General features: G+C 46.3%; 2 protein-coding genes across 8 annotated transcripts; one reads left to right on the top strand and one right to left on the bottom strand.

Annotated features, from left to right (window-relative positions):
- Positions 1-1,145: 1,145 nt before the first annotated feature.
- Positions 1,146-23,457, bottom strand: MED1 (mediator complex subunit 1). Of its 3 annotated transcripts, XM_030540999.1 has the most exons (18): positions 23,317-23,457; positions 20,202-20,308; positions 19,146-19,224; positions 18,552-18,606; positions 18,294-18,426; positions 17,472-17,500; positions 16,935-17,006; positions 15,354-15,428; positions 14,611-14,684; positions 14,094-14,183; positions 12,652-12,763; positions 12,047-12,171; positions 11,737-11,855; positions 9,944-10,145; positions 9,613-9,708; positions 9,370-9,475; positions 7,494-7,634; positions 1,146-3,928 (listed from the first exon to the last, which is right to left on the bottom strand). In XM_030540999.1, the coding sequence occupies exons 1-18, from the start codon at positions 23,342-23,344 to the stop codon at positions 3,853-3,855; spliced, it is 1,719 nt and encodes a 572-aa protein (XP_030396859.1). In that variant the 5' UTR covers positions 23,345-23,457; the 3' UTR covers positions 1,146-3,852. The 3 variants fall into 3 exon arrangements, with proteins under 3 accessions (XP_030396859.1, XP_030396857.1, XP_030396858.1); XM_030540997.1 differs by having other exon boundaries at positions 1,146-7,634; positions 23,317-23,449; XM_030540998.1 differs by lacking the exons at positions 17,472-17,500; positions 18,294-18,426; positions 18,552-18,606; ... (1 more) ...; positions 20,202-20,308; positions 23,317-23,457 and having other exon boundaries at positions 1,146-7,634; positions 15,354-15,394; positions 16,935-16,971.
- Positions 23,458-28,984: 5,527 nt separating this feature from the next.
- Positions 28,985-100,079, top strand: CDK12 (cyclin dependent kinase 12). Of its 5 annotated transcripts, none has more exons than XR_003997543.1 (15): positions 28,985-30,712; positions 37,210-38,094; positions 43,773-43,949; positions 46,329-46,468; positions 48,251-48,421; positions 49,890-50,079; positions 51,377-51,433; positions 52,022-52,123; positions 54,411-54,488; positions 54,983-55,099; positions 55,826-55,957; positions 58,433-58,647; positions 60,193-60,642; positions 80,920-81,056; positions 99,111-100,079. XR_003997543.1 is itself a non-coding variant. In XM_030541019.1 (14 exons), the coding sequence occupies exons 1-14, from the start codon at positions 29,649-29,651 to the stop codon at positions 63,953-63,955; spliced, it is 4,428 nt and encodes a 1,475-aa protein (XP_030396879.1). In that variant the 5' UTR covers positions 28,985-29,648; the 3' UTR covers positions 63,956-67,181. The 5 variants fall into 5 exon arrangements, 2 of the variants coding, with proteins under 2 accessions (XP_030396879.1, XP_030396878.1); XR_003997541.1 differs by having other exon boundaries at positions 99,108-100,079; XR_003997542.1 differs by lacking the exon at positions 99,111-100,079 and adding an exon at positions 83,696-83,783.
- Positions 100,080-113,171: the final 13,092 nt, after the last annotated feature.

Genomic DNA, 113,171 nt, shown 5'->3' with positions numbered 1-113,171 from the left:
TTCAACTGTGCACGTTTTAACCTGTGGTGGCTCTTAGGCAGCAACAAATCACAGGCTCGAAATTGTACTAGGACGTGGAGCCATCTAAGCTCCACAGTGGTTTAGAGGAAACAACTCAATGGAAGACAGCTGAAGCCCATCAACAGCTAACAAGCTATAATTAAGGGACTCTAAAGGACCAACATGAATACAGAACTACCGCTCTGTATAAATTGTCTTATCCATGAGCACATGGCAAACATCTCAGCTTGACAAGCCACTGAAACTTGGTGACCGTTGGACTACATTGGAGTGTAACAGAACCCATTAATCCAATAGACATGCTTCCGCACAGGAAGCTGATCCACAAAACATTTTGCTAAAATTAAGCTAGTTGTTAGCTAAGCTAGTTCTTACTTCACTAATGTCAAATTAGTTACAAGAATTCCTGCTCCTATCCAGTGATTTTAGCAATTCTGAACAAGGACTGTGTATATGCATATACGGTGCCCAGTATATTGTGGGTACTAACAGAACTAAATGACAAAGACCTTATAAACTGAATATATGATTAGATCACCAGTTCTCACTTAAGAGGGTTAGCCATGAAAGGCACACATCATTAGGGAATACAAATTTTCCTCCCCATTTTATTTGTTCCTCTTTATCATTAAATCAGATTAAGGCTGTAATTCTAAATCAAAGCACTAAAAAAACCTACAGATTGAGGTTCAGTGCTCTGACCCCCAACATATGCAGCAGAGAAGGCACAGCCTGTGGACAAGTGGGGGCAAAGATGATTGCACCCTTGGGATTCTAGGCTGCCAATGGGCTGTGTCACAGCTCAAAATCTACACTGGGCCATGCACTATGGAGATGATCTTAGCATGGCCCCTTCACCAAGGCATACAAAGGAGGTGGATTTATGGTGTACCTGTGCCAGGGAAATTCTCCCCAAGCCTCTTGCAGCACAAGTTCTGCCTCCTTTATGCCACCAGAGCAGTGGACAGAATGTGTCCTGTGCTGTCAGAACCAGTGTTTCACTGACAGGGAATAGCCATCTTTGATTTACAAAAGATCATTTTAGAAGAGTGTTAACTTTACATACCTTGAAGACAAGACAATTCTTGGGAAGCAGAATGCTTTTAAATAAAGATGAGACAATATTCTTACCAAAGAAATGTATTTGCATGTAAATAAACATTTTTTTTGCAGTATTTCCAAAAAAGTTGAAAGTACACTCTACATTGAAAAAGAATGAAAAATTAGCAGGAAGTATTTACACAGTTGCCCACAAAAAGCAGATCTGAAGACACTTATTTACATAATGACCATTTAGGAAAGAACCATTTTCTTTTAATCTCAACATCCATTTCTTAACCTGAGATTAAAAGGTTTGCCTTTTTAAAAATTTTTTAGTTTGTTTACACTTTTATCTTTCCAATACTGAAAGATGTAAAATATCATAGAGAATAACAAAAATAGTTTAAAAATAAAACATTTGTAAGAGATCAAACATTTACATGTAAAATGTTTGTGTAATATTGACAAGTGTACCTCATCTCTGATCAGTGCAACAGAAGCATCACGCAACTGTTGCCTGACCTTTAATGGCTGTCTTTCTCCCTTACTTAGTGTACAACAAATAAGTGTATAAAGGGGAAAGAGTTACAGTGCATTATAAGCGGATTGAAAAGCTATTTACCTGCTATGACTACAGTTCAGGATTTAGTTTCTCTTGCAGCACTCAAAGTCATAGATGCTTAAAGAGGATGCAGCTTTGCTCCCTGTATTTCTTTAGGTGTTAGCAATGATTCCCACCTCTTGCAGGAGAAATTTAGAACCCTGAACTTGAGTCTTCGGTAAGTAGTGAAGGAACCAGATTCAGCTGTTTTCATTTAAAATATATTTATAATTTAAATCTTAATAATTTGCAAAGCTGACCAATGTTTTAAAAAGCCTTTTACTGCTTCTTTTATATTGTTAAAACGCCAGTCCATTTTATTGAGGAAATTATTCCTTAAACTCCCAAACCTTGCTTTGCTTTTGTAACAGTGCTGTTAGCTTCAGCTAAGCCTTTACACAATCCAAAGAAGTTTAAAGGGCTATTTTAAATAAAGCAACTTAAATGAGATGGACAGAACCAAAACAGATGACAACCTGTTGCCATCTGAACAAGTATTATTTCCAAGATGTAGCCACTGTAGCAGGGTCTGAAGATAAAGTCATCTGGTGTTGTATATTTCTTACATCCTCTTCATAGACACCACACAGTCATGCGATTCTGATGCTGTATCAAATAATGTCATTTGCTGTAGGTTTAGACTTTATTTACTACTGTCTATCATCTCAGCACATGAAGCTGGGAGTATTGGTGAGAGGGAAGCCATGGGATGCAGATCACTAGGAGCAAGGGATGGAAGTGAAAAATATAAGGGAGCGCTATTGTGTGAGAGAGAAATTCACACCTGCTTTCTATGTGACAATAGTAATTCCAGTATACAGCCCCAAATAGAGCTGAAGACAGGAAGAATGGAAAGTCTACAGCTAGCTGCGTAGAAGCCAACCCACTGAAAAGATACAAGCATTCCAGTTTTTTAGGAGCTCTACATGAGCCAGAAAAGAGAAGCTGTTTTGGCCTGAAAATTATCAGGGGGCTGGACTGTATGCAAGACAGGAAATGTCTACAGTTTAAAGGAACCCTAAACCTTGAAGGCTTTTCAAACTGCAAACCCAAAATAAAGGGTATTCTCAAGTCCACAGGTGAAAAAACCTTGGCCCCACTGAAGTCAGTGCGAAACTTAAAGGGGCAAGGATTTCAACTCAATGCATTTCCCTGTAGGACCTAAAAGGAGATGGGTTCACAGTACTCTTTAGATACCCTGTGTTCCCTTGTCTGAAGGCTCTTCCGTGTCTTCTCCTCTATCAAAACAATCCTAACTGCTTTCATTTATCAAATAGACTTCTCGCTCCTATCCTCTCAAGGACACAGACTAGCAGGTCTTGCCTGCATCTTCCTTTAAAGTCCTGGTGAGAGAAGGAAATCCGCCATTTGGGGAAATTATTGCTTCTATTGCAGCCAATCAAGTTTTACAGAGCCAAGACATTTCAGCATGTTTTTAATCAACACAAGTACTAACACTGGCACAGGAATGATTCACACCTACTGGTGAGCTAACAATCTCTCAAGTGGGGGGAGAGGAGGGCACGGGGAATGCTTGTGTGTGTTACCAGAATGCTGCTGTGGGAAAATGTGATGCGCACACACACAAATTAAAAATGCCCTAGGCACTTTTGCAACAGAAAGATTTAAAAAATTTCCACAAAACATTTGTGCACACGAGTAACAATAGCTGCATTGACTTCAAATGGGATTATTATTTTTTTTTTTTTACAATGAATAAAGTTAAGCATATTCTTAAGTATTTGCAGGATTGGGCCCTAAATGTATCTCTATAAAGGTTGTGAATTTTCATATATACACAGCGCTGGGGTTCTGGGGAATTTTGTTTCCTTTAAACCTAGCAAACAGCGCTTAGATCAGGGCAAAGCATGCTGTGATTTTACCAACTTCACCAAAGCTACAGTGGCTGCACATTTTCCAGGCTTTCCTAACCCACAGCTAACCAAGCTCCCAGAGTCCCTTCAGACCCCGCATCACACAATTAATATATAAAGACTGCATGGAAAACAAACAGCATGAGGCATTCAAATAGGGGCATAAATAAATAGCTAAAATGCAAGGTCAATCAAACATCGACATAAATATCCTTCATCACTTTGACCTGGAATAAAACGTTGATGTCCATCAAAACACAGTGCCTGATTTTGCAGAGCTGCTGATGTCAATGGAAGATGAAGTCCTCAGCACCTCTAAGAATCAGACACTAAATGATGAAGAAACTCCATAAAAGAAACCTGCAAAGCATTTCTCTTTTCTCCAGACACCCTTCAAAAAAAGAGAAAACCACAAGCCCCAAACATTAAAATATGCCCTAAAGTTATTAGCTCAAAACTTACTAAAAACTTATCATGAAAAGGAGAGGGAGGGGGGAAAATATAATTCTTCAATAATAACTTATGTTTTTGCACCAATTTAGGGTCTGTTCCTCCAAACACTTACCCACATGCTTAACTCTACGCCCATTGACTTTACAGGACTATTAATACATGTAAAATTCAGCATGTGTGTAAATGGGCTACTGACTGGGGGCCACAGTCAGAAGACTGGTTTGCCGTTCCCAGTCAGAAAGAGAGGTACTCGCAGGTATTCTGTGCAGGTTTTTGAGATCCTCAGGAATACTGTTTTCCTTTTAAACCATGTCCCTCAAGGTAAGTGTGGTACTCTGAAATGAATGATTCTTTGCTTGCTATCTCTAGAACCCACTGGGGGGTCCTAGAGATCTTTTAAATTTTTTTTTGAAAATTAATTGCCAATCAGAGCAACATCCATGAGGTCATCGTCTTCCTCCCCAATTAAAAAATCAGGACTTGGCCGGGATGGCCTGTCAGCTGATAGGATAGCACTGCTGGTCATGGACAGAGTCTGGTCAGAAGAAATAGGTGATTTAGACCAACTTTCTGGTTTAATGCTATGAGACTTCTTCTTGTCTCTGTCTTTGTCACGATCCCTATCACGGTCTTTGTCTTTCACTTTCTTCTTCTCTTTTTTGTGCTTCTTATGTTTTTCTGAACTATATTCCGGTAGTGGCCTAATGCCATCATCAGAGCTGGGACTGTTCTGATAGGATTTCTCTGCTATAGAGGAGCCAGACTCGCTCTCACTGTCTATATTTTGAGGAGTGTATGCTGGTGACTTACTGTGGCTGGGTGAGCAGCGTTCATGCTTTGGAGTAGACCCACTGATCAGAGGGGATCCATAGCTTTTGGAAGACGCCATCTGAGGCCTTAAGCTATCTCCACCTCCTTCCCCAGGTTTCTGCAAGGTTACTTTGGCTTTTATGCTAGGGGAACCACCATCGTGTTTGCTGATGATAATCTTGGCCACTCCAGTACTACCAATGTTTTTGGAATCTGAAGTCTTCTTGGAAGAGTCAATAGATCCTCCAGAAACAGAGACTTTGGATTTGTCTTTGTCACTTTTCTCCCGCTTCCCCTGAAATTCGCCTCCAGACATGTTGTGTTTGGAGGACAAAGAATGGCTTGACGAATTGGAACTTGGCCCCATCTGTCCATCCATTGGGTCTTCACCTCCAGGCCCACTAGTAACAACCCCATGTTTAAGTTTGTCTATGACTGCAATCAAGGATGGCTTCTTGTTTCTGCTTGGAGATTTGCCCTTGGAGCTTCCATGCTGGTTCTGAGATGAAGACATGGAAGAACCACCAGATGAAAAGGAAGATGAAGATGCTGTAGAAGAGTTTGATGAAGGAGGTGGTTTCTGGGACATGGACCCGGAGGATCCTATTCCTGAAGAGGACTTCATATTTGACCCTGGTCCAGTCCCAGACATATGTGAGCCCCCAGAACCTGAACTGATAGGCGATTTTGCTTTAGATGATGGGGGAGTACCTGGAACAGGTTTCATTGGAGAGGCAAGCTTGTCAGAACCCCCTGATGGTCTAGAATGTGAAGGAGAAATGTTTGGTTTACTCATGGAAGGGTTCATAAGTGATGAAGGCTTCCCTTGAGGCTTCATCTTGGTACCTCCAGAACTGCTGCTGAGGCCATGTTTGGTGATAGGGGAGGATCCAGGCTTTCCCGCAGACTGAGCTGAGCTTTTTGACTGACCTGAACCTGAGCCACCTTGGCTCAGGTAGAGGCTGCTGCTCATCTTTGAGCCAGAAGACCCTTCTGATTTGCTGCTTTTTACTTTGCCTGAGGCAGAAGAGGAGGAGGAAGAGGAGGAGGAATGGCTGTGATGGCTTTTGCTGCTTGAGGAGACAGAGCCACTGCTTGTATACTGGCCGTGTGAAGGTTTGCCAACAGTCACTGTCCCTTTGGGGATCTGAATTGTGATTTTGGGAATAGGAGGAGTGGCTACACCAGGAGGAGTCTGAGATCTGCCTGAACTTCCAGGAGATTTTGACCCACCAGAGCTTGCTGGTGGGGTGAAAGGTCTGTTTGATGAACTATGAGAGGGAGATTTCCCTTCTGTGTCCGCTTTCTTCCGCTTTGGAAGCTTTTCTTTACTTTTACCATCACTGGATGGGGTCCGGCTGCGTTTTCCTGGCTTACCATCTAGCCCAGGACCCGATAAACTACTCCCAGAGCCATTGCTGTCTTTTACCCGTTTCTGAGACTTTTCCTTTCCCAAATCCCCTGTACTTAGTAAAGGGCTTTGGCTTCCACTATGATGCTCCATAATGTCAGAGGACCCCAGGGTTTTGCTCGCAGCTGCAATAATACTAAAGTCAACCATGTCTGCCTGATTGCTTCCTTTAAATTTATTTTCTCCCCCGTCACCCCCCAACACTTGCACTCCCAAACTACTTAGAGCCTGGGATGCAAAGCCCTTGAAATCGTCAGCATCTCCACTCTGACTACTCTCATCGAAGTACTCCTCCCCAAAGCCACTTTGACTCTGACTGTTCAGTAAGTCAGGATTGAAATCTACTCCGTCTGGAAAAAAATGGTTTGAAGAGTCACTGTTTGGGCTCACAGTAGCATCTGCTATAAGGTCGGCTGGGTCAGTGTATGGGTTCTCACTATTTGTCTGAAAGACATCTGGGTCAAACAGGGCACTTTGTGAATGTCCTGAACTAGATGAGTCCCTTACAGGTGTTCCGATGGGTGGACAGTCCTCACTAGTGCTGGGGAGCTTGGCAGCTTCCTCTGCTATATCAGAAAGGATATCAGTAACATCAGCTCCAATGCTGTCTGAACTGGAAAGTCGAACCATCCTCTGAATACTGGGCTGAGAGTGAGGTATAGGCTGGGGGTACGTAGTAGGCGGAGTGCTGCACTGACTGGGCGCTGGAGTAATATGAGGGGTATCCAGAGTATCAGCAGTCATGTTGACATCAAAAATTGGGTTCTGGGAATCAACATCCATTGAAAACAGCTCTCTCTGAAAATCATCCTCAGTTTGATGCTTGGGCTTGTCTGCTGGTGTGCGAGATTTTTTTTTCTTTTGCTTGTTCCCCCCAGGGCCCATTTCCATTCTGGGGGAGCCAGAAGAAGAGTTCTGCCTTTCAAGAGGGCTGCTCCCATACAGAGTGGAGAAATCCTGAGGAGGATTGTCTTTAAGGAGGTTCATGAGCATCGGGTGGTTCTTGGTGTTGCTTGCTGGTGAGGATACTGGTGGTGGCGTGTGATGGGGAGGGGTTGGACTTGAGCCTATGGTAGACCCCACATTCCCTGTGATCTGCAACAAACTAGTGAGAATAGGGTTCTGAGACACTTTGCTGAAGTCCTCCCCATGGCCCACCGAGTCATGCCTCTCTTTCATGCTCATGCTCATGTTAAACAGGGTAGTGATGGGCCCCCCCGGAAAAGTGTTTGTTGGTGTAGTGGTACCACTCATTGGGTTGTTGCCTGTGGTCATGCCGTACCCTGGGCTGCTGGCGGGGGGCAGGTTTTTCTTCACCATGTCTTCTACTGTCTCTGCAATAAGGGACAGGGCTGGTGTATCCGCCTGAATGGTTTCTGCCTTTCTACGAATGGCTCTCATCGTCACAGGAATGGACATACACCTGCAAGACAGAAGGTGTGAAGGATTTAGTATGCAATTTGCTCATTTATAGAAACCGTCAACTAAAAAGAGTTCTAAAAACATTACAGGATTCACAGCAGCTCTGAGAGTTAGGAATTATCCCTATTTTGCAGGACAGTAAACTAATGCAAATCACAAAGGGACTTGCCCCAGGTCACATGGCAAGACAGCAACAGAGCCAGGAATTGCCAGAATTTAGAATCTTTTGTTCCCTGCTGTAACCTTTCACAGCTACTCTGTCATACGCCTCTAGCCATTGAACAACAGTGCCTCTCTACATTGCCATTCATTAATATTATCTCCTACATTTTTAATTACAATCAAAAACTTTAATAATTAGTAACTAAGTAATGCTTAAGAGAAGGATGATCTTGTAGCTAAAGAGATTGGGTGTTAGGAGGGATAGGTTCTGTTCCCAGCTCTGCCACAGGATCCATGTGTGACGTTGGGTAAGTCAACTGAATCTGTGCCTCAGTTTCCCCATCTATAAAATAGGAATAATCGTGCTGACCCAGAAGGTAGGTAACTCATCAGTATTGATAAGGCAGTCTGTAGGGTATCTGTATGTGCAGCACATTATTAACAGCTTGTAGTTTTCTAAATGCTTCCAGTGTTGCCTGGGGCTGAGTAATTTTGATAAAGGGCCTGTATAAATGTAAAGCCTGGGGGCTGGCAGGGCTATCAAACGTTGGAACCATGTGTGAGTCATCCTCTAATTCAAAGAGAGGCAGAGACTTTGAAGGCAACTGCAAGCTCCTCAGGAAGCATGAAAACACATACAACTCAGCCAGGCATCCAGCAAACAAATATTTAATAAGGTCAGCAGTGGCTGCTCCACAGTTAAGGTTGGAACTGAGATTCCAATACAGCCCTGGTTTTGCCTCCCTTTCTCCTGACCATCATTTGCCTGAAATCCACGGACAAAGGATGAATGGCTTCCAATGTGGTAGGTTTTGTCCAAGGCTGGAACAGAAAACTCTCAACAGAAGTTGAAGTGCATTAGAAATAGAGTTCTGGAATGATGCCACCCAGACAGAGGTGTTCACCAGAATTCAGAAAAAGTCTTTTAATGATATTTTGTCTCTTTTGTAGCTAAGAAACAGAAAGGATAATGGAAGCAGTATGTACCAGTAGACAGGGCATTAGACAGAGGCTCAGGTGACTTGGCTTATATTCCTGTCTTTGCCACTTGCCTGCTCAGTGACTGTAAGGCATACGACTTTAAACCTACGTGCCTCAGTTTCCCCATCTGTATAATGAGAATAATGCTACTTAAGTCATTTATAAAGTGCTTTGAGATCTATGGATGAGAACTACTACAAAAGATCTAGGTATTATTATTTATTTGTATTTTTGTAGCACTATTACTATTATACAAAGATTTGAGGAGGCTAGAAATCTATGTCACATGCTTATAACAATGATTGTTAAGCAACATTTACTGATTTATTAACTCAGTTTCATTAGACACCACAAATGTTCAGCTATTCGAGCACTCCTTTTGGCTGTAGCGCTTTATAAATAACTATGGCAGGTAGTCTGAGAGAGATGGCAGGTGATCTACAATGGGATCTTTCTGCAGAAAAATGAACTGTAGAACCACTGTCGCCTAGATATTTGTGAAGTGCCTACCAGTATCTGGGTGCTAGTTCTGGGAATTTATAAAAGATGCTCTGAGTAGCATCTAATAGCAACACAGAAAAGGCCTGGTTTACCTCTGAACAACTTTGGCAATGAAGTCATCTGTACAGATGAGAGCATCAGAGAGCCCTTTATATAGTTTACAGTTCACATGTGTGGAGTCCTGCACATCCATGACCACTGAAAGACAGAGAGAAGGCATTTGGGAGACGTTAAACTTCTAACTGCAGTGGCAAACAAACAAACAAAAAAACCCAACTCTATTTTCACCTAAAATCTATTTATAAAACACATGCTTTTCACTGACCCCTACTCACCACACACCAGGGAGTCATTCACAGGATGCTGAAAGGATACACTGAAACAGGAATCGGAGAGGGGGCAAACTTCAAATTGCAAGATCCCAGGAGAATCTGAAAGACAGGAGCTGGTAAATGCGGCATCTTCACAGCACAAGAGACGAAGACAGACATGAGCTCAAATATAGCCATTGAAAAGAAAGAAAAATAAAATGGAGAGGCAAAGCAACCTGGGCTTTTAATTTCCCATTCCCCAAACCCACCGTGTGATTCTAACACACTACAGAAAACAATCCAGGATCATCTCTAGTCACAGAATTGTATTTATGTCGGTCAATGTGTCACCCACCTTCTTTTAAAACAGTTCGCTTGACACAACTGCCAATCAGTGTGTTGTAGGCCACTTGATGCCTGATCAAGTTGAGGATGAGAGGAACCCGGCCAGGGTGCTGGAAAGTGATTTTACTAATGAGAGTTCCTTGCAGGCTTCTTCCATCTGGAAGAGGAGCATCCTTGTTCAGGAAATAGCAGTGCTGCTGTCCTGGAAGAGCCTAGGAAACAATCTGTGCTTTACTCCAATGGTACTGGATACAAGGAAGTAAAGCCAACTATACCAAAGCAAATGCAGCTCCAAAATCTGTGTCATGCTAAGTTATCTTTGTGGTTGGAATTGACAAACATTGGAGAGACGTTTTCTAAGAATCAAACCCTTTTATAAACCGATTTACAACCTGAACAAAATACCAGTCTAGAAATACCACTGCCAAGAATGATAATATTACTTTGCATCTCTATACTGCCCCATCAGAGGTTCTCAAAGCACTTTATACACAGTAAATGTCACTGTCCTTTTGCGGGGTGATTAAATACTGATCCATTTTACAGTTGGGGAAACAGAGGCACAGAAGGTGAAATCTTGGCCTCACTGAATTCAGTGCGAGTTTCATATTGACTTCAGTGAGTCCAGGATTTCGCACAAACTGTTTAAGTGACTTATCCAAAGGTCACACAGTGTAGTCGGTGGAACAGCCACATAGAAAACCCATGAATGTTAACTCCCAGATCTATGCCGTAACCACCATGGCGACATTCCACCTCTCATGATGCTTGGGTTTTATAATTACACAGTCAAAGTCAATTCCCACTCATTGTATATGCAAATGCAAAAACATCTATAAACCCCCCAAAATCCCATTCAAATTACGTTAAGAATGTAAGCTACCTATAGAAGCCAGATAATTCCATGTTAATGTGAGCATTCAGTCACTTGCTGTGTACAGATATTGGCATGTTCAATGGAAACTGCATCTTTCAACACAATAGCCAGCCCGGAAAGTACCTTCCTCTTCCCTCCACACATCGGCTACGAGTTTTCCAGCTCATGGCAGTCACTCAGGGAAGCAGTGGTTTAACAGTACAGATGATTTCAATAACTTCCCATAAATCCAGCTCTGGCATATCATAATTTTGAGTACCCTTATAGTTCTCATCTATGCAACTAACCCAATCAAAATAGCCAGTCTGTCCTTCGGAGGACCAGCTCATTAGCACAGGCGCATGTTTAAAAGAGGTCATTTATCAAATTTTATTAGACCAAATTGCTGATCTTCTCTGGTCATCTTACATTCTCCACTCCCAAGACTTTTGCTTTGATCCGTGATTCTCAGTTAAATTGGAACATTAAACAAGACAACCCATGCAGACACACTCATTGGTTGCACATGCACTGGTTTATTTTCCAAGTCTGATAAAATAGTACATAGCAGTTTTGGGTTACCTTTTGTAACGGAGGTAGATCCGTTGCAAAAAGTAAGTCTTGTAGTCCATAGGATGACAAATCCACAGTTAAGACAGGACAATTAACCTACTGTGATTGTGTCTTTTCCAGCACTCTGGCTTGGATAACTTAGGTTGTGTCTACACACAAAAGCTGTACCTCTTTAAGTATAACTGCAACCACTCTAGGGGCCGTATTGGAATAACTATTGGTAAAAACATGCCCCTAATTGACAATTATACTGGTACAAGAGAAGGCTGCAGTTGTATTTAATAGTTTCCAGTCCAGGGTTTCTAACTCTTTCCAAAAGTCCTCAACCTGCCTCTTGTGTGCGCTTAGTTTCCCAATTCTAGTGACATACTTACTGCATAGAAGCGCATGTTGTGGTTTAAAGGTACAGAATCAGTCTCCTTGGATAACTCAAACTGTGTGATCAGCTCATACAGGGGGACAAACGTTGGCGAGGTATCAAACAACGGGATTCCTGAGGAAACACAGCAGAGCACAATGACCACATCATGCAGCTAAAAGGAGCTGTGCAATCATATGGACCTATTCAATCCTCAAAAGTACATATAAAAGAGTATAAGAACTTAGGTTCAACTCACTTAGTGTGCTTACAATAATCTACTAGTAAAATCTAGTGAATACTTGTCCGATAGAGTTATAACCCACCTGTGCAGCTCTGCAGTTTCTGAATGAAAGCCCGGGATACTGGAATAGGTCGTGGGAACTTCAAGAAGAAGCAAGCTGGCAAGTCAACACTGTTGGCACTGGTGACTGATGAGAAGGATGGAGTCCTAAAGCATTGAAGTTACTTGTTTTTTTTATTACATGAATATTTATATTTATGTAGGTATATTATGCTCCTCACCGCCCTCCCTCCAAATAGTCCCTGAGCACCGTACAAACATTAATGAATTTATCTTCACAATATACATGTAAGGTAGAAAAGTATTATGGTGTATGCACAAAAACAATTTTTAAAGTGGGTTTATATTTTAAGTGTAAGATATACATTTTATCCTCTGCCCAAACATAAGTATCTTGTCTGTTACTTCTGAAAGATTACGGCACTTGATTAATACCTGAAAAATAGGCTTCACTCATGTCTCAAGTACAGGGTATTTCATAGATCAGGGCCACATCAAACCCCATGACTGATGATACGACATTGTGTTATTGACATGGCTTGGAAAGAGGACTCAAAACAGGGCCACACTGGTAGCATCTGAATGAGGCCACTGTGAGAGACCCCAGCAGAAATGCCCTTTCCTTACCCTTTGTTGTCAACAGGATGAGATCCCATAATTAATGGTGCAATTGGGAGTTTGTACATAGCCAAGGTTCCTTCGATTGTTATCGACGCGTTCATGCCCAAAGACCGAGGGACTGGAAGAGGAGGCAAGAGAAAAGAGATCGTATAAAAAACCGCTGGAAAAACCATTGATGTGCTTTAGGAGTTAAAAATACTGCTCACATGTAGATGTGTTATTTGTCTATGTAGCATCTCTTTCAAAGTTTGATACAGTCTAGTTTGAATGTGCAGCCTTTTATTTATGCTATTTGAAGTTCTATTTCTCTTTTCTGGGGTGCGCCAATTACCTGTCAGCAATAGATTTCAAGTGAATTTACAACCTTGCAGTACGTTTCTATGTGCAAAATTATTTATGATTTTGGAGCTGTTCAGTCCCAATGTCTTATTTTTCCAAGTTGTCTCGCTCTTGCTAGATAGGAAGCTTGGTGTTATTACATAAAATACTAACAAAAAGCAAACCTCTATGTACAGATGTGAAAGTTTATTATTATAGTCCTACAAAAAGCCACACCTATAATCACAGCTGAAACCAGGGGAAAGAATTTCTTTTTTTAAATTAATCAATATAAAATAAACCAAGAGTTGCCATCCTGGATGAAATTCACCTCAGTGCAGGGGGGCAGCCTATTTTGAGGGTTTAAGTAGGACTGCAGTGATGCACTGGCTTTGTGCAGGCCTGCACAGAAGTGGATTTCACCTCCAGAGGGCAACTGTATCCAGAAAATGGGAGAAGCGTCCCAGGGTTTGCATGTGCTTCCCAAACCTCCGTCAGTCACGATGCCCTTGATTCTCTCATATTGGAGAGCAGGGGTTGCAGACAGCCAAATGGCCATGACTCCCTGATCCTGGCTGTCCAGACTCAGCGGAAGCTGGAGTAGCAGGGGACCTAGTCTAACTTCTGCCACTGGTGTAAGGTCCTGAATGGATCACTGACTTTATGTTAGTGGATGACCAAGAGCACTGGAGCTATGCTTTACTATGCTCCTCTCGCCTGTGGAACACATTTGACATGACCTCTCCTTTCTGTTACGGCAGGGACGAGGGGGCTGGCTGGCATAGAAAACAGAAGAGCCACCTCTGCCAGCTTTCTGCTGGTGGAGACTTCCCCTATGCAATGGGAATTCTCCATCAGCCAGCTCCACACATGAAGGCCATTTTGTGCTACTTATGAAGGAGAACGCAGCCATCAATCTTCAGAATTCTACACGTCCCTCAAAAATCTAAACTCTACCACCAGTAAGTCAGTCAGTCACGCTATAACGAAGCTGCCTTCTTCTACGATATTCTTGCCTCAGATTTCATAGAAAAGTTTAAACAAAACCAGGAACAAGCTTTAGACAGACTGAAAATCTTATGTGCCTAAAGTACAATCAGTGGCCAGAAGCAGCCTTTTAGGTGACCTACCGTTGTTCTCATGCAAAATAATGGGGGCTCCAGTGCGTTCTTCAAATAAATCATAGGGTGAAACGTAATACTTGAGATTCATCAGATGACCTGGGGGAAACAGGCTTGTTAATGAGGGCCTTGATGGATGAGTTACTCCGATCCTTCATAAAAGTCACTAGCAACCAGACCACACTCACTTTGCGATACTGCACAGCACATGAAGAGCAAAGCTGTTCAAACAGTCACTCTTTTTAACAGAGGCCAAGATGTCTGACAACGAGAAACTGTGCATTGTAAATCCAGTATAGGGAGTGATTTTATTAAAGTAAAACTACCCTGCTGGATCGTGAGGTACTTAAAAATATGTAATGACCACCACTGTTACACTGGAAACTCTTATCCACTATTACCATCTGCTGATATGAACCTCAGTTACCATCCATAAAGGTTTTAGTCACCTGAATAAAATCAGACAACTAAGAAGGGTCTGTTCAACCCCCATTCTCTCTTTTGGTTACACAAAAGACACAGATACCTCCACTTCTTGGGGTGAGATACCCAACACTGCCATGAAGAATCTTGTCGAGGAGACTTGCGTTGGTGGCTTGCCTACAACAGAGAGAATCGTAGATTTATAACGTGCTGGAGCATAGTTCAAATCCCAAATGTCTAAGCACTGGCGGCTGCTTTAAGATCCTTCAATACACAGTTCACAGCCAGATAAAAGTAAGTATCTTAAGCTCCACACTGTAATTGGAAAATGTCTCAAAGTATTGGAGAAAGGAGTCATCAGTTTCCCCACTAGCTAAGTGGGTTGTAGTCCATTAAATCTACAACAGTAAAAGCTAATGTAAGTGGTTCCCAACCTGTTTTGTTAGAATAACCCCTGTGATAGATTGGCAGGTGGCTGATCAACCCCATCCCGGTATCTTCTCCTGCTATATGCTAGAAAAGTTGCTGTATCTATTTTTTTTTCAGTCAGTCCCTCGTTTATGCTGTCTCTGCTCTTTTTCGCTCTCTATTCTCTCTTTTTCATCTTCAGCCTGTTTTTTCCTCACTTTCTATTTCAATTGCTCATTCTGCAGTTAAACACAGACTTTAGAAAAGCCTTACAAATGATTAACAGTTTCTGTAACGCTTTGTATCAACCTCCAGTTGCATAGGGTTGCTTTAATGTCAGCATCAGCTTTTAAAAAGAAGTCAGAAAGTATGGGCCTCATCATGGCGCCAATTCATGCCCAGGTATTGACAAAATCAAAGGTGTATAAATGTTCTTACCAGTACATCACTGCCATCTTTGAGAGATCCAGCTCCAAAGACTGAAGAGCCAAGTACATTTTAGTTTTAAGTTTGCTTGAAAAAAAGCAGCATGAAAACAAAAAAAAGAAGAATTCAAGAAACTGTACAGAACCTGAAGTTAACTCAGAACTTCAGATTAAATTCTTAACTAATAGTATGACCCTAATCATGGTATTAAATCACTAATGAGAGTCATTTTTTCCTATTATGGTTTCAATATAAACTGATAAAAGACATATACACGGTGAACGATACAATGTCTCACGTCTTAGATTGTATATCATATTTTCTCTTCTCAATTTGTATAGAGCAAATCATGTACATATGTATTCCTAATTTAGTATCTGTGTATTTCATGATTATAATAAAAGATAAAATTAAGGGATTTATATGTACATCCATGTTTTTTAAATAAAAAATGCACAGAACCACAGAGAAGAAAATGAAAAGAATAAAAAATTTTATGCTTCATAGTATTTTACCACAAAATTCACTTCAATCTCTGTCTAGAAATCAACCCTGGCTGAGCTGATCACCAAGTTTCTAAGATCATGCAATCAAATGTGTGTGCAGCTGACACAGTATTTGCTCAAGACTCAACACTGCAAGGTATTAAGTATCTTCCGGATGATGCTCAGCAGTCTCTACTCTCATTGAAGTCAATGGGAGCTGTGGAGTGCTTAGCCGTTTTGAAATCAGGCCACATATGTGGATTTAGGAGTCTATAACTAGGCTCCCTTTTTTCAATCTCGCCCACTATGAATAGATTTTTTTTTTTTAATGTCAGTGAAAATACGTATTGGATTGAAATATTCCCCTGCATTGTTGAGCATCCCTAAAATAATACCACTGTGTTAGTAAGCAGTAAAATCAGAGAGATAACAAAATGAACCTGAAACTGACCAGTTCATTATCTCACCTGATATGAAATGAAATGTAAACACACTGCATAAATATAGAAGTGACATTTTAAAATTTCTTTTAGTATTTTAGTAGAAACTTTGGCCCTGATCCTGCAAACATGTATGCACCTGAATAATCCAATGTAAGCCCTTTGGGGCAGGGACTGTCTTTTTGTTCACTACTTTTACAATGCCAAGCACAATGGGATCCTGGTCCACAACTGGGACTCCTAGGCATGATGGTAATTCAAACAAAATACATGGAGGATCAGGGCATTGGTAAGGAAATGTGTTAATATAGTTTATCTTGACAGTGACCTTTAAATGCAGTGCTTTTTTATGTATAAAGACAGATGGTTATCAAGATAAAAAACAGCTTTTCCAAGGTCTCTTAGTGTAAGAAAATTGATAAATGGATTCCCAAGCAAATGACCTGATGTGTTAGAGATTTGTAACTTGGACTCCAATATTATAAACACTTATACACAGTCTTAACTTTAAGCACACAAGCAGGCTGACGGAAGCAAACAGGACTAATCAGCTGTGTAAAATTAACATGGGTTAAGTGGTTGCAGAATTGGGGCCTAGACTGGTTATATAATCATGGGGGGAAAGGGCAAGGGGGGAGGAGAATACGCTACATGCTCTATACACTTACTTGTCTCCAGGAAGTTTATAAAGGTTCACAAGCCCCTTTAGATGCTTAGAGAATTCATCAAAGTTTTTCTCTCTAGGAGGGGGAAAAAAATTGCCATTGTTAAGCCATTTGGATAAATCCTTCATAGTAGATTGTTTTATTTTTAAGAATTATTACCTTTATAACAAAATTCTTAAATCACTCAGGAATTTACTTTTACAACATGAAAACAGTGAAAATGTGTTTCTTTCTTCACTGTCTGATATTGGCAATCGATTTACTTTTAGCTTTTTGTTTTTTAAATTTCTCTGCAAAACACCCTGGTCAAGAGACAATTGTGTGGCCTCATAGAGAGGCTTCAAAGGTACCATGCATGATGAAGAGTCAGGAAGTCCTAGCCAAATGAAGCCAGAAAACCTCTCGTAAAAGTGCAGAGACTTTGTGAAGAAGGAACCGTTACCAACTACTGTATAATTCCAACCATAAAATAATACTGCTGATCATTGCATCCTGAAAAAAAATTATTTTCCCTGATATTGAACAACTGTTTTTGCTCACCTCAGCTGTTGCACCAGTTCTGGACAGCTCTGAAATGGAAAGAACATACACTACCATTCATTTCAAATGAATCTGTGACTTTTGAACATTGCTATGACTATAAAATACAGGGACAGAATGAGGTTTCTGACCATTATCTTCTGGTGAGAAACAGTTTTACACTCACTGCTCTGCACCAGTATGGTTCTGATGTCCTGTTTGTCAATCACTTGCAGCATAAATTCAATTAATATTATCTCCTGTTAAACAACTATACCAGTTTTCAAACTTGGGGGATTAAGTTGAACATCTAAATCTATATGTGGGCATCTACTTGAAGTGCCATGGTTTTCAGAGGTGCAATTAAATCAACGGGAATTGCAGATGCCACCGCCTCTGAAAAGTCAGGCCATTTATTTAAGATGCCTAACTTTAGGCTTCCAAATTGAAACATTTTGACCCAAGTTTCCATCTTCCATCTACAGAACTGTAAGTTTGATCAATGATAAAGAAATCTACCGAAGAAAACAGATAAAAAGCTGCAGATAACTGTAATTCTGCTTTGTCGGTTGATTATACTCTGATTCAAAGAAAAATATGGACCATTATCTAAGTGGTTCTTAGTCACATGCACAGAACTGAACTAATCACCAAATTTAGGAGTGAGAAGGAATCTCTCCATGGAGGTTTTCACCTTCCACTTGAGCAATGAGTAGAGATTTTCTATGACAACTAGATGGACATATTTTACACAACTGATTCCCTATGTTTGTGCAGAGGGTAGGCAAACCAACCCTGCTTGTCTTTGCCGTTACCCATCTCCTCTTTCTAGGTTATACGTACCACAGGATTTTCTCCATGGTGCGCCACCTTCACATCACACAGCAGCCCTGTAGGATCTAACTGGACTTCCACATAGAACATGTCTGAAGTGATGTAACATTCAGTGCCATTTGCACTAAGGTGAGATCCAAGGCTTACATACAAAACAAAACAAAAATTGCTATGAGATGCACACAAAAAACAATCAAACCAGCAGTGAGATTATGATGATTCTGTACAGATACACGGGAAATGCCTCTGCCACAAAAGAAGACTTACCCATTTTGTCTAGCTATAGATTCCAAGCGATCGGTCATGGCAGGCAGAGATGATACTAAACAGGAAAGACAAGGGAAGTTTAGACTGCATGACTCTTAATTTCTCCATCGGAGTGTATTCCTTTGGCACTAAGTGCAGTCTCAACTCCCCTTCCTCACACACACACAAGCCAACATTATACACTTGTACGGTTTCATATCTGGGTGCACGCACACATGAATTACCGACATGCAAAATATAGCAGGAGCAATTTTTAAAAAGAAAATAAATACTGCCCACCACTGCAGTCACAACTGCCAAGAAATGAACTGATATTCTACCACGTTGCCATACATAACTACTTTTGGGGTGAGGCCAGGCAAATGGTTTAGCTGGCAACCTAAACTATGACATTCTACTGTGGCAGAAGTGGTAAATATGTGCGTGTGAGAGTGAAGGCGCACATATGTAAATGCACATACCATAAACACAAAATGAAACATTTGCTATTTCTGTTTATTTTTACAATTTAATATTTCAATCATGTTTCATTCTGAACACCATGGAAAGCGTAAGTACATTTTTTGTTGTTACATTTCCAAGGAGTTTACCAACCTTTTAATGCTTTCTGCAAAGTCTCCAAACAGCTCACCAGATGTTGATGGCCCCCAGAGTTCATCGCAACTCGTTTTTCCTGAGTGAAAAGGGAGGGAAAAAACAGCATTTGTATGCAATGTTCATCAAGACTGAGTCCATAACTGTTATTCAGGGTCAAATGTTGTTTATTAAGATAATTTAAAGCTAATTAAATCCTATTCCAGAATTACTCTTCCATTTAGCTTCTTAAAATGAGAACAGGAGCAAGGTAACTTAAAGATATCCACTGCGCGCACACGCATTTTTTTTCCCTTAAGCAGCTGATAGAATTGGAAGAATAGATTCTAATAGATTTTTATATATGCATAATCCTGAACTAACTGAGAATAATAAAGGAAGAAATGGGGGGAAATAGCCAGGCATGCAAATTTCACACACCACAGAGCAATATTTGCAGAAAACTTTGCATTATCTTTCCCTTCCCCATTGCTGCTATTTCAACAAACACAGCAGCCGGGCAGTGGTGCTAAAACTGAAAGCAACATGCCTCCATTAGGAACACTTCTACAATAAGTTAGTGCAGCTCTTCACAAACTAACTGTACTTCTATCAGAAAAGGAGAATTAATGAGACCGTGCTGCACAACTGCACTAACAGCTAGTTGCCAAAGGGGACTGGTACCATAGTTCTGAGTAGAGACTGCAGTCCAGTGATTAAGGGCAGCAGGATCATGGTTTCTATTCCTGACTCTGCCAATGTTCCATTATGTGCCCTTGGGTAAGTACTTCATCTCTTTGTGCCTGCTTCCCCTTAGTCTGTCTTGGCTATTTAAATTATAAACTTTTTCAGGTAGGAACTTTTTCTCCCTGTTTGGGTTAGCACAATGGGAACCCTGATCTTGGCTACACCCTCTAGGTGCAACTGGTAAAACCCTACCTTCTATGAGACATTGTAAGGATTAAGATTTTGCAAAACACCTTGAGACAGCTGTCTGAGGAGTGCTAAAGAACTACCACTACTAATCCAGACTACATAACTACACCATTCTCTCATCCAGACTCCTCCAATTCTCACCATGACTTGACGGACAAGCTTCACTGTTTCAGTCCAAGGTCTGTTTTGGTTAAACTTTGCATGAAGTCTTTCCAAGAGAGAACTCATCTTATTCAGCTTCTCCGTTTCTACAGGACAAATCATACGGGACAACTCAGTCAGGGGTCCTGCTGCTGTTTAATCTCAGTGCTGACAACAATAGTCAAACTTTTACAAATAAAAACTCCTGTGAGTTCTAAATAAAAGATGTGTCCTTTGCCTTTAACAGCAACATAAAATAATTCTGAGAAATTTTACTTCTTGCCATTTTATTCTTCTCTCTCACTCACACACAGTTAAATAATGTAAAGACTGTACCAAAGGTGAGTAAGATGTGAGAGTGGGATTTGGTCCATCTTGTTTGGTCTTGGTATTGCATTAGAATTGACTGGGTACCCTTTGCAGGCACAAGAGGCTGGTTTAAAAACCTGCTGAAACCTCCAGGAAAACAGAAGGTAAGAAGTACGGCAGATCTTTAAAGAGGGAAGGTTCTACTTTTAATCTCCTGTTTCTTATTGCACTGTATACACTTATAGATCCTTTCCAACTCTCTTGTTCTACTAACCTCATTGTATGGCAAAGATCCTCCCCACAGACCACCTTCTCTCCTGATCACCCACTACAATCAACCATTTGTATTCAGTGAATCACCAGGAAGGAACCCCCATGACCAGTTTGAGATCCACCGTACTCACATTCATGTATTAAATTCTTTTCTTTTTTAAAAACACCTTCACTGCACTGAATGGAAGTCAACATACCATACTATAAAGACTCCAACTGGAGCCCATTTACAGTGAAGGACCTGAGGCAGCGACAGTTGGAATGCGATACAGGAAGGGACTCATGCCCCTGCCCAACTGCCAGCGCCTCAGAGGACTCAAAATTCTATGATTTAGAGGTATTCTAACCTGCCTGGTGGGATGGAGCCAATGCCTCAGGGTTGGTATCCAGTGGGCAGGGTATCATTAGGTTGCAGAAATGTCCTAGAACAGGGACTGCAATTTGCTGACTGCAAGGGAGTGACACAACTCGGGATTTCACAGTAAATGAGGTTTCAAGGAATACCATCACTTGAAATATAGTCATTTTTGAAAAATGAGTGTCATGTCTCAGTCTCCTCTCTAGCACTGTGACCCTAACTCATATCCCACCCTGGTGCGAAGGAGCGGTCATGGAGGGGCACTGCACAGGATTGCAGGGGCACCCAGGTTTGGCCCAGTCACACCTCAATTGTGACAGGAGCCGCTGCTGTGGGGTGAGTGCAGGGCAGGCTCACTTACCAACTCCCCCGTCCTCCTCTCTGAACCAGGCCAGGAGAAATCAATGTTTGCCTGTTCTTACACCTGTGGTTTCATTATTTCTGTGGGTGCAATTGAACCCATGCTAAAGCCACACTGGCTTTCATTAGAAAATAAACCAGTTCCTCTATAGACTCTTTGAAATGTGCAGCAATCACAGTTTATTTTGGCAACCTCGTCTGAGTTGCCAGATCCAAGGAAAACACAGGATTTTAACACTTTGATTATGTAAGTTGCTGCTCATGTAAACACACATATCTAGGGACTTTTCAAAATTCAGGTTGGTGATGGAACAGATCAGAGATCTAAACTGTGGAGAACATCTCCTGGGCAGGGGAAGCACAGCAATGCTATTAGGGGAATGTGAGGACCTGACTGTGCTGAACAGTCCAAGCCAAAAGGGGCCCATCCGGTAAGGGAAGTGGAAGGGGGGCTGTTTGGACAGTCTCAGCTGTTTGGACCAGGTTCCCTGATCATCAATCCCCCACTGCCACCCTTACCAACTGGCCGTTACCATGCTCTGCTGGGGAAGCCAGAAGAGACTCTGCAAGCAGGATGCTGTAGGCTGTCCCCTCTACTTTTGATACCACTGCAGCACAGAGCCTCTTCCTCCCCCAGCCCTTCAGTGCAGCCCCAGGGAACCAAGTCCCAGCTGCTTCCCCTGTTGGACAGAGCCTAAGTAGAAGAAGCAGACAGAGCTCAGTGCCCCAGGGCCACGCTAAAGGGCCAAAGTCAGGAGGGGGCCACTACTCATAGGGTGCAGCATTCTGCTGCTCTCCTAATTCAAGGAGGGTTCCATTTGCTTCCTTGCACAGTGAAGAGTGCAATAGGCAGGGAGCTAGGTCCCATCAGCCAAGACAACCCCAAGCCCTGTAAGGAGTGGAAACTGCCACATGGGACACACCCACTCTGCTCCACATAGTTAGCAGGCATCCATCGTCCAACGTGGGTACTGTACACCCATCCTGTGGGTACCAGGCATCTCACACAAGGGAGTGTGTGCATAAGACACGAATCACCAAAGGAGGGCTCAGCAAAACAAAATAAATTTGGGAACTTCTGCACTAAATTGTGTCATTCACTGACAGCGTAATAGCAACTGAAGGGGCACGTTTGATGAAGATAAAGGTGTCTGCAATCTGATTTATTTTAAGCTAGACCCATCCACTAAAGATTACAAACTCCACTATATAATGCTGTATCTTGATCAAAGGGCAAGCTATTTTGATCAGCATAAAGCTTTGCACAGTAGGACCTGTAACCTCTCATAGGCCATATTGGATCACGCTGGATAGCCAAGGCTTAGGTGCCCGTACGCTCTGCATACCAGGAGACCATGCAGACCAAGATGAAACATCCCACACTAGACAGCTGCCTTGTCCTCAGGCTGCTCCCATGAAGATACAGCAGCCTTTGCTAGGAACCCTTCAGCTCCAGCCATTCCCATCCCACTGGGGCAACAGGCAGCGAAGAACTCCAGTGGGCACGGGCTGCATTGCTGTGACGGACGTGGGTGGCCGTGGGACCCCATATTTCGGTCCCCTCCCATGCAGGGTAGCAGAGCAACATGACAAGAACGGAGGCAAGGTGCGTGCAGGGAGGAAGTAACTCCCCATTAGCGCAGCCCAGAGCAGGAGCAGGGATCAACCTCAGCCCCCTGGAGCTGACTGGGGGGGGGGGCGCAGAATCTCAGAGGGAAGTTGGGGAGCAGATCTCCCCATTCCCTAGAGCCAGGGCTCCCCCCCGCGAGCCCCGCCCCTCCCAGGGCCACGCCTCCCCCCGGGCCCCAGACTCACCCTCGGCGCCCCCCAGTGCCGCCTTCATCCCGTGGGCCGGTGCGGGCCTGTGAGGGGGGAGGGCCCCGGGGCAGGCCGCAGGCGCCGGCCTGGCGTAGAGCAGGTACCCGCGGCCAGGCCCCTCCCGCTCGGGCCTCAGTCCGCGGCGGCCGCCGCCAGCCCAACGGCCATGGCTACGCGCCAAACCGCGCGACACTTCCGCCTTCTCGCAGCCACCGAGACGTCTCGCGAGAGCAGAACGGCTCGACCCGGTGGGTGGTGATCTCGCGAGACTTGAAGCGGTCCCTCTTCTCTCCGGCGCTGGGCCAGGTATTGAGAGGTCACGGGCAAGAGGCACGTGTGTGCCAGTGGGATGCCCAGGAGAGTTGCAGGGTAGGGAGCTGCTTCTGCAAGGGGGGGGATGGGATTTTGCGTCTGCAGGTGGGAAAAAAAATGCAACTGAAGCCAAAATGTTACAAAAATATTTAATTGCAGAGGAAAAAAACTACAAAAGTTTTAAATTGCAAAGTTACATTACATTCGCCCCCCCCTTTGTAAAATAGCTGGAGCAGCAAATCCTGGTTACTGCTGTGGGAAGGGTAGCACACATCGCAAAACCTACCATCCGAACAGCTAAGAGACTTGATGTAAGTAATGCACAAACAGGGCAAATTTTAGAGTAAGGGGGATTTTTTTTCTTGAACATAATTAAATGTTGCTGTAACTTCAGCTTCATAATTCACTGTTTCAGATGTCACTTTACCATTGTGAAAACAAGATACTCCCTCAATATGAGGCACAAAGTTTCTTGTCTAAAATGGGACAGTTAACAGCACGTATTTTATTCATTTATAAAGTAAGTTTAACTTCACCAGTGATGTGCAGGGGTTATGAAGGAAGCTGCAAAAGCAACCCCCACTGACCAAAGTCAGACCCCTTAAAACATACAGTAATCCAACCTGAACCTAGTATTGGGTTATAAAATGGGCCAAGAAAAGGCTTGAGGGATTAGTGGTTTTATTGGGTATGGCGATTACCCGAATACGTATGTACCTAATTCACAGTATTGTTATAGCCATGTAGGGTTACCAGACAGCAAATATGAAAAATTGGAGGGGGAGGGGTTTAGGAATCTCTATAAGAAAAAGACCCCAAAATTGGGACTGTCCCTATAAAATCAGGACATCTGGTCACCCTAAAGCTATGTAGGTCCCAAGAGGGATGAGATAATATCTTTTATTGGACCAACTTACGCTGATGAAAGAGACACGATTAATACTTGGCCCCCAACACTTTTCAGGATCCCTGGGTCCTATACATGCCTATTACATCATTCAGTGTATCTTCATCCAGTGCACTAAATGCTCCAGTAACAACTATGTGGTTGAAATGAGAAATGCTCTCAAATGAGTTCACTCAGAAAAATGATGAGAGAAGAGTGCTATATCAGCTGTAAGTAATTACTTTTCACAAAATGATCCTTCCCTGTCTGACCTCTTAGTCCTCATCCTCAAAGGAAACCTGCACAACACCTCCAAAATACAAGCCTGGGTGGTGGTCACTTCACCTTGAATTGTTTCTTACAATATGTGTTAACTCCTTATATCTATTTGTTCTACCTTATATTTTGCTATGACACTCTTGAGTATGTATCCCAGACCTAAAGAAGAGTTGAGTATATTCAAAATCTTGTCTTTCATCAACAGAAGCTGGTCCAGTAAAAGATATTAGCTCACCCGCTGTGTATCCGTAATTTCCAACTACAGGAACTAGTTGACAAAAAAGTTTAGGCCTGACATGAATGGTTACAGTTCTAAACACGTCTAAACTGAGCTTTTAAACTTATGAAGGTTTTACACCTTTCTCCCCAAAGAAGGTTTTTAAGAGGCTATTTTAAACATCTTTATAATTAAAAAAATCCACATAAAATAACACAAGTCTTCAAAATATATTAAGTATTTTTACATTATTTTTATCCAGTGGCTATTTTTGCTCCCTTTCCTTGAGTCAAGTCTTCTGCAGCTGAACATTGCTTGGCTTTTGCAACAGGTGGTTTTCATCAGAAGGCCTCAAAGCACCTTACAAGCATGAAAGCTCACAACACCCAAGAATGAGGGGTCACTAGCCTCCTAAAGGGGAAACAATACAAGAGTATGTGGAAGAAAAAAATCCCAAACACATGTCATTCTTCTTAGAGCAGGATACAATCCTTCAAGTGTCTAGTTTTCCATAGGCAGTTACACTCCCCATCAGGCCCAAATGCATAATTCTAGCTCCTTGTAGAGTAAACAAAAAGATGCCCTTTTGTAGAATCCAAGGAGTATACCTGCTTCACTCCTACAGCATAGCAAACAGATCTCTTCTTATGAGAGTTTGCCTAAGCAGTTGATTTTAACCAGCTCACCATAGGCAGAAGCACAAGCATGTCCCACACTGAAGAAATCCAGCCTACTTTCATACCTTCCCTCTTTATGGCACTGACTTCCTGTTAATAAGCCACAGCTGAAGACCCTCTTCTCCAAGAGTGGCAGCTCAGGCAATCTTTATGAATGGGGTAGGATTCTCTCTTTCCCAAAGGAAGACATTTATTCCCATTCAATGGCCTATTGTGCAGGGTACATATGACTTATCACATACCCATGTGAGATAATGAATACAAATAAATTAATATTTAACAAAAAAGTATTGGAAAATTGCCCTGATAAAACTAGCAGATATGCTAATGCAATATAAATGGGGAAAAATGCTACCTAGGACTATAATAGTTGTCACTTTTTTTTTACAGAACAATCACTCTGAAATTCATGACGTCTGGAGGTAAAACTCAGATCCTTCTGCTCTAGAAAGCACTGCATTCTACCATGTGAACTAAAGGAGAATCTCCTTCAGCTGTTAGCAGTATACGGCCTCTGATGCACAGGTCTGATTACATCCAGTAGAGAATTGTGTTAAATGCTTATATATGCCAGCTCATTATAATACACCTCTACCCCGATATAACGTGAGCCAGTATAACACGAATTTGGATATAACACGGTAAAGCAGTTCTCCGGGGGGCGGGGCTATGCATTCTGTCAGATCAAGGCAAGTTTGATATAACAGTTTCACCTATAACGCGGTAAGATTTTTTGACTCCTGAGAACAGCGTTATATCAAGGTAGAAGTGTATTTTAATAAATCACAGAGCTCCCTGTGGAACCCAACACCTGTTATAGCAGATCAGATTGAAGAACAAAATCAAGGTGCAAGGAGGTCATCTGTCTACTAGGACTTTACTGAGGCCTTGATCCTGTAATGAGCTCCATGTAGTAGGCGTCCCAAAAAGGAAGTTAGAAGGTGACTTGATTGTGGTTTTGAAGTACCTATATGTGACGCTTTCTGACAGATTAAAAATAAACTTTACTACTAGATAAAAGCATAACAAGATCCAATGGCTAGAAATGTAAGCTAAACAAATTCAAACTGGAAATTAGGTCAGATTTACTAACAATACGGGGGGCGGGGAGGTGGAGAGAATTAATCATTGGAACAGCTTGCTGAGACAAGTGGTGGATTCTCCATCTCTTGAAGTCTTTACAAGATTGGATGTCTTTCTAAAAGATATAGTCTACTTCAATCAGAAGTTATTGGGCTTGATACAGGAATTACTGGGTGTAATTCTGTGGCCTGTGTTAAAAAGCAGACAAGGAAAGCAGAGATGATGATCACAATAGTCCTTTCTGGCCTTAAAAACTATGACGTTAGTGGCGCTCTATCTGGGCATAAGGGGCTTTCTATACAGAGCTCACTGCAAAATTGGGGCCTGGGAGGGGAAAAAGCAGCCATAAACCACAAACTGTTTGTATTTCTTTTGCCATCTTTTAACTTAAAAACAAAGCATAGATTTGTTTTTAAAGTCTATAAAATATGAGCAAAAAAGGAAATGAATGATACTAGATAAAGCTTCTGGGTGCTGAGTGTCGACCTAAAGGCAATTTTATTGCCTAGAGACTATAGTCAAGGAGGTCTATAATGACATACAAACAATTATAATTATAGCCAGAGGGCTCCGTGTTCAAAATGCTAACATGGCTACATGGAAGCCATACATACATAAATGCAAATTGAATAAAAGCTAATCAAAACCTGGAATTTCAGAGCTTTTGAAAAATTGCCTTTAAGTGAAGTGACCATGATACAAAACTACATCTGCCTTCAACAGTAACAGTCCAAATCTTACAGTTTTCAGTAGATTGCTGGGGCCACTGCTATATCATTCAGTAGCACTGATCCCCAATCCATCATGTGTAGCACTCGAGTCTCAAAATAGTTGTTTTCACTATTAGAAGCAGCAAAGAATCCTGTGGCACCTTATAGACTAAAAGACGTTTTGGAGCATGAGCTTTCGTGGGTGAATACCCACTTCCTCAGATGCATGAGGAATACATGTCATGCATCTGAGGAAGTGGGTATTCACCCACGAAAGCTCATGCTCCAAAACGTCTGTTAGTCTATAAGGTGCCACAGGATTCTTTGCTGCTTTTACGGATCCAGACTAACACGGCTACCCTCTGATACGTTTTCACTATTGTTTCTCTTTAGAATAAGATAGGGATGGAAACTGCAAGGGGGTGTTTTTCATCAGAGGGAAGGGAGGGAGTGTTGACTTGCTTTTTCTATTTGATTTAAAGTGTTAAAACTGGCATTTAAAGGCCCGTACTCTACTACTCATCCAGATCTGGAGAACTTCACCCAGCTTTTGCTCAGTCCTTACTCAGTTAAAATGTCCACTGAAGTGAGTCAAAGAGGGGGAGATAATATCTTTTAGGACCAAATTCTGTTGGTGGGAGAGACAAGCTTCCAGCCAAACAGAGCTCTTCTTGACTTGAAAGCTCATCTCTCTCACGAACAGAAGTTGATCCAATAAAATATATTATCTCACACACCTTGTCTCGCTAATATTCTGACACTGACACGGCTACAGCTACACCACATACTCTGGAGTGACAATTTGTCAATTTGAGCGATAGGCAAGACACATTTTCAGATGTCTCCGCATTGATTTTGAGTGCTTCAGTTTCTTGGTAGAGACACGCAGGGTCTGTTTCTCAAAGGGTGCCAAGGACCTGCAACCTGCGTTGTAAGAACTGCAGGAATTTACTGTCTACCTAAAAAAAATGGTTGTCTAGAGGGCTAGAACCAGAGGACTGAGAGTCAGGACTACTGGGTTGTTTCCAGCTTGAAGGAGAGTGTGATCTCGGGTTTAGAGTCACTGCGAGTCAGGACTCCTCAGTTCTGTTTTTGGCTCTGGAATGGGAGTGGTGTCTAATGGTTAGAGCAAGAGACTGAGAGTCAGGATGCCTGGGTTCTCTTTCCATGAAGCTGGGCCTAGAGAGGCACTGACACCCCCCACCCTGCCTTGGGGCACTGCTGGGGATCATGCTTGGTATGCATTTCACGCCACCCTTTGCAAAGCACTCAGGCTCCTTCTGAAGAGGAGGGGGAATTCCATGATGCTTCTGAACATAAGTGTGTTTTGTCGACACTCTGCATCTCAATAAAGTTTTGTTGGGGGGGGAAATGGGGGGGGCTGTCCGCACAGTGCGCCTCAATAAAGTTTTGTTGAAAAGAGAGGCCGCTTGTGCTCGGTTGTTTCTCTGACCGCGTTACCAGGTGGCTCGATAAAGTTTTGTTGAGGAGCCCAGCGCTGAGCTCTCGCGAGGCTTGAGCAGGCCCGGCCGGAGTTTCTCGCGGTGTTTGTCCGAGCGGGGGGCCGGGGAGGCCTCGATTATCACGCGAGAGCAGGCGTCTCGCGAGAGTTGGCGGCTGCCCCCTTGGAAGCGGTGCCGTTTCGCTTTGGGAAGTGAGAGGGGAGGCGGCCCCGAGCGCGGGGCGGACAAAGCGGGTCGGGAGCTGGACACCCGCCGCACCGCGGCCGAGGGGGCGGGAGCCGGGGACCCTCCGCGTAGGGAGCCACTCAGGGAGCCGGGCCTAGGGGCCTGCTCAGAGGCCCAGGGGGCCCCAGCCCAGAGGACCCTCTGCCCAGGCCGGGGGGTCTGCTCCAGGGCCCAGCCCCCCTCTTCCCAAGGCCCCCCTCCTTGGGGCTTTCCAGGCCCTGCAGCTTCCTGCCCAGGGGCCCTGTGAGGTCAAGCCCCCTCCCCCACCCACCCAGCCCGGGGCCTGATCCAAAGAGCTGCACCCCATGAAGGCGGGAGAGAGCTAGAACGAGGGAGGAAAGGCAAAGGGGGAAAGTGGCTGTGAATGGTGGGAGGAGGAAGAGGAGAGAGGCCTATAGAGGGGGGGTGACTGGGCTTTAAAGTTTGGGGTTTTTGGAGGATTCCCCCCTCCCCTCTTCCAAGCACAGTGGAGAAGGAATGCCAAATCCAGAGAGACATGGGGGCAAGAAGGATGGAGGAGGAGGGGGGTCCTTGCAGCAGCAGACATCCAGCAGTGGCAGTTCGAACAGCAAGGAGAGGCACCGGCTGGTCTCCAGACACAAGAGGCACAGGTCCAAGCACTCCAAAGATTCACCGCTGGTGGCTCAAGAGACAACAGCACCACTGGGTGCAATGATCAAGCCGCTGGTGGAGTATGATGACATCAGCTCCGACTCGGACACCTTCTCAGATGATGTGGCCCTCAAGCTGGAAAGAAGGGAGAATGACGAGAGGAAAGGGAGTTCAGACAGGAGCGACAGGTTGCACAAACACCGGCACCACCAGCACAAACGTGTTCGGGAGCTGATCAGAAGTAAGCAGGTGGAAAAGGAGAAGAAGCTGGAAAGGAATCAGGAGGTGTCCAGCAAGTCAGGGTTCCCCAAGGAGCGGGTGTCAGGGACTTCCAAGAGACTCAATGAGGAGAATGAGGAACACTTTAAGTCACAGCCATCAAGAAGCAGCAACAAAGAGTCCAGGTCATCCAAAGCACACAAGGAGAAGTCCAGAAAAGAGCGGGAGCTGAAGTCTGGGCACAAAGACCGCAGTAAAAGCCATCGGAAAAGAGACACCCTGAAAAGCTACAAAGCAACTGACAGTCCAAAACGGAAATCCAGGAGTCCCCATAGGAAATGGGCTGAGAGCCCCAAACAGGATGACAGCCCCTCAGGAGCGTCCTACACCCAAGAATACGATATCAGCCCTCCACGGTCGCATACATCCAGCAACTATGACTCCTACAAGAAGAGCCCCGGTGGCTCATCACGCAGGCAGTCGGTCAGCCCACCCTACAAGGAACCTGTAGCGTACCAGTCCAACACTCGGTCTCCTAGTCCTTACAGTAGGAGACAGAGGTCCGTCAGCCCGTACAACAGGAGGCGCTCATCCAGTTATGAGAGGGGAAGTGGGTCGTACAGTGGGAGGTCACCTAGCCCATACAGCCGAAGGCGCTCGAGCAGTCCTTTTGTTGCCAAGCGATCAGTGAGCCGAAGTCCAGTACCCAGGTGTGTGATCTCTATATTGTCTTTTATGTGTTGGGGGGAGATTGGATGGCTCTGGGGATGTGAGTGATTGACCCTTTAGATCACCTATTCAGATCGGGCCCAGGTAATTAGTGTTCACTTTTTACTGCCAAGGGCTCCTCGCTGGTCTGTGTGAGTTTGCTCGGGCTGGTTATAGTTCCCTTTGGATAGATGTCCACATATTAAAAAGCACCACCATTGTTGGCACTAATCAGCCTCAACGTTGGCAGCCTCAGCAAAGAGGCCAGGACTGAATGAGCCATTAGGATTGAGTTACACTTGCCTCTAGAGGTGGCTCGTGCAGAACGTGAGTGAAGCATTGTGGGGAAGTTTGCACTAGTGAGTGTTCTGTGGAAAGTATTTACATTTCTAGTGCTGAAAATCCAGACCTTTCACTAACACTAAATGTACTTAAATAAGCTCTCACGTTCTGGAAACTTTGATCAAAAGTCTAAGAAAAAGATTTATCACAATTTTCAGAAAAATTGTTTAATTCTGGGCATATCTCACTCTGAACTGATTGTTTTCTTTCCTTTCATCATAATTAGTTGACCATATTTAAGTTGCTTCTTTCTACTTTAAACTTGCTTTTCTCAATCTGAGTTCTGCTCAGTTATGGATCACTTGCTTCCATTTGTTTTAAATAGCTCCTTAGCATTCTAGAAGGGCAATTAGGTAACTTCTTTATTTTGGAACAGGTGTATTTTTTTCTCTTTTTGCATCAGTAACTTTGACACACACACAAAACCCATTTTTGTTTGAAATTAGTAGTAGTGCTGCATTTTATTTCAGATGTATAGTAATCAAGAGTATTTTGAGTACAGATTGGTAGGTCGCCTAACAAATTTTCAATCTAAAGCCTGTGTCTCAGTGAACTTCCAGTTCACAGCGTGTGTGTTATGGAACTGTGGTTATAGCTTTATTATAATTCCGAGCTGAACTTGTATGAAGTAAGTCCTTATGGTCAAAACAACATGTACAATGTTAGTTATGTTGCTTCCCTGCATTCCATTGGGGGCTGTGAGCAAGGAGATTGATCCTGTGCGTCTTTATTTATGTGATTGGTACTGCTCATGAGTTCAGTGAGACTACCCACATTGCTTATGGAATTGAGCCCTAAAACCACATCCATAGCTCTCAACATTTAGGGAGTAGGCTTTCTGATGAAAATCAGGACTGATATGGGCTAACAGCATTGCCTTTGTTTTCACAGCAAATAGCTATCTCAGTGTAAAATCCTAGTGGCGATAAGGCATTGGTAAATTTTGCCTTGATTTAGCTCATTGAGGTCACCCTATTCTCCCCCCATCTGGCATTTATTTGACTAGCTGCATGGAAGCAAAAGCTACCTGTCCCTTATCTCCACTAGGATTTTATATCGAGATGGCTATCTCCATGTTAAAATATATAGAGATACAGATTTTTTGGGGGGTGGGAGGGTGAAGACTTTGCTTTCACAGACACTTTTACACCCCTGGAAAAGTCGACTGGGTGGCAGATGCCTCGTGTATCCTTTTTGGCTGTGCTTGTAGGCTCTGTTAAGGGTGTGTGTCTACTCTTCCTTAACCAGACCGAGGGTTGCTATTGGATTGGAGAGTAGTAGAGGAATCAGTGGGATCCTAAAGTGCTGTGTTTTCCTTCCATTTCCCCTCTTCCCCCAACACACCCCAAAATAGCAATAGCTGATTTGGTCTGTATAATTCTAGTTACTCCTGTGAAGTGAAGATCACTTTTTCTGAGCCTGGTTTTATGGAAGCAGCTTTGAATTTGCTTCTGTGAACTTGCATAGCCATGTGGGAAAGTTTTTGAGGACACCTTTCTGGTACAGCACTTAGCTCGTTAGCCAAACCAAAAAAAATTCCAAAGGTTACTGCTTGTTTACACTCTGTTTTGAATTCTTTGAATCTAGGGTTAAATTGATAACCCACCACAGTCCCACCCCTTTCTCCTAAAGCTGGTCTGCAGTTTTTGTGTAGCATGCTTTTTTAAATCAAAGCTGTTTCAGTGAGCAACACAAAGCAAGAAATAAGGAGTCAACTGAGTGTGCAAGAAGCCTTCGGAAAATGGTTACCCCAGAGAACAATATTACTCTTAAATGAGCAAAGTGAAATTTTCAGACCTTATTTTCTTTCTAACTGTTAAGCCAACTGAAAATCAGAACTCCTGTGTGTATGTTGGTTGTTGCTTCACTGAACATGCATTCCATGCAGTGAGGAAAGTTCAGTGTAAATTCCTCAGAGGGGGTAAAAGAGTCTTTCCTATGACACTGATGTTTTTTCATTGGCTGAGGGGAAAATCCTTCCTAGTGATTCTTTTACCTTCCCATTCCCAAAATGTAGTCTGAGAAGGAAGATGGCGAACTAAATATACATATGTCCTTGATGCAGAAAGCACTCTGCAGGTCACATTCCAGGTGGCCCCTCCATACAAACTGCTTTTGGTTAAGGAGGAAATGTAGAGGCTTTGGTCGGGAGGGAAGGTAACAGATATAATTAGTGTTGTTTTCTATAGCAGTTGTCGTAACCATACCATTGCAGCTGTAGCCAAGAGAAAGAATTCAGGTAACACCCCACTTGATGGATGTGGGCTTGCACACTATTATGAGTTTTTGTTTCTGTGTTTGTATGTCTGCCATAGTCACTGGTGTGCAGCACAAAATCACATGTTGTCAAATGTCGGTGAACTGGATTTAAAGGGTTTAATTTGCAGTAGTTTCTCTAGTGCAAGAGTGGGCAAACTACGGCCCACCAGTTGTTTTAATATGGCCCTCCAGCTCCCGCTGGGGAGTGGGGTCTGGGGCTTGCCACACTCCGGTGCTACAGCCTGGGAGCGGGATCAGGGGCTGCTCTGCGCAGCTCTCAGAAGCAGCAGCATGTCCCCGCTCCGTCTCCTACGTATAGGGGTGGCCAGGGGGCTCTGTTCTGCACACTGCCCCCACCCCAAGCGCCGCTCCCATAGCTCCAATTGTCCAGGAATTGTAGCCAATGGGAGCTGCAGTGGTGGTACCTGCAGACAGGGCAGCGTGCAGCAGAGCCGCCTGGCCATGCCTCTGTGTAGGAGCCGGATGGGGGACATGCTGCTGCTTCCGGGAGCTGCTTGAGGTAAGTGCCGCCTGGAACCTGCACCTCTGAGCCCCTGTGCCCCTGCCCGAGCCCTGATCCCCCTCCCAGCCTCCAAACCTCTTGGTCCCAGCCCGGAACACCCTCTTTCACCCCAAATCCCTCATCCCCAACCCAGATTCTGCACACCCAGCCAGAGCCCTCACCCCCTCCCATACCTCAACCACAATTTCACGAGCATTCATAGCCCACCATACAATTTCCATACCCATATATGGCCCTTGGGCCAAGAAGTTTGCCCACCCCTGCTCTAGTAGTTAAAAGAAGAAACCAGGAGTCAAGCTGCATAGGTCCTAGTCCCACCTTTGCCACTAACTTTCACTTCACCACTATGCTTATGATTTCTCCACTGTATAATGGGGGAATAATGCTAAATAATCTCACCTGTGAGGTATGCTTAATGTTTTAGATCGCTCTTAGAGCCTAAGGTGACATACTTTCTGGAAGTGGCTGGTTGTGCGCTCTCTCTCATGTCTTCTGCATTCATACTGATTGAGGGAAAACTGTTGCGAACAACTGTTAGCAACGTCCAGTTTCATAGTATAGATAGGGCTAGAGATTTCTATCTGTTCTTCCTCCAGGATATCTTTCTTTGGTACAGCTCTGATTGTAGCAGAGAAATGAATCTGTTGCCAGTGTGCTTTGGTTTTCTGTAGTGAGCCATTCCCATTCTCTCCCATTGATACCTTTATCTTAATTCATGGGCCTGGTGGCTAGCATTTTACATGTCCAGTTTCCTGCATTAGAAATCAGGAATTTTTTAACCATTCCACTGTAGCTGGAAAGAAAAGCTTGAACATCTCTATAGCTGGGAGGTTTTCCTCTCTTTTTAAGTGCTATAAACTAGGTAATCTGCAGTGCAGTGTTGGTTTCAAAGGTGATGTTTGAGGGCACATCACTAACCTCTTGGTCAGAGATAAAGTTACTCAGTGATTACTCTAGACGGGGGAAACACCTTACAAAACTTCCTGTATATATTTGCTTCTCTTAAAACATATTTCAGTGCAATCAGCAGTGACAAAAACTAATATTGCCTGTTGAGGGGGAGGTTTCCAGATCCATGTTATGAATCACTTGTAGCTGGGATTTAGTGCAGGATTCAGTGCTGTTTAGGTTTCAGATTAAGTTAGCTCTGTTTGCAGCTACCCATGTCTTACAAGTTCAGTTAGGAATGTTGTCCTCAGCAAAGTCTGCAAGTGTGACCTCTGAGTGCAGTGAAAGATGCTGCCAGCTATTTCAGCTCCTGACAGTTTTGCAGCGGGATGTGGAAAGGGAACTACTAGCCAAATGGCAAATTCTGCCTGTGTGAGAGACAGTTAAACAGATTATCCAGAGTCCCCTGAAGACGACATACCAGCTCGAGGCATATTGCCAGATTCTGTTTCACACAACTTCCATGAACTTTGAAGACAGAATCTGAAATAATCTTGACTTTTTTTTATATATTCTTATTGCTATTTTTGTTCTTTAAGACTAAGGGTATGGCTACATTTGGAATTTCAAAGCGCTGCCCTGGCAGCGCTTGGAAGTGTGAGTGTAGTCAGAGCGGCAGCGCTAGGAGAGAGCTCTCCCAGCGCTGCATGTAAACCACATCCCTTACGGGAGTAGCGTGCAGCGCTGGGAGCCGCGCTCCCAGCGCTGCTGCCCTGATTACACTGACGCTTTACAGCGCTGTATCTTGCAGCGCTCAGGGGGGTGTTTTTTCACACCCCAGTTGCAGCGCTATTAAGTGTGAGTGTAGCCAAGGCCTAAAGGTAAGAACCACTTAGTCACATTGATATTTGGCCACTGCAGTCACAAATGTCTAGTGAAATGCTTTATAATAAGCCATGTCTATCCTTCAACTTATTTTTAAAGCATTTATGTTGTCAGACTATTTGTTTAAAATTGTGATTCTCTTATCCTATGCAAATTATGTTAATCTCTTACACTGCATTTCAGCTGAAACATCTGCTAACAGCTTCCATGTTTAAACACAGTTGTTATTACATGTTTTCTGAGCTGTGTGGAAAAGGGAATTTCTTTTAACCATGATCTAAAATCATGCTAAATTTCCTACTGTGGTCAGAGAATAAAAATCAGTTGTGAGCATGATTTCAGCTAAGTATGGGCAGAGTCTTACTTCAAGATTCTTTGGTAACTTGTAGCTTCCAAATCATTAAAGTTCATCATTAACACATTACTCTTCATAAAATGCACTGTCCCACGCCTGGCAAAATCCCAGTCTCCCTTGAAGAGGAGAAAATATTCACTGACCTATGAATTGAAAATACCAGTTTTCTGGGATTTTTTTTGTTTTCCCTTCAGTTTTTCCAATGAATCTTCATCTCTCTCTAACCTCCACTAGATTGACTCATATTGCAGATTTGTGCCTAATCCAAGTCCATCCTCTGATCATCTAGTGTCCTTTTAAAGGAAGGCATTTTTCTCCTTATTTGTGGCTCACACTAGAGTGCAGATTTCCAAATGCATTTCATATCTCTGCTTACGTAATAAATTGTAGCCCCCTTATTGTAAATTCAGACTTAGAGTATCTCTGAACATGTCTAAATCGTGATGAAAGCCTCAAATTGTCTTTCTGACTTGCAGTGTGCAAATGCATTTAGGGTAATTGTAAAACCTCTACTTGGAGTGAAGATGTTCTGTCAGAAAAAGTGGCATTCACTAGGAGCATACCTTATTGCAGTGATACTCAGACAAAGGCTCTCGAGCCGGAAGTAGCTCTTGAATGTCTCCCCTGCGGCTCTATGCAGGACATGATATTAAAACTGTGAGTGAATATATAGTACTATAGTAAATGAAACAATGAATTCACACTATTGTGTCTGTTTTGGGTAATGTTGATCACTAACTTGACTCTTTAGCCACTGAGGTCTGAGTATCACTGCCTTGCTGTAACACCACTGATCAACGCCACAGGGTTGTGCAAAACATTTCCACAAGCAATACTCATGTCTTATCATTGTGTTTTCCCTCCAGCTCTGCTGCCCTGAAAGATTCCTAAACTGTCAGCTCATTGTCTCAACTAAAATCCTCCAATCATGCACTGTGCATCTGTTTTCTCTTCTTTAACTTGGGGTTTGTCTGACCCTCATCTTGCTGTTCTGTTATTTTAATTGTTGATTTGTAAGCAGCAGCATCTTTGACCTCCCTAGATGATGGATTATTTCCAAGTGTCATCACACTGGTGCCATTAATTTAAGTCTCCTCAGACAAGCCTTGGGTATGGTCAGAAGTGTAGTTGACAGTTTATGAATGCCCTTGTCTTTAAAGAGAGCTTTCCCTATTTGTTAATTTCAGTAACTAACGTAGTATGTGTCAGACTGCATCTCAGTTTTCTGCTTCCTGCTCTTTCCATAGGAAGTCTGTGAAGTCCCGAAGTCGAAGTCCTGTATATTCAAGACACTCATCATCTCACAATAAAAAGCAGAGGTCTGGTTCACATAGTCGCCATTCCAGTATATCGCCTGCTAGGCTACCATTAAACTCCAGCCTGGGAGCAGAGCTTAGCAGGAAAAAGAAGGAGCGAGCTGCAGCAGCGGCAGCAGCAGCAAAGGTGGATGGAAAGGAGGCAAAGAACTCGCCTGTTTTTCTGTCTATAAAAGAGAACAGCTCATCTGAGGGTAAGGAGACAGGGACGGAGTCTAAAAAAGTACCCAAAACCATTAAATCTGATAAATCAGCCTCCGACACGGAACTGGTTAATTTAATACACGTGAATGCAGAGATTAAAACACCTCTGGAGCCAGTAAAAACCAAGATAGATGAGAACTCTGAGAAGAAACATGCAACTCCAGTTAAAGACTCAAAAACGATGGGAACAAAAGAGTCGAAGTCTGTAGTAGTGAAAGAGGAGATTGTAACTCCAAAAGAGACAGAGACAACAGAGAAGGAGAACCCACCCCCACTGCCCTCAATAAAATCACCTCCTCCACCTCTACCAACAACTACGCCACCGCCTCAGACTCCCCCGTTGCCTCCTTTGCCTCCATCACCAGTTGTTCCGTCTCTACCGCTTTCCCAGCTGACTTCTGTTCAGGTCCCTACTTCAGTCCCAGCCTCTTTGCCATCTTCTTCCCACTCAAGAACATCTGCTTTGTCCACTCAGGCAAACTCTCAGCCCTCTGTCCAGGTCTCTACAAAACCACAAGTGTCTGTGACGGCTGCTATCCCACACCTGAAGACTTCAACGCTGCCTCCACTCCCGCTCCCACCTATTCTGCTCGGGGAAGATGACTTGGATAGGTAAGATCATGCGGAGAGCTCAGTTCTGCTTGGGTTGGAATACACTGTACTAACACAGTAACAGAGAAGAGATTTTATTTTTAGCTTGCCAACTCCTTCTTTACCCTGCATATGTTTCCTAGAAGATACTTAGTTTTGTACTTGATTCTGTTGAAGCCTGTGCCAATCTACTGAAAACACCACTCATAACCAAATGCCCTGTCAGGTCGTTATTCACAATGTTATCATCATTTTGTCAGTCTCTCCATCCAGAATACCTGTTTTGAGGGGCTTATGATTCATTGCTGAAACTAGCACAAAATCTCAGTGAGGAAGACATGTTTAGAGGCTTTTTTAAAACCAGTTTTAAAAAACCATAATCAAGTCAGTCTTTATTACAAATCCATTAGGTCCCTATTCTGAAAGCTGCTCTGACTGGAAGTACCGCTGTTAATTTTAATGGGGCTTCATATGGGAGAAGGTTGTGTGCAGCAGCTTGCAAGAGAAGGTCTTGACTTAGTATAAAAAAATGGAATGATCCAAAAAGCTGTGTTAAGGTAACAGGAAAGATTATGTGACCTATAGGAGAGGACAACACAAAGCAGTGTTGCACTTACAGCATGTTGTTGAGACATGCAGGCCTTGTCTACCTGAAGCAAATTGCATTGCTTTAACTTACATTGGGTTTTTAAATCAATTGCTAATTGACTTAAGCAAAACTAAAAGTACTACAGAAGAGCTAGGTAGTTATTTATTTATAATAAACTGAAATAAGCCCAATTTAAATGGAAATAAGAGTGTTGACACAGGGGTTTGCATCAGACTAACTAAGCTGCTTTAAAATTGCACATGGTGCAACTTTGTCCTGTAACAAGGCCATAGATAGAAAAGAAAAGAATCTCAGAAGTTAAGTAGCAGGTCTCGGAGGAAGGTTGTTGGGGGTAAGGAAACCATGCATAGTTCAGTAGTTTTCGTGGTTGCATCTATATGTAATTCGCCTTGTGGTTTTACATGCAACATGTTATTTATGTGTGCCCCATGCTGCATATCTAATTACACTGTCTTATAATTTTAATGTGGAAGAGGGTAACCCTTTACCTGTCTATCTCTAAGGGCTTTTGTTTACATAGGGATGCTCAGGAAGTTAATCCAAGTTATCTTTTAAAGCAGATTTCTTAAACCAAATTAGACCCAGATGTGGATACTCTTATTCAGAATAAAAGTGACCATAATTTTTTGATTGTGTCACACAGGGGTTTAATGCAGTTAAACCAATCCACGTTAATTTCACACCATAAATTAATTCTAATTAATTCTCCTGAGAGTGCACTTAGAGAGGAGCCCTAAACAGAACATCAAGACTGAGTCCTTTCCCAAGTGAGTTGTTGTGTTGACTGCTACATGAATAATTTCTAGATCTGATAGATTACTTTACTAATCCCCTAAATGGCTCCGGACACACACTTTTTATGATGGAAATTATCTATTTAAACCAGGGCAAAGGAAATAGAATCAGTTGAAAAATGGTTAAAAACTCTTTTGTCGTGGCACGATACTTTATTAAAGTTTTGTAATTTGTGAATGATTCCACATTAGGTCCTCACTATTTTTTACTTTACTAAATTGCTCATCAAAACACTTCATCACTCTCCACTGCTATTGGGATATCTTAGTATGAGGCTACGTCTACACTACAGGATAAATTCGAATTAGCTTAAACCGATTTTATAAAACAGATATTATAAAGTCGATTGTGCGCGTCCACACTAGGCACATTAATTCGGTGGTGTGCGTCCATGGTCCGAGGCTAGCGTCGATTTCTGGAGCGGTGCACTGTGGGTAGCTACTGTAAAATAATGTGGCCAATAACGTCGATTTGCATCCACACTAACCCTAATCCGATATAGTAATATCGATTTTAGCGTTACTCCTCTCGTTTTGTAGGAGTACAGAAATCGATTTAAAGAGCCCTTCAAATCGATATAAAGAGCAGTGTAGTGTGGACGGGTGCAGCGTTAAATCAATTTAACACTGTTAAAATCGGTTTAACAGCGTAGTGTAGACAGGCCTAAGACTTAATTACTCTTGCATAATGTAAAACAAAACAATCTACTGGTATACTCTGAAGTAGTATTACCACTTCTTACATGAAGTTCGTTATATGTTCTTTGTTCACTTACTGTTCTCAGTTTATCTTTCAGGCACTGGTATTAGCGAGGTACTGCTGTAATTGTGATGATTACAATACATTATAAAAGTTTGGACCTGTACATCCTTATGTTGTCTTTCACAAACAGCACTTGATTTAGTGTTGTTCAGTGTGTCTGTTCAGCTTTTTAAATAGCAGCGAGAGTGGAAAGAGTAGCCTTAATGTGGTACCTAGACTGGTACTTGTATCGGAAAAGTACACACTAAACATAATGCTGTGGTTGCTAACATGCTACAATAACCTATTGAATCAGCTCTGGTGTAGTTTATGATGCTCTACAAGGCAGTCTTAACTTTACCACAAACTCTCACACTTCTTAGTGTGGCAGTGATGAAAATACAGATACTGTACATGTCCCCAGGTGAGTGGCTGAGTAGACTCTTTCAAGGTTGACTTGCAGCTTTGTCAGTTTCTTCATTTTACCTCCACTACCATTGTGTGTATTGAGAGATTTATACCGTAGTTGCAGGATATATTTCCACCCAAAGGTTGGCAAACAAGTTCTCAGCCAGCCAGTTAATTGAAAAAAGAGGGGGGTAAACAAACAAATCCACTTCATTAGGGTTAGCAGGTGCTAGTTGTAAATGACGCATTGAAAGTAATGTACTGTGCATGGTCAATCACTTATTTGGTGCTTGAGAACCAGATTTCTCTAAGTAGATTTCATTATTCTGTTTCCAGCATGTGGAAAAAACACATGCCCTTCTTGATTTGTAAGACTATGGCAAGCAGGAAGTTTAGAATCCCATTTGAGTTGCCGAAGTACAAAATGCAGCTCAGTTGAGTAAATAAAGATTCTTGTACCTTTCTCTTCATGCTTGTGTAATGCTAAAAAGACCTGTGATGTATCATTCCAAAGGATTCCCCTTTGGGCTCAGATGCAGCATGAGATGTTTCATCTTACAGGGAGGGCAGGAGGAGGGAGTGAAAATGAAGGTTTAGAATGGAATAGTTCCATCATTTTAGGTATGTGATGGCTGACATCACTCTAAGTCTCATAACTTGAATTCCTCGGGATCTCTGGGAGGTAATGGCTATCCCCAAAATAGCTGAGATGTGCTATTTACAGTTTTTTAAAGCAGCTACAACTGTTTTACTGTTATGGGATTTTATTTCCCTTGTTTTTTGTATTGATGGACTTTTGTTATTTTTTTAAGCTTTGCAGCTCGTCTTTACAGTTTTCCACTCCATCTGTATACAGCACTCTCAGGTTTAGGTAATGTAGAGGTGATGTTTGTTTAGATTTAATGTTAAAAAGAATGCCTGTGCAAATAGTCTATGTGCCCTGACTATAACTAAATTTAAAATAGCCACCTAGCAGCATTAATTCTGAGGTACAAATAAACTAACTCCAGCTAGTCAGTAGCCTTAAATAATCAAATGAAGGTAACAATTTACATCAATCAGCAGATAACAATGAAGACACTCCAGAAAAGCCTCTCCTCTCCAAATGCTACCTAACAACACATCTTCATCCTTCCCCAAAAACCCTGTCAAACAAATACCTTGCTGGGAAGAGTCTCAAATTCAGGCTTTTTTGGGTGAAGGTGTGTGGAGCATTTTAAAACACTGCATAATGTTACAGATCTAAAACAAATTCACTGCTTGCAAAAGTGGGTAAATCTCCATTGCAATCGGTGGAACAGGAACTGCTTTTCCTAGTGGTGAATGGCATACGCAGGCTGAAATAACTAAGCACTGAATCCAAATTAATAACTTTTAAATATTCCTCTAATAGCTTATTTAAAACATATGAAACTGATGAAATCATTTGACCGAGTCTATCAGGCTCTAACATAAGAACTGATTTTTCAGACGTGGCACTTGAGTTAGGTACCTTCATCCTACATTTAGGGTATGTCTCCACTGCAGCTGGGAACGTGCTTGAGCTAGTGCACCACAAATAGCAGGGTAGCCAGTGGTAGCACAGGCAGCAACTTGTGCTGGCTGCCCAAGTACAAACCTGCTCACACCCCCAGAAGCGTTTACAGAGCTGCCACCTGGGCCACCCCTGTTTAGACTGCTATTTTTAGTCTGCCAGCTCGAGTCCATGTCTGAATCCCATTTTGGGGCTTCTCTTGTCAGTCTTAACGCTAATGTTCTTTGCTTTTGTTAAGCGTGACCAATATAGGGGCAATCTTCTCTTCTAAGTCAACTGCGGTACTTTGGGTGATTTTTAAATGGGGGCAAGAGCAGGCCCATGGATCTTTCGCTCGTGTCTGTTATTACTTTCATGGCTTATAACGGCCATAGTGATACATATCAGTGACAGTTTTCCTCCAGTACTCTGAGTAGCAGGGCTTTTCTGATTAGTTCACTAAACCTATGCGATGACCTCAGTAGAAGTAAGTAAAAAGACATTTTTTTGGTCCGCTCCTTTTAAAGAGTATCAGAACTCAGTAATTCCAAAGGGGAAAGTACTGTACTTCAGTCAAAACCTCCTTCCATGTCTTGTTCTGTATTCATTTGTGCAATACACCGTGTTTCACCACAGGTTTCAGCTAGGTTGGGAAGTGGCTAGCAAGTAAGGTAACTTTCCTAATTTTCTGTTCCCATCAGTTCAGCTGCATTGGCTTCTTTGTGCTGATGAGCAGAATTTTAGACCCTGCTGATGCTGACATGCATCAATCTCCCGTAGCAGGTTGCCCTAAGAATGATCCAAGAAAGGCTGCTTGTCTATTTCTCAATAGACAGCTTTTCCCTGTCCTGGGGAGGGTGGAGTCTTGTACAGGGTAAGTATTATGAATAATCTGATGTGCCTACTGCCATTCAACTTGGATTTTAATCCCCAATTTATTCAAATCCAGGAATTCTCCCTGATACTCCTTCCGTGTTCCCCCACCCCCGATAAACTAGATTCTGCAGATCGGTCTCCAGCTAGTTAAAGACAACCCTGCATTAAAGACAACCAACCATTGGTACCATAATAAAAGAAGAAATGAGCTGGTGATCTACTTGCATTATGCAGCAGTTACTGTTGCCCCATTTCTGTCCTTGCTAATGAGTTAAAAGCAATGTAGTGGAGACATGGTTAATTTTGCTTGCATGTTGTAGATTTGCAATGGCCATTAATTGGCGTAAGGGTCAGAACATGCCTTTAAATTTGTTTTAATAAGTGGACAGGAGATAGGAGGTAGGGATTAGTAAATGAATAACAGGTTATATCCCAAATTTATTACTGTGTTTATATAATGTTAAGAATTTTTATTCCACTGTCATGAAAGACTTTTAGTTGCAAAGAGTTACGTGGTCTTTTGAGGCTGGGCTGTGTCTTTAATTTACTATTTTTCTACGTTGACTTTGGCTTTGAAACAAGAAAGATGCTTAATTTTAACTCTGAGTGTCTAGAGCTAGGCTCCTAAATCCATACTTGGCCCCCTAATTTCAGGCACTCAAGTCTGAAACTTTTGGCCTATGATCGTCTTTATTTGAAATGGCATCTTAAGTCTGAACACACTGTATTAACTTGCTGTAACTTTCTGGGATTTAGTCCAAAGGAGATTCTTCCTCCAAAAGTTGTGAAGAAAGAGAGAGAGCAGAGACCACGACACTTGCTCATGGACCTCCCACTTCCTCCAGAGCTTCCTGGAGGGGATCCATCTCCCCCGGAGTCTCCAGAACCAAAGGCAGCCACACCACCTCAGCAACCATTCAAAAAGCGACCAAAGTAAGTGTTTGCACAGACTGCATGCTAGCATCTCTAAACTGTATCTTCTTATGGTAGTGATCTTGTGTTTATATAGCACCTTTCATCCAAAAGGATCCCAAAGTGTTTTAGAAAGTAGCTATATAAATTGGACATGGGAACTGCTTTCCCTGTCACGAAAATGCACCTACCTCTGAGGTTAAATCTGCAACTGTTTTAGCAGTTCTCAGCAACCTAGCAAGTCACTTCAGGGTGAAAAGAAAATTCCAAATGTATTTGATGACTCGGAAGAGAGAAATGTAAGTAGGCACAGTGCAATTGCCCAACTGGAGTCTAGTCAGGACACTGCTGTTAATGCTACCAGCCCTGCTAAAAATATTAGTGGATTTTTAATGACTACACATATTCAAGATCTCAGTTTTATGTTTTTTCAAGGGGCATGTTCTGTTTTACAGCCCAACTTACCTCTGTCCTGGGCAACCCATCATTTTTTCTGGAAATCATTTGATTTCAGACAAGCTTGAATCATGATACTATGTTTATAGAAAAAACAACAATATTGTTTGAAAGAAATGAAGCCCTTGTTGTGCTGGCTTCCTTTTATTCATTGCACCCACTCCTTTGGGTTTCCGGTTCACATTTGACAGGTTTAAGGCTCTGTCAGTTAAACGCGGGTGTTTGTCCTTGCAGGAGAATGGGTTCCTTTCTCAATCCATTTGAACATTAACAAACTGCAAGGGCTACAGATGGCGGGGGAAAGAGCAGGTGAAATGTAGCATGTTTGCATCACCCACCAAATGAAGCCTGTAATTCAGGCTTTATTTTGTCAAGGTTCTGACAGATCCCTTTGTTCTATAATCTATTACATGATCCTTCCTATGGTGTGAATTACTAGTGTTTCATGTACACCTTGAAAATTCCTATCAACTTTCATTTAACAATTGGCTTTAAAACAGTATTATGGCTAAATTGGAAAAGGACCTCTCATTCTGAAGCCAAAGGAACCTGACTGGCAAACAACCTGATGTAGAATCTTTAGTGTTTCTAGGAAGCAGTTGTTCAGGAAAAGGGGCCATATACCTTCACCCATGACATGGGTGAAGTATTGGTGATCTATTCTCCACTCGGTGGGCATACTTTAAAGCTAGTGAGAACTGTGCATTCATCAAGAGAATAAACGCTTGTATATAGTTAGGAGTGTCTCCTATGTTTTCTTTCCTTTCCCAAGGCATATTTGCTACATTGTGTCTTAAATAATGATCAAATGTCCTATGTTCATGCAAAAGTTTTCCAAATACTTACCAAATCTAAAATTATCAAAGAATTATGTTACAGTAATATTGATTGGCTTCTGTCCAAACCCCGCTCACGTTAAGAGCAGTATAACAAGATCTTTAGCAGACTCCTGTGTATCATTCTCCGTTCATAAGACAGGACAGATCCATTTGTTTGAGGTACAGGCTAACTGGAGAATGGTGAGACATACTGAGAACTTTTTAGTAGTGTGATTTGATACATCATAACCCTTGATCCCTATTTTAGATCATTATATGTGGGGAAATAAGGGATAATGTTGAATGGAGTTCAGATTATGCCCTTTGGCCTTGTACAATTGTTAGGGCTGTGCTTTTAAGTGTAGGGACCTGATATAGGATAACACTGCAGGATGATGGGCTTAGAAAAAAGTCTTATTGGGCTGCTCTGCCTGTAAGAGGTATAGGACTATGTAGTGTAATTCACTAAAGGCTATTGGAGTAAAAAATTACAAAATAGCACTTAATGAGAGTTAGTCATGAAAGCGACCACAGAAACTAGCCTGTTACTGGCCACATTTTAGGACGGGTTGAAACAAGGAGTACAGTGATTGCCATTTTAAATTTAAGTAGGTATTTGTTGCGTGGATAGTTACATTTATTGTGTGTTTTCCTGTTCTTAGTATGATGTGAAAATATTGTTGTGTGGGACAGTATAAATGTTTGTCTAGTGATGCCTGCTGTATTGAGTAAAGAAAATTGATCTCCATCTAGCGCAATGTTGCTTAACCACCAGTCCCTGAAATCTCCCTGACACAGTAATCCAGTCCCTGGTATCAAAAAGGTTGAGAAACACTGATTTAGTGCGCCGTATAAAACTCCTAACTCTGCAGTCAGTGAAATTAAGGAACAGTCTCCCCAAGGAAGTAATGGTATCCCTTTGCTTTTTGATAATTACTATCTAGATTTAAGGTATACTGTAGTCTGAGGAACAATCCTGTGTTACAAGTTAGATAGGTAAGATGACAAAATTGCTCTCCAGTCTATTAATTTTTAAGATTTAAATTAAAAAAATTAATTTCCATTTAAAGCAGTTATGATCGAGTCCTATTGTTTGGGATTTTTAAACTAATCTTCCCTTTTTCAGAATCTGTTGTCCTCGTTACGGCGAGAGGAGACAGACAGAAAGCGACTGGGGGAAGCGCTGCGTGGATAAATTTGATATCATTGGGATTATTGGAGAGGGAACATATGGGCAAGTGTACAAAGCCAAGGACAAGGATACAGGTAAAGGTTAGATACAACCTTAGTCTGGACAAGGCAATATTGAAAGAATTTCCCTAAGTGATTCTTGGGTGTCGTCTTAATTACTTTTGACGCTATAACAGTGAGCCTGCTTAAAAGCTCATTCCAGTTTTAGTGCTGTTACCGCTCACTGGGGAATACCACCATGACCAGTAATAGACTTTGGGACATGGACTTTCAGAGAACTCTTGGGGAGTGAGTCTTCCCAAACCCCATTGACCTTCATTGGAAGTTGGCACCTAACCGTTCTTTTGTTCCTGTGAAAATCTCCTTGTGTGCACCCACAGCGTTACTCCGCCCTGTAAACCCACACATTTGTTTCATTGCTGCTCGGTCAAGCCACAGATGAGATCATTTTTACAACAAAGAGTCTAACGTAAAGTGACCAAAGCAAAGAAGTTCAACAAAACTATGATCCTGTTCTTAACTCCCCTTTCTCTGCCTAGTATTGCAGCATCTATTGCTCTCCGTGTCTCTGGTTTTGTGGGTGATACTATGGAAGAGTTTGCTAATCCTGCACTTGATAATTTTCACATAGATTGTGTTCTCTCCCCACTTAGCAAAGTTTTAGTAGACGAGACAGCATAGTAGATAACGACGTTGCTTAATACGAAGTGTTTCACCCAATGTCCTACGGTGCATTTTCCAGTGAATTACAAAGTAAAAGAAATAATTAAAAATCAACTTCAGATTAAATGAACAAACCACATTCTGCAATAGTGGGATCCTTGCTCTTTAATGTGCTGTCCACTTGCTAATTCGTGTTGCATCTCCCAGTCAGTGCAAATTAGTGAGGCTCTATTGTCATGTATCTTGCATTTCTAGGACCTTTTTCATCTAAAGTTCTCAAAATGCTTTACAAACACTGAATCTCACAAGCCCTGTTCCTGTGTGAAGAAGGTAGCGTTCTCATTTTTCAGATTGAGAAACCAAGCCACGTGATTTGAACTGACTTTGGGAAAGTAAGATAGCTAGTCATTTGCAGAGCTGGGATTCGAAACCAGAAGTCCTGATACCCTCTGTCTGGTTCTAACCGCTAATTCACTAAGTAGCTCTTTTACGTTGAACTAGTGAAATAGTATTCCCAAGCAAAAAAAACGATTAAGATGGAGTTCAGATTGAGCAATGTAACCTTTTTGGAAAATGTCTTAGTGCAGGGATGGGCAGCAGCAGGCTAGGGCTGCATTTGGTCCATCAGATCATCTTATTTGGCCCACCACAGCCCAGTTCAGGGCAGGCATCTAGCAGCATGTGGGCCAGGAGCAAGGTAGGGCAAGGCATTGCAGAGGGCAGGCAAGAACATACATCACGTGCTGAGAACCAGTGGCAAGGATCAGGCAGCTGGGCCTAGCCTTCTGGGCCAATAGCCATCACTGTCAGGTGGGCTTACTCTCCAACTCCCACCCTGGAGGCCAGGACCCGACGCAAACATGCCACGTCACACCCTCTGGGGGCAGGACCGGACATACACATGCCCCGGCCCAAAGGTTTTTAGTGGCTTTTGTGGCCGTCTACTACCTTAAAGTTGCCCATCCCTGTCTCTTTAAATTGCAATGTTCTTCTGTTACCAATGTAACTGGAGCCTAGAAAAGTCTTTGCTAAGAACGTAAATAAAGACTAAATGAACAGATTTCTTAATGAAAACTAATAAGACCAAACTCAAAGGCCTGGGCAGGGCAGAGGCAGGACAGCATCAGGAGTGTCTCATTTGGATTATTTGGAGTATCTGTCTGTAAACACTTTGACACTGACTTGTTTTGGCAGGTGAACTGGTGGCTTTAAAGAAAGTGCGATTGGACAATGAGAAGGAAGGCTTCCCCATAACGGCCATCCGCGAGATTAAAATCCTTCGGCAGTTGATCCATCGCAGTGTTGTTAACATGAAGGAAATTGTTACAGACAAACAAGATGCACTGGACTTCAAGAAGGACAAAGGTATTGCTAGCTACATAGTGTGGTTTAACTAAAGAAATGTCTCCAGCACCTCTCTTACTATCCTGTATAAGGGTGGGTCTAGCAATCTGATACAGTTCTATTTATTATAAGTGTTTTTGCTAGAGAAAGCTCTGGAATTGTCTGTTGCTACATGTCTGCATCTGAATGAAAAAATAATCTACATCTGTTTTATGACTGCAGATCACAGCAGCAAAATCCGCACAGCCTGCTGCTGATTTTGCTTTCAGTGTTAATAAGCACAAGATATTATCCTTTTTGTGGGATGCCTGCAACAGACAGTCTTTCTGATCACTGGTATAGAATCATTGCTTGGAAGTGTTCACAAGATGCCAAGCATTCATACTAGTCCAAGTACCCAGCTTTGCAGTGGTCTTATAGCAGCAGCATCTCATGAGCTGCTAGATGCCAAGATCAATAGTTAACACCATGTGGAAAAGGGTATCAACTTAATCAACTACTCTGATGCACTAAAGAGAAGACCCCAGCTTCTTCTCCCTTGGCTGCATTGGCGATGCAGGGTGTCAGACCATCTAAAATGTTGGGGGTGGAAGTTTGTTCCTGCTTCTTACTGCTATTAGCCCTGCTGAGTAAACACTACCAAGAGAGGATGAGCTGAAGTCTGTCCCTTATGCATCAACATGTCCCTTAAATCTTAATCAGTTACACTTGAGCAATCCTGTTCCTACTGAAAACTGGATTTTCACAGGTGTAAAAATGGGCTGCACATCCTTTAATAATGGTGGTGATGCACAGGGGTCCAGATTGATTTTGCAGAACTGGTTGTTAGATGAAGTATATTTGTTCTTATAAACTAAGTACGCTTGATATGAATGTGATTGAGAGGCAATGAATGTGGAATGCCACGGTACCAATCTTAGAGTCTTGTCACTTTACAGAGCAGATGCACACTCAGTTCATCCCAAGGGTAAAGTGTACTTGTTTCTACCCCTGGAAGTTTGCGAGTGATCAGGCTTTAAAACTGAGTTAACCTTTGCTGGTTTAGTTGTGACGTTTTTCCCCCAGCACTGGGCAGTCCCTTTATTGTGCTGGATAATGTTGGCTGTCTCAAGAACCAGTTAATGGTATAGAAGGTTTTCCATCCTCTCTCACTTCTAAGTTTGACGGTGCTTTTAAATACACAGCCCTTTTAGGTTGCACTTGGAGAGTCCCTTCTTCAAGCAGATTCAAGTCCGTGATGCCATAGGTAGCTTATGCTAATACTTCCGCTCTGTCCTTTTGTCACTTGCTATGAAAAGTGCTGAGCACCCACCTTCTGGAGATCAAACTCCCCGCCTTAGAAGTATCCAGTTGAGCACATAAAATTACTAGTCGCTTTTTTCTAAATCTTGGCCTTTATCTTGAAGCAATTCCACTACATAACCAAAAATGTTGAAACTTTTTTGACTTCACTTTTCATCCCCTGTCTTAAACTTTGTTTCGGTGGCAGGTGCCTTTTACCTTGTGTTTGAATACATGGACCATGACCTCATGGGGCTGCTAGAATCAGGCTTGGTGCATTTCTCAGAGGACCATATCAAGTCTTTCATGAAACAGTTGATGGAGGGGCTGGATTATTGTCACAAAAAGAACTTCCTTCATCGAGACATTAAATGTTCCAACATCCTACTAAACAACAGGTAACTTGGCACTGGATAGGGTAAAAGATGATTTCATCAAACTGGCTAATTTGAGCTGTGAGATGTTAGGCCGCTGATTCATTTAGATTCTGGGAAAGAATACAAAGATCTTATCTGCGGTAGTGACCCTGTCTTCTGCGTGTTTCCATCCGAAGTGACAGATATTCTAATTAAGCAATAGGTCCCCTGGGTGCTGTATCTATAATAGTTGTTGTCTTCAACCAAAGGGGAATGAGTCTAATAACCTTCTGCTAAACTTCCTGTTGGTGGTAACCTCTCCAGAAGAGACCTTCTGCTGGCAAAATGTACTGCTCCTTATCTCAGTCTCTCAAGGGTGGCAGACCATGTCTGGGTGCAGTTTCTGACTCTAAGCAATCTTTTTGTTGTAATGCTGTAGTATTTAGGGGACTGGTTTGTTTATGTTAAAGCAAACACATATGCCTTTTGAATAGGAAATGGAATCCTGGAATGGATCATTCAGGGGCATCACAAGGTTAAACCTTGCCTCTGAAAACCATCTGCAACAAACCATCATAAAGGACATCGTGGGGAGGCTGAGTTACAATAAATAAGGTGTTTGTTCAGTGACAGAGCCCAAAGGAGTATTCCTGCAGCTATTGCTGCTAGGGTCAAGTCTCAAAGCCCCTGGGGAAGAATGTAAGGGGTTCATTCCAGCACCATCTCCATTAAGTCCTTTGTTGGCATAAATGAATGTGGGAAAAGAGTCATCATCTTTCTCAATGTCTCTGGGTTTTTCTGACTGTTCCCTCCCCCACTTGCCTTCACATGCAGACACCACCCATGCTCTGCACTGTCAGAGTTTAATTTCTTAGCTGTTTAGAGGCTGAGATTGTGGTGGTGGCATGTATTGGACTTGGGCTCAGATGTCCCTCACTATTGACCACCTGGAAACCAGTTTTAGGAGTGGTATAGAAGTCTCAGAATGACTTCTTCCCATGTAGTCTTCTGCTAGAGTTGCTGGATGCAGCTTAGTTCATTATGGGACAGGTTACAAATTGGAGACAATTTGCTAGGATTCTTCAGGTCGCCATCTGAACGCCAGTGAGGGGAAATTAAAACTGATTGAATCTGATAGTAACACTGGAAGTCACTGTACCCGCATGCCCATTTGTGATGGTCGTGAAACTGAATGCTTGTACGTCTTTCTGGAGCATAGGATCTTTTAAAAATCAGACAGGCATATCCAGCATGATCAGTTGTCCTTGGTCCTTTCTTACCGTTTCAGCAAGTGATCCCATCTGTAACTCATGCCAGTAGTTGTGCTTTTGTTTTTCAGTGGGCAGATCAAACTTGCAGATTTTGGACTTGCCCGACTGTACAGCTCTGAAGAGAGGTAAGTTACTCAAAGGGGGAATTTGACAACATATGTGAATTGACCCACTGAGTCTCCTGATGCCCCGATACTCCATCAGCCTGGGAAGCTAGCCAGCAGCCCTTTATAGAATAAATGTGTAAATAGCCTTTCTTTAGACAAACCCAGCTGACTGTGCAAAAGTTTCCCTTCCTTGACTGCCATGAGTCTACTCTTCAAATTATTATTTGAAGCATTATATTTCACTTCCTACCTTACCTGTTCAGTAGGGTTGCTGTTAAACCTCAGCTGCCTTCCAGTGTAGAGTTAGCTGCACTTCAGTGCTGGTTTAGGTGATTTGTGTATGTGGGTGTATCGGCCAGGATTTCTGAAGCTATCCACACAAAAAGAAGTGGCCTGATTTTCAGACATGTGGCCCACCTACAGCTCTCATTGACTTACAGAGGAACTGTGTGCCCCCCGCACTTCTGAAAACCAGGCTGCTTTTGTTTAGATGCCTGATTCTAGGCCCCTGTGTTTAAAAGCGAAGGCCATGGTTCTTAAAGCATTTTGGGATCCACTGACATGAAAAGAACTGTACCAATGTAAGTCTGTCATCTTACCTTCCAGCCGTCCATACACAAATAAAGTCATTACATTATGGTATCGACCTCCAGAATTGCTGCTAGGCGAGGAGCGTTACACACCAGCCATAGATGTGTGGAGCTGTGGGTAAGCGCCTCGTTTTATCCGGTAGCGTTTTGTTTGAGCTGCGATAATCATGAAGAGTCCAAATATGGTTCTAAAGGGTCTGACAGAATAGCCTTGTGTAATGTGTTGTATCTGTTGGTAGTGCAATAGCAACCATACAAGTAGGTTCCACTTGATCTCATCTTTGCAACATTTGAGAAGTTCCAAAACCGTATTGGTGATGTAACCCTTTGTGTCTTTATCAGAACTATTGTTAAATAAACTTTAACACAAGGGTTCATCTAAATGGAAACTTGGAGATGGTCTGCTAAAAATTAGTAGCTGTATCTTTCCCTGTAAAGGGCTTAATTCCTGGTTATAATGAGGTTCTATTTTTGACATCTATAAGACCACCACCATTACTATACGTAGCCCACCTACTAAAGTAATACCGCTTCCTTTTCACTTCCTTTGTTCCTGGTATGGTTTCAGCCATGCTTAATTAGCAAACTTTGGATAAATTCCAAATCCAATGCTTTTAATATTCTGCAAAAAAGGACTTCATAGAACTTGTAAAAGTCAATGAGAGAGAATATACATGAAACTAGCTCAGTTTACAAGTCAGAATACTTTTTTTTCTCTAAACTGGCAAAATCTCCATGGGACCAAAGAGATCTAGGTGGGATTTCATTCTTCTACTACACGTGGTAATAACAATTCTGCAGTCAAAACCTAGATGACAGGTTTGGTGATGATTAGATCCTGTCTAAGGCTTTAGCTTGGTTACAGAACATAAAGTCAAGTCCCATCTGTGCTACAAACTGTGACTATGTTGTGTCTGTGAATCCCCTGACTTAGTGGTAGTGGACACAGGCGTAGAGAAAAGGCCTCTTTAGCAGAGTTTTCTGTCTAGCTATAACCGTTGAAGTTAGCCGGTGAAAGCATGGATATTTTTGTATTAGCTTTGTAAATATTTTGATGGAAAAAGTTGAGGTGGAGTTTAAAATATTTTAAAACTCTGGATCCAAAATAAGGGTGCCTTACCACTCAAGCAACTGAAACATTTATTAAGGAGTCTTAAGAACCAGTGTGGAATATTTGAACACCTGTAGGAAGGCCAGTGTGCATTAGTATTGAAGAACAATAGCATAAAATTTACCTAATTAGCTTTTTATGGTGACTGAGGCTGTGTTTAGTTCTAAACCACTTGCTTAGATGTCATTACTATTTAAATTTTAACAAGTAAGCCTTGACGTTAATGCTCTATTAAGGTGCACAGGGGAAGTTCATTTCTCAGGTGCTTTTTGTTCATTTTGATGCACTGACTCAGCAAGCTGCACAATGAATTGATGACATGATGGAGGTTCTTCACAATCAAGGGGCTGGAAACGTTATTTAGACAGAGAAGCTAAAGGAAGCTTAGATTTCTCAGAAGAGAGCAATATCCATAAAAGATCGTAAATTGGAGAACTCAAGGCTTTCCAGTGGCCTTATATAGCCACCAGAGCAATTTGATGCCTGTGAATTTAGCAACGTAGAGCTAGATTTTTAAAGAATCTCAGAAATTGAGTTTCAGGAATGTAGCATCCACAGTTGGGGCCAGATTTTCCAAAGGGCTCAGCACCCAGCAGCTTTCATTGTGACACTTTTGGGTGAATTTTCAGCTGAGCTCAGCACACGGCAGGCCGAGCTCTGTTTTGTAAATCCACTTACTTATGCTGGCTTTTTAATGGAAACTCAGCTCTCTTGACAATTTGGCCCCAATTTGAGAGTGCTGATCCCTTCTGAAAACTGTGACTGTGAAGTCAAGGTGTTACTCAGTGTCCAGTATAGAAGAAGTCGATGTTAGCCTAGTGTCCACCTCAGACCACTGCTGTATTTGGCACTAATTTGTACTCCTGGTAGACTCACCAGAGAGGCCAGAGATTGAATGGATAATGGAGACTGAACTTTTCCCTCCCCTATTTTTTCCCCCAACTGGAGGCATAATAGACTCAATGTATCTTTTTTCAAGGCAAGTGATATACCGCTGGCCATTTCTTATAGACTGGCCCAGCTAAGCCTTCATGATCCTGTTTACATTTCCCTTTGCCTGAGGAGAGTTAATATGTCACAGGCTTGACATCTTAACAGGGCCACTGGCAAGTGTTGGTTCCTAAATGCATGTGACAGCCAACTCTTCGCACGCAGATTTGTTGGGCAGTTCCCAGTTTTGAGCTCTGATGCAAATGAACCCTCAGGCAAAGCTGCTTATAGACAGAAATGCAACACTAGTCAAATGATCATCCCCAGTGTCTGCTGTCGTGACCTGTCGGTTTTCCTCTTCCAGTTGTATCCTCGGGGAACTGTTTACAAAGAAGCCTATTTTTCAAGCCAATCTGGAACTGGCTCAGCTTGAATTAATCAGGTAAAGCATTGTGCACGCATGTCCGAGAAGTAGTATGGGGGAAAGTGCTCAGGCACTTAGTCTTAGTATCACAGCAGTTCTCGAAGCCTAATCAGTTTGCAAAGTGAGACCAGCAATGACAGTAACCACAAATACAAGTAGTCAGGCCTCTAGGTGTTTGTGCTTGCGAACCAGGTTGATGCCTGACTATTAATATTTACACCAATAGTGCAGTGAGGGTGTAGGTATTTGAGTGTAAAAATCACTCCTGCAAAAATAGAGATCAGCACTGAAAACTCTCTGTCAGATGGTTTTAAAACCAAGGTAAGCCTCTTTCTGATACTGCTTTTACCTGAGCTTTGGTCTAATACTCCTCAGTGTGTCCTCAGACCTGGGCCGTCTATATGCTAAGCTGAGTCAGAGAGCAAATTATTTCACTTGGGCAGCTCTTCTGCTTCTCCTGCTGGCTGTGCTGCGCGTGCTGATTGTGTTCTTGCTCTCTGGTTCTCTTGTAGCCGGCTCTGCGGGAGCCCCTGCCCAGCTGTGTGGCCAGACGTCATCAAGTTGCCCTACTTTAACACTATGAAACCGAAGAAGCAATACCGAAGGCGTCTGCGGGAGGAGTTCTCTTTGTGAGTTTGATAGGAGAGGAGATGAGTGACTGTGTTTGTGGCTTTATGACCTCTGTAACTGCTTGCTAGCCATGTCACTATAACGTCCGCTGGCTGCCTTCACCTTCCTTTAGGTGGCAAGGCAGGTGGCGGTGGGATGAAGGGGCAGTTCTCCCATTTCCCTATGCCCTCCTGGGGGACTCTTTCCCATCCCAGGAAAGCTATTGGCCCATCGACACCTCTTTAAATTTCTACCCTGTGATTGTTGCTCAAGAATGAGCTGCCTTGTAACGCCACTCACAGCTCTTTGCAGCACTCACTTTAAGTCTGTTGGCTAGGAAACTTCCAGCACAGCATCAGCCTGTCAAGACTCCTTTCCTGAGAACCAGGCCCAAGGGAAAGCTGCAGTTGTCTGCCTCCAAGGGCAGTGGTGTGCACGGTCTCTGGAAGACCTTAATCATGTGATTTGCCTTGTGGCTTCAGAGAGAAATTTAAAGTCACTAATGGCTAAAGTGACACTGAAAAGATTATGAATCCAGGGTCTATTTTTCGTGCCACAGTTACTTTGGAGTGTGTCCCTTGCTTGAGCTGGTACGACTCCAATATTAATGTGGACTGGGTGGATCTTCCCCATGTCTCAAGGGGAGTGATCAAGCCATTTTCTGAGCATGTGGCACAGTTTTCACTCTCCCTCTCTTTTTATAACAGCCTCTTAATTCTAGTCTTGTCCCCATCATTTTTACCCAGCATTCCTTCAGCTGCTCTTGATCTGCTGGACCACATGCTGACCCTGGACCCCGGCAAACGTTGCACAGCAGAACAGGCCTTGCAGAGTGATTTCCTTAAGGACGTGGACCTCGGCAAGATGGCTCCTCCAGAGTAAGTGTCAATCGGCATCACCCGCTGCAGTTTGCCAAAAGCAGTGGCCTGAGCTAGGTTTCCTAGGCTCTTTGCTCTGCTCTGCCACAGCGTGTAGCTGTGGGCAAGTCACTTTACCTTTGTGTCTCTCGCCTCTCCCCTCTGTAAAATGGGGATACCACTTATCTCTCACAGCGGCTGAAGCTCAGTCTATTGATGCTTGTAAAGTGCTCTGAGATCCTCTGATGGAAGATGATATAGAAGGGTAAAGTATAATTAAAAACCCGCATCCTCTTTGGAGCTTTTGAGTTGGTTAAACTGCTTATTAATTGGCTAGAAGGATTGCTGGTGAGCAGCGTGTCACAGCTCCACCCCACAGAGCACACTGGTTGTGAAACCCTGCTCTACTTCCTTTGTGTCTCCGCACGCACGCAGGGATGATTGGTTTTGAAATACCTGTGACCTCTTTAGAGCTGCCAAGGGCAGCCCCTGTCCTGGGACAGTCACTGTGTCTCGCAGGTTAGCACGTTGCAGGTCCTGATGGGTTTGGGTTTCGAAAACTGCTGGAGCAGCTGGCTGTTCCCAAGCAAAACCCAAACCTGTAAACATCCTTGGATTGTTCAAGAGGTCTCAGCGAGGCACTGAGTATTGCCACTGAACTCTCCTAGCGCTCCAAATGAGGAATCTAGACATAGGCAAGGCAGTGAAACGGGTGTCTGGGTTTTCCCTGGGTCTATGAACTAAATTCATTTTTTTTTAAGGCCAAAAGGGACTGTTACCCGCACAAAATTATCTGTCACTTGCACGCTCTAGGGAACCTACCTCATTCCTAGGGCTCAAGGCATAACCCGGTTAACTTAGGCACCCCCATCCTTTCCCAGTTCCTAGGGCACCAGACAAAAGGCACCTAACTTTACCCCTCCATGGGCTCTGAGCTCTACTTCTCCAGGCTCAGAGCAAACACCCATTCCCTATGGGCTCAGGGCTTAATCTTTTGCGAGTTTACAGGGTCTTTTACCAGTGAAAGAGCCTTACCCAGTAATATCCTCCTTTAACTTCTGTTTATTAACAATCACCAAAACAGACTGCACAGCCCACACTCCCAATAAGACAGATGAACTTTTCTTGATGGCCAGTCAGGATCAGGTCATCTGGAGGACTCCAGTTTCTTCACGGTGTGGTTGGCAGAGTCTTGAGGTCTGGCAGCTCTGATCTTTGGGCCTGTGTTCTGGAGCTGGTTCCCAAAGATCTTCCTTTTTTACCCCAATTTATATTGTGAAACTTGAGTCCTGCTTAGCTGTGCCTTAGCCAGTCATTTTACTAAAATTTTACTAACCAGATCTAACACATTGTAACAAAATTCTCTAACCAAACATACCCTTCACCTTAATTAATTTACACCTAGTAAAGTTAATTATGTAACAGACAGAAACAATCAAAGAACCAGACAGACCATACAGACACAATAGGGAAGTGGGGACCATAATGACAAAACAAAGAATTGAGGATTTCACAACCACAGCTATTGATAAGTGGTTTCTTGACCGACAGGAAAATATCGAACTAAGTTTTTTCTTTAACCATCCATCTTAAGATCTATTTCTTTATCTGGTGATAGTGGGTGCTGTTAGGACAGAGTCTCCTTCCTAACAGCTTGATACTACATTGTTTTAATGTAATTTAGATGGAATGTGAGGATCTGATTTCCTGCTTCTTAGCTAATGGCTGCTGCTCCTAATATGCCTGCAGAGACCAAGACCTTAGGCCTTACAATATGGCTACAGGAAGAGGCCTTCTCCTTATAGGACCATTAAATCAGCGGTTCTCAAACTCTGGGTCGCGAACCCCTTTTTAATGGGGTTGCCAGGGCTGGCAAGAGGCTTGCTGGGGCCCAGGGTCAAAGCCCAAACCCCGCTGTCTGGGGCCAAAGTCCGACCCCTACTGCCCAGGGCTGAAGCTGAAGCCCCACTGCCGAGGCTTTTGGCTTTGCCCTCTCCCCTCCCCATCCCCCATGCTCGCTCTCTCTCTCTCACCCTCACCCTTGGGGCAGTGGGGCTTGGGTGGGCTCAGGCTTCAGTCCCCGTTCCTGGGGTCATGTAGTAATTTTTGTTGTCAGAAAGGGGTCATGGTGCAATAATGTTTGAGAACCCCTGCTCTAGATCATCTGATCTGTATCTGCTGTCTGTCCCAGGCCATAGAATTTCACCCAGTTACCCTTTTATTGAGCCCTGACTAGGATCTACATGCATCAAAGCTAATCGAGTTCTGACTTTATTAAGATCCCTGTACAGTTTAAACGCACGAATGTCTTCCTCACTGTAGAGCACAAACCCCTCCTTGTTTAGTAATGTTGCTGCCATCAGAGCAACATTTCACTGATGCTTTTGGGTTACTGAGAACCTCCTCAGCCATGCGAGTGCAACTCCGGACTTTCCAGCAGGAGTTCTCATTGCTTTCCCTATGTTTCTCCTCTCACCAAGTCTTGTCCTCTTCCAGCCTTCCTCACTGGCAGGATTGCCACGAGCTGTGGAGCAAGAAACGCCGACGACAACGGCAAAGTGGGATCACAGTGGAGGAACCTCCGGCGTCTAAAGTTTCTCGGAAAGAACCTACCTCTGTAACGAGCACAGATGCTGTGAAGAACAGCAGCAGCCCGGCACACCCGCAGCCTGCCCCACTCAAAATAGAGCCTGGTGCTGGAGATGCAATAGGTCAGTTTGATGTTGTCACAACAGTTTCCTATGTCCATTCCAGTGTGAACTTTGTCAGTTGCAAATGTTTCCAGCTGGTTTCTGAAGGCTCCTGGTCAAATTTATAGTCAGCTGGAGTATACGTTACATAGAGAGGAAATGAGCTCCTAGTGCATGCCATTATACACTCTCTGCTCCTTTGCATGAATTCCTGAATGACGACAAACGCTAAATAGAGTCTTGTGAGAGATTTAAGACCAGCAAAGTATCTGAGAATATACTGAAGGAAACAGTCGTGCACTGGCAGGCGGATGGACTGGATGAGCTAAGAATTCTGTTCTGTAATTGTTTTTGACCTAATTGTGTTTTGCATTATAATGGCTAACCTTCAGAATAGGAGGAGGTGGGAATATCTTGTAGGCAAAGTCCAAATTCTCTGCTGGGATCAATAGATTTTTGCCCATTAATGATTGTAGTAAAGATTATGCCTGGTAGTAAATGTGTGCAGGATCAGGATCTTGCACTGTATATTCATGCTGGTGCCTAAATATTAAGTAAATGCCAGGGAGCCACATTGACCCCTCGAAATAGACACATCCAACATTTTCTAAACAAATCTGTTGTCTGTGTATTATGGAAGCATCGAGGAACCCCAGTCAGGGATCAGGACCCCGTCGTGCCCCAGTGAGATTGTGAGTTGGGATGCAACGTGTGGCTAAAAGAAGGGGAATGGGGCTGGATGAATGAAGGAACAATAAAACATGCAGAGTGAAGTGGAAAATTAGAAGTCACAGCTTGCCCTTTGACTAACAAGTAACGACAACAAAAGCTTGTTTTCAAGTTTCTGACAGTTTTGCAAAAAAGAATAGAGTATAAAATAAAATACCCACGCTCATTTCTTACCCATAGTTTGATACTGGTATATTGACAACTTGATGATTCAGCAACCAATGGCGCTCTTTTCTGAGTCAGCAACTGGTTCTGTGCTCCAGCTTGGTGCAAAGGCAGGTTGTGCCGCTGGCGGTGTCATATTTCAGATGAGACTTCGACGTGCTTATCAGGACCCAGTCAGTCGCACATGCTCTCTGACCAGATTCCAGCGTGAGAAATTACATTTTGCCCAACACAATTTCCCCTCCTGTTTTGATTGGATCCCTACTCTGCTGCACTTTCTGCCCAAAATTGTAATGTGTGCTGTTAAACAGCTGCTGCATTCCAACCCAGAAGGACCTGCTTTTCAGGGCTGGAGGAAACACTTCTGGTCTGCAAAGCACTCTGGGGAATTCTTCTGGTTAGAAAGTGCTAGGAGAATGTAAAATATTAACAACACACAGGGGAATGAAAATGAGCCAAAACAGCCAAACGCTGAGTGCCCAAACTGAGATCATCAGGAGGTACTTGAGCAAACTTTGGCATGGAATTCCTTTCCTAAAATTGCCTCCTTGCTTTTGAAAGGTTCGGGGGGCGGGGGGGTTTCTGCTCTGCTTTTCCGAAGTAATGGTTATGAACTTATGTGGTATGCCTGTCCTGAGCCGCTTTCTGTGACGCTTCTTGTATTCTGTGCAGGCCTTGGAGACATCACGCAGCAGCTGAATCAAAGCGAACTGGCTGTTTTACTGAACTTGCTGCAGAGCCAGACGGATCTCAGTGTCCCACAGATGGCCCAGCTGTTGAATGTACACTCTAACCCAGAGATGCAGCAGCAGCTGGAAGCTCTCAACCAGTCCATCAGTGCTCTGACAGAAGTCACAACTCAGCAACAGGACTCTCAGAAAGTGGCCCTGGAGGAGGCCATCGAAGAAGAGCCGCCCACAGAGGTCCAGCCGCCAGAGGAGCAGGCAACCCCGGAAGCGGCTAGCACTCAGGGAGATATGCAGAACATGCTGGCTGTTCTGCTGAGTCAGCTGATGAAGACCCAGGAACCTGCTGTAAACCTGGAGGAAAGCAACGGGGAAAAGAGCAGTGAGCAACGTGGGCCAAGGAAAACCCCTACCACGCATCAGGAGGAAAGCACAGGTAAATAATCGTGACTGTTGCTTGTGGACCTTGGGTGCCATTCACCCTTCTGAGGAATCTTAAACATTCCATAAAAGTGCATCTAGTTTATAACTGTGACCGTAGGGAGCCAGGCCTCTTGCACATTGTAAAGAGGGTGCTTTCCAAAGGGCTGGAAAGAAGCATGGTGCCAAGCTTGCACCAGCTTTGGGGGGTGTCAGACTTCAGGACTCTCTAGGGAGGTGACTGGCAACTCACTCAAGTCGCTTTAGCTGAGAGACTGGGTGCAGCAGAATCTCATAAATAGGCTTGAGCAGCTAGGGCAAATGGTTAAAACTTCCTGAGTAGCAAAGCACAAAAAATCGGGCAGGCGACCTCACTTCTCCAGAGCACTTAAAATCCTTCAACAGGGTGGTGAATGGACAGTGAAGTTTGAAAAGATTCCTCTTGTAAAAGACAAACCCAGTGAGTTCTTTTTTGGTATGATCCAATGCCCAGTGACTGATTAACATTGGCCAGTGATACTGTGCTAATAAATACATGTTGCATTTTTACACACATGCAGGCAGGTTTTGCACAGGATGTCAGAGCCGTGCAGTGACTAATTCCTCTGAGCGTCCTAGTGGTCTTTCTCACACATGCAAAAATATATATAGAAAAGACTGGAGTGTGTTGCACAGGATTGGCAGGGAATGCAGCAGCAGTTCTGGAAGGAAGAAGCTGGCATGCCTGGCTTTGCTGAGCCTGGTTTTAGACCGTTCTAATGGTCTCTCTCCTTGTCATGAGTCCTAAAATTCAACAGACTTGAACAAAATTGAGCTGAGTGCCCATTCCTAAGATAGTGAGAGAGAGGGAGATTTGTTCATAAAAGATTTGGCTTGTGCCAGTGGAGTCTTGGATTTCCTTCCCAGAGGAGTGTTTAAATGTGCATCCATATTTTCCGTTACTGCCAACAGAGCACCACCACAGGATGGTAGGAGCTGCAGATTATAGAAGCTCCCGCTGCAAATGAATTACAATTTATTTCTCCAGAGAACCTCTTTCAACCTTATTCCCAGCTCCTCTCTGCAGTACAGTTGAAGATCTTGCTTTTCAGTAATAGCAATCACTCCATCCAAATACACACACCCATCAGAATTTAGTCATGATCATACTTTTGCCCCAGTACTGAAATATCATGAGGTTATTGTAAACCAGGGTCAAGTACAGTGCAACATCTGGCATTATTATTATTAACTATTTGAAGAATGGGCACGGGCCCAAAAGAGTCTGTCTTGTCCTCTGGATTTTAACACAATCTAGTTTTAAAGTGCAATTAATAGTCAGAAAAGTTAACTTAAAAATGTTATTGGAAAGTGTGTGCTTTGTGTTCTGACCAAACCTGATCTGCTTTAAGTCAAAAGATGATTTTCTTAATTACCATTGTTGCAAACTCCACCAAGGCTTTGACTCTCAGGCTATGTCCTTGATGCCTCTTATAGCATCACCAATAATAACAAGAATCACCATTCAGCTGATCGTGTTGTTGACAATGAGCTCATGTTGAATCATACTCTTAGGCTTGCAGAGCTAACGCAGCCGTAACAAGAGTCAGAACTGGTTTTTTCAGTAAAGCCATCACACTGACACCCAGGGATGCAGATCTCTCCAACAGGAAATGGCCGTCTCTGTTGTGTTGTTTTTTTTTTAAATGCATAGTCACTTTTCTGACTGTGACTGCGTTTTAACTGGGAATAGGATGGAACCCTTCACTATTGTGATGTAAGAAAGCAGAATGCTTTGTTCTTACCACTGACTCAGTAGCAGCAGTAAATAGGCACCAGTAACTGAGTTGTGACCAGGACAGTGTGCAAAAAATATTTTGTTCTCATAAGGGGAAATCCTTTTGAAACAAACATCTTATTAGTTCAACTCTAGGCAAAACAGAGCACGAAGTAAACTGATTGTCCTTTTGTAACTGGCAATCTGTAAATCATGTGAAAACATCTTTATACTTCTGAGTGTTTTATATACATATATATTTTTTTTAAAAGACTGTCCTTGTGCAAATTCATTTAAGCTGCTATAAAACAAACCAAGTAAGAAATATAATTCTTGTCACAAGCTTCCTAAGTAGTGAAGAAGGGAAATTCCGTTTTACTCTAAGGCTTGGATCTTGGTCAGAACTTGTTCTTGATTTTTACACAGTGGGTCCACGCTTCATCAGCAAAATTGCATACAGTGAGTCCTGAGATACAGCTGCCAATAAGAAGTGTATCAATAGAGCATTGAGGTCTTATGTCCTTTTACAGCAGCAGGAGGTACTGCTTTCAAGGCACATGCTCTGTCACATGATTTCGCATCTGTCTTTCTCTCCCTCTCTGCATTAGCCTTTGATCTAAAAGTAGGAATTGTGTTCACAGGTACCCATGTGTTAGGGCAGCTGTTCTTGATGAGCCAAGAATGTGGGCAAGTGGGGGAGTAAGAGCAGGGAAAAATGTTAATGAACCTGTACACTTACCTTTCAAGGATTACCAGCTATAAAAACTCCTCCTCTTTCTCTGTCCATCCAGAGAGCAGGCTGTCTCCCGTGGTGGGCTATTTGTTTTCTGTAAATGTGTTGATATCTGTTAACATGTGATTTAAGATGTTGTTTAAAAGAAGTAACCCTTCCACAGCATGTCCTCCTCGCATTCTCCCACCAGAGAAGAGACCCCCTGAGCCCCCTGGACCACCACCACCACCGCCACCTCCTCTGTCTGAAGGAGATCTCTCCAGTGCAGCACAGGACTTGAACCCAGCCGTGACGGCTGCTCTGCTGCAGCTTTTTTCTCAGCAAGAGGCGGAGCCGCTAAGCCACTCGACGCCCGATCATCAAGCCTTGAGATCTGCGGATTACGTCAGATCGCAGCCATCCAGGACTTACGGCACAGAGGGGTCTGAGGGGGGATTCAGTGCTGACGAGCGGAGTGCTGGTCAAACTTTAACAGAACCCTCTGCCCAGACTCTGGGGAAAAGCAGGACCTTTTTGGGCTCTGTGAGCCACCATGGGGAGGCGAGCAATTACCAGGGCACAGGATCTGTCCAGTTTCCAGGGGACCAGGACCTCCGTTTCACCAGAGTCCCCTTAGCGTTACATTCGGTTATTGGGCAGTCCTTTGTAAAAGCTGAGGGGAGCAACAACACACTGGTACACCCAGAGGCCAAAATTCAAAACTACAGCGAGCTGGGGCCAGGGACTGCTAGCTCAAGCGGGACAGGAACGGGTCAGAACTGGGGCGTTTATGGAAAGGCCTATCGTGGGCCTAGTAGAGTGCCTCCAAGAGGGGGAAGGGGGAGAGGGGTTCCTTATTAAGAGACTTGAGTTTTGTGATGATCTCCTTCCCTCCCTTGCCTCTCAACCTTTAGTGAAATGAATTTTTTTTTTATTTTTTTTTTTGCCAGAGCGAGGTATTGTCTGCATTTCGGCTACTGCAGTGCTCTATGTTGTATTCCTTGTCGCTAGGCCGCTAGCTGGTGCCCTCCAAAATACTGTAAGAGTTCTGACTGGGCATTTTGCTAGCCAAACTTCTCACTTGGTTAGTGACAATAATGGTGAGTTTTCTGCCTTAGGCTGCAGATGGTGGAGAATTGTTTAAAAAAGGAGGAAAAAATGGAAAAAGAAAATAAAAATGTTTTACTTGCCTGGCACTCGGGCTTCTCAGAAAGAGAACCACCTTGGTGTTCAGGCAGGACTCAGAGAGGGTCTGTTTCCCAAGGCAAATTTTTTTTTCCAGTCTTTTTTTATTTAAAGTATTCATGGAATGGTGCCTAGATCACCTAGACTGGATTTGGAGAACCGGGATATGGCACTGGTTTGTATTACGAATTTTTATTTAGCATCCCTACTTTCCACTAAGCTGCGGGGCACCCCCTCACTCCCCTCTTTCTTTTCAGGTCAGATCATCTCTCCAAGTTTTACACTTGGGAGATCACAGGCTCAGTCTCGCTCCCTCCCAGATCCTAGGTTGTGTGTTTTGATGGCAGCCGTAGTGCACTGGCTTTTGAAAGGGCTCTTTGGGGTTTTTTTTTAATTATTATTATTCCTCCATACATTTGCAGTGGAAATGGTCTTTTTAGAAGCTCAGGAGCCTAAGAGAACTCCTAACTTTAAAACAACAGCAAGAAAAAACCTTTGTAATACTTCAATTCTAAAACATTTTAAGATTTAAAGCAGAAATTTTCTGGTGGGGAAACTTTGCCAGCTGGGAGTATCTTTTTTTGTAAATGTCAGTCATGCTGTCAGGGCTGGCGGTGTGCGTGTCTGCTGTTTTAAACCAGGCTGGCAGCGTTTGAGTACTTCGAGGGTTAATGTATCATTTCTATATACATATATATTTTTGGTGTGGTCAAGAAAGTATTTACAATGGATTTTCTTCTCCTGCAGAAGATTGCAATGTTGTCCATTTCAGGAAGGCTTCAAAACAAAACAAATTAATAAAACAAGAATACACATTTTGGGGCTTTTTCTTCCAAGTGGGCTTTTCTGAAGGAAAACAGACATCTAGTCTTTTAATTTTTAAAATGACAGTGTTGATGTGTAAAATCGATCAGAATCTGTATGGCCGTGAGACCTTCTGATCAGTGCAAAAGGATTTCTTTCCTTGTTTTTAAAAATAAAAACCACACCCTCCCCCCAGCAGGTGGTGCATCGTGACCTGCAGGGAGAAAATCTGCCTTATAAACACAGACAAGTGACTGTAGGGAAAAGCTTTCAAGAGGCAAGTGGAAGAAGGAGAGAGAATCTATGTTCTCCTGTAATATATACGAGTCCATTTGTGAGACTGAAAAAGCAAATCCTTATATTGTCGGTTCAGCAAAGACTAGTAACGCAGTTTGCAAAATTCCAAATGTAAATTTGTGGATTTTTTTCCAATTGCCAGTTCATGCCTATTGTGCAAAAATAGTACTGTAAAAATGCAGAGTGCACTAAATAAAACAGAATAACTTCTCCAGACATTTTATTTAAATATATATTTATAAATATTTTTCTTTTCAACATGCAGTTGTCAGACATTCTGGCACATTTTTAGTTGTCCTGGCTCTTCCTCCCAAGCCTGTTTGAATTTTGGAAGAATTGTGTTACAGTCCTGAGTCTGTGCAGGAAGCAGATGCATCCTTCTCTTTTATTTTTTATTTCCTTTGCACTTTTGTTACCAGTTTTCATCCATAGATTTGTCCACCTCACCAGAAAGTTGTGTTCTTTGGGGAAGGAGGGAAATCGACTTGAATTCCTCTGATGTGGCCCCATCTATGTGCTATTCGCTTTCTAACAGAACTTAATTCCAGGAGTTCTAGTCCAGAACCTCAGTCTTGTGAGCTGCTCCGTGTGACCAGACCTGTATTGACTTTATTTGAGCTCCTCAGTCTGTCTGTGGGGTAACTCTCAAGATACGAGGGCATTATCTGTCTTGGCTTTTGTAGTGAAACCTGGCTCCAAAGGCCCTGAAAAGAAGCAATGCTGTGAACCCCAATTTGGCCTGCCAGCTTCCCCACAAGTGTGAATAAAGAGAACAGCCATTCACGCTGTTTCTATACACGTATTTGTGTTACATGCCATCAAATGCTATTACATCGATTTTGTTTCTTTGATTGCATCAGTCAATAATAAATTATGCAGGATGCCTTAAAAACATGCTGGGGAGCCCAAAGGCAGTGGTAACGTGAAAGTGGATTTTCATTCCCCTTTCAAGTCTGAATCTAAAAACTAGACAAAATCAGAATTTTTGTTTTTGTTTTTAAGTTTAAACACCCTCCCGTGCCCCATATGCACCTGATATTCAACCTTATCCAGCACCCTTCTATTTCAGTGAGCTTTGGGTCATACCTTTGAATACCAGGGGATTTTGGTGGGAGGGGAAATGGTATTTGCTGTTCACCTGTTATCCTTTTAAACACGCTGAGCAAAGTTATGCAGAATTAAATCTCTCATAGTTAGAATGAGAGTGGGGGAAAGTCACTGAGCTCCACCCTAAATGTGTTACTTAAGTGCACCACGAAGACATTAATTCCATTGCACAGGTGACTCTAGAACAGATGAGAGAAAGTGGCTCCATTTCTGATGAAGGGAGCATGTAGATGGAAGGGGCACAAGCCTCTACTTTGTATTTATGATCCTGGGGAAGGAGGGTGGTGGCAGCTGTTTGTTTTCTCCCTTTCATTAGCCGTAGCTGAATTTATCCTGAGGGGCTCTGTACGTAGAAGACTAAAAGAAAAAACAAATTGTATGTGATTATAAGCTGGTGGTACAGGTTACAGGCAACTCATTAGATTATTCACCCCTCCTTTTTTTTTTTTTCTTAATGTTAGATCATCTTTGGGTTTAACACCAATGTCAAAAAGCTGTAGCCACTGTGTTCCCCAGCAGAGAAGTCTCATACCAACACCTGATTGTACCTCTCCTGAGTTTCATTTTGAGACTGAGCGCGCCTTTTTTTGGTTGTACTTTTGTCTCTGTACAGATATTTTGTAATATATTAATTTTTTTCTTTTCAGTTTATAAAAATGGAAAGTGGAGATTGGAAAATTAAATATTTCCTGTTACTGTATTATCTCTTGCTCCAGTGCATTGAGTTATTACACTCCTCATTGTAGTCTTTAAAGCACATATGGTAACTTTTGCCTTAAAGGATTCCCTTTTCCTACTTCCCCCATTCCCAACTGTAGCTTGATGCTGAGTGGCCAGATATACCGGTAAGTGGGTCTTATCTTAATGTGGTTGGTGTGGGTGAATGGGATTTGCCATAATGCACCAACACATAGTTCCAGCCTCTTAGACCCATTGTTGAAATACCATAGTCCATTCATAAGTCCCAGGTTGTGTAGAGAATCCTTTTCAATTGAGTCAAGACCAGAGCCCCAGGAGTCTGTCAGTCTCCATCCTTCCCTGAATCTCCTTGTCTGTCGCTCAGAACTGTGGCTTTGTTACCTGTGCTCTTCTAATGCTCACTCTGGCTAGGTCTGTGGAGGACGGGCTCTGGACACGAGGGCTTTTCACTTATTTGGGGAACACTTAAATCTTAGGTTTGTACAGGTGAAGGGAAAAATAAGAGGAGGACAAATCAGGAAAATGGAAGGAGAGGAAGAGTGGTGAAATAGAGGCCAAGCAAGGTCTGAGATGGAGGAGGAAAGACCATTGGGTGTATTGAGAGAATTATTTTAATACCACTGGGTGTATATTGTGCACACCCAACTAGCGAACATGCCAAACCAGTGTGGACTTCCTGGGCCAAGGGGTTTAGGAACAAAGGGAGAAGTCCCTTCCGAAAGAGCTGCAGGAGAGCAGACAGGTGTGCGGTCTGAGTTACTGCCATGTGCTCCAGAACTGGTCTGCCTCCTGAAGCATCTGAGGGGGAGGGGATGGGATTTGTGGCATGTTGCTGGGAAAAGCCTTTTCCAAGGTTTTTTTTTGTTTTTTTTTAAAAAGCAGGCGTGAGGGGCATGAAGACAGTGAAGGAGACAACCCAGGAAGCTGTCAGAAACCAGGTTAGGTGTGACTAGGCAGGAGGTGATACGTAAAGAGGAGCTGAAGCCAGTGCAAGAATTTCAGGTGGGGAGACATGGTTGGGCCATGAAGAAAGGACGGTGGCATCAGCAAGCTGGAGGGAGAAGGAGAGAACAAGAGCATGGGCTAATATTTCAGTGCAGGGATCATGGTCTGGAGACCTAGATGAGAAAGCAGCAACATGAATTGAAAAGGGCCAAAAAAGGGAGAGCGCGGAAGGGGAGATGAAGGTGGGCAGGCTAGCTGGCTGGTGGTAGGGCTGAGAGGGGAATCACAGGGAGCAGAGGAAACGCAGGGGTCTGAAACTAGAGCGTGGCAAAGAGTTGCTGAGAATCAGCAACAAGTGAAAGGGGTGGGAGTTACTGCAACAAGGGGAGAAAGGGAATGGAGGGAGAGGAGGCAAACCTGTCTCCTATCCCTCCCCTTCTGTGAGCGTGGCCTGAGCAACCCTCCCACTTCTCTGGGAGTGCCAGACTCTCAGTGTGTCTCTACATGGCATGTGTTCTTAACATGGGTTAGCTCACTCGGGTTAAAATAACAGGGAGGACATGGCAACTCAGCTTTTAATGTGGGTGAGCAGCTCTGTAGGCTTTAACTTGAGCTGCTAACCTGAGTGACGTGCCAAGTTGTGTCCTCGCTGCTATTGTAACCTGAGTTAACACACTTTTTGCACTGAAGATGCAGCCTTAGTCAGATTTCTCAAAGATCTCAGCTGCTATCTCAGCCCTTGACTAAAGGGCTGATTTTGCTGGCATCAGCACAGTGCCAAGCTCTTAGCGGTGAGCGTGGCCCTTGTCTAGTAGGGAGACTTGTACTGTTTGTTGCTAGTGTGTGCGTGGGGGTGCCATCCTTACTGCTATCCACCTGTCCCATCCCTTCTTATCTTCAAAATTGTCCTTTCCACGTGGCATGCTTCAGAAGGCAGCTTTTGCTCTGCACCCAACACCAGAACTGTGAGCCAAAGCATGCTGGGTATTGACTCATGCAAATTAAGGCATAGCATATCCATCTCTCTCCCTGCTCCAAGCAGCCGCTAAAACCAGAGGATTCCCTTAGCCCTCTGGGATTTGTGTGCTCCACCCCTATGGAAACCCAAGGCAAAGCTGGCTGGGTAGTCAACCCCATAGTCTAAAGCTGAGGAAAGCCACCAGAATTGTCAGAATTTTTAACGCTTGGCTCATTCCTCCAGGGTGAATTAAACTCATCCTTCCTGAGCTACCTTTGTTCTTAATGGGTGTGTCTAGCCTGAAACTCTCAACTGGGCCAGGTGATTTCCGTATTAGAATGTACTGTAGGGCTAAATCCTGCCCTGGGTAGAATCCGAGAGGGGAAGCTGGGTTGCTGTGTGCTCAGATCTGCCTGTGTCCAGTTCCTGTCTGTCCAGGAGCTTAGATGGTCCTTGTCCCACTGATGTTTGAGCGCCTTCCTGAGCTAGAGGTTTGCTCACCCATCTTGCTAGACTGGCATCTCAGGCATTCTCCGTCCTGCTGGCAGGGTGATGGATCATCAGGGCATTTCCATCAGGAGCATGCAGATAATCTAGCCCTCGCTGGACTAAGTCCCTAATCCTAGATCCGGCCTGTTTTCTCCTGGCAGAGTCCTGGGTTGGTGTCCCCCTGCCTCTGATGCTTTTAAAAAAGATCAGTCTGTAGTGGGTGGATGCAGAGGCCTGGGTTGGTGTCCCCCTGCCTCTGATGCTTTTAAAAAAGATCAGTCTGTAGTGGGTGAATGCAGGGGAAAGAGGCAGCAGTGGGGATTCATACTTTGCTGTCCTTTTGGAAGCAGTGGCAAAGCTTAGGGGTCTGCCTCTGTTGTGGTGACTTATTAGCAGGGCAGCTGGCATGCTGCGTTGACTCCTCTGCCCTGCTGAGCCATCCCCAGGGCTGTGCTGGGGCCTAGTCTGCAAGGTGTTGCCAAATCATGGCAGTTGGGAGACTTTCCAGATTGCCCGTCATGGAGAGGGGGCCCATCCTCACCAAGTGGTCTGGTCTTTCACCACTGTGCCCCTTAAATGATCCCTCCCTTGGGTTTAGACTGCGCCCTTGGATTTGAGCACAAGCACTGCCAGCTTGGATTGCAGAAGAGCGTAGGGAATGGAAGGATTAGTTTTGCCTGAGTTCAGTCACTGCATCTTTAGGGCAGGCAGAGCAGGTTCTCCTCAGAAACCAGATTAAATACAAAGATTTGAGCAGGGAGAGTTAGAAACAAAAAAGTCTTATTTAACACCGCTACCCCCAAGAGAAGCCTGGGTATCACAGCATGGCTTGGTGTGTCTCCACTGTTGGAAAGTGTGTAGGCAGAGATGAGTCCAGCAGGGGGAGTTAAGGACTCCAGGACAAACTTAGCTTTGATTCTCTCTTGCCTGGCCTGTAGGCTGTGATGATGTGATACCAGTTTGATATTCCAGCTCCCCTCCCTTGGGCCTGGGTCCTGCATTTTCAGGGGATCAGATGAGATGATCTCAGTGGGTCTCATCTACCCATTGTGATGCTAGCTTCCTTCTAGAGAAAGGGGGAGTTGATAGAGCCCGTAGGAGGATTACTCTGCATGTGTTGTGAATCTAATCGTTACAGCAGCTGCCGTGACTGTGAATGGACTCAGGGGAAGGGAAAAGGTGATGAACTAGATCAAACTGGATTTAGCACATTTTTATCTTCAAATTGAAGCAACAGTCTGCAGACATGAATACATTGAATGGTTTTGCCCAGAACCCTATGACAATTGCCATGTTATCTTTGCCTGGATGCCCTTGCCAGCCTAGGCACAGAGAGCAGTGGGCCAAGAGTTAACTCTCTAGCTGTTTCCTGTTCCCCTGCACCTGCTCAGATATAAATGGGGGGAGTAATGAAGCAGGAACCCTCATTAAGGATAATCGGGATTTAAGTGCTTCCACCAGGGAGCCTTAAAAATCTAGCTTACTGGGATGCAGTGTAAAGGTTAGCCAGCAGGTCGGTCAGTGTAGACCCTTAGAGATTGGTGTGTCTCGTTGCCTGATTGAGGACTCCTTTGCTTCCCTGTTTCTGCAAAACTCTTGGTAGCTGTAAAAACCAGCTGAATTATAAACCTGTGCAAGGGAAGTTCTATCTGCAAGACGTTTAGTGTTGGGCAGCCTTGGCAGGTTCCCAGCAGCGTGCATTCGCTTAGCACAAATTGCTTGTTACCTGGCCATGGGACATCATGGAAAGGATCTGCATGGACATCCATCACCCCCGATGTGTCTGCCTCAGACTTGATTTATGTCTCTGCTGAATGAGTCTAGCAGAGAGGTGTTTAATTGCAAAGAGTTAAAAAGGCATTTTGATACCATGTTTTAAAGGTTGCTTTGTTTGCTGTTGGAAGTTGAAAAGATTTTTGTATGTAACCGAAACCATAATCCTACTTGTGGCCCAGCTATTCTGCCTTGCACATCAAGAGTAAAATTACCAACACAAGGCCTGAGGCTGTACTCCTTACTCAAGCAGAATTCCTACCGATTTTCAGTGGAAAACTTGTGTGAGGAAAGATGGCAGGATTCGTGGCTGATAATCGGGTTCTTCGTAGCAGATGATGGTCCTGATGGGTGAAGTAGAGCAATCTGAGGCTGATTTTTCCCAGTACCACATTGGTTTGAGGATCTGATGTTTGTACTACAGAGGAAGATGGCTTAGTCAGTGGAATGGGGCAGGGAGCTGGAAGGTTTGAAATGCCTGTTAACACCCTGATTGCAGGTTCCAATCCAGACAAGGTCTGCTCTGGCCAGAAAGAGTTCTGTGTGGTTTGTTTGGTCTGGGTCTTTCAGATAATTAATCTGTTCCGCATGGTGGGACATCAGACAGTGGCACTTCTTGGGAGGGTAAGATTGAGACACATCCTGGATCATAATTTCTAGGGAGCATTTGTGGGAAAGGACGGGTTTGATGGTTCCATCAAAAGGGAAACTCTAAGGTAGATGAAATTTGAGCACCGAGCTACTTTGTCCTGTTTAGTTGTCTGCTCCCCCTCACCCCCCTCCCTGCAATGTTTTGCATTTACCACCAAAAGAAGCTGTCTTCATTGTGTGTTTTGTACTAGTGTAAACTGCTGGATTGAGAGCTCCTGGTCCCAGAACAGGCAGCCGCAGTGCAAGCTATCCTGCCATTGTACCTGCTAGTGACCTGGCTCTCCTCTAAGGTTAGGGGAGGTGTTTCCTGGGCTCTGTCATCCTAACCTACTTTGCCAATGAAAAGGCCCAGAGCTGCTGGTTCATCCCGATTGGGGCGTGTGGACCTTCTTCTTTAAATCATGAGCTTGATGGAGCAGGAATGGCCTCTTTGTTTTGAAGTGCCTGGCGTGTTGTGGACACTGCTGCAAATGCATACAGTTGGAGAACCCGGTTTCACAAAGGGGTGGGCTCTAAACCACAGCAAATTGGGACTTAATCCTCATTTTTCTGGGCCAGTTTTGCGCTAGTACCCTGGGGAGAAGGCTCTGGAACCATTCACCAATACCCCCAGGAGAAAGTACTCTGTATTTGGGGTCTAAGCTGTGTTCACCTCAAGACTGCTTTCCCACTTAAGAAATCTCAGTAGATTTGAACAATTAAACATGACCCGGGAATGATTATGTTTAAAGGGCCTGTACACTTGTTTGCTGCTTTATGATGTGTGAGGAAGACTGCAGGCCTTGGCTTGTTTCTTAACCCGTCAGAAGTCAACCTACTACCTAGCACTTGTATTGCTTCTGAAATACAACCCTGGTCCTCTTAGTCCCAACCTAGTACCTTGTCCACTACCTTAGGACTGTCAAATCATATTATCATCCCTTTTGCTGGAGGACTCATGTTTCAGGAGACATCTTAACCCTTACTGGCGGGGGTGAGGAGTCCTTACCAAAGAGATTTCCTCCCACAGGTTTGGACTAAGCCAGTGTTCACCAAAACTGAGCCGTTAGCCAGCCAAAGATCAGCCCACTGCTCTGCCAGTCCTGGCCTAACGGAATACATTTGAAATGCTTTTTAAGGTACTTTATTTGGCCACTTCTGTTGCCCTTCCCTGTCCTCCCCTCCCATCCCACGCAACAGCGGTCCTGCTTCCGCAGATTCTCATGTTGGGGAAAAATCAGATCTGTAACTCTCCCCTGGAAATAGCAATGCTAAAACTTGTAGTATAGCCAAGGCTCAGATGGATTTCCTACCATCTCATCTAAGCCTGCTAAATCCCCTGACTGCTCTCTCCACTGACTCTTCCCGCTGTTGATTGCACTGGGGAGAACTGGTGTCTGATTGTCTCCCTAGTGTAGACAATACTCCATTCATTCACCCCTATACAGATGCCTTCCCCAGCACTTAGCCTAGCAAGGAACCCTCAATGTAGGTCACAGGGTTTGTCCCGTCAAATACTCCTGCTCTCATTCAAACAGGCTTCACCAGGACTTCAAGAGATACAATTAACTATGGAGGTGGTCCCTCTAAAAGGGGTCGGGGGAAGTGGCAGCTGCTGTATTTGCCCCAAGTCTCCCTGCCAATTACGGTTTTACAATCACATTTTCCTAGCTGGTTTTTTCATCACTTCTGTGAAAGACCCGTGCAAACACCTTGGGAATTGACTACATGGGAGCCCAGGAAACTGATTCGACTCAAAGAACTGTCAAGTGTGCGGAGTAAACAAACTGGAAAAGTAAATGTTATTTTTCCTGGCTCTTTGTTACAGGAATGGAAGGGAGGAGGAGGGTTACAAGTAACCATAGGTTGTTTAAAAAAAAATAAATCCAGACAGACACATGGTTTGACTGTCCCTTTATCTCCTTTATCTTGAGACTATAGGTTCATAACTGGGGCTGCTTTTGCAGTTTTTGTATGGGACCAATGAACTGCTGGGCCTGAATTTGACATAATGGTGCTAAAAGAGCATGGAAGGTAAAACCTAGTGTCTTTGTAACAAAAAGAAGTAAACCCCCCTGGAAAGTAAGATCCATCCTGGAAGGCTTATTTTAAATATCCCATTACCGCTCCAGTTTGCAGTCAAGGGTGTTTTCTGCCTCTTGCTGGTGCAATATGTTCTAATGCCCAAGTTCTGGATGCCTTGAACGTCTCATTTATTTATATTCTGGTAGCACCTAGGGATCCCAGTTGCACTGGGTGCTGTACAGACAGCAGAGAGAGACATGCCCTGCCCCACAGAGCTTATGGTCAAACTGATTAGAGTCCTACTTATTTTATTGGCCTCCAAAATTTAAAGGTCCCGTGTTTCCTACCCTTTCTGCTTTTTCCTCAGGGCCGATCCAACGGCAAACCCTTCTGCTGTGTCGTAGATGCCCTAGGTTGATTTAGTCTCATCCTGTTTCCCCAAGCAATAAAGCATCTCCAACTTCTTATTAATTAGATTGGGTTCAGGAGGGAGAAGGAAGTTAAATCTTCAATGCTTTGGGTTGCCTTCCTGAAGGATCCCATTAGTAGATTCCTATGAACGATATTGTCGTCATGCTCAGTTCTTCCCCTTTAAAACTTCTCCCTCCTCGCCTTAAGCAGATCTGAGCAAGGCCTGCGGGAGCCTTCAGTGGCCCATTACAGCTGTGATTTACTGCAAGCCAAAAGACTCTTCTCTCTGTCTCCTGCGGTGATGTAGGCCTTGGCAACCCCGAGCTTCATTCCCATCCGTCTCACCACGCCGTCAATATCACTAGTGTGCAGCGCTGCTTTGTGTGTCTCCCCAGTGCGGTGTCAAAGTGGCTTTTGTAGTTGTGGGACTGTGCTGTTAATGCCAGAGTGAAAACCCCAACGCTGACCTAAACTCCCCCTTTCCCCGCCACCTATGTCCACTGTTCCCTTTTCACCGGTGGGCCTGTTGGTACCTTTCCCCTCCCAGCTGAGATCCCCATATCCTCCTGCCCATTCTTCCCAAACCCATTGTCCATTAGAGGTACCAAAGCTGGGTTGACTGTTTCTCATGCACATCTTAGAATTCCCATACTAGATCAACTCAATGGCCCCTCCCGCCCAGTGTCTTGTGCACCATACCAGAAGGTGCAAGAAATCTTGCAGTAGGAGATTATGGAGTAATCTGCTGGTTGGAGAGATTTCTTCCTAATTTCATAGATTAATAGATTGTAGGACTGGAAGGGACCTCGAGAAGTCATCGAGTCCAGTCCCCTGCCCTCAGGCACTTAGAGATTGGCTCTGCCCTAACACAGGGACAGTCCAAAACTCTTGGTTCCTTTTAAAATCTTTGCTCCGGCTATTCTTGTTCTCCAGAAAGATGGCTGGTCCCTTCTGGAATTCTGCTAAACTCTTGACTGCAATGACATCATGGGGCAATGAGTTCCACAGACTAGCTATGCCCTCGCTGCTCCCTCGATGGGGCAGAGTGAGCATACAGATCCCGCTCTCTTGGTCTGACTAGAATGGTGTGAACACAGCTGGAATCTGGTTATTGTACGTGTTGGCAGGCTCCTATTTTTCCTCCTTGTCTAGTTAAGATCATGTTTCCGTTTGGTTAAAACGGTACTGTGCAATCCTGCTGGTTTAAGATCCAAAGCAGAGGGTAATGGCATTAAATGCTTTAGCTCTGCTCCAAGAAAAACCTCTTGCCTACACTTCTGGCTAGATCATTTCTATTCTATCTGATGATTGCACTCTGTGTTCTTGGCACTGTGTGTACATAGAAGGAGCGAATAGTCCCTTCTACTCTGAATCAGATCTGATATGTAAGTTGAAGGTCCAGAATTCAAGTGATTCAGCCACAGGTGGTTGTTTGCAGACTAATGGTGTGGGTGTGTGTACATGCACAATTTGCGGTCCTAATATTTTCATGAATCAAATTTTATGTATTTTTGAGACTTTGCTTCGGATGATCTGCGGGGAGTTGTTGGATGGCATGGGAACTGAGTTACTGCAGAGAATTCCTTCTTGGGTGCTGGCTGGTGAGTCTTGCCCACATGCTCAGGGTTTAGCTGATCGCCATATTTGGGGTCGGGAAGGAATTTTCCTCCAGGGCAAATTGGCAGTGGCCCTGGAGGTTTTTCGCCTTCCCCTGCAGCATGGGGCACGGGTCACTTGCTGGTGGTTTCTCTGCAGCTTGAGGTCTTCAAACCAATTTTGAAGATTTCAATAACTCTATCCTGGGATAGGGGTTGTTATAAAATTGGATGGGTGGGGTTCTGTGGCCTGCCTTGTGCAGGAGGTCAGACTAGATGATCAGATTGGTCCCTTCTGACCTATGAGTCTATGAGTCTATGAGTCTATGAGGTTCAGTGCGGTACAGTGAAACTTTAGATTCCTGGATATGAAATCAAGAAGGCACTATTATGATTGCAGCATCATGCAGGCCATACATTAGTAACCAATGGCACCTTTCAGGGTGCATCTACTGCAGGTGCCCTGCTTCTCAGAGCCTGGATGATGATCCAATTCTTTATAACAGAAAGATCTGGCCCATCTTGATCAGCCCATGTTGCAGGGTGGGCCATCGACCGTGGAACTGAGCCCCTGGGCCAAGCTATGGTGATCACTGGCCCAGAACAGCTCTCTGATTAGGAGACAACTTAAGGTTCATTACATTTATAGCCTGTTGGCCGATAAAGGCCATTCCTGGCTCTGTCCTCACTGGTCCCTGCCATTCTCAGTAATTACAGCTATCTGATCACTGCTTTCTTTTGCATGCTCTGTGATCCCAATCTTGCAGTCCGTGGCCTAGTCTTTAATAGAGCTGGTTGGGTTTTCTTTTTTCCCCTCCTGGAAAATGGTAACTTTTTTTGTTCAGCAAAAATTTGGAAACACAAACACTTCAGTTGACACGCTAAATATTTTGATTTGGATCTGGTTCTAGGATGCCTCATGGGAGTTGTAGTTCAAATGCCCTATGCTCCCACTCTCCTCTAGAGGCCAGGCTGCCTGGTTGGACTACATCTCCCATGAGCTGTCCCCTTGGAGAGGTAAAAACAGTGTCATGGAAATCCCTGGCCGTGATCATTATGGGAGACGTCCACTTGGGAACCCTACCCCAGATAGGAGAATGGAGACCTTTAGGCAACTGCCCTATAACTCCCATGAGGCCATCAGCCAGCGGCATATCCAAATTGAAATACTTCAGTTTGAGGGGAAATGGTTTTTGATGAAAAACAGGTGTTTGTGCAGAAAATGGGTACTTGTTAATGCTGGCATCCCATCCTTTCCAGCCGGGGGACAGGACGTTCCCAAGTTACAGCGAATCAGGTGGGATAGCTGAGGCACGATTCAGCTTATCTAGCTGCCTGAATGTGTGCTGGCAAAGGGAGGCAGGATCCACTACAGCGGGTTGTGTTTGATGGGTTTGCACCTCAAGTATTATAGCTCCCAATGTACTTCGAGGTGCCATTGCAGCCAGTTAGCTGGGCATTTTAGTAGCCAAATTAGAGACCTGCAAAGGGTTTGTTTTTAACTGGGGTTGTGCCCTTTATTTTGCTGCTTAATGGTGTAAACTTGACAGCCTGAAACTGATTAAAAAGAAATAAAAATCTTTTTTTAACCTTAAAACTATTAGAAATGTCACCTCTGACTTCGTTGGCGAACTCATTAGAGGGTCCCTGAGGAAGTTTTGTTGACTTTAATGGAATAATGGGTGTTCTTTAGTAAAGGTTTCTTTTCTCCAAAATGTTAACAGGCCATTTGAATCAATAGCTATTGACCAATACAAACCAACCCGCCCACCCAATAGTCTGACTGCAAGTGTCTTCCCCGGCCATTGGCTCAGCTTTCACTGGCTTGGTTCTCATGATGTCGTCATGGCGCTAAGTGTTCTGTCCGGAGAGAAAGACTCAGTTCAGACAAGCCTTGAATTTCTACTGTGGGGGAAAAAAAGCAGGGAGAAAACCCTTAACAATAAAAAGAGAGAGAAAGAACCCTTCAATGCTTCTCTTCCTGGCCTAAAGAGGCAAAAAAAGAGGGCACTGGCTTACTTTTCATCCCACCTCCTCTTCAGCTCACGTCTACAGTAACTCATAACATTTTCAAAAGCACTTAAGTATAATTTGCGAAGTGACTGAAGCTTTCAATGAGACTTAAGTGCCAGTGAGATTTACGCTCCTAAATTTGACCCATTGTCTACACTGTGATTCTACCCCAGGTACAATAGAGTTAAAAGCTGTAGTGTGGACAATACGTCACCACTGTCTTGACACCAGGCTGAGAAGCCTTGGACAGAGGATAAATTCTACTCCAAAAACCACCATGTGGTTGTGGCATGTTTCTTTTACTGTGTCTGGGTGGGGGAAAATGTGTGGGCCACATGCTAACCCCATGTTGTAAGATCCCTGGGTTAGAACATGCATTTCTAACATGATTATATCCTCATGGGCAAGTAAAAACAGCTGTGGTGGCCATGCGTTTCAATGGGGTGGGGGTGGGGGGCTGACTTGAGACCTCTTTGAAACTCTGATTTTTCAGAGGGTGGGTGCTAAGCACCTTCTGAGAATCAGGCCCCTTTAAAGAAGTCTCGAGTGGAGCCCCTGAAATCACTAGCCACTTTTGAAAATCTTGCCTATTTTCACATGGTGGATGGAGGTGGGCGGAGCCTAAGTAGACACAACCAGTTCCCATCCATGTTGCACGTGTGGAACAAGAATGGGGAGGGGTATGGAACAGTTTCCATACAAGGAGACACTAAACAGCTGGGACTGTTCAGCTTAGAAGAGAGCCGACCAAGGGGTGGGGGGATGTAATGGGGGTTTATAAAATCAGGAATGGGGTGGAGAAAGTGTCTAGGGAAGTATTATTTATCTTTTCACATAACACAAGAGTCAGGATCACCCAATGAAATTAATAGGCAGCAGAGTTACAACCAACAAAGGGAAGTACCATTTCACACAACACAGTCAACCTGTGGAACTCCTTGCCATGGGATGTTGCAAAGGTCAAAAGTATAACTGGGTACAAAAATGAATTGGTTAAGTTCATGGAGGATAGATCCATCAGTGGCCATTGGCCAAAATGCTCAGGGACATGATCCCATGCTCTGAGTGTCCCTAAACCTCTGACTGCTGGATGCTGGGAATGGGTGACAGAGGATGGATCACTTGATATTCACCTGTTCTGTTCATTCCCTCTGGGGCACCTGGCATTGGCCACTGTTGGAAGACAGGGACATTGGGCTGGATGGACCATTGGTCTGACCCAGTATGGCTGTTCTCATGTTAACAATGATGAAACCAGGTCCCTATCTTGCTGATAGTCATGGGGTCTGTTTAGCAGGGGAGGAAGAGCTGGCTAATGGGGTCTCATCTCAGATTTCTAGTTGTGAGGCTTTGAAGGAGTCAATGGCACATCCTTTGCGGCTGCTGTTTGGCTGCAGATTAACCCTTTGCAGTAATTCTGGCGCACAGGCCCCGATTCTGCAAACTGCATATGCACGTGCTCCACTCGGCCCCTTGGGCAGCTCCATGGACATTACAGTTAAGCAAGTGGGTGCCTTTGGGCTGCTGTAGCAATGGCAAGGTTGAATATTTCCTGAATGAGGAGCTAGAAATGTCCTAATGTGTGTTTCTAAATAGCCAGTTTTTTAAAGCCTCAATGGATGTAGCGGTGTGGTAAAATGGATCGAGTGCTGGGCTGGGACTCCGGAGACCTGGGTTCTGTTCCTGGCTCAGCTGTTGGCCTGCTGGGTGATCTCTTGGGCAAGTCACTTCCCCAATCCTTGCCTCAGTTTCTTCATCTGTAAAATGGGGATAATGAAATTGCTCCCCTTTGTACAGTGCTTTGAGATCTATTGATGACAAATGCTATATAATAGTGAGGGGTGGTTGTTATTAAATGTCAGACACGGTCTATACAAAAATAAATCCCGTCACCCATGTATGTGAATTGATCCTTGAGAAGAAAAAGCCAGTGGGAAAAAGGAAATGGAGCATAATATTGAAATCAAAGCGGACAGGGCCTATGTCCCTTGACTGTATTGTGTACAGCGCACAGCCCAACAGGGCCAAATGGTGGTTGGAAATCAGTGTGAGCTGTCTCATTGGTCTTGCAGTTTCCAGCAAGGTTATTTTTAAACACCTGTTGCTCTTTCACTGAGTGCCATGACTCTGACTGCTGCTGCTTTAGGTACTGATGGGAAAGAGGAAGGAGTAGGGGCTAGTAGCTAGAGCAGGAGAATAGGCAGCAGGATTTCTAGGTTCTGTTCACGGCTCTGCTAGTGACTCACTCAGTGACTTGTGCCTCAGTTTCCCTACCTGTGAAACGTTTCACGAGACTGACCCACCTTTTGTAAAGTTCTTTGAGATCCTCTGTGAAAGCTTCTAGAGAAGGGCTAATGCTCATTATGCCTCTCCCTCTTCTCTGCTGCCTTAACATGGAGACACAGCACTTCTTGTTATAAAATGTTGACAAGGCAGCTGAGCCGTTTAAATCTCTGCTAGACTTTTTCTTGACTTAGGCTACAGTAAAAGCAATGGTAGCCAGCCATGGGTTGTTCCTCGGGACTTTCTCTGCACCCTGCTGTGTTGCACTAACTTGTGCGGTGCCTCTCAGAGCAGAAGGGAAGGGGTTTTTCCACAGGCTGTCAAAAGAACTCCCCTCTTTGTTTGACATTCAGTACATGTGATCAAATATCATAACCAGTGAACACGCTGGAGAAAGGTAGTCTGTGCTAAATTGCTGTTATTTACTATGTTTTATTGTAGCAGCTCCAGGGAGCCTCACGGCTGGACCAGGACTCTTGTGCTAGGAACCCATTCAACACCCTCTGTCTTTTAACAGAGGCTTGAATCACCTCCCTTCAGGGATGGCCAGACTCACTCTGCAGCCCCTTCCTTCAATACACCCTCATGTATAGTCTTCTTCTTTGTTTTAGGTCGAGTGCTGGCACGTCTTTTAGCAGCTGATGCCTGACTGGAGTTTGCGTTTAGCCAACGCCCGTCTGAGAGTCCCTGCTCATTGTGGAGGGTGATGGTCCCATGGCACCTTGGCATCTTTAAGCCTTCTTCCTTCGTAAGTAACCAGTGGTTGAGGAGCTGCACCAATCCCAGCTGCAAGGGCTGGCTGCAAACGGTCCTGTTGTAATGGGGTTTTGTGTATCTGCTAAGTGGGGGTGGGGGCTGTGCTAGGAAGAGGGAAAGCTCAAGGCAGGTGAGGAATGGTTTAGAACAATCCATAAAGGCAGAAAGGAAATGAGATGCCACTAAGCCAACCTGCACTGGATAACGTCTAGCATGCTTATAAAGTGTCCTCCCACCGGTAGCTGCTTCCCAGTGGATAACAGCCTCCTACTGCTACCAGCTAATGTTGTTTGTTTTGTGGCAGCACAGGGAGCCCTGGTTGTGGCTCCCATTGTAGGTTGTAGGGCTGCTAGTTGTGTAATTAGAAAACCAGCGCGATTCAGGGACCGATACGTACTGAGCTCTGAAGACAGCACGACAGAGCATGTTTTGTAAATGGTCGGAATGTAAAACGTAGAGCGGGGGATGGAATGGAACGCTGCGTTGTATTACCCTGTTCAGCCAGGAGAAGGTTCCATGTGTAACATACCTGAGCTGCTAATCGCAAGAGCTAGCGGTAAACTGAAGACACATTTCTAGTGTCTCTCTCTGGGATAGAAGCTCTGTAGCCAGTCCCTATCTGGAGATGTGGCAAAGCTGAAGTTTTCTGGGGCGCCAAAAGTGGCATGTTCATGAGTGATCCTGCAACCTTTGTTGCTGCTTTCCTTGTTTCCGCTCTCCTCTGGGTGCCTTTACTTCTGACACCAGGTCATGTCCCTGTTGCACATGGTAGGCTGCAGGGCTGCTACTCGCAGGTCAGACTCTTGTACTGAATGTGGACTGGCTGCAGAGTCTGGATCCAGATCAGGGCGCTGTGGCTCTGGGCTCACCATAACGGGAAGCCAATGGGCAGGCTGTGGCCATAGGAAGCTGTTTGCAGCTACTCCCTAATCCACTCCCTGCAGCAGGTGTTGCTTTATTCTGAACAGTGGGCTGGGATATTGGCTGCAAACCAAACATGGACAAAACATCCAGGATCCAAGTTAATGGCTGCAGGTGGTCAGCCATGAAGGCCGCACCTTCCTTTGTGGATCCAACCTAATTTATTGATCCATTTCCAGACACTGAGGATACATTCACGCTAAGCCCAGGCTTTGACTCGGGTTTGAGCCCGAGCCCTCTTCTGTCCACACACAAGACAGCAAGCACTCAGGATGCAGCTATGAGACCTGGGTCCTGCAATTATAAACCCAGGTTTTACAATGCAGGGTAGATGCTCAAGCCACGGGCATAGAAACACCATGTCCCCAGCCTGGGCCTCACAGACCTGGGTGTACAATGCAGTGTAGACGCACTCTAGGAATGGAGGTGTTGGAAGGGCTGGGAATTACCCAGTAATGCCTGCCGTATGTGGAAGCATGAAATAGCCACCAGATGTCGCTCTCAGCACAGTGACTGTGTACCACTGTAGTCAGGATTTCCTAACGAGCGCGTTTAAAGTTAACGAAAGTTAGTCTGTCACTTTAAATTTTCACAGCTGTGCTTCTCCATCCAGATACTATTTATAGCTGCATTACAGGTTTCCGCTGTAATGACCTGTTTCCTTCCAAATCTGCTACCGCCTTTGCTTAAGTGTTTTGAAAAAGAATTGTCCTCTCAAATGGATGCTTGCAGCTGCATCGGATGCAAAAAGTCATGGAATTGTCCATTAATAATAACACACAACTCCTATCTAGTGTTTTTCATCCCCAGCTCTTCAAGTTTTTTGCCATAGAAGATCAGTGTTGTTATCCCTCCATTTTACAGAGAGGGAAACTGAGGCCCGGGTAGGGTAGTGACTTGCCCAAGGTTGCACAGGAAGTCAGTGGCAGAGCTATAAATAAAACCCAGGTGTCCTGACTCCCAGTCCAGTGCTCTATCCAGTGAGCTGCCAACGCTTGGTGGCATGTTCTAGGCCTGGCACTTGTTTATTAAAACCGATATCATGTGGGAGGCAGTCTTTATTTTTCCCTGTTTGTTTGTTTTTTAAGAATAGTTTGGGTGACACTGGACTAGAGTTGATCTTGTGAATAAGTCACTGGACTGGGGTTCAAGACCTCAAAATTCAACCCCCTTGTGGGACACTGGGCAAGTCATGCCGTCCCTTTGTGCCTCAGTTTCCCTCACCTGCAAAATGGGGAGAATGACAGTTCCCTGCCTCACAATGGGGGTGGGAGGGGAGGGGGATTTGCAAAAATAAATGCTTTCATGTGTGCCAGCTGGTGGGATCCTGCAGCTGCAGGGGCTGTGTGAGCACCCAAAGGATTTCAAAGCCACCGGAATGCTGCTGGTTTCAAAGTGCAGCTCAGATGCTGATATGATTAGGTTGAGTTGTTTGGCTCAGGAGAGCAGGTTAAAAAATGGAGCAGGAAAGGGAATAATCCAAGAGCACAGGATCTATATCAACCTATTTAATGTACAATACGTGCCTTCCGTATCCTTGGGGTGTGTTCTGTGTACACTAGATGACCTATCCCTGGTATGGAGCCCATCAGCTAGAAGTGTGTGTGTGTGTGTGTGTGTGTGTGTGTATGAATCAAATGGGTTAGGGGGGAAGAAAATTGGTCTTAAACACTGTTGCCAATGCTCATGCTTTTCTTGTAATATTTGCAGTTTTTCTCAAAGCCCCAGAGTCCCTGGTTTAGGTGTGAATCTCGGCTTTCAAATACAAAGCAAGTTTCTAGTCTTCATGGGTCAAAGAAATCTCAAAAACGTGAATTCTTGGCTCAGACGCCAGAAGGCCAAGAAAGAATCCCAAATGTGTGATTTGTTTAAAAAACAAAACAAAAAAGAACCTCCCGATGTTTGTCGGTCTGTTGATAGTTTGGGGCCTGACTCATGCTTTTTGAATGCTGTTTTACTGATGCAGGGCTTGTGATTTCAAATACCTTTTCCCAGACGCTAGTCTGAGAGGTTTGCAACCCCACTAGCTCTCTATGGGTCACCCGTCACCCCTTCCAGCCCTGCTAGCTTCCAGCAGTTTGTAGGTTATTTTCTACTTGGACCAGAACTCAACAATGGAAGATACTGTTCCTCCAACGACGCTCAGGACTCTGTGCATGTGTCTGTCCTGCTGTGTTTCTCTGTGGAGGATCCAGCCTCTTTTCTGGCCACACGAGGGCACTGCAAACCAGTAAACCCCCCCCATCCCCCTTCCCACACACATGCCGGTTGGGCTGGAATCTCTTAGGCAGCTGTGCATCCTAACGAGACCCCCTTTCCCAGCCCTCTCCCATGTGCCTTGGGTGAGCAACCTGCTGTCAAAGCTTCCATCCGTGTGGGACCAGGGTTTCCATTCCCCACTGCCCGCTTGTCCTGACGTTTCATGCTTGGCTTCCGGGCGAGATGGGCTGGGTTTGCACACGATGAATTTTGGCCCCATGGCTCTCGTGAGCCACGTGGGACTAGGGAGATCGCTAGGGTGGTGGCCACCTGGAGAATGTGGTTGGTGAATGGGGAGGGGAGGGGAGGTGGGTGCCCAAAGAGGCTTCTGTGCAGGATCTAGCACATGGCAGTTCCAGGGAAAAAGCCCTTGCAACCTGCATGAGCTGGGCTGCCAGTGGCGATCAGGAAGGTGCTTGGCCTTAGCATAGGGACGAGACAGTAGGAACTTGTGTTTAAGGCCCTGGATCAGGACTCTGGAGAGCTGAATTTAGTGTCATGCTCTGCCACAGACTCCCTGTGTACCATGAGCATGTCACTTAGCCCCTCTGGGACACTACAGTGCTGGGGCCCAGATGAGCCCTGAAGATAGGCAGTGACAGGCCGTAGTCTGGTGGTCTTCTGGGCTCTCTCTGCTCATGAGACCATTCCGCGCGGAGAAGATATGTGTTATCTGTGCTCAGACCTGTGCCACACTCTTCTCTGCAGGAGTTAACTGGCTTTGTGCTTGTGCAGCCGAGTGGCAGGATTTGAACTCGCAACCTTCAGCATGTCCGTTACCGAAATCTCCTAGGTGGGAGCTGTAGCAGACGTGTGAGAGGACCAGCCACTAGAGGGAGATGTGGAGCATGCACAGGACAATGTGTTGCACGGACATCTTCCTCGATAGGGCTAAACTCATCTGCCTCCCCCTGAACTTTGCTTACAAGAGGGATCCAGGATCCCTGCTTCTCCCAGGGCCTGTGAACCGGCCTGCTCCCCTACAGTGGCTCTCTGCAGTGCTGAATTGATCACAGCTCCTCCCCCTCCTTCGTTACCCCTCCACTCGGGGTACAGAGTGGGCAACCCATCGCACTGGAAACAAAGTGAAGACAGCAATGGTGGGAACTTGTTTGCATGAAGCCTTGGTTAGGTGATTTCAAGCAACAAACAGAAACACATCAGCGCTGAATGCTTTGTGCACTTTGAATTGGGCCGAGACCTTGTGGGTGCAAATCCTGTAGGATTCCCACTGAACTCGACCCGTAGTGAACTGTTGAAACCTTCTTCCCGTGTTGCTCCTGGCCAGTTGCTGATCCACAGAACGTGCGTGTGGGTCCACAGCAACCTCGTCCTACTTTAGTCAAATAGCTTGCTGAGAAAACAGCCATCCTCAGAGACAGCTGGCGCAATGGTTAGGACACTTACCTGGATCTCAAGAACTGGGTTTAATTCCCAGCTCTGCCACACCCCTCCTGTGACCGTGGGAAAGTCACTTAGCCTCCCTGTGCCTCAGTTTCTCCATCTGTGCAATGGGGATGACAGCCCTACCCTGCCTCCCAGGGATGTTGTGAGGATAAATACAAGATTGTGGAAATGCTCAGATACTAGGGTACTGTGGGGGAGTAGGAGGGTATCCTAAAAGTGCTTAAGAATGACATAAAAAACCAGCAGGCCCGCTCATTTAATGACCAGTTCAGGATGTTTGGGACAGAGCAGTGGTTCTCAACCAGGGTATGCAAAGGTTCTCCTGGGGTATATCGACTCATGTAGATATTTGCCTAGTTTTACCACAGACTACGTGAAAAGCACTAGCAAAGCCAGTGCCAACTAAAACTTCCATACACACAGTGACTTGTTTATACTGCTTTATATACTATATCCGTGTTTCTCAACCTGGGGAGTTGCAATTTATTTTGTCTTTACGTGATGTAAAGGAGAAAGTCAGCAATTTTCAGTACTAGTGGGCTGAGACACTTTTTTGTGTTTTTATGTCTGATCCCGTGAGCAAGTGAGATGAAACTTGGAGTGCACAAGACAAATCCACCTCCTTGAAGGGGTACAGTAGTCTGGAAAGGTTGAGAACTACTGGGTTAGAGGTCACAGAGCCCAAATTTCCCTCTACCACGTGTGGAAAATGTCAATGAAACATGCTTCTGTTTCAGTGGTTGCTCAGGGGCTCCTAGAAATGCCTCAACATTTGGAATTTCTAAGAAGAGCCAAGTTTTTGAAAAAAAAAATCATTCAATTTTCTGCCCTTATTTTTTGACCAGCTCTGGTTCTGTCTGTTCAACCCAGATATTAAACCAGAAACCCGATGCAGGTTCCCATGGCTGGGGCTTGGTTCAACACCTCGCAGGGTTGGGAGCCTGCTGCCCTGGGCTGTGGTATGAAAGGCCCTGCAGAGCTCTCCAGAGTTCCTGCTTTGGTCATCGAAGACGGCGAGGGAGCTAAATTTGTGGATGCCACCAGAGAGGAGATGGAGCTGGAGAAGCCTTCGTGAGGAGTTTCAGCAGGACCAAGCCGAGCTTGGCAATTGAGCGCCCGTCCGGCAGGGCCAATCCAAGGTTAGTCACAGAGAATGATTTGAACAGCTCAGATGTGGTGCTTGGTCCTCCGTTTTCACTCAGAGAAAAAGAAACCTCTCTTCCGTCTGTGCTACTTATGTGGCCACATCATCGTAGTGGCTAGGCATCACACACTCTCTTAAGGTATCTATCCTCACAGCACCCCGGGAGGCAGGGCATTGCTATTATCCTTATTGTACAGGTGGGGAAACTGAGGCACAGAGCAACTAAGTGATTTGCCTAAGATCCTACAGTATGTTTGTGGCAGAGCAGAGAATTGAACCTGGGTTTCCTAAGTCCCAGGTTAGCACCTAGCCATGGGGCTATCCTTCCTGAAAGATCAAGGTGGCCTTGGGTACAGCTGCCTGCAAACCTCCGCTCAGTACCGATCCCTGCGTTTGACCATCACCCTTCCACAAGTTGAAAAGTGTCACATCCCTGAGCCAGAATGGGAGGGACGTGGGATAGAGCGAGGGAGACTGAAGGGACAACTGAGTGGCAAATCCCATCGGCGTCGATGTCAATTTCAGCCTAAATCTCGCCATTTTGCAAGATTCTGCCAGCAGGTGCTGTAGAAAACCCACGTGCGAGCTGGGCCAAGTTGCCACCTCCACCGGATTGTTCTAGTCCCTCGCCGCCTTCTACGTGATTTGCACTTAGGAAGCTTGATTGGTTTAGTTTAGTGGGAGATTAGAAGGCGATTTGATCGGTAACTAGCTAGACAGGGAGAAGATTCCCGCTAGCAGGAGGCTCCAATCTGGCAGAGCAAGAGCCAATGGCTGGCAGCGGGAGCAGAGAGAGATTCAGGCTAGAAATAAGGTGCAGAATTTGGAGGGAGGGGAATTAACCACTAGGGCTGTGGTGGATTGTCCATCACTTGAAATCTTCCGTTCAGGGCTGGATGTCTTTCGAAAAGCTCTGCTCTGGCTCAGCTGTAGGATCTGGGCTGGAGGCGGGGACCCGGGGAGGGGGATGTCGCTGGCCCGTGCTACGCGGGAGATAAGATTCTAGGAATCTGCCAAGGGAGCTTCACTTATTGAACTTGCAATGTCAGATTCCCCCATCTCCCTGGTGCTGGAGCCCAGTCCGGAGCTGTAGGGACCCAGCCTCTAGGAGTTAGGGGCAGCCTGGCTCCATGGTCCTTTCAGGCCTTGTGCGGTTTGCTACAACGGGGTGGAGTGCGGTGCAGGCCCCAGGGACCTGGAATGAGACCTCCCCAGCCCAGCCGCCCTTTGAACTCCCAGGCTTGGCCCTGGCCTGGCATCTCCGAGCTCAGAGCTTGGGCGTTTGCCCCCCAGTGCGGTAGGGGCACCAGACACGCTGGCTTCCCTTGCTGAGCCAGCAGGCCGCCTGCTCCGACTCCCCCCAGCCCTCTGCGGCGAAGGCTGCTCGAATGCAGCACAGCACTGAATCAATGAAGAGTCAAATCTCCAATTAGTGTTAAAGTGACGCCAGCGAAGCTCGGCAGGTTCCTGAGCCCCAAATGCTCTGGCCCCTTGAGCTGCCTCCTGCCCCAGGATCTCAGCCCCCTTTCAGATCACTCCTTTGTGCCCCGTCCCTTCCCACCCAGATCTGTCTCTTATATTTACTCTGCCTGCTCCTGTCCCAGAGCTAAAATGGAGCAGGGGCTCTCTTCCCTCCTCTCCCCGCCCCAATCGACCAGCCCCCTCCTGCCTGCTTCCACAGTTACTGCGCCTCGAGCATGGTGCCAGGTGCTGTACACAGGTCCTGGCTGCTGGTGAGGTTTGTCCACCGGCCAGGTCCCTTCTTTGCCCCTGCCCCTACCTGCTTGGTGGCTAATGCAGGGCTCAAGCCACCAGAGCGTCCCGGCCACTGGCAACTGTCTCCTAGTCTGTGGCTTCTGGCCCTGGCTGTTTACTTGCCTGTCATTTCCTTGGCTAACGTGTGTCTGCAGAGGGGTTGCAGGGCACTTGGATGTCACAGTGACAAGCAGCCTGCGAGCCAGAAAACACCTGGTCGTTTAGCCACCTGGGCACTTTTGCCAGCTGCTGTTCTCTGTAACCGAGTGCCCGGCAACTGCAGCTGGGGCTAGGCCCGTGGGCGCTAGGCGCTGTACAGACAGAGTAAAAGAGTGTCCCTGCCCCCAACAAGCCAACGGTCTAAATAGTAAGGCAGACAAAGAGGAAGGGGAACTGAGGCACAGAAGCAGGGAAGGACTGGCCCAAGGTCGCACAGCAAATCAGTGCCAGGGCTTGGACTAGAGCGCAGGTCTCCTGCATCTCCACCCAGTCCTCTCTCCACCGGCCATGCTGCCTTTCTGGGTAGGTGTCTGTGCCCCCTCTGTTCTTCTTCCAGCTTCCAGTCAGGCCTCTGCCATCAGCCCATGTGTCCCTCCTCTCTCCCCCCGGTGTTTGGTTTCCCCTCCACCCTGCCTGGCCTTCTGGCGTTTCCCATCTCCCCTGCCCTGAGAGGGAATGCCCGCTGGGCACCCTGGCTCCGCTGGCCCATTAGGATTCATTTCTCCCAGCGGGAAGGGCAAGGGGGAGTTGGCACGGAGTCCACCCTGCATCTGCGGGCACAATCAATAATGAGCGACTTGCCAGATTCAGCGATTCGTATCCCAGCTGTCACATCATTACAAGGCTCTCCTCCCCAGGCCTGTTATCCGCTGTCTGTCTGTCCCATCCGTTCGGGGGGAGGGCACGGTAACTATTTGGGCAGAGGTGTTCTACCCCGCAGAGGCCTTTGCATTGGCTTGTAGCTCCTGCCCACTCTGCTCCTCGGGGCCCACCCCAGCCTTCCTAGCTTCGGCCCTGGGACCCCAAGTGGCCAAGAGGAGCCATGCGAGTTGAAGAGCAGCAGGGCATAGCTGATGATCCACCAGCCATGGAGATCAGTGTGTGCACGCGCACACACACACACACACACACACGCACCCGCCCGAACAGACTGGCACGGGTGCTGCTGGCTGAGGTTCAGAGAACCCTCCCCTATTCCTCTCGCTCAAATCAAAGCGCAGCTGTGCCAAGGCGGAAGGGGGACTGGGGTGGAATGGGCCAGGAATTGCACGTTTTCACCTGCCATTTAATTGGATGTATTTTTAATTAATGGTGCCTCTGGGACCAACATGAGACAACATGATCTCTGAATAGGGACAAGGGAGGAATTGGGAAAGGTACAAGGATTGGACTACAGGGTGCGCTTACTGCAAAAACACCGCCATCAATCACGCGCTACTTTCAGCTCCGGACTCTTGGCTGGGGATCAGCGCAGAGGGAAAGGGGGGAGTGGGGAAATGAAAGTGAATATTCCAGCCTCTGCCATTTAACCAGCTTGGGGGAGGGGGCAAGTTTGCCCTAAGAGGGTTATGAAGAGGAGAACCCTTCAGCACAGATGAGAACCACATATCTTGCAAGGTCTCAGCGGCTGGCCCTGTTGAGAAGGGTTCCCCTCAATGATGTATCGGAGCCACTCCCAAGAGGTAATAACCCAATAATCATCCTCCCTGGTTCACCTTATTTCTGTTAATTGATCTCCAAGTGCTTTCTTGAGGAGACCAGGATCATTCTCCCCATTTTCCAAGTGGGGAAACTGAGGCACAGTCACCTAGCCACCCAGTGGCCAAGCTGGGATAAGAAACCAGATCCCCTGGGTCCCCACGATGGTTCTGTCTTTGCATGGATGGACAGACGGGTGGGCCTGGGCTGTAACGCCATCTCCAGTCCACTTTCCCCACCCCTAAGTGGAGACCATTGGTGGTACCAACCAACCGGCCTTTGAAGATCCTTGGCACCTACTCTAGAGCTGGGGTGGGCGACCCATGGCTCATTGCCTCCAGGACAGACAGGGGTGTCCTCCAGCCACTCTGGAGCAAGCAACAAGACACCACTTGGTGCCAAGAGCTTGACCCCAGAGGGAGGCTGCTCAGAAGAGGCGAGGAGTCCTCCCTCCCAGCTGTTCTCCTTGTGCCTATACCCAGCCCTTGGCTGGAGTACGGGGAACCCGGGGTGTAACTCCAAAGCAGACCCTGCCTCAGCAAAGACCGGGCCCAACTCCTCTCCACCCTGGACTTGGGGCTTTAAAGGGGTTTCTCCTGGGGGTGGGGGTCAGCCCTGCTGGGGAGCGAGGGCAAGAAAATCCAACTTGACAGGGAAGCAAGCTGCAGCTGGGAGGTAACCCCTCATTGCCCAGAGGCTGTCATAGAAGCTCCCTCTGCCCCTGGAGGACCTGGGCAGCTGTGGCTTTCTGGGGCCAGGATCTGTCGGGGAACTGCGGGACAGCCTGAGGAAAGAGCAGCGCAGAAGCGAGGACCCAGCCTGGGGTCACGGGCAGGAGCTCAGTGTGTCTGGACTCCATCTCACCTGGCCCATGAAACCCACTGGGTTAGGCAGCTTGGCGCGTCGATCCAGCAGCGCTGGTCTGATTGGAAGCCGTCAGCTCGTGGCTACATACAGTAGGACCTTGTGCCACCCCAGTGCATTCTGGGTGTCCCGAAAAGCCCAGCCCTGATGCTGGGAGAGGGGGCTTTCGGGTCACTTTTAGCAGCTGATCATGAACCTCCCCTCCCCCCTATGGTGTCTCCGCGGGCTGTCCCTGGATGATCCGTGGGCACCGCTGGCCAGGAGAGGCAGCGCTGGGTGCAGGGCAGAACTAGCCTGGGTCCGGCATAGCAAACCCAAGAGCGCTGCTGTGGTGTTCGACCCCCCTCCCAAGCTGAGCCTGCACTCCACAGGGCCCTGGGCTGGGGGTAAGTTCCCAGAACGAGGTGGGGATGGATGATCCTGCTGCAGGGCAGGAAGGTGCTGCCCAGTGGGTGATGGGGAACGGGATACTTCTCAGCCCGGGGTGGCAAACTGGAATTTCCTGTGACCGCTTCCTCCTCGCAGCGAGACCTGGAGGATGAGGAGCCACGGGCCCTTCTTGTGCTAAGAGCCGGGTGGGTATGGGGGCCCGTCTCAACTAAGAATTGTAACAATGCCCATGGTTGGGAAGCCTCTTGCGCTCGGATGGAGCCTTGTGCCCACGAGCCAACCCTGGTGCTCAGCGTGCGTTGGTTGCCCGGCTTGGCTGGGACTGGGACTGGCTCTGGCTGGGCTGGACTCAGCGGCTGGTAGGTCTTTTCCCATGTGACTCCCTGGCCCAGGAGCTGTTGCTTTTCCGGGCTGGGAGGCCGATGGCTCCTCCATTGGGTGGGTTCCCTCTGTGGCCTGGATCCCATCCAATGCCTCCCTTTACCCAGCCCCCACCTACTGCTGGACCCTCATCTGCTCTGCTCCCCAAACCCCTGCTGAGACCCCCCCAGGTCAGTGCTGCAGTTTGCTCCCTTAGAGGCAAAGCCCACCCCTTCCCCAGCACCCAGAAATACTCCCTTCCTGCCCCCATTTAGTCCCAGCCCCCATCCTTTGTTTATTCTTCTCCTCCCTGGCTCCCATGCACACGGATGCCTGGGAGGTGCGTGGAGGGGGGGGGCGGATGGAAACCTCTGGAAAGGGGAGCACAACTGGTGCACAGGCTTCCTGCTCGGCTGCACTGCCCCCACCCCCCCATTCTGGCGTGTCCCAGTTGGGCGGGGAAGGGCCCTTCTGGCAGGGAAGGGAAGGCTGTCTCCCGGGCCATGCGTGAGGGCATCTGCCCTGCGGAATGGAAGGGGCGGGGAAGGCATTCGGCTCTCCCGGCTCACTCGAGTCAGGTGCAGGCTGCCTAATGTAGGGCAGCCATTAATATTTAGTGTCATTTGGGGGATTTTTTTTTCCGGGTTTGCTGCACGGCCGCCGTCTGCGCTGGAATGCAAAGTGCAGCCACTGGCGCAACTGCGCTGCCTGCCGAAGGGGGGTTAGCTTCTGCCTCCCAGGTGCCTGCAGAGGCCCAACGCCAGGCCCGGCTGCAGGATCTCGCTGTTCCTGCCCAGGCCGGCGCCCTTTGCAGTTGGTGGCATGGCAGCGCCAGGTGGGCTGGCACGTGCTGCCAAGCCCAGAGCGGGAGGCAAAGCTCCCCCCGTGCCCAGGAGCATGGAGAGGCCCTGCTGGGCCAGGTGCTGCACAGGTTCGGAGGAAGAGACACGTCCTGCCCCAGAAGACGGGAGAGAAGGGCAGCAGTGGCACAAAATGACTTGCCTGAGGGCACTGGCATGTCAGTGCTAGAACCCAGGGCTCCTGAGTCCCAGGCCGGGCCCTGCCGATCTCCTCCCCACCAGCTGGACACACAGATCCTGGGAGTGCGGGCTACGCCAAGCTCTAACGCGTGGGAGCTAAGACAGAGACCTGCCCCCCAAGGCAGGCTTTTCCATAGCTGTCCACTCATGGGTTCCTTGCATCTTCTTCTGAAGCAGCTGTTACTGGTGCTGTCAGAGACGGGACCTTGGACTGGATGGCCCTCGGCTCTGGTCCACTCTGGCAATGCTGGAGTTGCTAGAGGAAGTGTGGAATGAAGCTATCCGTCTATCTACCTGCCCCCATGCACATCCATCTGTCCATCCATCCATCCCTTCTTACCTGAACTCCATGGCTTGGCTCATCTCCTCCAAATGGGTAACGTTCTATGTTTAGTCACATCTCCCTGGTTACTCTTAGTTCCTGGGACTAACTGTGCGTCCTTGGCCATATCTTCTTGCTTGTGGGCACCATGAGTTGACCCACCGATCAAATGTATTCAGCTGGCAGGGCGGTCAAAACGTTTGCCAGTCCACGGACGAAAGCCCTTCTATGAGAGCAAATGGCCCTAATCATCTCAGGAATCTTTACTTTTCACCCTTTGCTGGAATGGCAGGAATCTTCCACCTGGGACGTTCCCTTGCCACTTGCACATTCGATGCTGCTCTCAGCTCAGAGGCGCCCTAGGACGGATGTTACTCAGAATTCCCCCTCGTTCGGTGACATGATGGGAATTGAAAACCCAGACCTCGTGCCAGACAGCACCTCTCCATATACACGGGGCTCGTGTGCTGTCCCATGTGCTTGTTTACTTGGCTTCCTGCCTCCCTGAAGGGTTGGGATGTATGTGTGTCTCTGTGCCTCATGCCTGGATCCAGTCTCTGTATACTGCCCTTGCGTTTTGGCAGCGTTGCTCTTGTGAGAATGGCAGAGACTTGGAAGAGAAGAGCAGAGACACAGGAAATAAAGGGACAGGCGGAGAGATGGAATCTCACTGCAATAGACTTGATTGGTATCAGTTGCTTCCTGATCTGAATGGAAAGGGGGAGACGTTGGACTAGACAGATAGAGCCACTATCTCTGTGGCTGAGATCCTGGGGGCAGCATCCGCGGCTCCCCTGCTAGCATCCAAAAGCACCACTGCCGTCTCTAGCTAAATACCTCCCTCGCCTGCAGGCAGTGCCAAGAAAGCAGCTGGCATGGCCAAGCCAGCTTCTGAGACCGGCCCAGACTGCAAAGACAGGGTCAAGCCCACACTCCCCTCCCCGCCATTTGCTGTAACACAGGGCGCACATGGAGGCCTCTTGCCTGCATTGCAGATTCCCGGGAGCCAAGGAACTGGGCCCCTGGCACCAGGGGGTGCAGGTCTGCCTTTGTTGTTTGCCTTGCAGGCTTCCAGCTTGCCAAGCAGGTTGGGATTTATTTTTTTTTAACAACAGGGATGGAGTCAGATCAGACCAGTGAAGATATCGGTGACCAATGGATATGGGAAGCATTGCCTCAGAAATTCCAGTGTAGCTTGGATTTTTCCTCCTGTATCCCAGATCTTCAGGGAATATTTTTCTTGCCAGATCCGTGCACCACAAGCTACTGGAATTAGACACTCTCGGGCCTGTTAATTAGGTAGAGCAGCTGCATTGTTATATTTGGGGCTCAAAGAGCCTCCCTCACGCTCTTACTCCCAAGAATGTGGCTGCCTGGCTTCTGACAGCAAAGCAAACCAGCTTGCATTTCCCTTTCGCCATTGGTAGCCAGGGTGCAAGATTGTCAGCTCTACGAAGCAAAGCTCTTGCATTGAGCCACCGAGCAGAGAAACCAGTGCTGCAAGCCATGCGGGCGCAACCCTAACCTTAACCCTGAGCTGCCACCCCCTGAGGCTGAGAAGGTCAATCGTCGTCTTTGCCTGGCCTCTAACGGTGGCTTTAAAACTGGGCAACAAAATGGCAGATGAAATTCAATGTTGGTAAATGCCAGGTAATGCACACTGGAAAACATCATCCCAACTATACATAGCTAATTTAGACCCCATCATTTCATGTTACCGCTCAAGAAAGAGATCTTGGAGTCATTGTGGATAGTTTTCTGAAATCATCCACTCAATGTGCAGCAGCAGTCAAAGAAGCGAACAGAATGTTGGGAATCATTAAGAAAGGGATTGATAATAAGACAGAAAATATCATATTGCCTTTATATAAATCCGTGGTACGCCCACATCTTGAATACTGCGTGCAGATCTGGTCGCCCCATCTCAAAAAAATATATATTGGAATTGGAAAAGGTTCAGAAAAGGGCAACAAAAATGATTAGGCGTATAGAAGAGCTTCCATATGAGGAGAGATTAACAAACCTGGAACTTTTCAGCTTGGAAAAGAGATGACTGAGGGGGGATATGATAGAGGTCTATAAAATCATGACCGGTGTGGCGCAAGTAGATAAGGAAGTGTTATTTACTCCTTTTCATAACACAAGAACTAGGGGTCACCAAATGAAATTAATAGGCTGCAGGTTTAAAACAAAAGGAAGTATTTCTTCACACAATGCACAGTCATCTGTGGAACTCCTTGCCAGAGGAAGTTGTGAAGGCCAAGATTATTACAAGGTTCAGAAAAGAACTAGATAAGTTCCTGGAGGATAGGTCCATCAATGGCTATTAGCCAGGATGGGCAGGGATGCAAAACCGTGCTTGGAAGCGTCCCCAGCCTCTGGTTGCCAGAAGCTGGGAATGGGCGACAGGGGATGGATCATGATGATTCCCTGTTCTGTTCATTCCCTCTGGGGCACCTGGCTTTAGCCACTGTTGGAAGACTGGATACTAGGCTGGCTGGATCATTGGTCTGATGCAGTATGGCTGTTCTTATGTTCAAGGGCAGCTGTTGTTTTGTTTGGTGCCGACGGGGCTAGTGTCATCCACACCTGGAGGCCACCAAAGCGTGGTCATATGGTTGCCACCAACCTCAAGTCAAGCATGGAAGTGGGCTCCATTGGCCATTTCTGAGTCCATGATTAAGCCTTACTGTGGGTGCTTTGTAATCACAGAATTGTGCGTGTCAACTCTTACGTTACCACCATGATCCTTCAATCAGACCCCCAATGTGGAGCCCAGACCAGGAGCTTTGCTGATCCTGTCTGCATTGATGAAGACTCCAGACAGCCCCAGATAAACTCCCGGGCTGGAAACCCTGGGCTGGGTTCTATGGGGTGGGGCACAGTCTCCCCAAAGCTTTAGTGCGGGAGGATGGTGGGATCTGCCAGGTCCATGATACCAATATTGTCCTTTTACGTTCACCACATTCCCCCCGTTTCCTTCCTTTAAAACATCAACTTCTCCCCTCTCACCCCCATGAAACCCACCCCGCGGATCTTAGGCTGGTGATTTGGGGTACCAGAAGCACCTCCATAGAGCCTGGCTTTCAGAAAGTGCTGAGTACCCGCCCTTTGGAAACCAGCCCATTTAAAGGTGTCCCAGGATGCAGCCCACAAAGCGCTAGTGACCTTGTTTCTTTTAGCTCCTGTCCAGTTTAGCAACAGGATTGGGGCTGGAAGTGACCTCAAGAAACACCAAATGTTGTAGGACTTGAAAAAATGGTGAGTTGGGAACGCTTCATGCACACGAGCAGTTGCACTGAACTTGGCAATGCCAACAGGGCTGCTGCTAGATTTAAATCTCATGATGTACCTATAAGCCCCTATGCATCTAAGTCTGTATCTGTGGCCATCCATACATCTAAGCATGGGCCAATAGGTACCTGTACATCTAAGTGTGTACCTATAAGCACCTGTACGTTTAAGCATGGGCCTGTAGGTACCTATACATCCACACCTGGGACTGACTGAGGCCTGTTACGTCGAAACTTAGGGTCTTGGTCTTGTGAGTAGAACCAAGTGGGTGGCCTAGTGGGCAGGGTACCAGACTGGGAACTCCCAGCCCTTGGTTCATCTCCTAGCTCAGCCACGGACTCTTTGGGTAAGTCTTTCCGCTGGCCTTGTGCCTCAATTCCCTACCTGTAAAACGGGTATGCTGCTCCCCTTGCTGTTCGAGGATTGAATCCTTTAATGACTGAGCTGCTCCAATGCAGGGTTGCCAAGGGCCTGATAAACAGACCCCTTCCCCTCCCCAAAACATCGCTGACTTTCCGCTCTGTAGCATCCCGGATCGGGGCCTCCATCCTTTCATGGCAATATTTTTCGGTATGACTTGTTCTCCATTCCCCTTTCCCTCTCCAGAGCTGGGGCATGGCTCATGCTAAGCGCCAGCCCCCTCTCTGGATAGCAAAACTTAACTCACTGTCCCCAGGCCTGTGGTCCAGGCCACCCGGGCCCTGGGTGCGACCCTCTTCCCCCCGCCCCGTGAACCAGCGCATGTGTGCGTGTGGTTTATTAGCGTTATTTCAGCATTGTGATGCAGAGAGAGTCAGTGTAACAGCTGCTCCTTGCTCGCCGTGTTTATTGTTACCTAGAGACAGCCCACTGGCTTTTTCCCAGCTTCCCCCCACAGCTCCGCTCTCCCCACTCTCTGATGCAAAATTTATAGCTTACCCATCCTGTCCCTTTAACCCTCTCCCATCCGTCTGGCTGGTGGGAAAGCGAGGAATCCCGGTGGAGTTAAGAGAAACTGAGGCAACCGGCCTACAAAGTGAAAACTTGCATGGCGTAAATGAACCTTGGCAGGAAAGAACCAGCTCCAAGGCTGTCTGATTAACAGTGGTTGGGAGCCCCTTTTATGAATGCAATTGATTGGGCTCTATAGAGGGATTGCAGACACTGCTAGCAGAGCCAGGCGGAGAGGAGACTGCGCTGATGCCTGAGCTTGGGTTACGTGTGTGTGGATTGCTGGGCCATTCTGAACATCTAGTCTGACCTCCCGTCTATCATAGGCCAGAGAATCTCCCCCAGTTCCTGCACTTGTTCGTGGTTGGTGTACATATTGCCCTATCTCCCACCAGACCTGCTCGTCTTTACTCAATAGGTAGGGTGGATTCTGAATTCCTCCAGACTCTCCCTGTGTTTATCCAGCACAAGGTGCTCATAGTCTTAGCACAAAATAAGCTTCTCTTTGAAGTAACGACAGCAGGATCGAGCCCTAAACGTGCATATATGAAGGTGGCTTGCTAATGTACAGCTATGTAGTGAGACAGGTGGTCTAGTGGTTAGAGGAGTTATCTAGGAGCCAAGCAAGACTCCTGGGTTCTGTTTCCGTGCCTGGTAGGAAAGTGCAGTTTAACAGCTCCCAGCCCCACCATACTCTGTCCAGTAGGTGACACTCCCCTCCCAGAACTGGGAATAGAATGTAAGAGTCTCAGCTCTCCGTTTCCTGTTCTAACTGAGATTGCTGGGATTGATTCCTGATTCTCACCCCCTTCCCACCCCCGTGACTCAGTTTCCCCATCTATACAATGGGGGCATAACACTGTTCTACCTTGAATAACTAATGCGTGTCTCTTAAGATTCTCCAGTCAAAGAGGCCAAAGCATTCCCAGGATTATGATCATTTATTATTCCAGCCCTACTGGGAACGTGCTGGAAAACATTGTGACCATTCAGATTTCGGCAAACCTTACAAGAGGTCACTGTATATTTATTGCCAAATGGTTCCGCTTCACTGGGTTTTTTTTTTAAATCTTCAAAATGGTACATCCTCTCTTGAGTCCATCAGGCCACTGCTTTCCATTGCTTGCAATTTGCAAGAGCTGGATTGATTGGCCGCCAATGGGGGCACTTCCGGTCGCATGCCCACTGGCCGCCAATCCAATAGCCGGGGACCAAAGTGTGTCAGTATCAGGCTCAAATCAGTTGGCTAGAAAGTTTGGGGCGTGGCTGCAGGAGGCAATGTGCTTTCCCCTTGATCTGATTGGTCAGAAGGAGCAGCTCACAAATGGATAATGCACACTTGGAATGAGAAGCTAGTGGCTTCTCATTGGCTAAGAGAGTGTTTACCCCCAAGCTCCTACACAGTTTCCTTATACTGATTGGCTAATGCAGCAGATACCACGGTGATGGGTGACCTTATAAAAGCTTACACAGTCAGGTGTGTGTGTATGTGACTAGGACTACTCAGAGACCACAGTAATTGATGACATCATAAAAATCTAGCTCGGTTGTGTGTGTGTGTTGGGCAGCGCTGCGTGGGAGCAGGGGTGTTGGGCACCCTATGTGTGTGTAATATACAATATAATTGTTAAGTGTTTTTATTCTGTTTGCTTTTCACAGCAGCAGCTCTGATCTCGTTCCCATGGGAGACTCCGTGGACGACAGGAGAACCTGAAAAGAGACGGTGTTGTGAAGACCAAGGAAGCAAAGCCTGTGTGAGAAGGGAAGTGATGTTTATTCAGACTTTTTGGGGGAAACCCTTGAGAGAAAAAGCTCTTTGGGAAGGATTCCTCACCCCTTTGACGAAGGGTTGAGAAAGCTCCAGGCCCCAATCCCAGTGTCCTCCAAGCAGCTCTCCTGCAAAACCAGGGAAGATCAGAGGTGACATCCCTGAGATTTCTAGGGAGGAAGGCGCAGAGAAAAAACACTTGTCAGATTTTCTTTCTCCAGCTCTCTGAACCACATAGAAAAAGGGCAGAAGCCAATTCATTTCCTCTTTGCAGGTCAACTTTGAAGTGCATCTCTCTGGAAAGAGACTACGTGAAATAGGCCAAGCTGGACTCCCTGCCCCCCACCAGAGTATTTTCTCTAGACATGTGGGTGTCCCAGCAGCAACTGTGTGCAGAGAACTGGCTGCTGCCCCTGCGTTTGGGCCAGGAGGGTGTTTTCCCCTGGTTTCCCCAGCTGGGCACAGAACGTTCGAAGGGGGGATGGGGCCTGCTTGTGAATTCTGCATGGCAATATCAGTTGAGTGCCCCCGTCCCATGATGCCTAGGGGCGCCAGCCTGGTGGTACTGCCACTTGGGGCAAGCTGTGGAAGGGGAGCTCTGCTTTCATGGTCTATTCGGTCCTTGAGTCCTCTGCTGAAACCAAGAGGTGCCAGTTGCGATCCTGGTTTCTTGTGACATCAGCTCCCATCTGCGAGAAACTGGGCTGAGTCCCAACGAACTCATTCACACTGGCTATGATGTTGCCTTCAGCTGATGTTACTAGCCAACTGGGTCAGATTGGAGCCTTTGTCTGAGGAGGGTGGGGCAGGCTGGGAAAGTTTAAAGATGGCTTGTTGAAATAAAATTATATGCTCAGGAGGGACTGCTGTGTGGTTAAAGGTGGGGACTCCGGAGATCCTGGTTCTCATCCCTTTTCTGCCACAGGCTCCTTGCGTGACCCTGAGCAACTCCCTTAATCTCTCTATTCCTGGTTCCTCATCTGTAAAAGGGAGCCAGTGGTCCTTCCATTCTCTATGCAGATTGTCCGTTGTCTGTGCAGCGCCTGGCATCACGGGGCCCTGAACTCTCTGTAATGCCAGGATTCCGGTAATAACAGGCAACTCGCTGCTTATATCGATCTGAGAAATCCAGCCCAGAGCAGGCAGGCGTGTGGGGCTGGAGATTCTCTCTCAGGATGGGGTGAAATTGCACTCAGGAAAACATCAGCTGAAGAGCGGGTCTTAATGTCCTGCTGATTCCATCTGTCAAGAGTCTCCCCTTGCGTGGGACATTTCCGGTTGGCCTGGATCAGATCCGGTTGGCCCTGACAGAGGCAACCAACAAGGTAAAGCAGGAAACTTCTTCTCCGGGTCCAGTCTCCTTTTCTCAACTCTGCGGGCAGAGCCCAGCACCTGGGAAACAGAGAGAAGTGCAGGAGGCTCCAGCTGTCCACGGAGACTCGACACGATCAATTCCAGGACCTGAACAGAACCTGCCTGATCCCTCCTGGCTTCCTCTCCCCGGCTGCACGAGGTACCCTCCCTCCCCTGGCTCTCCAAGCCACCCTCTCCCTGGTCAGCATTGGAGCCCCTCAAGAAGAGACTCAGCCAACCCCACATGACGTCAAACTCCCCTTCCTTGGGGTCGCTCCGCACAGTCACCACCTCTGCCCTGGAGATGGCGAGTGACTTGTTCCAGTCCTGGGCGTCCCCCACAGCTCAGCTGGTGCCCCTCAAGCCCAGCATGCAGCCCCATTGCTCTTCCAGTTCTGGGGCCTCACAGCTCTGCCAGCGCTCTTCATTCCTGACCTAGGGTCCCCCCTTCAGATACAATCTGGGGCTCCCCCGTACAGATTTGCCATTGCCTCTCGGCATGTAGCGTCCCCCCTTGAGGCCACTTCCAGCCCTCTGGCGGTTCTTCCGTGATGCAGACTCAGGACTAAGCACAGACCAACCAACTGTTTTCATTTGTGAGGCCGATTCCGTCGCTGCTCTGTGCAATGGCTTGTGTGCAGCGCTGCACTCCACTGGCCTGTGACCTACACGCTTGTGCTCCTGCCCTGGTTGGTCTGGTGGGGCCAGATCTTTTGGGGGATGAGGGAGCTGGAATCCAGACGGCCCTGCCCGTGGCTGGCTGGGGTCAGTGTCCATGGCTCGTGGCTCGCTCGGAAGTGCTGGGAGGTCAACAGACCCTGGGAACAGCTCAGTGGAAAGCTGTGTGTTTGTGCGTCTCACAATCAGTTCTTATCTAGACAAACCCCAGGAACGATGCTGCGTACTGTTGGGCGCCAACTGCTGGCACCTCGTCTGATAGCCAGCTACTCACATGTGTTCAGACATCCTGTGTGTCCAGAGCATTCCTGGGAGAGGAGCTGCCTGTGCTCAGCACTTGTGGAAAGCAGCCCAGATGTCAATGCTAAACTGTCCCCTCCCTCTTTGCTAGCATGAACAGACCCTCCCAACCTGCCAGCGAGGGCATTTTACAGCTGGGGAAACTGAGGCACAGAGCAATTAAGTGACTTGCTCAGGAAGTCTCACTGTCCACGCATTGTCTCCATTCCCAGTGCCCCACCTGCCAGAGGCAACTCAGTTGCTTGGGTAAATGAAGAGCATTAGGGTAATAAGGAGATGAGCTAAAGCCAAAGCTCTTTCTGATGGGATGGGTGCAGCTGCAGCATTTCTCTCTCTCTCTCTCTCTCTCTCTCTCTCTCTCACACACACACACACACACACACACACACACACACACACACACACACACACACACACACACACACACACACACACTGTGTATATCTGAGCTGTTTGGTTTTGTATCCCTTAAGTCACACCTCGAACAAATCTGCCTTCACACCCCTATTGATGCAGGTCACGTGACTGGTTGGTTTTGGCCCTGCAATGGGTCTGGCACTTGCTCCAATTGGGGGACTTCTGCAAAGTGGATTAGCCTCCCTCTCCCAGCCTTCGACCATGAGCCCCTACAGCTCTGTCTTCCTGCTCTTACCCACCGGGCCCCACACCCTCGCCGACTCCAAGGGTTGTCTGTGAGAACTGCTCTGGCATTTGTGTCTTGCCCACCGCGGGGCTGCTGTCTGGCTGGGAGTTGGGTTGGGCCTTTTCTCTTAGGAGCTCGGACTATGTCATGCTCTGCCAATAGATGGGAGGAGACGGAGCTTCAGCATTGACATTGTTTATAGGGCAAAGAAAGAAAAGATGGGCAGGCTAGGAGGAGTGGGGTACAGAGGCTCTCACCTCTTGGTTATGGCTTTGAATGCAGCTCATGTCAACAGCAACCCCAAGTGGCTATGGTCCTATGCCTGTTTGGTGACCTGGCTGTATGGGCTTGTGGGTAAGGTGCTGGCCTGGCCTGCAGGAAACTGGGTTTCTGGGGCAGAATTCCTGTCTCCCGTACAAACTCTGTCTCTTCGAGCCTCAGTTTCCCCATCTGTCAAATGGGTAGAATCCTCTTTCCTTTGCCTATTTTGATCGGAAGCTCTCTGGGGCAGGGACAGCCTCCTCCTCTGTTCTGTATCCAGCACAACGAGACCTGATCTTAGCTGTGGACCTCTAGGTGAATAGCAAGGCAGGTGAGTTTCAGCTGAAGGGTTTTAGCAGGCCTTGGAGACCAACGTCCCATGGCAATGGTTGCTCTGAATTTGAGTAGAGGCTCTGAGTGTGCATATGAGCAGAAAGCCTGCACAGCAACCGCCCAGGTCGTCCCATAATCTCATGGCGTTGTCAACTTTCGCAGGTGCTAAATCCACTTCTAAACTGGCAAAACTACCGCGCCCAGCCCCTGTTGGCTGAGGCAGAGAGAGGGGTAGTAAAGGGAAGGATACAAATCTTCTCAATTCTGTTAAAAAGAGGTCTGTAAAAAGGCTGCTTATCGCCGTTTCCATTGGGGGCTACTTGCTTTAATTCCTTGCCGAGCGGTGGAATTAAAGGAATGGCAGAAATATTATGTAAAGCGGAGATGACTTGATTTAATCATCGCGGCTGGAGTTTGAGTCGTATTCTTAAAATCCCACCAGCATTTAGGAGACAAAAGGCAGCTCATGCGCGTTCTCTGCTGTTCCTCAGCCAGCCAGGAATCTTCCCCTACGATTCCACTCCCCTCAGCTCTGCCCCTGTGGAGGGGCGTGGGGTGGAATCAAGGCACTGGTCCTTTAAATGCATTGCTTGCTTCTTTCTTTTTCTCTTTCTTTCTTTCCCCTTCTCTCTCTCTCTCAGCAAGTTTTTTATGTGATTACAAGCACTGCATGGTAATTAGTGCTAAACTCATTTGCACAACTACAGTTAATTGGCTACAACAATTAATTAATGTGTTGGAAATTTGGCACCGGAAAAAAAAAGTTTGTCATCAGAAAAAAAAAAAGAGAGAGAGAGGAAAAGAGAGAGAGAAAAATGGCAAAGTAGAATTTACCCTAAGCCCCTCAGCCCCACAAGAAATTCTGGGTTTGTTTCCAAATCGCAAACACTTCTCCAAACTTTTTTTCTGGCAATAAATTCTGCATTTCTCAACTTTTATTCTTTCTTTTTGTCTTTTCATTTCCCCTCCCTTTTTTTTTAACATTCTTTTCTTTTTCTTTACAACTTAAGCAAACTCATTTCCCTGATAAAATATAGCATGACTAATGACTGAAGCATGTAAAAATCATTGGGAAAATGTCCTTGGAAGACGAATGCATTTTCAGCAGAATAATTAACTTAATTAACAAATTCACATGCATATTCATCAGGCTATTAATGTCTTCTCAGCTCAGCTTGACGAACATTGCGGTAATAACCATCTCATTTGCATACTGCATTCTACTGCTATCCAAAAAAAAAAAAAAAAAGGAACATACACGCACACACACAGAGGAACACACACTGCAACATACAGCTCCATGTCTTCTTTGGCACATGCTTAGTCGTGGTGGTAGATTTCAAAAGGGCTTCTAAATTCATGGGCTTCTAACATACATAAGCCATCATCTGTGTCTTGTGCGTGTGTGTGTGTGTGTCCTCTCAGTGTGTCTCTCTCTCTTCTCCCCCCCCCCCACATCTCTCCCGAGGGAAAACTTGGCACCGGTTCCAACTTTTCTTCACTTTCCCCTGCTCCCAACTGCTGCCAGGCTGCATCAACACAAAATTGCCATTTTCCCCAGCTCTCTGCGGAGCAATCTTTAAAAGCAGTAAGGTGTGACGCCAGCGACAGCCAGCTCTGGCAGAACAGCCTGCGGAAAAAGCGCAGAATGGAGGAAGATGAAGAGAAATAGAGTGAAGGGCACCGTTTCTATCGGTGTGTGGAGCGCTGAGGAGGAGAGAGAGAGAGAGAGACAGAGGGAGGGGAGGAAAAAAAAACCCCACAGCAGCTGTCGCCCTAATTCCACTAACTCTCTGCTTGTGGTCATATTAGAAAAACAGATTAGGCACCTCTGTGGCAGTCATTTATTCCTGACATACGTTAATATTCTATATCTTAATTCGCCCGTCTTGAGGCGGGCAGGCTTTGGGGTTTAGCCTTTGCATGCTGGGCAGCGGGGGGCCCCCTGATAAGGGGGTGACTCGTGCCCCCCAGCCTCCAAGGAGTGAGAGAAAACCCAGCTCTGGGCGTGGGTGCATCTGGCTTGGACTCTGCAGCCTGCTGCACGCAGATGCCTGGAAGGTGTCTGCCCTGTGGCACGTGAGAGGTCAGACTAGATGATCACAATGGTTCCTTCTGGCAGTGGCATCTATGCTCTATCCTGTCCCCCCACCCCCAGTTTAACCCCCGGTTGGTTCGGAAAGGTAAAGGGTTAATGAAAAGGGGAGGCAGCTGGGGGGGGGGCTCGTTCTGGGGAACTTTGAAGCTCCTCTCCCTTAGGCCGGTTAATTGGCCAGGTTTGGACAACGTCTGGCACGGCGCACAGGGGCAAAACTCATCGGCAGCCAAATTAGAACCTGCTGTCTTGAGTTATTCCTCTCGGCTGGCTGCGTGGAGAGGGCAGCCTTGCCTGGGTGCCCGGGTGATGGGCACTTTGTGGCTGCAGGGAGGAGCACCGTGTTGTACCCAGGGGGAGGCTCTAAAAATTTGAACCCAGTCTTTGTGCCCAGCCTCTCCATACCCATGGCTGGCCTAAATTAGGCTCAGAAAGGGAGCAACCATAGTCCACCTGGCTCTCCACACAAAGCCCTGGTGTAATTCCACTCGACAAGGGGCCGAATTGGAACCCAGGCGTCCTGCCAGACAGCACCATGGGCAGCTCCAGCACGTCCTGCCCTGACCCTTTGCCCTGCCCCGACTGCTGCCCTCTTCCAGCCTGGCGGGGCTGATGGGGCAGCAGAAGGGGGAGTTTCCTACCCATCCTCCCCACCCCCCACCATCGTTAATCTCTTCCCGCTGCCCTGACCTAGGGTGGCCAGATCCTGCCATGTTCACAGCCACAGAAGCTCCTGGGGGGGTTGGCTGAGCCCTGGGCTGAAGCTGTTGGTGGCCGGGTGGCAGCATTTGGGGGAGGGGAGACAGCTTCCCGCTGAGGTCAGCGAGCCCCACTTTTGTCCCTTCAAACATTCGGGTGACTTGTCTCATGCAAGGAAGCTACCTCTGTTCCCCTCCCCCATTAACCCCCCCCCATCTCCCCACAGACTCTTCTACTCAGTCTGGTTTGCACAGGCCCTGCGGTTCCTCTTCACCCCCACCCCCAGTCCCCGCCAAAGCATCTGAGGATGGTTCCTCCTCCTGGCTCTGACCCAAGAGTCACTCCAGATCGGGCCAGATGTTCACCAATCTCCTTTACAACCTATCTCCTCTCCTTCCCCTCCAGTGAGCGCCCCCTCCCCTCCCGCCCCCGGCAGCATTCACCAATCTGGCTGGAAGGGTTGGGGGAAGGGCAAGGGGGGGTCCTAGGCAACTGAGACTGAAGTTGTCTTTAAAGACCCAGCAGGAAGCGCCAGTCTCCCTCCTTCCCTGCACCCCAAGTGGTTTGGTATTCCCCACCCCGCACGACCGGTAGAGCTGGACACAGGGCTGCCCTGCGCCATGCCAGGGTGCCAGCCTGCTTGCCAAGCAGCCTCCCCCCTGCTTCTTTAGCTGAGTCTCAGCACCGGGGCTCTTAGGGAGCTGGGCTAAATCCTCAGCTGGTGTAAATCAGTCTCGCACCACGGATGACACCAGCCAAGTCTCCAGTGGCAGAGGCCATAGATGCAGGTTCTGAGCCCCTGGGAACTTCCCACGAGCCACTTCCAAAGGGCCCTCATGTTCCATTCCTTTGACACCACCCGGGAGAGAAAAGAGGAAGGACTGATGTGCACGCTGCTGCCCCCCATTGGGTGAGATCAGCACGAATCAACTGTGTCATAGTCCCCACACTGCCCAGTGTTCATTTGTAGTAGAGATTCTCCTTTAGTTTGGGCAGCTGGATGCGGAGGTTCCAAGTTCTACCCCCACTGTCGCGTTTCCTTTACTAAGAAGCCCTGTCATTAGAGCTGTCATTAGCGGGCACCCAAAGTGCTATGTGCACCCCCCTTTGCATTTAAGGGAAGGGTTTGTTTTCCCAGCCAGCCTGGCCTCCTGTTTGGAGCTTCCTACAGCCAAGGGGTTTACGTGTGTTTGGCCTGCAAGGCATTGGAGCCGGCTTCGCTTTTGGGGGGGAGGGGTTCATGCCCCACTCCCCAAATAGCACAGTGAGTTTGGGATTTGAATTGGTCCAAGCAAAACTGGTCCTGGAAACTGACAAGCCCGCAGTGGGATTCGGGGTGGAACCATGAGTTAGGCTGGCTTGACGCCAAGGCTTCCTGAACCTCCAGAGAGCCCTGGGCCATCCACCTTTGTGCTGCTGTGGCTGCCTTCCTTGGTGTCGCTGCTGCACGCAGTTCTTTGCTCTTGGGAAGACATGCTGGGCGTATTGTATATTTTGGGCTGTACAAGGTTTTGTGCAGAGGCGGCTTTGGGAGCCGTACAAGCAGCAGGAGTTTGCACTGTGCCTCGAGCTCTGACTGGAGCAAATTCAACTGCTTCTTGGGAACAGGGCATTGACGCTGGGCTGAGATCCCTGGAAGCAGGGATTGCCTGTGTGCTGTGTCCTCATTGCAGGACTGGTGGGGGTGTGAAAACAGAGCAAACCCCAACTCCGTGACACTCATTTCTCCTCTGTGAGGAAGCTGACTTGCAAGGCCTGTGCAAAGGGGTGAGGATGGTGGAAGTAGTGGGATACTGGAGTTAGAAGAAGGGGCAACAGTTACCTATAATGTGCCTATCACAATAGTACATCTGATGTGAGATGCAGAATTTCCATCTGGAAGAACCACCTTCTCCCATTGTTATCATTCCTTGTGGGCCAATTATCTGCCTCCCTGAGGCGGCCAGTGGGGTCAGCGTGCAGCCACTGTTCTCATGAGGAACTCCGCTCCATCTAGTATTTCATCCCCAGCTGTGTCCGGCGTCAGATGAAGGTGCAAGAAACACCCCCCCCAATGGTCAATTATGGAATAACCTACCTGTAGGGAAAGTTTTTGCTCAGCTCTGGTCGGTTACCAGTTGAGCTGATACAAGAGTTTATATCTTCTTCAAACAAAATAAAAATAATAATATGCTTTTCATCCTCTCTAATGCAACTGTGGATGATCTCATTCTCCATATAAGTGTCCAGAGGCATCCTAAACTCAAAGATCTCCAATGGCAATGAGTTCTACAGGCTAATTACCAAAGGTGTGGCAAATGTTTCATGCAATTAGTGAGCATGTTTCATACGTTTCCTTTAAAAATTTCATTTTCTCAAACTTTCCTGTGAAAAAGTTTGACATTTTCTGGATTTTCTCTTTTTTTTTGTTGTTGTTTTTTCCTTCGTTCCCCCACTTTGCCACTGACGGAGTGGGATCAAATGAAAATACAGAGAAAGCAGGATTTTCATTGTGTGGTTTTGAAAACGGATGTTTTTCACCTCTCTTAGATTTCTAAGTCTCCTGTCTAAACCGCTCCAATCATTCCAGCCCCAATTCATGCAAAAATCTCTCCAGACGTCTAGCCATTTTTGTCACCCATCACCAGCCCCCCTGTATTTCTGCTAGATCTTTTCTGAGACAGGTTAGCCAGCAAGGAGGACTGGGAGTCAGGCGTCCGGGGTTTGTAACCCAGGTAGATGGTGTAACTTTGGAGCCAATCACTTTGCCTCAGTTTCCCCATGTGTAAAATGGAGGTTGAGTCAAACCTCCCTGCCATGATGTGAATTTATGGGGCTGCACCCCTGGTTGCAAAGTGCATGGTGACACAGCTGTACAGGGATAGAGAAGAGCAAATTCTTGTTGTTATGTTGAACCCTGGTGGGGAAAAACCCATGAGAAACGTCAGCCCAGCCCGCTGCTGATTCAAGCCCCTTGTCTCTTTCACCCCGGATTCTGATCAGTGAACCCAGCACCCGCCTTGATCCTGGGCAACTAGTCCAAAAGTGCCTCCCAGCAGGAAGGCGTCATGCTGCCATTTCTGATAGTCCTCTGCGGAGACCTGTTGCTTAGCAACACCCACTTCATTTTTCTGAATCAGTCCCTGGCACTGGGGCCTTTGGGCCTGGGGGTCGATGACTGTTATTTTGGGGGCTTTTGCATTTGTTTTTGAAGAAACCTTCATGCAGCTCTGGGAAACGAAGATGGAAACTGAAAACCCCACCAGACTGCGAACGGAAAGGCCGCGGGAGTGCACTGAGTGGGGTCTGGGGGCAGTGGGCTGGGGAGCCTGGCCTGGCGACGGGGAGCTCGGGACCTTCCTCGCAGGAGCCTTGGTGTCCAGTTTTGGCTTGGATCAAAGGCCAATGATCCCGTCCAATCCCGTGGGGCATCTTTGAGCAGGAGACGCACCGAGCAGGAGCAGCGGAGGAAGGAGGGTGCAGTGGTTAGAGAACTAGCCTGTGTCTTCGTGTAATTCCTTGCTCTGCTGGACTTTCGGCGGGACCGTGGGTGCCTCGCCTCGCTGGACCTCCGGTCCCCTGCTGTGTAATGGGAGGAGAAATACTGGAAGAGATTGGGACAGCTCAGATCCTCTGGTGATAGGGGCCAGGTGAGCCCAAGGCCAGAAGCGGGGGCTGCGAGAGCAGGGCAGGGCAAGCCTGGAAGGGCAGCAGGCCAGCTGCAGAGGAGCTTTGGCAGAGAGGGAGGAAGACTGGATGAGCGGTGGAAGTTGCAGGTCAGGATTGAGGGGTATTAGTGGAGGTGTGGTTGGATGCAGAGCCCAGGGCTGGGATCGTGGGGTGGGGGAGCTTGGGGGCAGGACTGAGGGGTATCAGCAGAGCTTAAAATAAGCTGGAGCTGGCCAGTCGGGCCTGAAGTCCTGAGCCCTGGTGCCTCCTGTAGGGCTGAAGCCCGGGGCCCCAGGATATCTGCTATCAGGATTTAAGCCCTGGGTACCAGTGCACCTGTGTGTGTAGGCGGGAGCCCAAGACTGGCACAGTAGGTGGGCTCTGCTCTGTGCCTGCTTCTCCAGCCTGTCTGTATCCTGGCCGTTAAAACCTAAATCAGGCGCCTGTTGGCTGCACGCAGGGGCCCTGCATCTGGGGCAGGCGTAGGCTCAGGGGTCTTGGAATAGTATTTCAACCTGGGAGGCTCCTGACTGGGGAATTTACTGCCCAAAGGATCTGCCCAGGGCGTGGGGTAGAGGGCACTATGGGAGAGCCCATGGTGCCAGCTTTATGGGTTTGGCAGTGGGACGGGGTGAATCTTGCATGTCGGAGGCTGCTCAGGTTCCCTCCCTGCTCGAGGGAAGAGGCTGCCCCTGCGCCCACCCCTCGCTTGGCCTGGGATCTCTCAGCAGAAGGAGCTGGACCAGGGCTCTTCAGACCCAACCAAGAGCAGCTGCTGCTCTGAGCCGGTGACAGTCTAGAGCAAACTCCTTGTTTTGAGCTCGTGGCGCTTCCCTGGCCCCTCCACCGGTGCTTCCAAACCTGTCGAGTCCCCTGCCTGATCCCAGCCAGCTGGGAGGCCAGGGGGCGTCTGCAGCCTTCCACAAGGAAACCGCAGCACTGAACTTAACAGCATCTCAGGCCGAGCTGGTGCCTCTGACCCACCCACCCTGGTAGCTCAACAAGAGCCGCTCAGGGGGCTTCCTAGTTAGAGGAGAGGGGCAGGACTAGTCTCAGATCTGCCTCTTCCTGCCTTGCTGATAGCCTTGGGCATGTCATCACAGGCGAGGGGGTTTGGCCCTGCTGCCTTCCTCTACCACCCAGTGCCCTTTTAGGCCTTAAACCAGGCCTTGCAGCCTGGGGAGTCGCCAGCCAGGAGCTCCCCTGCTCCTCTGGCTTTCCCCAGCCCTGCTTCACCCCTAGTACCCTTTCTGCTAGGCAGCCAGGCCCTGCTCCCTCTCAGACCAGAGAGAGCCTCTGAACTCCTGGCTGCCCTGACCTTTATAGGGCCAGCTGGGTCCGTTTGGGGCGTGTCCTCCAACTGAGGCTGCCTCCCAATCAGCCCAGCTTTTCTCTCAACCCTCTCCCAGGGACGGCTATAAGCCCCTCAGGGCAGAAGCGCGTGTCTACCCTGCTACAGCATGTCACTTAACTTCTGTGCCTCAGTTTACTCATCTGGAATAAAGCCATCAATCTGATAACAGCGCTGGGAGGCTCAGTGACTGAATGGATCTAAAGGGCTCTAGGATCCTACCAGGTAAGATGCTTTAGGAAGGAAAACCAGGTGTTAATAACCTGGGAGCATGGAAGATTTGGAATTGTTTTGGGGACAAATAGCTTAGTGGGAGGAGACCTAAGGATCGGGGCCAGCTGGACTGGCTGGACAGTAGGAGAGAGGGTGTCATGCCGAGGTATCACGGCGGGACGCTACTGAACAGATAAACAAAGATCCTAGTCAGTATCAGTGGGGCTCGTGCAAGAACATACGATGCCGTTCCAGCCCCGAGCCCCATCCACTTGGTACAGTGGGAGATGCACCAGGCTCCCCTTCTGGCAAGGGCACTGTACCCTGGCTGGCCTTGGCAGAACTAAGGGATGGCTCAGTGATTCGAGCAATGGCCTGCTAAGCCCTGGGTTGTGAGTTCAGTCCTTGAGGGGGCCATTGAGGGAACTGGGGTAAAGATCTGGCTGGGGATTCATCCTGCTTTGAGCAGGGGGTTGGACTAGATGACTCCTGAAGTCCCTTCCAACCCTGATATTCTAAGACCCTGCCCTATTGCCCCAACTCTATAATAAACAAAGGCCTAAATGGATCCATCTTGTACAAACCAGCAGAGGAGAGCATTTGGCAACTCTGCTGTCTAGTGAGTCACCCACTACAGCCTGCTGGCCAGGGCTGAGATTAGCAGAGGCTGGGAACAGGAGGCGTGTGCTTGTTGGCCATGAAGCAAGGTGGGTGCACACCCGTAGAATTAGTGATCAGTAATCCAGCCGTGTCTGTGTGCGCGCGCACGCGTGCGAGAGAGAGAGCTGCCCCTCGCCTGTGAGTAACTAGCCAGCTTTGCTCCCCGTCCTTCAGTCTGTCAGAACCATCCCACACGTCGTATTTTATGCGCGAAGATGCTCTTTGGAGAATTGATCACGCTCTGACCCCACCTGTTCCCCAGCTCAGTGGAAGCCCATTAATGAAGTTGGGCTGAACAGGATCCCAGCCAAATCCTCATGTCCTCATCAAAGGAGACATCTGTCCCCTCCAAGAAGGAAGATATCACCCAAGGGGGAAAAGGGAGGGGAGTGGGGGCTGGGCTAAGGGGGAGCGAGTGAGCGAGAGACTTCCCTTTAATAATAAAAGTACTCAAACTGCCCCTTGCAAATGCATCGTGCTCTGCTCTCGGCCCCCAGCAGAACCCCTGCATTCCACTGCACAGTGTCAAAGGGGGCCTGAACCCCCCAGAACTGAGCTCCCAATGCGCCCCACCCCCCCGGCCCTGCTCTTCGATCCTTCCCGAGTACAAAGCTACCTTGCGATCATGTGCCAAAGCGACTGACTTTCTTTTATTCATGTGTTGTTTTATTGCTGGCAAAAGCTGTCGGAGGATGGCTCCTGCCAAACGCGTCCCTAGCATCTTGGCCTAACATACAAACGGCATGCTAATGCGGAAATTTAAAGAGGCTCTTTGGTTTAAATCGGAATTTTAAATGAGAGCAAATGCACAGAAGGGACCCAGTCAAAAGCTAACAATATCGCACACCACCCCTCCACCACAAACGCACCCTCCTCTCTTCGGCAATTTGATGGGCATGGATGAGGTGGAAGGAATATGCTGCTGAGCTTCTTGTTTTCTTTTGGATGATGTGGGGGGGGGCAGGCAGAAGTTGCCTGGCACTGGTGAATGCTCCATGCCAGGGAAGGGATCTGATGCCAGAGAGTGCCCCCCTCACCCCCACACACATACATGGGAGGCTCTTGAAGTTGGTGAATGTCAGTGAGGTCAGAGTTAAGGGGAATGGAGAGTCAACCCTAGATCATGCTGTTCTCTGGCCAACCTTCCCTGATTGGAGAGATGGGTCTCGAAAGTCGGCAGTTATTGAATAACCAGTCAATAAAAGAAGTTTCTTCCTGACCCACTAGGTTAGAAGTTGGTTTGTGCCCTGGAGCATGAGGGTTGAGATGATAATTTCATAGGTTCCAAAGAAATAGGAGAGAGAAGACACTTTTACCCTTTTCATAAGATTTTGCAAGTGAGTTTTTAAGTGCTTCTAGTGGAGCAGTCTCATAGAAGTAATATGTAGCAAGGTTACAGATGCTTCTTTAGCGGTGGCTTATACGCAGTGGTAGAACGTTTGAATGCCGATCAAACAGTCCCTAGTTCAAATCTGGCTGTTCCTTGAATAGCTGCCTTATTTTTTTTTTTTGGGGGGGGGGAATGCTCTAGTCTGGGTATGCAGCAGGACGTGCTCAATGACTGTAATGGGACTGGCCTGGCCTTCCCATCCCGGGATTTTGTTGCTAGAGCATCACTGTTTACCAGAGGGAGCCGGGGCAATGGAAAGGCTGGGAGCTGTTTATAGAACTCCAGTCCTGCATGCACTGCAATTGGTGGCCAAACTCCCACTATGTGAACA

The sequence above is a fragment of the Gopherus evgoodei genome, chromosome 23 (genome assembly GCF_007399415.2).
Source record: "Gopherus evgoodei ecotype Sinaloan lineage chromosome 23, rGopEvg1_v1.p, whole genome shotgun sequence".
NCBI lineage: Eukaryota > Metazoa > Chordata > Testudines > Testudinidae > Gopherus > Gopherus evgoodei.
The sequence above is the reverse complement of the archived record's forward strand: the minus strand, read 5'-3'. Positions and strand labels throughout refer to the sequence as shown.

Bases quoted from the DNA above. Each gene is read 5' to 3' on its own strand.
- CDK12 (XM_030541018.1), top strand. From the start codon at position 29,649: ATGCCAAATCCAGAGAGACATGGGGGCAAGAAGGATGGAGGAGGAGGG. The intron at 30,713-37,209 runs GTGTGTGATCTC...CTCTTTCCATAG, and splicing joins AGCCGAAGTCCAGTACCCAG to GAAGTCTGTGAAGTCCCGAA. The intron at 58,648-60,192 runs GTCAGTTTGATG...TATTCTGTGCAG, and splicing joins TGGTGCTGGAGATGCAATAG to GCCTTGGAGACATCACGCAG.
- MED1 (XM_030540997.1), bottom strand. From the start codon at position 23,344: ATGAAGGCGGCACTGGGGGGCGCCGAGG. The intron at 12,172-12,651 runs GTAAGGAAAGGG...TCAATGCTTTAG, and splicing joins CATCCTGTTGACAACAAAGG to GACTCCATCCTTCTCATCAG. The intron at 9,709-9,943 runs GTGGGTGACACA...CCTGTCTTTCAG, and splicing joins GCGAACTGTTTTAAAAGAAG to ATTCTCCTGGGATCTTGCAA.